The sequence below is a fragment of the Heterodontus francisci genome, chromosome 41 (genome assembly GCF_036365525.1).
Source record: "Heterodontus francisci isolate sHetFra1 chromosome 41, sHetFra1.hap1, whole genome shotgun sequence".
In the NCBI taxonomy this organism is placed as follows: domain Eukaryota; kingdom Metazoa; phylum Chordata; class Chondrichthyes; order Heterodontiformes; family Heterodontidae; genus Heterodontus; species Heterodontus francisci.
Genome location: NC_090411.1, coordinates 30,017,573 through 30,138,767, shown reverse-complemented (window position 1 = coordinate 30,138,767; position 121,195 = coordinate 30,017,573). Strand labels below are relative to the sequence as shown.

Sequence of the window (121,195 nt, the reverse complement as noted above, 5' to 3'; positions counted from 1 at the left end):
ACAGCCCTCCGTGCGAAGAAATTTCTCCTCATTTCCCCTTCTAGTCCTTTTGCCAATTATTTTAAATCTATGACCTCTGGCTACTGAACCACTTGCCAGAGGAAATAGTTTGTCCCTACGTGCTCGATCAAAACCCCTCATAGTTTCGAATAACTCCTGAAAACTCATATTGGACTGGCTGGCGATTAGTGTCCTATCAACTCTCGACTGTCAGCCTTGGCTCAGTTGGTATTACTCTTACCTCTGAGTCTGTGGTTGTGAGTACAAGCCCCACTCAAAATTTTTCTTACAGTCAAGAGTCATCAAACCAAACTAGTGAGAAACCAGTTTGACTTTGGGCTGGATTTTGTTCTCCCCCAGGTGTCAGGGTCTGTGGCGGGGGTGGTGAGTGGTGGGTGGGGGCATGAAGATGCCTCCAGGAGACGGCCGCCACGCACCCTGACGCCAGGAGGGCCCGTCCCAAAATTACCAGCGGTGGCGAGGACTCGTGGTGGCCCCCCTCCCCCCGCCACTTGGTGATGGGACCCCCATTTGAATATTTAAATAAATCAAAATTAATGAATTAATGATACTTATGTCGCCACCCGATGTTCCGCTGCGATCTTCGGGGCGGGTCGCCGGGACTCCTGTGCCTTCGGATCGCTGTCCGGGGAAACGAAGCGCCATACTAGTGGGGAGAGGGGGAGAAGGTCAGCTTTTCTGTGTGGGGGTCGTGGGGGGGGAAAGGATTCCAAAGTAACGTCATGGGTGTAAGGAATGGTGGGAAGGGTTGGAGTTTAAAGTTTGTGCAGTTTGCGGGGGCAGGGTGGGAAGGTCGGATGGACAAGGTGAGTATTTTTGGGGGGGTACAGGGAAAATCATTAATTTTATTGTTATGGGGGGGAGGGGGGAGGGGAGAGGAGCAGAAGAAATGTCTTTATTTTTATTTACGTTAACTTTAAATATTTAAAATTACCGGTAAATTTTCCTTTAAAAATGGTGTCAGTGCCGGCACACAGGCAGCTGAAGCCATTGCTGGGGATGGATATCCCACCCTCTCCATGTGATTGGGTGGGGGTGGGGGGGGGGGGGAGGGGGGGGGGGAGGGTGGCCTGCCCCGGCTATTTAAATGAGCCGCCGTAGGGAAGATTGCGGTGGCTCTGTGTGCGGGCCGCCATTTCTTTTGCCTGCCGCTGATGCTCCTTCTGTCTGCCTCATATGAGGTGGGCACACTGCCTGTAGGGAAACACTTCGTAAAAATGCAAACAGTGCACTGGGGTTCATTTGTAGAATGAATAGAATTAGAAAGCAAAGAAATTATCCAGAACCTTGGTTAGACCACATTTGGAGTGCTGTGCACAGTTCTCGGCTCCAAGTTACAAAACAGGCACTGGAGAAGGTGCAAAAACAGATTTACCAGAAATGAGAGGTTATAACTATCAGGTAACTTTCAGCAGGCATGGGGCTCTTTTCTCTAGAAAGGAGAAAGATGAGCGGTGATATGATAGAGGCCTTTAAGATAATGACAGGAGTAGAGAAGATGTTTACACTTGTGGGAGAAACCACAAATAGGGGCCACAAATATGATAGTCACTAATAAATCCAATAGGAGACTCAGCATGAAGCTCTTTCCCAGAGTGTGGTGAGAATGTGGTACTCGCTACCACAGGGAGTGCTTGAGGTGAATAGTATAGATACATTTAAGGGGAAACTAGATAAACATGAGGGAGAAAGGAATAGAAGCATATGCTGATAGGGTGAGATGATGTAGGATGGAAGGAGGCTCATATGGAGCATAAACAACATTGAGTGGTTGGGCCGAGTGGCCTGTTTCTATGCTGTAAATTCCAAGTAATTCCACATAAGTAAAGCTTTAGGTGCAAGATGGCAGGAGCTGAGAAGTTGGGATCCCCAAGTGTGCTTAGGGAATGAGTTGGTGTTTAATGAGCTAAAACTGCACAGAGCACTGGTAAGCTGCCATCAGCTCAACACCTATTCACAGCAACCCTATCCGCTGGGCCATTGTTTTTGCAGGATTATCGGGAGGGAAGTGGGGAAGACTCATGGATCTTCCTGATAGACCTACCCTCCACATCAAATCAACCATCGTGAACAATGCCCAGCTATGCTGTTTAGCGGAGGTATCTGGTTTTCGAGTCTGGCACACAGTGTGCTTTTGACTTTAGTTTTCTTACTTGGTGGCAACTGAACCTCAAAGAAACATGTGGACATATGAAAGTGAAGGACATGAAAAGATCAGCTGGTCCATTGAGTCTCTTCATGATGTGACATTTATATTACCCCATCAGCACTTCTGCTCCAGAAAGCCAGGTAGTGAAGGATAGAATTGGAGCCCCATCTCAACCCACTTTATCGGCTTTTATTTACAGAGATGGACATTAGATACATGCACCTCCAAACTTCTATATATAGACTCACAAGTGAAGCCCCTGTTATTGTTCACCACTGAACACAATTGAGTACTCAATTATTATACAATTAGCACCTACTTCCCCAACTCCAGGAAGGATAGTTGATGACCTTCCCAAAACACCAAATCCAGTTTGAAAACCAGCTGGAATCCGGCTAACGGAGGGTGAAAGACAGGAAGACTGTGGAATGAAGGCAGGGTGTAGTGAAAATTCATTAAAAACCTCAAAAATTAATGTCCCCATTTCACCAGACACAGGACCAAATGGGAAATGGATTTTATAAGGAAGACCCGGTCTTTGGGTTCATTTTCCATTTGAAAACCTTTCAGATAACACAGTGAGCTCTCCAAGCAACACCAGGCAGGTGGCATGTCAGTCAGTCTATCACTGAGGGGTCATCACCTCTCTCACTAGACTGACTGGGCCATTGGTTCTCAACACCCAGTGTCTGTGTCTTTATAAAACATTGGACCGTGTTGCAGTTCTGTAGCTGATAGTGGTCATTCTGTTCTGTTCATCATGTGCCACGTACTGTATTCACTGCTCTCTTGATCTTCCTGAAGTATCTATCATATTGTGTTGTTTTAATAAACATTTGGGTGCTGTTTCTTCACTGAACACATTTCCATTCTTTTATATTTGTGTCAGGGTAAGTTTTTGCACAAGTATTTTGTAAGTGTGTGTGTGTGGGCGTGCAAGCACAAGGGGTTTGTAGTACAAGAGTAAGGAAGTCTTGCTGCAATTGTACAGGGCATTGGTGAGACCACACCTGGAATACTGTGTACAGTTTTGGTCTCTTTACCTAAGGAAGGAAATATGTGCCTTAGAGTGGGTGTAACAAAGGTTCATTAGATTGATTCCTGGATGAAGGGATTGCCCTATGCAGAGGGATTGAATGAACAGATCTTTGACTCTCGAGAGGTTAGAAGAGTGAGTAGTGATCTCATTGAAATATATAATATTCTTAGAGAGCTTGAAAGGGTAGATGGTGAGAGGCTGTTTTCCTTGGTTGGAGAGTCTAGAACAAGGGGTCACGGAGTCAGGATATGGGACCTCATGCATTTCAGACTGAGATGAGGAGAAATTTCTTCATTCAGAGGGTTGTGAATCTTTGGAATTCTCTACCCCAGAGAGCTGTGGATGCTTAGTTGTTGAGTAAATGCGCGACTGAGATCGAGAGATTTTTGGACTCTTAAGAGAATCGAGGGATATGGGAATCTGGTGGGAAAGTGGATTGAGGTAGAAGGTCAGCCATTATCTTAGTGGAGCAGGCTCGAGGGGCCGAATGGCCTACTCATTTTTCTTATGTTCCTATGTATGTCTGTGCACACATGTGTTTGAGCACTTTAACTCCTTAGACACCAGGACAGGTGAATTTTGCAAACAGCATAATTTAAAAACAGTGATGTGGTTAACAGTATCCAATCAAAATGTGAAAAACTATCATGAGAGATGCAATGCTCAGAGTTACCATGGACCAATGAGGTAAGTAGATTTTTTACATTAATTTCTTACTTCTTCTCGAAACATAGATTGCCTGTAATTAAAAACTACAGATCAGAAAAATATCACAAATGTCTTTAATAACTTGTCGTTACCATGTTGAAGATTTTATCCAAGAAAACATCATTAGCGGTTAATCCCCAGGGATTTGAGAAGGGTCAGTAGGAAACGGAGACTCCTCTTATTCCTAGAATGTGATATCAAGGTAAATAAGTGTTTAAAAGTCTCGATGCTGTTGTGACGAGACACCTCCCAGCTCACAATCCAGACATTTCCGACATTCCATAGCAGTTTACCTAGTCTGGGTGGGGAGGTTGTGGGGAGGGGAAGAATATTGGAGTGGTACCTTGTCACTAAGAATGTGACAACAAATTTCCATAACTCCTATTAGAATAATATTCTGGTCTCCATATTACAAAAAGGATATAGAGGCACTGGAGAACGTCCAAAAAGAGATTTACAAGGATGATACCAGAACTGAGAGATTATAAATATCAGGAAAGACTGAACAGGTTGAAGCTCTTTTCTCTCTGAAAGAGAAGGCTGAGGGCTCACCTGAGAGAGGTCTTTAAAATTATGAAAGGGTTTGATAGGGTAGACGTAGAGAAGATATTTCTACTTGTGAGAGAAACAAGAACTAGGTGCGATAAATATAAGATAGTCACTAATAAATCCAATAAGGAATTCAGGAGAAACTTCGTTACCCAGAGAACGGTGAGAATGTGAAACGTGCTGCGACAGGGAGTGGTTGAGGTGAATAGCATAAATGCATTTAAGGATAAGCTCGATAGACAGATGAGGGCAAAAGGAATAGAGGGATATGCTTATTAGTTGAGATGACGTAAAGTAGGAAGAAGCTTGCATGGAGCATAAATGCTGGTATAGACCAGTTGGGATGAATGGTCTGTTTCTGTACTGTAATTTCAATGTAATCCTATGTAAGTACCCCTGTCTCATACAGACATAGTATGCTTTGAGGGGCAAAACAAGGTGGGACTTCTGGCAAGTATTGTCATTCCATCTAATTTTCACTTTTTGAAGAAAAGGGTGGGTTGAATTGGGTCTGTGTCAAAGTCCAACCACTCTATTCCATGCCCAGTTTATGCTTTGGCATTGTCCTCAGGCCAGAGGCAGAAACACTCAACTAACACAAAAGGAAGTTGACCGACAGCCCAACAATCATGAAGGCCACAAGAAATGTTATTGTCAAGCTGAGGATTGTTTGTGGAACAGTTTAGACAACTTTCCTAACATTGCAGTGAATAGAACTGCACAGAGATACAACCTCATATTAAGGCTGGACAGAGGAACATCATGGAAAATTCTCAGAATTCCAGAGCAAGCCATCCAAAAAAATTAAAGGACCATGACCCTCTCATTTCCTCCCCGACCCCCACTGTCCCAACTCTGGTTGTGTTCATGTACCTGGTGGTGTGTTGGAATATTCCAGAAGGTCAGTAAAGTATTTTCATTGTCCACTATGACCCTTCCCTGATTCCAGGAGGCTTGGTGAGTTTCCGCAGTGCATCTTGTAAATGGTACACACTGCTGCCACAGTGTGCCGGTGGTGGAGGGAGTGAATGTTTAAGGTGGTGGGTGGGATGCCAATCAAGCAGGTAGCTTTGTGCTGGATGGTGTCGAGCCTCTTGAGTGTTGTTGGAGCTGCACCCATCCAGGCAAGTGGAGAGTATTCCATCACACTCCTGACTTGTGCCTTGTAGATGGTGGACAGGCTTTGGGGAGTCAGGAGGTGGGTTACTCGCTGCAGAATTCCCAGCCTCTGAGCTGCTCTTGTAGCCATAGTATTTATATGGCTGGTCCAGTTCAGTTTCTGGCCAATGGTAACCCCCAGGATGTTGATGGTGTAGGGAATTCAGCAATAGTAATGCCGTTGAATGTCAAGGGGAGATGGTTAGATTCTTTCTTGTTGGAGATGGTCATTGCCTGACACTTGTGTAGTGCGAATGCTACTTGTGGATAGGGGGTGGACTCAGTGGTCGGATGCATATTCTCATCCCAATACAGCTCTTTCATCGTCACGTAGAGAAGAAAAAATAAATACATTTGAAAGCGAATGAAGACATTTGTAGTGTTCAGCACCAACTGGAGTAATAACAAACCAAGGACAGCACATTTTCACTGTTTGTCACTGTACATTTTATTGACTTTATACAGAAAGAGGCAGACACCCAGACAACCTGTCCTGGTTGTAAAGTGAAAAATAAATAGCAGCATTTGAGTATACTGGTGGCAATCCATTTACCATCATTCAGGAAGAACTCAGGCTTCTGTGCTGAAAGGCGAAAACCGTAATGTATCACCAGTTGCATGAAAAGCAGCTATGGCAAAAAAGAGGTTTTTCATCTTTTACCATAAAGTAACTGTCACCGCTGAATTCCACTGCAGAATTTCTTGGCACAAGCCCACATTCGGGCTATTGCTTTCTGTGCTTGGATTATGAGCCATTGTTTTATAATAAATATGCAGAAAAATGTTGGTTACATAGGAAATAGGAGCTGGAGTTGGCCATACAGACCCTTGACTCTGCTCTGCCATTGAATAACATCATGGCTAATCATCTATCTCAACTCTACTTCCCTGCCCTATCCCTATATATCAACCGAACCATCCCTTGCTATCTCCAGTGATGTGGGTGGCCTGTACGTAATTCAAAATAAGTTCCGCTCTGGTCAGCACATGCCTCATTTCCTCCCATCTCCCCCGCAGGGCAGGCCAACAGCCTTGGCATAGCAAACATTTGCCAGTGCCTCACAAGCTCAGTTGATTTGCTTCTGCATGGAGTCGGAGGATTGGTTGAAGAATATCTGCTAGTCGTGGATTCCCTTTGCTTACTTCCACATAGCAGTATCTGTTGTGGAAAAACTCCCTTTGAGGGTTTTTTTTGGTGAAATGAGTTTAGTTTCCAACAGGCCAAGCTTCCTGTTGGCACAAGGTCGCAGCACTGATTGGCTTTGGTGATATTTGATTGGCATCAAGCTACGAGAGATTTTGGACATACATGGCAATTTCTTCGTTGTCGCTGGGTTAATAGCCCTGAATTTCCTACCTAAAGATCGAAGCACCATAACCTCATGGACCGCCATGGTTTAAGAAGAAAGCCCACACCATCACCATCTTCTCAGGGAAACTGGGTACGGGCAATTCATGTGACCTTGTCACACCTGAGAAAAGATGATAAAAATGATGGGGGTGTCATGTTGGTGTACGAGAGGTGATGGAATTCCTGGTCAGGATAATATGAGTAGGGGTGGGGCAGTGGTGGGAGGCGACCGTGTAGGAAGGCTAGACATGGTAAAAGTCCCTCTACCAACAGCTCCAACCAAGAAAAATGGGAGCATTCTATCACGAAAAGACCTTGCTGTTGTGAACATTCAAAGCCATTTTCAGAAATCTCCATCAACCTTACATTGCACTAGTTTCAAAACTCATTCTATATTTATAAGGGAATGATTACATATGTAGTTACCATGTATACATCCATAAAATGCAATTTCAATTTCTTATCAAAAGCTTTTTCAATAACGCATAAATTCAGTTTTTTCTTTTTACATTCTTATGATTTTCCCCCTCCCCACTTTTGAAAAGCTGGCTAACTTATTACTTATGCCCTCCTATCTTCTCTCTTCATCAGGCTTGGCTAGGCTGGGATGCCCTTCCTCCACAGAGCCAAGGTCTCTGAACAGATGTTTGTTGGCTCCTGGAGAATATTGTAGAGGACACAGTCTCTCTATAACAACAAGTCAAGTGGCTGAAGGAAGATTTGTAAAAAAAAACATTATTTCCTTTGTTCAAAACTGTTCACCGGTTGCAGCTCCATATTGGCCCAATCTTGGGCCATTCTACTGCAATAAAGAGGTGGCCATTGTCCAGTCATAGTAGAGTATGCAGTGGCACCAATTTCAGATCTGTACAACTTCATCCCCTAAAGTGGCTGATTCTTATTAAAGGCAATACGTGTAGAACTAAAAGTCAATCTACATTACATGTACATTTTTTTGGGGGGTAACTTCTGGTGTTGTGAGGGCTACAATACTAATGTCACACATTTGCACACCTAATAATGGCAGTTGAGGTGTCCAAAGAGTTGCCTGAAAAAATATAGTCTATGTACTGGGAATATGAGCACTTTCTCCTCTCCTCACAAAGTGGACATTTTTATTTCATAATCCACCTTTTTCTTCTGTTTTTCCATTATGGCTTCCAACTCCGTTACATCCCGGTTTTCCTGTAAGAAATTCATTAATAAGAGCAGTTTTAGAAATTGGAAAAGGCCTGTTATACCTAACTGGGCCTTCCATTCTTGATAGATTAACATGACGGAGAAGTTGAGTAGACTAGGGTTCTATTTCCTGAAGTTCAGAAGAATGAGAGGTGATCTAATTGAAATGTACAAAATTCTTAAGGAGCTTGACAGGGTAGATGCTGAGGAATATGCTGGGGTTATAGTCTCAGAGTAAGGGGTCAGAGTAAGGTGAGCAGAAATTTCTTCACTCAAAGGGTTTGGAATTCTCTATCCCAGAGAACTGTAGATGCTCAGTCATTGAGTATATTCAAGACAGAGGTTGACAGATTTTTGGATATTAAAGGAATTAAGAGATATTAGGATAGTATGGGAAGGTAGAGTTGAGGTGGCCTTGATCTTGTCGAATGGTGGAACAGGCTTAAAGGCTCAAACGGCCTATTCCAGCTCCTATTTCTTATGTTCTTAAGACTGGCTTATCTTCTCACCATATTCCTCAATCTCTTCAGAAATGTATCAAACTGTCGATTGAATCCACTCATCCGACCTGTTTCCCAAGTAACGTATTCCATAATAACTTGTCCGCTTCAGTCAAAGTGTTCGACCTGGCTTGTCTTTTTAACTTGTGCCTGGTGGGCAATTGAACCTTTCACCACATTGAACAATTCGCTCTGACAATTCCAAGCCAACCACTATCTGGACCTGGGCATATATTGCCACTCCTCCATCGCTGCCCATGTCCTAGAATTTCCTATTGACCACCATCATGGAAGCACCTTCGAAACACGGACTATAGCTGGTTCAAGTAGAAGGCTGGCCACAACCTCCTCTGCACAATCAGAAATGGGCATTAAATGTGGCCTTGCCATCCTTTTAATGAGCTGTGGGGTAGGGGTTGCAGGATGGGAAAAGGAGTCAGATCTGAACTCGGATTCCTTAAAGTTTATAGGGAGCAAAAATTTGTGTTTGATCTGCCAGATTCCCGCTATGACTTTATCCTGAGACTGTCGGACCAGGCAGGAATTAGGCCTGAACCTGGATTAGTGGGTTCCAGCCTTGCCTTCCTGCTTCTGGATGCTCTTTTGGGGGTGGGAGTCTGTCTGACTTCCTCAAGCTAAGCTATTGACATGGAGGAAGGGTTGGAATTAGGGGACAGGGACTTCCTTCATCAGGATTTCCGACAATATTGGACCTCAAAGGCATTTAACAGCATAAGAAAAGAGACCAGGGTCTATCTAGTTCACCTGCTATCCTGATTAGTTCCATGATACGACAGTAATGAAGTTTTGATGAAAAAATAGACATGCTATTGAAACTTTTTGTCTTGCACTCATCAAGACAGATGCAAGAATACCAAATTTAAAAGGGAGCAACAATTTATACTGCATGAGAAAAGGGTGATGATTAGTTGGCAAGTCGACTCTGATTGGTCAAGGCATTGCCAAGGCGAATGCACCAGGGAACTATTGTCCTCCAAGCTCTTGTTTAATTCAGAAAAAAAGGTGCAAAGCCTGGACATATTCCTTTTGTCTGCAGAGGACAGGTCACTGTGTATGAATATATGTAGCTTCTAGAAAATGTAATTGAGTCACATTGCGAGCTCAATTGATAATCTTAAATTGGTTGTTAGTGTAAGTCTTAGCACACTTGGGATTGTTCAGTAAGTACTGTCCAATTGCGGAATCACATCTAATGTTGGACCTAGTGTTCTGAGTTTTGCAAGTACAGGCTGGTTGAGTTGTTGACTAATTACAGTGATCAGTCTCTATTAATGAGTCTACAACAGACCCAGACATGAGGGGAGGAAAACCCCCAGTGGTGGAGAGCTTTGGGAACCATCGGTCCCAAGTCACCTGTTCCTCCAAAGCACGTTACACTCGCCACACGTCATGTTTCAAATTACTGATATACTGGATCCTCAAAGTGTTACTTTGTGGAAGAAATCTATCTGATTTGCATTTGAATAAATGAATACTAACAGCTTCCACCATCTCCCTAGGGAGCTTGTGTTTGTGCCAATTATTTTTGAATTTTGAGTGCCTGTGTTTCTCTGGCGGGTGTGGTCTGCAGGCTTGGATAGTAGTATGGATGCCAGAGGATCTGCCTTGCATGGTGACCCATAAGGTTACTTCTAAATGGGAATAAATCACAACAAACCCTCAACACCACCCACACTGCCTCCCCTACCAAACCAAGGCCATAGTGGGCGTAGGAGGAGGAAATAATTAGTCAGGGATCTAGCTCTCCATTGCTAACCAATGATCTCCTCCTCCACCACTGGAAAATTTGCAGGTATGGACCATTGGTCAACCGAGAGTGTTTCTGTAAGCCATGTAGACAATATGTTTCTCCCAATATTTAAAGCAACAGAAATATCCTTTTACCTCGAGCACTGATTTCTGGACCATTATCTGGCTGTAGACACGTGTTCCCTCCTCTGGACTCACTGATCTCAATTCGTCTTTCTGCAGAGAGAAGAGCTGAGCACCAGTCAGAATCCCAAGAGAATTCACCGTCCTGAGAGAGAGAGAGAGAGAGAGAGGTGATTAACATTCTGATGAATCTTCTGTAGCTCTGTTTGTGCATTCTCTCCCACACTGTGTTGTGACTGTTCTGCATTTAGACCCAAGCGAGAGTAAAGGATGGTAATTAGACACTTCCCATTTTCTCCACCTCCCTGTTCCCCCCACCTTCCTGCCAAAAGTTTCCTACCTGGCTGAATTATAGAGCAGGACTGAGAGATGATGATGCGAATCCTCACCTGAGCTCTGTCCCACATAGGAAGCAATGAAACCCAGGCCAGCTGCAGAGTGGCACTGGCAGAGGCCTCAGACCAGACTACTAGGCCTGACCACTAGGCCAAGAATTGTGTGTGGTGTAAGGAGACTACAGGAGAGGAAGAGAGAGAGAGAGAAATTAGCAAGCATCAAAGTAAATTCCAAAAAAGGATATAGAGACACTGGAGGAGGTGCCAAAAAAAGATTTCCTGGGATGATACCAGAAGTGAGAGGTTACACCTTTCAGGAAAGATAGAACCAGGCTGGAAAACTTCAGAAAAGAGTTTGAGGGGTGAACTGACAGAGAGTTTTAGGATTATGAAGGGATTTGATAGGGCAGACGAAGAGAAAAGTTTCTGCTTGTGAGGGAGTCCAGAACTAGGAGCCATAAATTTAAAATATTCACTAATATATCCAATAGGGAATTCAGGAGAAACTTCTTTACCCAGAATGTGGTAAGCATGTGGAACTTGCTACCACATGGAGTGGTTGACGTGAATATTATAGGTGTGTTTAAGGGGAAGCTGGATAAACAATGAGGGAGAAAGGAATAGAAGGATATGTTGATAGGGTGAGATGAGGTAGGGTAGGAGGTAGTGTGGAGCATAAACACCAGCATCGACCAACTGGGCCGATTGGCCTGTTTCTGCACTATAGATATATGATCTGTAATAAAACCCTGATCCTTCACTACCATGCAATAAAAATAACCCAAGCCCATGAGGAACAGGGTTGTTAAGATGCCCTGAAGGATTTTTTTTTTTTTTTTTACAGAGGAGGCTTATAGCTCAGGTAAAAGGGCACTAAGCCGCATAGTGCAAGTGTTGCCCAACAACACAAAAGGATGTAACTGGAGACAACACCACGGCCTCACTGGGAGCTGCATGGACTTCACTGGACACAGAACATTGGATGCATTTCTCAAGGTGACTCTGGAGATTTAGGACACAGACTCTCCTACAATGTGGGTGCCTGGCATTACACTGAACTCGTATTCCTATTGTAGTTGGATAGGGGTTGCCAAGCTGCATTTCGAGAGGCTTCACCACGTGGCCTTTTGCCCCGCCCCCACACTCTTGCTATTGGTCGCCTGACACGCCCATCCTCATTTCAACCCAGCTTCCCACGCCAAGCAAGCAGACTTCTCGATACCCAATTGGCTATTCTTGACTTTTGAGTCAAACCGCCTTGTGTTCCCCATCACCCCACTATAATTTATTTAATGCATTTATGAATTTTGCTCCAGGGTGTTGCTCGCAGAAGTGTCCCAGAGATTCAACTTTATTTCCTGTAGCTTCTTGCTCAATTCAGGAGGGTTGGCGACCCTCTGGCTGGACAGAGACCCAACTTACACCTGAGAAAAGCCTTTGGCCTCCAGCCAAGTTTTGACTTCACTCGGAGAGGAATCGTAGTTCAGGGGGACAGAGGTATCGAGGGTCTTCTGGACGTGAATGATCTTAGGTTGTGTCGTCCTTCCGTCGGCTATCCTCCGCAATAGCTCTTCATTCATTATGGTAATCTGGGTATTACGCTCTAGGGAAATAACATACACTGTAGGTTACTGTCAGTCTAGACTGGATGGATGACAGCATTGGAAAACATTGACTGTGCTCCTCTTGCTAGCCTTGTCGCTGCAGGTACCAAGCCTTTCATATGAGTCAGGTCCAGACTCATTACCAACCTGAACTCAGTTCGCTGAACACAACTGGGGCAGCAGCAGAGTTGCTACTGCAGTGCTACAGAACCCCTGGGCAGCTGATGCAAATGTTATAAAGGTGCTTCCATTTTTTAATATATTTTTTGAGGACCTGTGTTTTAAAACTGAAAAGATTCCATGGATGTGTTTTTTTTTAAACAAAGTTCACTGAAAAGACACTTGAGATGTCATTTGAAAACAACCTTTGCTGGAAATCAGGTACTTAGAGCTCAATAAACAACGGAAACCTTGGTGACCCGGGGAAGATGTTTACAGAGAAGTGACATGCGAAGATTTATAAGCGGTCAGGAGGTTCTGATCTGCTGTTTGGGGTTTTGCTTATGAGATATTGTTTTGGTTCAGTTGGTGTGGACAGTGTTTGAAAAGCAGTTTAAGATCAACCTGCCAAGGAATAAACCCCCAGCTCATCTTTCCTGCACCTCTCTGAGAGGTCCAGTGTGTCAGCTCCTCTGTATTTGGAAAAAACCCTGTGAAACCAGAGTGTGATAGCGGAAGCCCCTGATGCTGCCTTTCCCCTGGAAAGCCTACCAGACTATTTCTCAATATCTCCAGAACGTACTGCTTCTGAAAATATCCTCGTGACCTGTCACTGTAAACCCAGATGCCAGACCAAAGGGACAATTCACATCCTTCCATATCTTCTCTTTTTTTCTTCAAGAATTAGCAAGTATTTGACCAAAGTATTTTTTCGCCTCCTTTTTTAACAGAGCTCTGCACAGAGAATTTCTTTATTTTTTTCAGCATGGATGTGAGTTTGTGTGTGTGGGATTTTAAAGGGGAACTTTCATATTTAAATCTGTGCGTTAATGCTTTGCTTCATTACTGGGTACATCTTGTTTTGGAATAAACTGATAATTTTGTTGTTTATTAAAGAAACCTGGTTGGTGTATTTTATTCCGGGATAAAGAGTAGAGTATATGATTGGCCACTTCGGTAACTGGGTAAACATTTAAATAAATGTTGTGAGCTGTAGAGACGTGCAACTAGAAAAGACAGTGCACTCCTCCCACCTCGGGTCGTAACACAAAGAATCTGCCAGGGTGTTCCCATGCCTGTTCATTATCCAGTGACCTCTGCTGGAAAGTGTGGGTGTGTATGTCCGGGTGTATGTGCAGATGTGTAAAGCTGTGTGTGTGTGTTTCTGTGCGTGTGTACGCACGCGCACAGTGGGGTTTATATAATAACAGTCTTAAATGTTATACTCAGTAACACACGGTGTGTTATTATATAATATATACCATGCTATTCGCAGTAACATACAGTGCTTTATTGTATAATATATACTGTGATGTACCCAGAAACACACAGTGTGTTAATATATAATATATACAGTGATATACTGAGTAACACAGTGTGTTATTATTTAATATACACAGGGGTGTTAAAAACAGAACAGAGGGTTGAATTTTATATGCCCGCCGCGTAGTCGCAGAGACACCGCAATCTTCCGTGTGGCGGCTCATTTAAATATTTGGGGCGGGCCGCCCCCCACCCTCGATCACTTGGAAGGGGTAGGCTGCCCGTCCCCGGCAATGGTGTCAGCTGCCTGTGCGCAGGCGCTGACGCCATTTTTAAAGGGCCGTCAGCCCTACCCGGAAATTTAAATATCTAAAGGTGAAGTGAATAAAAATAAATAAATACATTTCTTCTGCCCCTCTGCCACCACCCCCCCCACCATAACAATTAAATTAATTATTTGCCCTTCCCCCCCCATAAAAAACTTACCTTTACAATCTGACCTTCAGCCCCCCCCCCCCACCAAACTGCACAAACTTTCAACGCCAACCCTTGCCACCATCCCCTACACCCATGACGTTAATTTGACCTTGTTCCCCACCCCCCACACTGATAAACTCACCTCTTCCCCACCCCCCTTCCCCACCTATGTGGTGTCTTGTTTCCCTGGACGGTGATCCGAAGGCGCGGGAGTGCCGGTCAGCGAAGATTGCAGCCGGACATCAGGCGGTGACGTGAGTTTCATTAATTCATCAATTTTAATTTATTTAAATATTTAAATTGGGGTCCCGTTGCCTAGTGGCAGGGGGTGCCGGCACCAGGCCTCACTGCCACCGGTAATCCTGGCGTCAGGGTGCGTGGCAGCCCTCTCCCGGAGGCATCTTCAGGTGCGCCCCCCCCCACCATGAAACCCGACACCTGGAGGAGAACAAAATCCCACCCAGACCGTGAGCTACCCGATAACAGTGTGTTAGTCTAGATATGGTATATTACTTACCTCTCTCTTTTGGAGTCACGCCGAGATTCTCGGAGTTTGAGTCCCAGGCCCCTTGCACATTGTTGGGCTGGATAACTTTTTTTGGAGGGGTGGGGGGTGGGGTGCCCTTTGGAGTCCGTCGACTCTCCTGCAAAACACGAAGGAGCACTTAATGTCCGGTTTCTGCCACACTGGCACATCGAAAAATTAAAGCTAAGAGTCTGCCGGGTTAGTGTACATGCACAAGAATTTTTTTTAAAATTCATTCCTGGGATGTGGGCGTCTCTGGCCAGGCCAGCATTTATTGCCCATCCCTAATTGCCTTTGAGAAGGTGATGGTGAGCTGCGTCTTGAACTGCTGCAGTCCATGTGAGGTAGGTATACCCACAGTGCTGTTAGGAAGGGAGTTCAAGGATTTTGTCCCAGCGACCATGAAGGAGCGGCGATATAGTTCCAAGTCAGGATGGTGTGTAGCTTAGAGGGGAACTTGCAGGTGGTGGTGTTCCCATGCGTCTGCTGCTCTTTAGATGGTAGGGGTCGCGGGTTTGGAAGGTGCTGTCGAAGGAGCCTTGGTGCGTTGCTGCAGTGCATCTTGTAGATGGTACACACTGCTGCCACTGTGCGTCAGTGGTGGAGGGAGTGAATGTTTGTAGATGGGGTGCCAATCAAGCGGGCTGCTTTGTCCTGGATGGTGTCGAGCTTCTTGAGTGTTGTTGGAGCTGCACCCATCCAGGCAAGTGGAGAGTATTCCATCACACTCCTGACTTGTGCCTTGTAGATGATGGACAGGCATTGGGAAGACAGGAGGTGAGTTACTCGCCGCAGAATTCCCAGCCTCTGACCCGCTCTTGCAGCCACAGCATTTATGTGACTCCCCCAGTTCAAATTCTAGTCAATGGTTACCCCCAGGATGTTGATAGTGGGGTATTCAGCGATGGTAATGCCATTGAACATCAAGGGGAGATGGTTAGATTCTTGTTGGAGATGGTCATTGCCTGGCACTTGTGTGGCGCGAATGTTACTTGCCACTTATCAGCCCAAGCCTGGATATTGGGTGGGGGAGCGCGGTGGGGGTGTGGGCATGGAATATCGTGACAGGTGGGATGGGGGTGGCAGGCCGGAGGGCCTGTCGCCTCCACATCACCCAGTGATCTTCCCCGGGGGCGGGATAGGCCGACGACGGACTTCCTGGCCAGAGACCAATTGAGGTCTATTAAGGGCCAGTTAAGGGCCTCTTCCTACTGCCCGCTGGGATGTTACCAGTGGCAGGAAGGGCCTCCGCCATGCAGGGAGGACACCTTGTAAAATGAGGAGACCTCCCTGCAGGCTTTGGGGGTTGTGTCCCTCCTTTTTGGGCAATTTATGGCCCACAGAGGACCCCGTGCCCCAGGAACAGCTGTACCCTCCCCCTGGATTGCATGACCACCCATCCCCCATCCCCCCTCCCTTGCCAGGGCCTTCCGGGCTGACCCTGCCTTATCTACCCCTGTTCCGGGGTTTCAGCGCTGGGCCTGGGTCCGAGGCCTCTGCAGTACTGGGAGTGGCCACATCTCCCAGTGGCGCTGCCGATACTGATGAGCTGCCACCCATCTGATTGGCCAGCAACTCTTGGAGGTCTTTAAAGGAACACGGATCCTGCCTCCTAAAATTTCGATTCAAAAAGACAAGAGGAGCGTCCCGGGGCAGGGGCAAGAAACAGCACAGGCAGGGTTTCCCTGCCTTTTTTGCCCAGAGCCGGGACCCCCACCTCCAGCACAAAATCCAGCCCAGAACTTCAGTCTGGATTATGTCCTTGAGCTCGGGAAATGGGATTTGAACTCACGGACCTACAGTTTCAGAGGCAGCAGCACTAGCCACTAAGGCATAGCCAATGGCAATTGATGCATGACAAGTAGGGGACAGATGCGGCAGAAAAGGAAACAGCAAAGAGGGACGATTCAAGAGCAAAGATCGAACACAACAGGAGAGAAAAAGGTACCAAGCATCAATTTGTAACTGGACCATTTTTTCTGATCGGATGTGGGGTGAGAATGGCCCATTTGGCTCTGCGTGCTGTGGGTTACCTTGGGTTGCACTTGCGCATACATGTTTGAGCTGTCAACCACATCTTGACCAGCAACGGGTTCCAGGATATTGAAGGGAATGTAACCAATCTGCCCACTCTGATTCATCACCTTCCACCACCGTTTGGAATCATCCAGGACCTAGAGAGAGAAAATGCAAGTCAAACACTGTGGGATATTGTAGAAACCCATTAGCCATAGACAAGTCTTACCAACTGGCTCTGTGAGCTGAGCACCATTAGTGGATGGATGATCAAACTCAATTCCAATAACTAGAGGAACAGGAGGAGGCCATTCTGCCCCATGGGAATTCATAGCTGACCTGCATCTCAACAGACTACCCTGTTCCCCAATGCCATTTTAAGGGGTCATGGCATGATTCCTTCAAAAGTGCATGAGAGCCTCATGAGAGATCAAGTTCCTCTGTCAATGATCACCACGTAGAGGCCATCCCAAAATACGCTCCTCAGAGACACTTTTCGGGTGTCGACCCTTCCTTATTCTTCATTCTCTGTATTTATAATTTCTTTTTGTCAGCTGTCCTCTTCCTCTCCTGAAAGTACCACCTCATCATGGCGTATAGTTCCACAAGGTGCTGAAGGCTCTCCAGCCCAAGAGACTATTGTTCACATGTCAACCTTGAGGTGAGCAAACTATTTATCTGAATGTGGAGATCAGCAAGACCTCCCTTGATCCTATTCCCTTAGGATATCCTCCCGCATGGGGGGTGGAAGGACTATGCAAACACCAAACCCAAGTGACGAGGCTGACTGATTTCTCAACTCTGTAACGTAATATAATATAATTTATGAGGATGAGTTGCATAAACTTGGTTTGCATTCCCTGGAGCATAGAGGGTTGAGGGTGATCTAATGGAGGTAATTAAAATGATAAAAAGATTCGATGGGGTAGATATGGAGAAACTGTTTTCCCCTGGTGCGTGGAATCCATGGTGCAGTGGGCATATCACTAGCCTACTAATCCAGAGGGGGCAGAACCTTAAAATTACCGCCAGGAGTGAAATCAGGAAGAAATTCTTCACACAAAGGGTGGTGGGACTCTAGAGTTCCCCTCCTTCCCTCCAAAAAAAAGCTCTCAAGATTGAGAGCCATAGATTTCTTTTGGTTGGGTGAGAGTAATAAAGGATATGGAGCAAGTGTGGGAAAATGCAGTTAAGGTGCAGATCAGGCATGAATGGCAGAGCAGACCCAAGGAGCTGAATGGTCTCCTCCTGTTCGTAATACCTTCAACTGAAGAGAATCAAATTGGTGACCTCACCTCCACCTCTTCACCAGTCAACACGGAGAGCTCGTTGCTGTTTCTGGCCACAAAGTCATAGCTACATTTCATGTGCTTTGTCCCCACCTCCTGATTCCTGAAGGGAAGAGGATTGACCCTTTTACTCACAGGATTTATTTTATTTTATTTAGAGATACAGCACTGAAACAGGCCCTTCGGCCCACTGAATCTGTGGAACGACTGGACGACACAACAAGAGGTCACTGGGTAGCTCAATATACGAGTGGGAGGGCTGTAGTGTTCCCCCACATGTACTGTGCTGCACTTGAAGTTTTCACGTTTAATTGTTGATTTGCAACGTTTAGAAATTTGTGGCGATTGAATGTCCTTTTATAAATGACGATCTTATCATTCGGCTATAAGGGGAGAGAGTGGTGCAGTGGTAATGTCACTGGACTACTGATCTAGAGGACCAGGCTAATGACGTGGGGACATGGGTACAAATCCCACCACGGCAGCTGGTGGAATTTAAATTCAATTCAATTAAGAAAAATCTGGAATTAAAATCTAGTCTCAATGAAGATACCGTCAATTGGTTGTAAAAACCCATCATGTTTACTAATGCCCTTCAGGGAAGAAAATCTGCTGTCCTCACTTGGTCTGGCCTACATATGACTCCAGACCCACAGCAATGCGGTTGACTCTTAACTGCCCTGTGAAATAGCCTAGCAAGCCACTCACTTCAAGGGCCATTAGGGATGAGCAACAAATGCTGGTCCACCAGTGACACTCACATCCCATGAAAGAATAAAAAGTACTTGGAGACAGGAGCCCTCTTGCAGGGAGTTGAGTTGTATATATTTTAAGATTACAGTCCCTTAGCTTTTGCTAGCTAATGTATGAAGCTGGAATAGCACTTACCCATTGGTTTGTTTAATGGGGGCAGTCTGTGCACCTGATTGCTGGAACATAGGAGATAAGATAGTTAGAAACACACTCAATGAGCCTCAGGACTGAGAATAACTGGATGTTATTGAGGTAACTGGATAAGTAGCAGCTGAAAAGACTCTTTACTGAAAGTAATGTACCTAACCTTCGAACTCTGGACTGTTTCTTCCAGATATTCAAATTGCACTTAATGTTGAGTCTGGCTGTGCTTTGTAAATAGAGACATTGAGGTGAAGGCCCGAAGCCTTTACTATCCACACGCCAGCAAGTTTACAAAGAATGAACGATAAAAAATGTGGTAAATCAGGATGCAGTGATCAGGTGATGTCAAAATCAAGGGCACTTTTACACCATAGAGGCCAGATATATTTGGGCATCACTACCTCATATATTTTCAGAATCTTTAAATCTCAGTTAATCTAACAGGAGTACAGTACCAAAATTATCCATCTCTGTGGCTGCTAAGTCTGAACTATACTGATTTGTTTCTACAATAACTCTTTTAATTGATCAAAATGAATTATCAAATATGATACAGATTCTATCAGTTGTGGGGGAGGGAAAAATGCCTTTTTCTTCTGCCCCCGGTATCATCTTGACGTTTAAGCTGCACTACCACTTGATCCCTGCTGGCGGCAGTGCTGAGCTTAAGGAAGAGCCACAGGTTTCTCAGTACCGCCATCTGTAGGAGGTTACTGGAACTGTAGCCCTCATTGCAAAACAATGTGCATCCGTTTTCCAAAAAAAGGTCTCGTTTTTATACCAGGCTTTTATCTTGTCTCTCAGAAACATCTAAAAGGGTTTTACACACAACAGCCGCAAAGCTGTTATTCTGTAGGCATATCAATATTTGAATTAGAACTTGCATTTCTATTGCACCTATCACATCCTCAAGTAATTTGAAGGGTAGTCATTGTGGGGAAACATGGCAGCCAATCCGCACACAAGATCCCATAAGCAGCAATGACCACATGATGTAGTTTTTAGGGTTGGACTCCTCTGCTCTTCTTTCAATCGTGCCATCATTTCCATGCACCTCCGACAGTGCAGCACTCCCCCCAGTACTGAGTCTTAACTTATATTTTGAGCTCAAGTCTCTGGAGTGGAGCTTGAACTCACAACCTTCTGGCTCAGAAGGAAGATTGTTTTGAAACGGGGGCGTGAAAGAAGTTGCCAGAATGTTTTCTTTGGTGTGAATTTTGGAAGAGGGATTGCGGATATAGGATGGCTGCACAATAACCAGATCGGAAGTGTTTTATTTATTACAGGCCAGTTGCAATTACAAGCCACAAGTGCCAATGTGGCAGCTATGTTGTAAACAGCACAAACCCACAAATCACAATGAAGTGAATGTCCAGTTAATCAGATTTTTTTTTTTTGGTACTGTTGTTTGAGGGAGGAATGTTGGCCAGGATACAGGGAGAATTCCCAACTCTTCTTCAAACTCTTTGGTGGGATCATGAACGTGCACTTGAACGGGCAGCGACGAAGCTTCCACATATACCACAACCCAAGGCCCTTCACAGAGGCTTCACAAAACAAAATGGACGCCGAGCCAATGGAGATGTTAGGAGGAGTGGACAAAAGCTTGGTCAAAGAGCTGGGTTTTAAGGAGCATCTTAAAGGAGGAGAGTGAGTCTCATCCCAACCATAACATCGCGCCTCGAACGTGAGAACAAACGAGCCAATCGAACACATAGCTGTTCATGCTGCCTGTCTGCTGGTAATAATAACCCATGCCAACAGAAATTTGCATTTATATAGCGCCTTTAACATAGTAATGCGTCCCAAGGTGCTTCACAGCAACATCATCAAACAACACGACGCTGATGCACATAACGCGATATTAGGACAGGCAACCAAAAACTTGATCAAATAGTAGGTTTTAAGGACCATCAAAGGAGGAGAGAGAGGTGGAGAGGTTTAGGGAGGGAATTCCAGAACTGGAGGCCTAGGCAACTGAAGCCACGGCCGCCAATGGTGGAGTGATGGAAATGTTCACTGGGCTGCAGTTGCCAAGGGCAACGTGTACTCCATTCTTCTTAAACGACCAATTAAGGTGACATTGAGTTGCCCCAGTTTTCGTCAACTCAAATCAAAAATAATTGAACAAAGGGGCCCCCTTTTAAAAACCCAAGTTATAATTAATAAATTGAATTGTAACATTTGCCACACGCTCCAGTCTTTACGGTGCCTACATGGGTGCGGACTAGGCTGCAGAGGAGAAATGGGCGGAGCGACCATCCCCCCCCCACCCCCAGGGTCCACGCCCAACCTGGAACTGTGGATGGGAACCTCGGTCAGGCCAAGGAGCAGATCCACCAGGCGGCCCTCCGACTTGCCACTCCAATCCCCACCGCAGCCCTCTTCTCCGTCGCACACCGGCCGGCCAAAGATCCGATGACGTACATCCTGACACTGGGTGGATATTTGGTTATTGAGCGTGCCCGGCCCCTTCCGTACCTGCATCCGTAGTAACTCGTGTTTGTGTTGCAGCTCCACGGGATCCTCCCACGGGGCCCCGTTGGGGTCGAGATCGTCTGGCTGCCACCCAGACCTGAATTCTGGAATGTATGGCATTCCCCAGTATTCAGAAGGCCATTCCAACCTGCAGAGAAGGTATAAGGTTTCAGCTTGGAGTGGTAGCCCTCTGTCGGGAATATAACATGACTCCAGGAATAGAGCAATGGGTACGAGGTGGTACTGGGCTACGCACAAACCAGGAAAGTTTGCAATCGCTTGCAATCCTCCACTCACTTAACTCACTCCAACCAAGGTAGCAGTCGGGGCACTGCATTTGGCTTGACTCCATCCCCCTTCACCGCATTACAGGAAGGAAGTGAATGCACCAGAGAGGGTACAGAGATTTATGAGGATGTTGCCAGGAATGGGGAATTTTAGCTATGAGGAAAGATTGGATAGACGGGGGTTGATTTCTTTCCAGCAGAGGCGGCTGAGGGGAGATTTAATTGAGGTGTATAAAATTACGAGGGATCGAGTGGATAGGAAGGGTGATGGCTGATGGAATGGCTGCATTTCTCAACATAGAATCATCCACAGGAGGCCATTCAGCCCATCGTGCCTGTGCTGGCTCTTTGCAAGAGCTATCCAATTAGTTCCACTCGCCCCTGTTCTTTCCCCAGAGCCCTGCAATTTTCCAGCACATTCGGCCCAACTAGTCCATGCAGGGTTTATACTCCACACGAGCCTCCTCCCACTCTTACCTCATCTCACCCTATCAGCGTATCCTTCTATTCCTTTCTCTCTCATGTACTTATCTAGCTTCCTCTTAAATGCATCTATGTTATTCATCTCACCACCCCACGTGGTTCTCAACCTTGCTTCCAATCCCTCCCTGGCCTCGCCTCTCCCTATCTCTGTAATCTCCTCCAGCCCTACAACCCTCTGATATCACTGCGCTCCTCTAATTCTGGCCTCCTGAGCATCCCCAATTTCAATTGCTCCACCATTGGTGACTGTGCCTTCAGTTGCCGAACCCGAAGCTCTGGAATTCCCTTCCTAAACCACTCTGCCCCTCTACCTCCCTTTGCTCCTTTAACACACTCCTCAAAACCTGCCTCTTTGACCAAGCTTTTTGGCATCTGTCTTAATATATAGCTGTCCTTATATAGCTCGGTGTCATATTTTGTTTTATCATTCTCCTGAGAAGTGTCATTTTATTATGTTAACGGCGCTATATAAATATAAGTTATTATGGGAGCGAGTTCCAACTCTCACCACTTTCTGGATAAAGAAGTTTCTCCTGAATTCTCTATAGGATTTATTAGGCTGTCTTATGTTTAAGGACTCTGGTTTTGGACACCCCACAATCTTTTCTACACCTACCCATCTAAAGACCTCTATTGGGTTACCCCTCGGCCTTTCCTTTTCTAGAGAAATCAGCCCTAGCTGTTCAATCTTTCCTGATAGTTATAAACTCTCAATTCTGGTATCATCCTTGTAAATCTTTTTTGCACCTTCTCCAGTTCCTCTATATCATTTTTGTAACATGGAGACCAGAACTTTGCTCCAACACAAGGACACTGACTGGTGGTTCCTACCTTGGCTTGGTCCAGTAGTCTCCTAGTGACTGCCACTGTGCCATCTCTGTCTCGTTTAGGGTGCTGGTCAGCAGGTGGACGGCATCATTGGTCAAGAATGGGGTGGCAACTGACTGAGCAACCTCCAAACCCGTGGTCTGCACCATCTGTGCAGGAGCGAAAGGATAACAGCAACACCGTCAGAACCCCTAGCTCAATCCTACCGATCATTTACATGGACAGATAGGTCAAAGAGGGAAGGGGTCACGATGCCTCCCCGATTTGTGCAGTGTTTACCATCTACAAGACGTACTGCAGCAACTCACCAAGGCTTCTCCAACAGAACCTCCAAAACCTGCAACCTCCACCACCTAGAAGGACAAGGGCAGAGGCGCATGGGGACACCACCACCTGACTTGGAACTATATCGCCGTTCCCTCATTGTCGCTGGGTCAAAATCCCAGAACGTCCTACCTACCAGCACTGTGGGAGCACCTTCACCACACACAGACTGCAGTGCTTCAAGAAGGCAGCTCACCACCACCCTCTCAATGAGCAATTAGGGATGGGCAATAAATGCAGGCCCTGCCAGTGATGCCCACAATCACCAGAATGAATAAATAAAGAAAGGTTAAAAATGGGCTCGATTGTAACTCCATGACTAGTGATGGTCTTTGCCATGCAAGACCCAAGAAAGGCCCCATTTGGAGCCTGAATCTGGTTCAAGTTGACCGATCTGGGTACGGGCAGCAAATGGGTCACTCCAATTGGCTTCAGTGCCCTTGGGTGAGGGGGATGGGGGCATCAGCCAGAGTTTTTGTTCTAATCACTGTCTGATGCTCTACTCCGGATATGGTAGTCTATTGATTATGGACCATGTGCCCTGTGCCCTGGCGTCAGGAAATAAAACAGGCATCAAAGATGAGGGGTTGTTATGTAAAAGCCAACTGGCTCACGCTTCAGGGGAAGGAAACCTGTGGCCTTTACCGGTCTGGCCTACACGTGACTCCATTCCCAAGGTATTGCCTCTTAATGCCCTCGGGGGCAAGTAGGGATGGACAATAAATACTTGCAGCACCAGTGTGACTCTCACACCAGAGGCAGATTAGAAAGAAAAACTCTGTTGGAAAGTGTGTGCATCCAGATGAAGGGAGGATTGGGTTTGCCTGTGATGGCTGTCGCAGTCGAATAGCCCGATTGCTGTCTAAGCTCCCACAGTCACGTTCCTGCAAATCTCTCCAGGTCACAGGTGCTGCTTCTCAGGAATGAGAACTGGGCGAGGAGTGGGTGTGTTGACTGTAGCAAGATAATCGTAAGGCTGAATGAACAGCCTGAAGTCAATGCAGCTACTGCCAGCTGTTCAAGGAGCGATGCTGATGGGATGTGCACCCCCCCCCCCCCACCCCACCGCCCAGCTCAAACTATGACCCAAATCTTAGGCCTGAAGTGAGAATTGTAGAAAGCCACGTGCTTACCATGTCGAGGGGTCCAAACAGGAAGTGGATTAGTTCAGTTGCGTTGGGGTTGGTGATGTGGTTCTTCACCCGTGCCTGGAAATAAGAGCAAGCGTTGGTCAGATTGTACCTTCCCTGTTGACCAGTGCACACCAAGGCCCTGACTGCTCCCTCAATCCCAGTGACAGGTTCAAATCCATTCACCTCCAAATTCCACAGATCACTTACATTAAATTCACTCTGTCTCTATTGTTTCACTTTTGGTTTTTGACGTCTTTGCTTTATTATTCTATGCTTAAGGTATCAAAAAGTTAATACGAGGAAGATAAAGGGGTGGATTTTATGCGAGCAGCTGGGTCTTGGCCACTGGCTGAGGAGCCAGCGAGAGCTCCGTGTCGCCCCCTCTGGGGAAGGCCATTACATTACATGCCAATAGATAACATCGGATCTTAACTGAATTTAAGGAACCCAGCGATGGAAGTCCCGCCTCATGAGAGCTGCCAGCCAATCAGAGGCCAGCAGTTCATTCTTTTTTTTAAATTTCCAAAATATACTTTATTCATAAAAATCTGTAAAAAATACATTACCAAACAGCATCAAGTCAAAAAATACAAACAGTGCAAAGCAGGTCAGTTTCCTTCAATACAGGAGTGAGTTGCCTCACAACCCTTCCATTTCATTTTTCATGCCAGATACATTTTTACAGCACACGAACATTTTCCTGGATACAGTTCGAGGGGTTTCCCATGGATCCAGCCCCTCCATTCAGCTTGGTAGGGGGGACCTTACACTGTGGTCTTTCCCCATTGAGCCTTTGCTGCGGCTGCCCCAAGCTTTAGTGCGTCCCTCAGCACGTAGTCCTGGACCTTGGAATGTGCCAGTCTGCAACATTCGGTGGTGGACAACTATTTGCGCTGGAAGACCAGCAAGTTTCGGGCAGACCAAAGGGCGTCTTTCACCGAATTGATAGTCCTCCAGCAGCAGTTGATGTTTGTCTCGGTGTGCGTCCCTGGGAACAGCCCATAGAGCACAGACTCCTGTGTTACAGAGCTGCTTGGGATGAACCTAGACAAAAACCACTGCATCTCTTTCCACACCTGCTTTGCAAAGACACATTCCAGGAGGAGGTGGGCAACCTTCTCTTCCCCACCACAGCCACCATGAGGGTATTGTGCGGAGGGGGTGAGACTTTGGGCGTGCAAGAAGGATCTGATGGGGAGGGCCCTTCTCACCACCAGCTAAGCTACATCTTGGTGCTTGTTTGAAAGTTCTGGTGATGAGGCATTCCGCCAAATGATTTTGGCGGTCTGCTTGGGGAACCATCCAACCGGATCCACCATTTTCTTTTCCCGTAGGGCCTTGAGGACGTTCCGTGCAGACCACTGCCTGATGGATTGGTGGTCAAAGGTGTTTTTCCACAGAAACTGTTCCACGAAGGATAGGTGGTACGGCACAGTCTAACTGGATGGAGCGTTCCCCAGCAATGTGACCAGGCCCATCCTTCGCAACACCGGGGACAGATAGAACCTCAGCATGTAGTGACACTTGGTGTTTGCGTACTGGAGGCCTACACACAGCTTGATGCAGCCGCACACGAAGGTGGTCATCAGGATGAGGGCCACGTTGGGTACATTTTTCCCACCCTTATACAGAGGTTTGAACATCGTGTCCCTCCGGACCCAGTCCATTTTAGATCCCCAGATGAAGCGGAAAATGGCTCAGGTGACCGCCACAGCGCAGGAGTGGGGTATGGGCCAGACCTGCGCCACGTACAGCAACAACGTGAGCGCCTCGCACCTGATGACCAGGTTCTTACCCACAATGGAGAGAGATCGCTGCTCCCACATGCTCAGCTTGTGTTGTACCCTGGCTACACACTCCTTCCAGGTTTTGGTGCATACCCCGGCCCTTCCAAACCATATCCCCAGCACCTTCAGGTAGTCTGACCTGACGGTGAAGGGGACAAAGGATCAGTCAGAGGCCAGCAACTCATTCACTGAGCAGCACCATCAGCACCCACCTGAGGCCTAGGATTGTCAAGGGACCCAGACCACAGGTGAGTCATGGCGGGACGGGTTTCACAGGGTGGGGTTGTGGGAAGGAGATTGTAGAGGGGGGTCAGCAGCAAGGACAGGGAATGGCTCTCAGCGCCACCCCCCTTCCTGATGCCGGGTCCCTCAATCAGGCACTGTGCCTTTTAATGAGGGACGCCCCACTCCCCTGTGTGCTCCCCATGTGGAAACAGGCCCGCTTGCCGCTGGGCTAATACCAGCAGCGGTGGGACGCAGCCCTTAATTAGGCATTAATTGCCCACTTAAGGGTCTCAATTGGTGGTTGGGCAGGAAGGCTGCCCATTGGCCTTCACGCCATGGAATTAATGGGGTGGAGGTGAGAAGGTGGCGGGGTCCTCCATTCTGCCCGATTATATTCTCTCACTGCCTCCAAAGTCGCTGTGGCGGGGGGAAGAGCATAAAATCCCCCCCACAGTATGGATAGGATACAAAGTAAAGCTCCCTCTACCCTGTCCCATCAAACACCTCCAGAGCAGAGATAGCATGGGTGAGATACAGAGTAAAGCTCCCTCTACACTGTCCCCATCAGGCACTCCCAGGACAGGTACAGCACGGGTTAGATAAAGACTAAAGCTCCCTCTACACTGCACTCGCAAACACTCCCAGTGCAGGCACAGCACCGGTTAATGCAAAAATAAGCTCCCTTTATTCTCCCACAGCTTTACAATATAATGACAACATCAGAGGTCTTTGCATCTGCACCTGGGTGACATTTTCACTTCTCACCTTAGTCATTAATCACATCCTCTGAGTAAGAAAATTATGGACAGTTTTGACCTCGAGAGACTTCACTGAAAACTTAGCTGGGACTGCCTTAAACTTGTTTCACATTGGCCTATTACTGCTGTAAGAGAGAGAGAGAGGATGCGCGGTGGCTGTGGTGGGGAAGAGACGGTTGCCCACCTCCTCCTGGAATGTGTCTTTGCAAAGCAGGTGTGGAAAGAGATGCAGTGGTTTTTGTCGAGGTACATCCCAAGAAGCTCTGTAAAACAGGAGTCTGTGCTCTACAGGCTGTTCCCAGGGACGCACACCGAGACAAACATCAACTGCTGCTGGAGGACTATCAATTCGGTGAAAGACGCCCTTTGGTCTGCCCGAAACTTGCTGGTCTTCCAGTGAAAAGAGTTGTCCACCACCGAATGTTGCAGGCTGGCACATTCCAAGGTCCAGGACTACGTGCTGAGGGACGCACTAAAGCTTGGGGCAGCGGCAGCAAAGGCTCAATGGGGAAAGACCACAGTGTAAGGTCCCCCCACCAAGCTGAACTGAGGGGCTGGATCCATGGGAAACCCCTCGAACTGTATCGGGAAAATTTTCGTGTGCTGTAAAATGTAAAAATGTATCTGGCATGAAAAATGAAATGGAAGGGTTGTGAGGCAACTCATGATTGTATAGAAGGAAACGGACCTCCTTTGCACTGTTTGTAATTTTTGACTTGGTGCTCTTTGAAACTGTTTGATAATGTATTTTTTTTACAGATTTTTATGAATAAAGTATACTTTGGAAATAAAAAAAAAATGTTTCCTTCCATCAGTCTGGGATGGATTTGAACTCACTTCCCATGCTAGAATGTTGGTGTTTAACCCATAACATTATCCAATTCAAATTGTCTGGTTGGGGTAAATACCAATCACTCTCTAGGAAACTGGCAGAGGTGTGTCACAACAATAGAGGCATCAGGAATAAAGAGAATTTGGTCCGTAAATGGACAAATTCTCTATATTCAGCAGGGTAAGGGTTACTCACTGTGTAATTGCATGGAGTTACTGTTTATTCAGCAGGGTAAGGGTTACTCACTGTGTAACTGTGCAGAGTTAATGTTTATTCAGCAGGGTAAGGGTTACTCACTGTGTAACTGTGCAGAGTTAATGTTTATTCAGTAGGGTAAGGGTTACTCACTGTGTAACTGTGCAGAGTTAATGTTTATTCAGCAGGGTAAGGGTTACTCACTGTGTAACTGTGCAGAGTTAATGTTTATTCAGCAGGGTAAGGGTTACTCACTGTGTAACTGTGCAGAGTTAATGTTTATTCAGCAGGGTAAGGGTTACTCACTGTGTAACTGTGCAGAGTTAATGTTTATTCAGCAGGGTAAGGATTACTCACTGTGTAACTGTATGGAGCAGGTTAAGGGTTAAGGGAGGCTCACTGTTGTGATTGTCACTTGTTCCTGTGATCCACAGTTAACACTACAATCGAGAGTTTCAAGGTGATCCCTTTAAGCACAACAACCATTAACATCATATGCACAGTTCATTAGCTGCAAACCTCTGCAGTCTCCAAGAATTTAAATGGCATTGGTAAACTGCTTTCAGTTGAAAGAGATTAAATCCACATCGACAATGCCCCAGCTAGGCATTCAGTCCTGACATTTAGCTCTCAACTAGACACATTTGGCCTGGCCCCTTTACAGAATCTAACTGCAGTCAGGTCATGAACACTGATGCTTGATACAGTCAAACCGAGATCTTTTGAAAGGCCCTTGGGCCTCTCTGTTTGATGTCTTGCTTACCAGCAGGCTGAAGGAGTATTTGTACTTCTGAAAGACATCGACAAACTCCTCCTGGGTCGGGGGTCGCGCTTTCAACGTCAGGAGACCCTCTGAAATGGGGAAGCGATTCGATTTAAAGTGTGAACAGACAAAGCTGTGATGGCCAGACATCGTAAATAAAAAAAGACATGACATGCTGCAAATGCACAACCCATTGAGCATTTGAACTGGAAAAGGCAGCTCCGGACAACAGGTTTGACCTCCTGTCGGAATTGGGATGAGCCGTCTGACTTTCCTGAGAAAAGAGCTTGCATTTTCTATCGCACCACTCAGGACAACTCAAAGTGCTTCACAGCCAATCTGTGCACAGCACTCTCCCACATACAGCAATGAGATAAATGACTAGTTAGGTGGTGGTGTTTGATCAAGGGACAAATGTTGGCCAAGTACGCCAGGGAGAACAGGCAGATGGGGGGGTCTTGGTTTAACGTCTCATCTAAAAGGCAAGGTAGCATTCCTTCAGTACTGCGCTGAGTGTCAGCCTCAAGCATTGGCTCAAGTCCTGGAGTGTGGCCTTGAAGAAGGAAGGTCGAGATTAAGAGGCGAGCATATTACAACTGAGTCAAGTTTGGCACAAAGGATGCCAAGCTACTTGGCATTATCAGTATCCAATGCCCTTCCATCAACGTGAAGTGTCTAGTGATAAAAGTCAAAGAGGAAGTTAAGCAGTCATTGGGAACAGTGCGCAATGCAGCTGGCAGTATAACTCCAGTCTGGGATAGGTACCCACTTTACCAAGCACTGTTATTTTAATACATTATTCAATCATTCCATCTACCAATTTGTAAAATGGTATATAATTTATCTCCCTCCCCCTTGATCAATGGCCTGTTATTTTTGGAAGGGTTCTTGTCACTGTTCCCCTTCTGGAGGGTCCAGTCCCACAGGATGGCCTTGGCCAGCTTATCCAAGAGCTCCTTCTCCAAGTGTGGAATCCTAAATTTTGGAATTCCCTCCCTAAACCTCTCCACCTCTCTTTTCTCTTTGAAGCTGCTCCTTAAAGCCTGCTTCTTTGACCAAGCATTTGGTCACCTGTTCTAATAACTCTTTCTGTGGTTTGGTGCTAAATTTCTTACTGATAATAATCCTGTGAAGCACCTTTGGACATTTTACTACAATAAAAGCGTTATATAAATGCAGAGTGTTATTGTATGCTTTCTCTGCAAGTATTGGGAGGTGATTATACTGGGGGTGGTGCATCGTGGGCGGATCCTGACATCACCCACAGGGGCCCCAGTCAGTCTCTGGCTAGCAATCAACAACACTCAGCATTTATATAGCACCTGTATCGTAGTAAAATGTCCCAAGGCACTTCACATGATTATTACCAGATAGAAAATTGACATCGAGCCACATAAAGTGATATTAGGACAGATGACCAAAAGTGCGGTCAATGAGGTGGGTTTTAAGGAGTGTCTTAAAGAAGGATGGAGGCAGAGAGGCTAAGGGATATATAATTACAGAGCTTATGGTCTAGACGGCTGGTTGATTTCTCTAACGGCAAGTTGTGGAGCCTCCAATTGATGCATTATTTGAAGTGTAACAAGGAATTCATCTTGGGAATTGGATTCATTTCCACAGACGTCTCCCCAATGTCAGGGGCCCAGGTGGAGCCTGCCTCTGTTCTACATACCCCCAGTGTCTTTTATACTCTTCTTCTTCCCCATTCTGCTCTTCTTCCTCTGGTCCAATATCTTAAAAGCTTCAGCTGTTTTCTGAAGCCTTACCATGAAGGCCTCGATATCGTCGAAAGTGTGATTGAGAATCATCTGGAAGAGCAGTGAAACAAAGGGGTTCAGCGGACATCTACTAACAAAGTCAACTTAACGCACACCCCTTCCTGGCAACTTTAGAATGGCTCCATCCTCCCCCACAAGCTCCCAATAGACCCTCCCGTCTGTTTGTCCAGGTCACTTCTAGGTCTTTGAAGAGCGGTGCCCCTTTCCCCCCTCTCAAACCCATTTAGAGCTTCCTTTCCCCACCCCAGAGGTGCCTTTTCATGTAGAACTGCCCCGCCCCCCACTTCCACCTTTTTCCCACTCATCCCTAAGGGAAGGAAGAACTTCCATTTATATAGCGCCTTTCACATCCTCAGACGTCCCAAAACGCTTCACAGCCAATGAAGTACTTTTGAAGTGCTGTTGTAGTGTAGGAAATGTGGCAGTCAATTTGTGCACAGCAAGCTCCCACACACAGCAATGTGATAATGGCCAGATAACTAATGTTTTTAGTGACGTTGGTTGAGGGGTTAATATTGGGTAGGACACCGGTGAGGATGCCCCTGCTCTTCTTCGAAATAGTACAGTGGGAAGTTTTACGCTCACCTGAGAGGGCAGACAGGGGCCTGGATTTAACATCCCATCTGAAAGATGCCACCTCTGACATCTCTAATTGAGATGTTTAAAATGATTAAAGTGTTTGATAGGAGGCAGATAGAGGGAAACCATTTCCTCTGGTGGGGGAGTCCAGAACTAGTGGGTGTAACCTTAAAATTAGAGCTAGGCCGTTCATGGGTGATGTCAGGAAGCACTTCTTCATACAAAGGGTAGTGGAAATCAAGAACTCTATCCACACCCTGCAAAAAAAAACTGTAGAGGCTGGGGGTCAATTGAACATTTAAAATCTGAGATTAATAGATTGTTAGTTGAGGATATTAAGTGCGATGGAACCAAGTAGATGGAGTTAAGATACAGATCAGCCAATATCTAGTTGAATGACGGAACAGGATCAAGGGACTGAATGGTCTACAACTGTTCCTATGAGAATAGCCTAAGTGAGACTGACGGTTGAGAATGGGAGTCGAGTTAATGACTCCAGTGCTCTGGCCTAACAGTTCCTGTGCTGTCGAAGGCATAACTCACCACATCTCGAGTGGCCCTCTGCTCAGCTATGTCCACTATGACTCCACCGGTACCATTGGGTTCTGCAACGAGAATAAAATATTGACAACAAATACCAATGGTCAACTGAGACTAGAGCACAATGGAAGGGCCAATGTTTGACTAAGTAAAAGTAAATACGTTTCGTATTGCTGAAGAAAGAGACGTGCTGTTGAAGCTTTTCATCTTGCACTCATCAGGACAGACGCAAGAATGCCAAATTTCAAAGGAAGAAACAATTTATACAGCACGGGTAAATGGTGCTGATTGGTCCACTCTGACTGGTCAAGGCGTTGCCACGGAGAATGCACCAGGGAACTATTGTCCACCGTGCTTTTGTTGAATTCAAAAAAGTGCAACGCCTGGATATGTTCCTTTTGCCTGCAGAGGACTGGTCCCTGCGTATGAATATATGTAGCTTCTAGCAAGCGTAAGTGAGCCACAGTGCGAGCCAGACTGATAATCTTAAATTGGTTGCTAGTGTAATTCTTAGTACAGTCGGGATTGTTCAGTAAGTGCTGTCCAATCATGAATCACATCTAACATTAGACATTGTATTCTGAGTTTTGCAAGTACTGGCTGGTTGAGTATGGTCAGTACTCTGCCTATTGTGAACAGCTGAAGTGACATGCTGTTTGATATGATCTGCCAGTTGCTGGGTCATACGGCCTACGTGCCTGGCATTGCACTGGCACTGGAATTCAAATACCACATTACTCATTTGTGTGGTAGGCAGAACATCTTTTTGGCTTGATGGCAGCATCCTCTTAGTGGAAAATACCGCTCGTGTTGCTACTGCATAGTAGCAGTGTAAAACGGCTAGCTTCGCCTGTTGCTCAAAGTTTTGAGACACCTTACCCTTCCAGGGTAATTGGAGGCAGACTGGACACTTTTTAGGTCTGAAGGTGGTGGCCTTAGGCCCATTTGTGCGTATGCGCAATACACCACGAGTAATGATCTGATCAGGGTAGACATTACCCCCCAGGATAGCTTTGATGCGCCTTATTTCGGCATCAAGCTTGCACAGTGAGGAAATGGCTTGGGCCCTATTTATGATATTTGCTTACCGTTGCACGTTTTTTGAATTAAACAAAGGCCAATAGTTCCCTGGTGCATTCTCCCCGGCAACGCCTCGACCAGAGTTGACTTGCCAACGAATCAGCACCCTTTTCTCATGTAGTATAAATTATTACTCCTTTTGAAATTTGGCATTCTTGCATCTGTCTTGTTGAGTGCAAGATGAAAACTTTCAACAGCATATCACTCTTTCTTCAGCAATACTCATGTTCTGTACTACCAAGTGACTATTTAAATAAGTTTTGTTTAGTATTGGCCACAGCAACTTGAAGGCCCTCACAGGTATATGTGCCATAGGTATCCAAGCTCAACTGAGAGGGATTTAGTGTTGAAGTGGCCAGGAAAGATCTCATGAGGACCATGTGCCTTGTGGCAATGTGCACCAGGATTAAGCCACAGCAGGATGGTAAGGTCCCCTTGCCCAGTCTGGCCACAAGATGGTGGCAGAGTCATTATTGATTGATCAAGTCCAACACCATATGGAAAAGAGCGTGCCAAGACTGAAGTTGGACTGGAGTCAGGACGGGAGGTGAGATTGGGTCAGGTCTAAAGTCGGGACTACAGTGGGATTGGGATGGGATGGGACTGAGTGGGATTGGGCCAGGACCGAACAGGATTGAAGTGGGAGTTGGTTAGGACTGCAGCTGGATTGGGTCAGAACAGAATGGGATTAGGATGGGACTGGAGTGGGATTGAAGTGGGATTGGGTCAGGACTGGAGTGGGATTGAAGTGGAATTGGGTCAGGATTCGAGTGGGACTGGAGTGGGACAGGCAGAACTTTTTTTAAAAACTTATTGGCATTGTCACTCTTTCTGTTACCTTCTGTCTTGCTATCTCTCTCTTTTCTCTCATTCTCCCTTTCTCACTAACTATTAATCCTTATACCCTTCATGTCTCATCTATAATCACTCTCACTTTCTCACAAACCCCTTTCCTCTTAATTTTTCTCATTCTCTCACTCTCTCTCTCTCACACTTTGACTCTTCCTTGCACTCATTTCGCCTCTCTAGTTGTCTCACTCTTTCGCTCACTCATTCTTTCATTCTGTCTCTCCCTTGCGTTTCCTTAGTTGCTTTCCAACTCATTCATTCTCTTTCTCTCTGTCCTGTTGCAATCTCTAAGTTGAATGTGTACAGAGCTTTCGACATTTGGAGAGTCTTCACAGTGAATGGCAAGAGTGACACAGATTGCGAACCCATTTAAAGCATACGGCATTAAGTGTATTTTTGACTGTGACACACATAGCCAGTTCCCCACAGTGACATTGTTGCCTGTGTTCATAAGATGACCGCATCAGAATTACCTCATACTTTGAAAATGTGAAGGTAAGTAATGCTTGCAGACTCTCATCACACACACTGAATCATCTCCCCGGAGGTCAGATATGAAGAGTTTATCACTCAATAAACACCTCATCAAACTAAGTGAGAATCATTTTCTGCTTGATGTTAAGGAAGCTTTTCAGTGAAAATCTGATCTAGGAATCCCAGAAGTTTTTATATAAGAATTGTGAGTCTTGTCCAGGAATTGTAATTCTCCATTGGACTGTCTATAGCAGAAGTAGTCCATATATCCAACAACTTGCATTTATATAGCACCTTTATCATCGTGATATGGCCCCAGGAAGCTTCACAGGAATGTTATCAAACAAAATTTGGTCCCACATAAGGACAGGTGACCAAACGTTTGGTCAAAGAGATAGATTTTAAGGAGCATCTTAAAGGAGGAGAAAGAGGTGAAGAGGTTTAGGGAGGGAATTCCAGAGATTAGGGCCTGGATGGCCGACGGGGTACAGAGGAGGTTTACCAGGACGTTGCCTGGTCTGGAGGGCATTAGCTATGAGAAGAGGTTGGATAAACTCGGATTGTTTTCACTGGAACGACGGAGGTGGAGGGGCGACATGATAGAGGTTAACAAAGTTATGAGTGGCATGGACAGAGTGGATAGTCAGAAGCTTTTTCCCAGGGTGGAAGAGTCAGTTACTAGGGAACATAGGTTTAAGGTGTGAGGGGCAAAGTTTAGAGGGGATGTGCGAGTTAAGTTCTTTACACAGAGGGTGGTGAGTGCCTGGAACTTGTTGCCGGGGGAGGTAGTGGAAGCAGGTACGATAGCGACGTTTAAGAGGCATCTTGACAAATACATGAATAGGATGGGAATAGAGAGATACGGTCCCCAGAAGTGCAGAAGGTTTTAGTTTAGACAGGCATCAAGATTGGCGCAGGCTTGGAGGGCTGAATGGCCTGTTCTTGTGCTGTACTATTCTTTGTTGGCACGGCCTACAATGCTGGAACAATTAAAATCAGGGAACGCACAGGAGGCTAGAGTTGGGGGTACGCAGAGATTACACAGACTTGTATGTTGGAAGTTAGAGGAGGTTACAGGGATAGGGAGGGGGAGAGGCCATGGTGGGATTTGAAAACATGGATGAGAATTTCAAAATTGAGACATTGCTGGAGTGAGCACAGGGATGATGGGTCAATGGGGACTTGGTGTGAGTTAGGACACTGGCAGCAGAGTTTTGGATGAGCTCAGGTTTATGGAGGATGGACGATGGGCGGGCAGCTAGGAGAGCAGTGGAATGAATGGAGATGAGCTTGGTTCCTTACCTGTGTTGCTCACTGCAGTCACAACTGAATATGATGGCGGTAATGATGACGCACTTTGAATTGTGCTCATGGGGTTGTATATGGCTGGTGCTTTGGGGGCCATCTTTAGGCGAGGGGAGGGTGGTGAGTTGCTTTGTTCATTCATTTTCTCTTGGTTAAATCTGGAAAGAAGAACAACATAATAGGATCACATTATCAGATTCATGCAGCACAGAAGGAGGCCATTTGGCCCCACGTGCCTGTGCTGGGTTTTTGAACGAGCTGCCCAATTAGTCCCACTCCCTTCCCCTTTACCCCATAGTCCTGTAATTTTCACCTCTTCAAGTATTTATCCAATTCCCTTTTCAAAGTTACTATTGAATCTGCTTCCATAGCCCTTTCAGGCAGCGCGTTCCAGATCACAACAACTCACTGTGTAAAAAAAATTGGCACCTCACCTCTGTCTCTTCTGCCAACCACATTAAATCTGTGTCCTCTGGTCACTGACCCTCCTCCCTATGGAAATAGTTTCTCTCTACTTACTCTATCAAAACTGTTTATGATTTTAAACGCCTCTATTAAATTTTCCCTTAACCTTCTCTGCCTTCACTGACTCACACTGGGATATGTTTGTGAGTGTCCCCAATACCCACCAGTACATAGCCTACCTTTTCAGATGCGACCCCTTGGCAGTGTGTTGCCAGCTATTTGACCAGGGTGGGTGCAGGAGGGAAGTAAACTCAACCCTCTCCTACCCTGAAGCACAATTCCAGCAGTGTTGACTGGGTAGTAATCAGTACTGAGATCTCTAGTTGACAATCAAGCTTCCCTCCTAACCAAGGGAACTGAGACCACTTGGAAAATTCTTCCCCCAGCTGAGACCGTCCCCCCCCCCCCCACCCCCCACACCTCAACTCAGCACAGGTTAAACAAGGGTCTTTCACAAACAAAAACAATTTGCATTCACATCGCAGTTTCAACAGAATGAAAATGTCCCAAAGCACTTCACAGGAACATCATCAAACAAAATTTGACACCGAGCCGCATATGGAAATTTTTTTAGGACAGGTGGCCAAAAGCTTGATCAAAGAGATAGGTTCAAAGGAGCGTCTTAAAGGAAGAGAGAGATGTATAGAGGATTAGGGAGGGAATTCCAGAGCCCAGGGCTCAGGCAGCTGAAGGCACGGCCGCCGATGGCGGAGGTTAAAATTGGGGATGTGCAAGGGGCCAGAATTGGAGGAGCGCAGATATCCTGGAGGGTCCTAGGGCTGGACAAGGTCACAGAGATAGGGACGAGTGAGGTTTGGAACAGAGGACGAGAATTTTAAAATCAAGGCATTGCCAGAGCGGGAGCCAACGTAGGTTAACGAGCACAATGGGTGATGGGTGAGAGGGACTTGGTGCGAGTTAGGATAGGGCAGCAGAGTGTTAGATGTGCTTAAATTTATGGAGGGTGCCAGGACAGTGTTGGAACAGTCATCAGTACCACACTGGGCAGTGCACTTAGTCACTGGGCCATTGGGGACAACAAGGCCAGTTCTGTATTTGACTCTCTCTCTCTCTCTCTCTCTCTCTCTCTCTTCTACCCCCTCCCTCTTTCCAGGAACTCACCGGAGAGCCTCAGGTCTCTCTGCCCTTCCTCCACTCTTCAGATCTGTGATCGCACTGTTGATATCGGACTTAATCAGGTCAGCCTGCGAAATAGAACAGAGTGAGGTAGTGCTTGGTCAATATTTTGTCGGCTCGATCGCAGAACCTCAGGTTTATCTTTCTTTTGTTTTCAATAGTCATAAACATTAGTAATTTAATCTAAGACATTATTCTGCATTAATTGTTTCTCCAATACTACATTAGATAAAAGGGAACAATTTGTTCCCCTTTGGTGCTATACAGCTTGCGTGTCAGTTTTCAAATATGCATAGTGTGCTCTCGATTGAAAATTGTTTGCTCTTCAGTACCGTATGCATGGTGTTGGCCTCCGTCCCAGGGCTGGTACAGATACAGTACACATGGGAACAATTCCTCGTGTCTGGGACCATATGCCCTGTATGTGTTTCAGTGTCCTGCCCCGCAAAAGTACAGTATATGCAAATGTGTGTCTCCGTCGATCTAAATATTAGTACATTCATGTAATGCTGGAAATACACATTGTGTGTTGGACTTTTTATGTGGTTCTGTGCATTTATGAGGGGTTTTGGTAGAGTAAGTAAGGAGAAACTGTTTTCACTGGCAGGAGGGTCGGTAACCAGTCGACACAGATTGGCGGAAGAACCACAGATGAGATGAGAATTTTTTTTTTACACAGCAAGTTGTTGTGATCTGGAACGCGCTGCCTGGAAGGGCGGTGGAAGCAGATTCAACTTTCAAAAGGGAAATTGGATAAATACTCAAAATTTGAAAAATATCAGGGCTATGGGGAAAGAGCAGGGAGGAGCGAGACTAGTTGGATTGCTCTTATAAAGAGGCAGCACAGGCACGTTGGGTTGAACGGCCTCCTTCTGTGATCATTCCATGATCGCCAACTGTGATTGGGAAGAGAATCAGCAGAGACCTGGCAGAAATGGCCCTTTAGGATGGTGGGACATCGGAACACCACACATGGAAATTTTATCCTTGATGTATTTCTCTTCTTTTGGTGGCTATTGGCCCCCTCAAGCTCACCACCCCTCCCCCATCATTTGGACCGCCAACCTATGCCAATGTTGCCTTTATAACAGTTCCCAGATGGTAGAATAGGGCACCCAGGCTTCCCTCGCTGTGGTCTGTAGCGAGCGAGACTGTCCCTTCCATTGGCAGGATGATATGCGTGAACATCAGACTGGACAGCACAGGAGGCTGGCAAGCCAAAGGTCAACGTTAAAAGTCCCACCCTTCACCGCCCAACCTTCAAATTGTTAGGGTGAGAGAGAAATGGGGTTGGTATTCCCTGGCCTTGCCCCTCGTACTCACCCCAACCTCAGAGCACTGGAAGAAGTGGATATCAGGTTTAGCCTGATGGGCCTCCTTGCAGACCAGGATCAGTATCGAGTTAAACCTCCAGTTGTTCAGCAGCGCGTCGCATTTCTCTATGGCAGTCAGCGGATAGGTCTCCAGCTCATCCTAAATGGAGCAGAGCAACAAATCAGAAGAAGGTTAAGTGATGGGTCATCAGCCGCCGCAGAGATTAGCAACACCATGTTGACCACTTCTCTGTGGCAAACCATTGAGGTCAATTACCAGCCTTACCAGCTGAAGGACCATTTGTTTGACCCCAGACCACATGTAGGCAATGCCAATGGATGTATGACAGCAGAGCAGTTATATTACTGGATTTGACGTAAGCTCAAGTCCCACCTCAGCAACTGGGGAATTTAAATACAATTACTTAAATCAAATCCTGAATAAAAAGCTATTGTCAGTAATGGTGACTATGTAACTATCAGATGGTTGTAAAAACCCATCTACTTCACTAATGTCCTTTTGGGAAGGAAATCTGCCATCCTTACCCGGTCTGGCCTACATGTGACTCCAGACCTTAAGTGCCCTCTGAAGTTGTCACTCAACTGTATTCAAGAAGGTGGCTCCAACATCCTCTCAAGGGCAATTCGGGATGGGGTGTGAACGCTGGTCTTGACAGTGATGTGCGCATCCCAAGAATGGATAAGGTTGTCATGCAGGTACTCGTGACTTACCTTGGATTCGATGTCAATCAGGCTGACAGCTGAGCTGTTGACTTGCAGCAGCATTTCCTGGGTCCAGATCCTTCCTTTGCTGTCCAATGTCTTCAGTTTCTTAATGGACTCCTCCACGGTCTGTGTCTCCTCCCCGGGACCCAACGGGAAGGTGGTCAGGTGCTGCAGGGACCAAGTAAACAGAGGCAGAGATTAAAGAAAAGGGGAAATCTGAATGGAAGAGAAAGGATCAACGGGAGCAGCAAATATTGGGATTGTAAGGTGAAAGGTCAGTGCACCGACATGTTATGTCATCTAGACATGGATGAGATGCCATTAATCTGGGCCTGCTTTGGGCACCAGGCTTGTGAACAGAGAGGCCTGAGAAAGTCCTGAAATTGGTCCTGGGGCCTATATCAGGTCGAGTTAGCGGCACCGGTCGTGCCTTCATTGGCAACAACAACTTGTATTTATATAGCACCTTTAATATCCCAAGGCGCTTCACAGAGGCATTATAAAACAAAGTATGACACTGAGGCACAGAAGGACATATTAAGTCAGATGACCAAAAGCTTGGTCAAAGAGGTAGGTTTTAAGAAGTGGGTTAAAGGAGGAAAGTGAGGTGGGGAGGTGTAGGGAGGGAATTCCAGAGCTTAGGGCCTAGACAACTGAAGGGGTGGCCACCAATGGTGGAGCAATTAAAATCAGGGATGCACAAGAGGCCAGAATTAGACGGGCGCTGATATCTTGGAGGGTTGTGGGGCTGGAGGAGATTACAGAGATAGGGAGGGGATGAGGCCATGGAGGGATTTGAAAACAAAGATGAGAATTTTAAAGCTCACAAGAAAAATTACAACAGCGGGATCTGTGACGGGGTGGAGTTGGATCAGGCAGTGGGGAGGGCACTGATCGCGAGGGCTGTAGAGGTGAAGGAGCGCTCCTGGTCCTCTGGCTCCACAGGAACATTTCTTAAATTATTTATCTTTTAATACTTCAAGTTGGTGGGTGAAGAATCCTGAGCAGAGTAGGCTCACAGCTTGCCCCATTCATCAGTAATAGATTCTGTAGAGGGGTCCTTCATTAGGTGTTAGGACTCCCTATTGACATATTTAAAGGGCCTAATGCCTGGTTTAGGTGTCTGTCCACTCCTTATAATAATACAATGGGATCAACCCCTGCACAGATTGGACGCAGCCTGCCCCAGTGCTAAATCAGCCTGCTTTTCAGTCATTTTGCACCACCAGTCATTTTGTGAGGTTCTGGACGGTTGTTGTGCCTGTAGCTCAAAAAAAGGCAGGAGAGAATTGGCTGGAGGAGGAGGAGGAGGGGAGGGTTTTGAAAGAAAACCCTGAATCTAAAAAAAAAGGAGCTTTCAATTTTACCAAAACAATGTGACGCTCATACTTACATTCACGTAGTACTGAGACTGATCGTCCATTATAAAGTTGGAATTGGAGTATTTCTTCCTTTGCTCTGTAAATCAAAATAAGGATTACAGGTGAGGCGAAAGCCTGTTAACAACAAGGTGAACAGACTCTCTGTTTAGTGAAGGCGTGGTACTTAAGCTTCAGCAGGTTTAGGCATGGCAAGCTAATGTCATTAGGCTTATGCAGCTACTTTCTGTCCATACGTCTGCCTCCTTGAAAACACACACAACTCTATGTACATTTGTTCCCCTTGATATTTCTTTCACTGCCTCTCTCTCTTTCTCTCTCTCTCTGGTTAAAGGCATTACCTTCACCTTTTCCTCAGTGGAAATTGGATTAAGTTGCTTTTAGCAAAGAAAAATGACCACTTGCAGATTCCTCTCGTAGCCTACAGAACCAGATTCACATTACCTGTTCAACCAGACTGTCTGGTTGCTGTTTGTGCAAAAGGTAGGCACCAGGATAGCTCGAGACGAGATCTTTACTTCTCAAATATTTGGCTAATGTTTTCCTGAACCGGGGTGAGCTCAGTGGACAGATGATTTGGTTTCTCTCCTCCTCTTCTGCTTTTAATCTCTCGCTGGGCAAGGGGCAAAGCTCCAGGGGTGCTATCCACTACCCAATAACACACCCAACTGACCACTCTTCACATGCCAACCCAGACATCAGCAGGCTGTTCGACCGTGGTGGGATATGGTAGTGAAACTGACATCGACATGCACACACTTGGGGGGGTGGGGGCGCGGGGGGTAGGGGAAGGAGAGTGTTCACTGTATCAGAATTGGGGGTGGGGAATTCAGGATGATTTATTCCCTTCTCACCCCCTCGATAGAGTAGGGGAAAAATTTACTTTGCAGGTGGAGGCCATTCGGCCCATCATTTCCACACTGGCTGAAAAAGAGCAACCCAGCCTAATCCCACTTTCCAGCTCTAGTAGCCCTGTAAGTCATATCCAAGCATTTCTAAAGATTGTGAGGGTTTCTGCCTTTACCACCCATTCAGGCAGTGAGTTCCAGACTCCCACCACCCTCTGGGTAAAACGTTTTCTCCTCAAATCCCCTCTAATCCTTCTACTCATTACTATAAATCTATGCCCCCGGTTATTGCCAAGGAAAATAGGTCCTTCCTAATCTCATAGCTCTTTCCTCATCACTAAAATTCTCCAGTCCTGACAACATCCTTGTAAATCTCCTCTGTACCTTCTCTAGTGCAATTACATCCTTCCTGTATAATGCGGTGACCAGAACTGTGTGCAGTACACTAGCTGTTGTCTAACTCGTGTTTTATACAGTTCTAGCATACCCTCCCTGCTCTTAAATTCTGTGCCTCTGCTAATAAAGGGAAGAATCCCAGATGCCTTCCTGACCACCTTGTCTACCTGTCTTGCTACCTTCAGGGATCTGTGGACGAGCACTCCAAGCTCTCTCTGCTCCTCTACACTTTTCAGAATCCTACCCTTTATTGGGCCAATCTCAGAAAAGCCATTGCTGCACCTGCCCAGTCTCAGATTGGCAAGGGCAGTGCAGACAAGTGACAAACCTGGGGCTATGTACCCGACCTACAGAGGTATCCCGACAGCAAAGTTAACCTCAGCCGCTGGGCGGGTTTGCTAACAGTTTCTGACCTCATCACCCATCACTCCCTTGATGGAGACGGCAGCTTTGAACGTTCTGGAAAATGAGAGGACCATGATGGAACGTCAACCCCCCCCACCCCCTGCCCTGCCTTGGGGAGGGGAAAGAGACTCCCACTGGGTGTCTGCCAATGCTCAGTGGGCAGCAGTCTGAGTCAGAGGGTTGTGGTCAGGTCCCACTCCGGAGACTTGAGCTCATAATCCAGACTGACACTCCGAGTGCAGTACTGAGGGAGTGCTGCACGGTCAGATCTGCCGTCTTACAGAGACCCTGTCTGCCCTCTCAGGTGGCACTATTTTGAAGCAGAGCAGGGGAATTCTCCCCGGTGTCCTGGCCAATATTTATCCCTCAACCAACATCAATAAATCAGTCTATCTAGTCTTTGTCACATTGCTGTTTGTGGGAGCTTGCTGTGCACAAATTGGCTGCCCCGTTTCCTCGATACAACAGTGACTACACTTCAAAAGTACTCCATTGGCTGTAAAGCACTTTGGGACATCCTGAGGACGTGATAGGCGTTATATAAATGGAAGCTCTTTCTTTTCTCATCATGTCGGATAGCTGATCTCAGTCCGGGAGATGAACACCCAAATAATTGGCCTGAGGGAACTCGGGTTTGTGGAGGGAAAGGTCGGCCTTGGTTCCCCCTTTCTGATCCCTGTCCTTTTGGAAATGTCGGCATGAGGACGAGAGCAGGTTTGGCCTCGACTGAGTTGCCGGACGGTGCCACGCCTTCAGGCTGGCACACCAGCGATAAAGACGCTTGGTGGGAAGTGATGAGAGCCCGCGGGACCATAACCCGCCGAGGAGTCAACACCCTGAGGAGAGGGAAGGTAAGGTGAGAGGAAACAAAATCATATAAAACAATCAGTTTCTGCCTGACCGTGTATTCTCAGACCAATTGTCTTGATCACTTTCATTTCAGAAATCATTTTCCATCTCTGAAACCGACACCACAAAAGCTGGAGCCAAATGAAAGGGACTCATTTGCGAACACTTTCAATGTTTATTGTTTGTGGAGGAGATGGGTCTGATTTCAATGAGCAGCTTGTGCGGTTGTAACTCAACACCCCCTCGATTGTATTACATTAGGCGCCCAGTGAGTTTCTGGGAAAACGCTGATGCATCGATCGTCTTTCAACCGCTGTGATCCGCTCCTGGTTGCTTTTCGCTCATTAAAGTGCGGATTGGTTGGTCCCCAGTGTCAGCGCCAACAGATCTGACCACCCCCCCCCCCCCCCCCACCCCACCACCCTGGTCAGGTACAGCAGGATTGGACAAAGACCAAAGCTCCTTCTACTCTTCCTCAATAAAGGCCGGGGTAGGGATAACGTCTGCGTTCTCTGTTTCGAGCTGAATGATAAACACTTTCCCCAGTCCCAAATCTGGAACACTGTGGAAAAATTGTCCCTCCTGCGACATTCTTCCATTTCCCAAGTCAACCACCCCATGGCCTCTCCGGGTTGGAAACGGGGGCTTATGCCCACCTGGAAAAGGGTTGGCTGTTGGTGGGGGGGGGGGGGGGGGTGGGGGGGGTTGATGTCTGCAAATTGGCTGCCGCGTTTCCTGCATGACAGCAGTGACTCCAGTTCGAAAGTACTTCACTGGCTGTAGGACATCTTGAGGCCACGAAAGGCGCTATAAAAATGCAAATTCTTTCCTTTCAACAATCTGGCCAAAGACAGTGGATCTCGAGAGCCCCTTGGTGGTGGCAGTGTCGCTGTTTATGATGCTTAGCTCTGTCGTGTTTACATCTGGTTTGATAATTCTCCCCGAGAGAGCAATCAACAGGAGCTCCCGGACACCGACGGAATTGAAGTGAGGGTTTCACTATTATTTCAAGGGCTGGTATATTTTCCAGGTTTAAAGCTGGACAAGAGGGCAGTGTGAATGCAGCAAGTACAGGAGAGCAATATATCTTTCATGTTCTGCATTTGCATAACAGCTGTTGAGATTATAAAGAGTCTCGATGAGTAATGCCTTGATGGTGGGGGGTTGGGGAGAATCGGACATCTGGTACCCGGTTTACAATTTGGAACTTTCCAGAAAGCTCACTCTAAATCCAGCTAGGTTGCAACCCTCGCATTAGTGGAGAGAGCTCAACCTTCTCCCTGACAGCAAACCACTCCAGATGCTTGAACACGTAATCCAGGCAGATGCGCCCAGTGCAGTACTGAGGGAGTGCTGCACTGTCGGAGGTGCCCTCTTTCGGATGAGATGTTAAGCAGAGGCCCTGTCTGCCCTCTCAGGTGGGCGTGAAAGCTCCCATGGCCACTATTTAGAATAAGAGTAGGGGAGTTCTCCCCGATGTCCTGGCCCAATATTTATCCCTCAACCAACGCCTAATATTTGGTCATTATCACATTGCTATTTGTGGGATCTTGCTGTGCACAAATCAGCTGCCGCACAACAGTGACTGCACTCCAAAAGTACTTCATTGGCTGGGAAGCACTTTAGGATTTCGTGAAAGGTGCTATATAAATGCAAGTCTTAAACACACCAGCGCAGATATACTCAGATACCATCGCCTCTGCCTCCCACCCTATCACAGGCCTTCCCTTTTGTTCTTTCCTCCCAAATGTCCCTGTCTCTGTATTTGCTTAAAATCTGTTCCACCTCTAACTTCCAGTTCTGCTGAAAGTGGCTTCAGCCTGAAACATTAACTCCGTCTCTCTCTCTCTCTCTCTCCGCAGACGCTGCCTGACCTGCTGAGTGTTTGCAGCATTTTTCTGTTTGTATTTCAGGTATACGCTGGCCTCTAGACTAAATTTGAATGGAAGGCTTGGCTGCTGTGGTTATGGCCACAGGCAGCCACCTCATGCCCACTGCCCGCTGTGACGAGTGAGATCGCCAGGCAGCAGGAGCAGTGCGGAAGCAGATGACAGCATGCTCCTGCGCAGGCTGTGCTGCAGCTGGAGTGGAATTACTGCCAGCTCTCCCGAAAGCGACCGACTCTTCCTGGGGTACAGTGCCCCTGGTGCCAGCTTCTCCTAGATTCCTGGCCTCAATCAGTCGTAGATTAGTGCAGCACAGAAGGAGTCCATTCATCCCATCGAGTCCAGGCCGACTCTCTGTAGAGCCATCCAGTCAGTCCCATTCCCCCCAATCTATCCCAGTAGCCCTGCAACTTTATTTCCCACAAGTGCCCATCCAATTTCCTCTTGAAGTCATTGATTGTCTCCGCTTGCACCACCTTCGTGGGCAGCGAGTTCCAGGTCATTATCACTCGCTGCGTAAAGAAGTTCTTCCTCACATCCCCCCTGTATCTCTTGCCCAAAACCTTCAAGCCGAGCCCCCTAGTCCTTGTACCATCAGCTAACGGGAGCAGCTTCTCTTTTTTTCCCAACCTTTTTTGCATTCCAAATCCTGATCACCTGCTGTGCAAAACATGTTTTTCCACGTGTCGCCTCTGGTTCTTTTGCCAAAACCCTTCAGCCATTGGAAACAGTTGCAAACATTTTGTAAGGCGTGACTGGTACCTCGTGATACCGGGCTCCCTGTGGGCACTTCAGGAAGACTAGATAGCAAGCAGAACTCCTGTCTGATTTACTTCCTGCTCTCCCGCCTCACCCTGCCTGAGATCTGGGAACTCTGCACGAACAAGGAAATCTGTCTGGGCATCTCGCTGCACCAGGGGATTTGCAGATCGAGTTGCTAACCCTCCCAGAATTGTCGTGGAGTCTCCAGGAATTACAGAGTAATCTCTCGGCCCAGGAGAAAGGTCAGAGGCGTATATTGAAATACATATAATATGTACACATATATATGATGGCTTTTTTGACTGACAGTCGAGAATCAACCAATCTTGCTTCCAATTGGCTGAGGTAAGGTGGGGCCCTAATGAGAATGTATGTGTCGGACAACCAATGGTGGGAGAGTGGGGGCGGGATATTTGGGGGCGGGAGGCCATGTGGCAACGTCTCCTGGATTATGCCCAACCAGAGTTGGCAACTTTACATAGGAACGTAGGAAATGGGAGCAGGTGTAGGCCATTTGGCCCTTCGAGCCTGCTGTGCCATTCAACAAGTGCATGGCTGATCTTTGACCTCAACTCCACTTTTCTGCTGTATCCTCATATCCCTTATTCCCTTATTGTTGAAAAATCTATCAATTTAATTCTTGAAAATACTCAACGACTGAGCATCCAGAGCTCTATGTGGTCGAAAATTCCAAAGATTCACAACCCTCTGAGTGAAGAAATTTCTCCTCATCTCAGTCCTTATCCTGAGGTTGTGACTCCCTTGATCTATATTCTCCAGGCTGGGGCCACAGCCTCTCAGCAGCTCACCCTGCCTGAGATCTGGGAACTCTGCAAATAAGGCAGATTTGCGGTTTGCCGTACATTGTTTCATGAAGAATAATGTACCCTTAAGGAGCAGTATTCAGATTTGGCAAGTCCCATTCGGGATAATACAGGGGAAAAATATCAAAATCCTAAACTCCAGCTGTCTTCTACATAGTACAAATTAATCTTGTTCTTTCTCCCTGTTGTCCCAAATGGCAAACAAAGCGCTTTAAGAAATCGGAATTAGCCCAATTCAAATCCAGTTGGGCTTTGACTCCAAGCTCAATATTCAGAAAGAATGCCGGATAGATATGACAATCCAAACAAATTTGGCATCTGTTTTCTGTAGTATCACACAGTTACCAGTCACACTCCACGACCTGCTCAGAGGCTGCAGGCCAATTCAAAATACAAATGCTGAACAATTTGACGATTGCAGTTGATCCTAAAGGGGAAGCTCCCGTGCCTTAAAGGGCGGACGGAATGTTCGGCAAACCTCTTCTTTTGCCGGGCAGTAAATCAAATTGGTTTCCCAGTGTGCGGCATCGTCATGACACAAGTAACGCAGCTGAGAATTCTGTTCCTCCTCCTCAGAGTGAAGAGAAAGGTTTGCCGTACATTGTTTCATGAAGAATAATGTACCCTTAAGGAGCAGTATTCAGATTTGGCAAGTCCCATTCGGGATAATACAGGGGAAAAATATTAAAATCCTAAACTCCAACTGTCTTCTACATAGTACAAATTAATCTTGTTCTTTCTCCCTGTTGTCCCAAATGGCAAGTTATCTATCCACATCTCTCTCTCATGCATAGAAATATAAGTGTCGGCTCTCGCTTCATTTAGACATCAAATTTTAACCAAACAATCTTTAAGGAATAAAGAAAACTGGTCTTTTTTTTTGTTTATCTTGATGTAACCCAGAGGCTGGATAATTTACAAGTATCTGCCTATTTACAGAACCTTCTTCCAGCAGTTAATTTCTGACTGAGCTGGCTTTGGCCACTTCCCTGCCAGTCCTGAGCAAGCACCTTAAAAGGGAAAGGCTAGACTAAACACAATTCCAACTTAACAGCTGCCCATCACATCCGTGCTCCAAACTTCAAATTGAGCCATGCCACGGGAGGTCAGCTGGTTGGTGTGTACATCTACATATTCGTTTAAGTCAGAAGGTTGTGGGTTCAAGTCCCACTTCAGAGGCACGAGCACATAATCTAGACTGACACTACAGTGCAATACTGGGGGAGTGCAGCACTGTCAGATGTGCCATCTTCCGGATAAGACATTAAACTGAGGCCCTGCCTGCCCTTTCAGGAGGAAGTAAAAGATCCCATGACAATATTCTAAGAAGAACAAGGGAATCATCCCTGGTGTCCTGGCCCGCATGTATTCATCATCCAAAAAACAGATTAATTGGCCTTGCATGTCATTGCTGTTTGTGGGAGCTTGCTGTGCACAAATTGGCTGCCATATTTCCTACATTACCACAGTGACTACACTTCAAAAGTTCTTCATTGGCTGCAAAGCGCTTTGGGGTATCTTGAGGTGGTGAAAGGTGCTATGTAAATGCACCGTCTTTATTTATACATACATACATATTTTCTTTTCTTTTGGGCCTCCTTATCTCGAGAGACAATGGATACGCGCCTGGAGGTGGTCAGTGGTTTGTGAAGCAGCGCCTGGAGTGGCTATAAAGGCCAATTCTGGAATAAAAGGCTCTTCCACAGGTGCTGCAGAGAAATTTGTTTGTTGGGGCTGTTGCACAGTTGGCTCTCCCCTTGCGCCTCTGTCTTTTTTCCTGCCAACTACTAAGTCTCTTCGACTCGCCACAATTTAGCCCTGTCTTTATGGCTGCCCGCCAGCTCTGGCGAATGCTGGCAACTGACTCCCACGACTTGTGATCAATGTCACACGATTTCATGTCGCGTTTGCAGACGTCTTTATAACGGAGACATGGACGGCCGGTGGGTCTGATACCAGTGGCGAGCTCGCTGTACAATGTGTCTTTGGGGATCCTGCCATCTTCCATGCGGCTCACATGGCCAAGCCATCTCAAGCGCCGCTGACTCAGTAGTGTGTATAAGCTGGGGATGTTGGCCGCTTCAAGGACTTCTGTGTTGGAGATATAGTCCTGCCACCTGATGCCAAGTATTCTCCGAAGGCAGCGAAGATGGAATGAATTGAGACGTCGCTCTTGGCTGGCATACGTTGTCCAGGCCTCGCTGCCGTAGAGCAAGGTACTGAGGACACAGGCCTGATACACTCGGACTTTTGTGTTCCGTGTCAGTGCGCCATTTTCCCACACTCTCTTGGCCAGTCTGAACATAGCAGTGGAAGCCTTACCCATGCGCTTGTTGATTTCTGCATCTAGAGACAGGTTACTGGTGATAGTTGAGCCTAGGTAGGTGAACTCTTGAACCACTTCCAGAGCGTGGTCGCCAATATTGATGGATGGAGCATTTCTGACATCCTGCCCCATGATGTTCGTTTTCTTGAGGCTGATGGTTAGGCCAAATTCATTGCAGGCAGACGCAAACCTGTCGATGAGACTCTGCAGGCATTCTTCAGTGTGAGATGTTAAAGCAGCATCGTCAGCAAAGAGGAGTTCTCTGATGAGGACTTTCCGTACTTTGGACTTCGCTCTTAGACGGGCAAGGTTGAACAACCTGCCCCCTGATCTTGTGTGGAGGAAAATTCCTTCTTCAGAGGATTTGAACGCATGTGAAAGCAGCAGGGAGAAGAAAATCCCAAAAAGTGTGGGTGCGAGAACACAGCCCTGTTTCACACCACTCAGGATAGGAAAGGGCTCTGATGAGGAGCCACCATGTTGAATTGTGCCTTTCATATTGTCATGGAATGAGGTGATGATACTTAGTAGCTTTGGTGGACATCCGATCTTTTCTAGTAGTCTGAAGAGACCACGTCTGCTGACGAGGTCAAAGGCTTTGGTGAGATCAATGAAAGCAATGTAGAGGGGCATCTGCTGTTCACGGCATTTCTCCTGTATCTGACGAAGGGAGAACAGCATGTCAATAGTCGATCTCTCTGCACGAAAGCCACACTGTGCCTCAGGGTAGACGCGCTCGGCCAGCTTCTGGAGCCTGTTCAGAGCGACTCGAGCAAAGACTTTCCCCACTATGCTGAGCAGGGAGATTCCACGGTAGTTGTTGCAGTCACCGCGGTCACCTTTGTTTTTATAGAGGGTGATGATGTTGGCATCGCGCATGTCCTGGGGTACTGCTCCCTCGTCCCAGCACAGGCATAGCAGTTCATGTAGTGCTGAGAGTATAGCAGGCTTGGCACTCTTGATTATTTCAGGGGTAATGCTGTCCTTCCCAGGGGCTTTTCCGCTGGCTAGGGAATCAATGGCATCACTGAGTTCCGATTTGGTTGGCTGTATGTCCAGCTCATCCATGACTGGTAGAGGCTGGGCTGCATTGAGGGCAGTCTCAGTGACAGCATTCTCCCTGGAGTACAGTTCTAGGTAGTGCTCAACCCAGCGGTCCATCTGTTTGCGTTGGTCAGTGATTATGTCCCCCGATTTAGATTTGAGGGGGGTGATCTTCTTGATGGTTGGCCCAAGAGCTCTCTTCATGCCATCATACATTCCTCTGATGTTTCCGGTGTCTGAGGCCAGCTGAATATGACTGCATAGGTGTTGCCAGTAGTCGTTTGCGCAACGCCTAGCTGTTCTTTGTGCAGTACTTCTGGCTGCTTTAAGTGCTGCGGATGTTAAATCGCTGGGGGCTTTCTTGTAGTTCAAAAGTGCAATGCGCTTAGCGGCTATGACAGGTTCCAGCTCTTCATTATGAGATTGAAACCAGTCTGCATTTCTCTTCGCACTTTTGCCGTAGGTGGTCAAAGCTGACTCATAGATGGCGTCTCTGATGTGGGCCCACTTGGTCTCAGCATCCCCTGTGGGAGTGTTTTGAAGGGCTGTTACAAGTGAATTTAGAAATTTTTGTAACAGCTGTGGGTGAGAAATTCTGCTCGTGTTGATGCGCGGGTGGCCCTTCTGCTTGGAATGATGCAACTTCTTTGGTCTGAGTCTAACCTTGCTGCACACCAGGGAGTGGTCGGTGTCGCAGTCTGCACTGTGGAAGCTGCGTGTGATTTGAGCACTGTTTAAGGCGGCTCGCCTTGTGACAATGAGGTCTAGCTGGTGCCAACGACGTGATCTTGGGTGCCTCCATGAAACCTGGTGACAGGGTTTAGTGTGAAAGAACGAGTTGGTGATGCAGAGGTTATGATAGGTACACAACTCAAGCAGTCTCTGCCCGTTCTCATTCATCCTTCCAACGCCATAGCGCCCAAGGCAGGAGGGCCATGAGTCATGGTCGGCCCCAACCCTGGCATTAAAGTCCCCCAGCAGGAATAGGTGTTCGGTGTTGGGGATGCTGCTAATGATGTTATGGAGTTGTTCATAGAACTGGTCTTTAGCTTCAGGTGCGGAACAGAGTGTTGGAGCATAGATGCTGAGTAGGTGTACTGGACCAGAGGTGGTGAGCAGTCGGATGGACAGTATGCGTTCCGAGCCATTTGAGGGAGGCTCTATCATGCTGAGCAAGGAGTTTCTGATGGCGAAGCCCACTCCATGCTGTCTTGGTTCTTCAGGATCCCTGCCCTGCCAGAAGAAGGTGTAGTCTTGCTCTGCTAGAAAGCCACTCGCGGGGAGGCGAGTCTCCTGAAGTGCTGCAATGTCCACATTGAGTCTACTGAGCTCGTTGTTAATGATGGCGGTCTTCCGAGAATCGTTGATTTGTGTAAGGTCTTCCGACAGGCCAGGACACATAGTTCTGACGTTCCAGCTTGCAAAGCGAAGGGCTGGTACCTTCTTTCCTTTTTTTATGTTGTTTGGTGCGGTGTATCAGTCCACCTTTCGGGCAATGACCCTGAGCTCCAAGCACCCATTGAAGCAGGCAGACTGTGGCGGGACAGAACCTTATTGACCGGGGGCTGCCCGGTTTGAGGCGGGCGGTAGCTGTCCAGTGAGGTGCAATGACCTCTCCCACCGACAAAGGCAACCCGTGGCGCCCAGTTTCTACGCCAATTTATCTGGACTTATAACCCGTAACTGCTGCCTTCCGTGTTGTTTCAGTCGCTGTGAGGCAACTATGGAGTGACCTCTCCATGGCGCATGCCATGTATATATATATATATCAACCAGCTGATTTCATATTTCCACAAATCTATAAAGTTTAGAATAATTTAGGAACACATACATGGACATGTAACATATATATTTACACAGATATGTGTGTGTGTCTCTATATTATTCTGTACTTTAGAGTCGATCAGTGTTCTGTTGTTGCTGTGTTTTTAAGCTGTTTTGTTCTTTTCTGCCCAAATTATCTCCCCTGATCTAGAAGCATGGATAACCTCCCAGCTGGGGATAGTTTTCCAAGTATCCTACTGCTGCCTGGGTACCTCGTGCCATTCCTCACGCAAGAGATTGGACACGGAGTGGTTTCAGACTATTTGGGCATTGGTGTTGGGGTGGGGGAGAGAGACACATTGCAACCAAACATAATCCCCGTCCTCACTCTGCAGCTTCCTTCCCATCGAGAAACCCTGGCTCAGTCAGAGGAAGCTGATTTTCCCTTTCCCCGCATCCCTCTGTCCTCCCTTAAAACGCACTGATGCTAATTAGAAAGATAAAGGGCAACTATTCATCACCCACAAAGTTGAAGACAATAAGTGTAACGTTTTTTTTCTCTCTCTCTCTCTCTCTCTCTCTCTCTCTCTCTCTCTCTTGTTGTCCAACTGGAGTTACAGAGAAGGAGCCAAGCTGAAAGCTGCTTACAGACGCAACCACTCGTTGTGCAAAAAAGGTCTCCTCACATTCCCCCTGCATCTCTTGCCCAAAATCTTAAATCTGTGGTTCCACCCCCTCCCCCCCCCCCACCTCGCCGTCCCCTCCTCCGTCGCCCTCACCCCCACCCCAATCCTTGTGCCATCAGCTAACGGGAGCAGCTTTTCGTCTTCTCTACTGTTTTTTTTGCATTCCAAATCCTGATCACCTGCTGCTTTCAAAGGATAAAGGAAGTGAAGACCAAGCTCGGAATTATGACACTAAATTGTCCTTCACCCCACCCAAAAACCTTCAGTGAGAGCAAAAAAAAACTTCGTCAAGGATCAAGGAGAAGGTGGGCAGCGTTCTCACATTTCCTGAAACTTCAGTTTACTTCATTGAAGCCTCAAAAGTCGAGCATGTACAAATCCTTACAAATTCCAATTCCTTACCTGCTTGCTGGCGAGAGAGTTCGGCTGTGTTCCTGAAAATCTCTTTCCTTTGTGGCTAATTAGTCTGAGGTCACCTGAGGAGGAATTGGCGACTCCCGTCTTCACACAGAGAGGCTCTGCACTGCCTCAGGAAGGAGGTTCCTCAGCCGATCACAGGTGAATGATTTCATCACCTTTTTTAACATATACATTTTTTTTCAAAGGCAGGGCTGGAGTCAGGAATTAACCGTGTGAGTGCTTTCCTTGTCTGAGTACCAGGCAGCCTCTGCAGTGTTGGAGCACTCATTCTCCTATTTCGTAAACTGCAAGAACGTGTCCACAAACGTCACCTGCTGCAACCCCCCAAACCCCTTCCCATCCCATCCCCTCACCCAACCCCCCTCTGATTTTAAGGTTATGTCACCTTGCCCTAGACTCCCCCATCCATTTTCCGCTGCTGGGGCATTGAGTGAGTTTAGGACAGGGGGACATAACTGTAAAATCAGAGCCAGGCCATTCAGCAGAGAAGTTAGGAAACACTTTGTCGCACAAAAGGTGATAGAAGTGTGGAACTCACTCCCACAAAAAGCAATAGCTGCAATCTTGATTAACAATACTAAATCTGACTGTAGGTTTTTGTTAGCCCAGGGGATAAAAGGACATGGAGCCAAGGTCGATGGATGGGGGTTAAGGGCTGGAGGAGGTTACAGAGATAGAGAGGGTGGCGAGGCCATGGAGGGATTTGACAAAAAAGGGCTGAGAATTTTTAAATTGAGGCATTGCTGGACTGGGAGCCAAAGTAGGTCAGCGAGCACAAGGGTGCGACAAGTGAACGGGACTTGGTGTGAGTTAGGATACGAGTTTTGGATGAGCTCAACTTTGTATAGGGCAGAAAATGGGAGGGCAGCCAGGAGGACATTGGAATAGTCAAGTCTAGCGGTAACAAAGGCACGAATGAGGATTTCGGCGGTAAATGAGCTGAGGCAGGGCGGAGTCGGGCGATCATTGATCTGTTAGCAGATCTAATTTAGCATGATAATTAACTTTGGAAACCCTGGGCAGAGAGCGGAGGGGTTCCCACTTTTCATAGCTTATCCGGTGGCACCTTTAGAAAGGTGGATGGCCATGTAGGATAGTTGAGGACAGTACTGGGCTTTGTTGAGATGTTCCTCCAAAGTCAAATTGCTTGCTGACCAGGCTCACATGTGAAGAATGACACTGAGGCAGGGCAACAGAGGACTGGGGACACCCATGGGACGGTACAAGAGTCAATGTGATTGAGAGAGGAGTGGACAAAATTGAGGGAAGGGGGCATGGGTTGGGAGTGGGGGAAGAAAACCCTTTCTTGTGGATGTCACCAGCAGTAGCTGCATGGGGAACCATCTGCAGTGACCTCACCACGATCACGGTGGATCTCACCAGTATCAGCGCTGATCGCCAAAGTTCATAAAAATCCCATGGTATTTCCAGTATACTCCCTAACAATTAACAGATGCCCTGTAATGACTTCATACCGGATTCAGATGGTACCACCATCTGCACCTGACTGACATTGCTGCCTTGAAATTATTCCTGGGGATGTGGATAATTTTAGTAAGTAATTTCTGATTTGCATTAGCTCTTGTCAACCTTGGTGGTGCCCTGCACTATGAACCTTGGCCTTTCACCTTGGCTTCCCATTAACCCCTGCTGGTCCAGCAGCTATGTATACCTGTTATCCATCCTGGCCTCAGCTCTGCACAACCCTGTTCAGCTGGTGATTTAGCCTAGGAGCAGAGCGCGGACGGGCCTACATCTCAGCCACGTGTGGTCATGATTTAACAACAGCACTTGACTTCAGTAGGAAAGCCAACAATTGTCTCAATGCAAGAGTTCAACCAACAATCCGGCAAAAATCTGCAGCAGACCGCCAATAAACTTCTGGAGATTTGCTCCACAATCGTGCAAAGACCAGACAGCAACGATGCAAAGAGAAAAGCAACCGAGCAAAACAATGAAGGAACGCAGGCCTTGGTCTGAGAAGGAGGATGGCCTTGGGTGGAGCATGAAAGAACCTGGTGCTTGCACTTGGGATCAGATCTTGAAAGATACACCTCTGCCTACAGTCTCTTAGGCGTCATTGTTAAGGCCTTTCATCTTCTCTCTCAGGACCTCAAAATAACCAATCTACTTCGGATCCTCAGCGTTCCTTTCCTCCTATAGGCTAATGGCTTGTCAAACCCAAGGTTGCCTCATCCAACCACCACCAGTATGAGTTTACTTGTCACCTTTCTTACTCTTTCCAGCCTTGCTGGAGGCTTGGACTATGGGTCTTAACCCTCTCACTTTGGAGTCTCATCTTAAAACAGTTCCATTTGTAACTTGACGTTGGAGGATTGGGATGAAACTTACCGTATAGGTACCTGCCACTGGGTTTCGAAATCTTCTCACTGTAACATGAACCATAAAAAAAAATTATTTAAGATTTTTGGTCAAATATAACCCATCATTCTGTTACATTACATGCTTTCTGTTTTACCAGGGGCATTTCCTGTCCAAAGCAACTGAAGATTCCTGTTCACAGGAAGAGTTTTAATAGCACTTGAACTAATGTCATAATATCCAGCTTTCACCGAAAGAGATCACGATCGCCCATTTCAAGTCTTGAAGTCCCAGGCTCCGGTTATATTTGTGATGTCACATTGAGTAGACAATGCCTGAATTACCTTCCCCAAATTTTGTCTCTTGCTTTGATAGAAATAATGGGGCGAATTTTATGCTCTTCCTGCGTCATGTTTGGTGGCGGGGAGAGCATATAATCGGGTGGGATGGTGGCGGAGGGGTCCCACCACCTTCCCTCTGCCTCCCAGATTAAGTCCCGGGTTGGAAGGTCAGTGAACAGCTTTCCCTCCCTGCTGCCAATTGAGGCCCTTAAGTGGGCAATTAATGCCCAATTAAGGGCCTCATCCTGCCACCCCTGTAATTAGCCCAGCGGCAGGGGGGCCTGTCACTGCACGGGGAGCACGGCAAGTAAACCTGTGCGATTGCTTCCTGACTTTGGAGGTGGGGGGGGGGGGGGTGGGCCTCGTTAAAAGGCACTTAGTGCCTGAACGAGGGACCCAGTATTGGGAAAGGGGGGGGACCACACAGAGACACCCCGCCTGCCCTTGCTGCCAACCCCCATTACCCCCTCCCCCGCAACCCCCACCCCACGAAACACCTCCTGCCCTGACTTACCTGTGGCTTGGTTTCAGGGTCTCAGATGAGTCCAGAACCGGCAGCAACTACCACCTCCGCGATGGCACTACTCTGTTAAAGAGCTGCTGGCCTCTGATAGGCCAGCAGCTGTCAGTGGGCAGGACTTCTGTCACTAGGGTCCTTGATCCTGGGGAAGGTCTGCCGCTGTTCACTGAAGTGCCTCATTGGCACTTGATCTGGCGGAGCTTCCCCAGAGGAGGCGACGCGGGGCTCTCACCGGTGCTTTCGTTGGTGGTCGCAACCCCTTTAACCAAGACAAACTCCCGGCCATTGACTCTCCCTGAGGTGTAAGGAGTGAGGAACCCTCTGGTACATCAAGGGGCCATTCTTTATAAGTGAGCAAAGACAGTGGGTGTTAGGCTGTGCCATTCTATCTGTGGACATATGGGTACACCAATAAATGAACACAGCAACACACACTCATTTACATCAATGTGTGTGCATTCCAACCCACATACTAAGGTGCACCCACAAACCCGCCCACATACACACTGACACACGTGCACACACCAGTGTTTGTGGTGCACACGCCAACATGCATACACGTATGCCAGTGTGTGCATGCACCAATGTGCGCATGCACACATTGACACATGTGCACGAAGACCGACCGATGCATGCACACGCACCAACATGCGCTCGTGAACATACACAAACACAGCTTCACCGATGTTGTTTTACCACTCCCTGACCCAGGACCACTAATTTAAAACTTGACCATAGTCTCATTGCGTTTTTGTTTTGCTGTTTAATAATTCAGTCAAGAGTCAATCTAAAATAAGACCCATTATCAAATCAACAAGAGCAGTTAACAGAACATGAAGCACTCCAAAGGGAGCAGCCAACATGCGTGGGTTACTCAGCCAATTATGACTATGCCTAAATGGTGCTAATTAACTCAATAAGGATGAAATGAAATCCTTAACCCTTTCACTCCTGCCTTTTCATTACATAACTCCTTCCATGGTCAGCTGCATTTGCCCTCCAGGCTAGTGTGATGACCAGCTCACACAAGTCTTAAGTATTCTGCAACGTAAATCATGGCCAATGTGATCTCCTGGAATGGCTTTGATCGTGATGGAATATAGGTATAACAGGCTTAATTAGGTAGAATTTAGATATAGTTAATATATTATACCTTTTAGAATTAAAGATTGAATAAATGGTCAGTTTTCAAGACTCACTGAAATTCCCCTTTAAGAAGGTAGAGTTAAAAATTTCAAGGTCTTTCAAAGTCCCTGTTACAATAAAATGTGAACCAGAAACAAGTTGGAAAATCCATTTCAGTGTTTCTGTTGCCAGGGAATTGGAGGATAAACGCACATTGAAATATCCTGTGTGACATCAGTAAGAGTTAGCAATAAACTTAATTGATAGTGTTGGTTGGTGATGTAGACAGATCGGCTCAAAAGGTTGCTTACAAGGTACCATAAAAAACACAGTTATAGATAATAAAACAATAAAATGGAATAGTACTTACAGGAACAAGAGTTCAAGTAAAGCCAATTATAAACATTTTGACCAGATAAATGCTCACAACTTCAAGAGCAGGGGAATTTTTTTATTTTTTATTTATTCATTCATGGGATGTGGGCGACACTGGACAGGCCAGCATTTATTGCCCATCCCTAATTGCCCTTGAGAAGGTGGTGGTGAGCCACCTTCTTGAACCGCTGCAGTCCATTTGGGGTAGGTATACCCACAGTGCTGTTAGGAAGGGAGTTCCAGGATTTTGACCCAGCGACAGTGAAGAAATGGCGATATAGTTCCAAGTCAGGATGGTGTGTGATTGGGAGGGGAACTTGCAGGTGGTGGTGTTCCCATGTATTTGCTGCCCTTGTCCTTCTATTTGGTAGAGGTTGCAGGTTTGGAAGGTGCTGTCTAAGGAGCCTTGGTGCATTGCTGCAGTGCATCTTGTAGATGGTACACACTGCTGCCACTGTGCGTCGGTGGTGGAGGGAGTGAATGTTTGTAGATGGGGTTCCAATCAAGCGGGCTGCTTTGAACTGGATGGTGTCGAGCTTCTTGAGTGTTGTTGGAGCTGCACCCATCCAGGCAAGTGGAGAGTATTCCATCACACTCCTGACTTGTGCCTTGTAGATGGCGGACAGGCTTTGGGGAGTCAGGAGGTGAGTTACTCGCCTCAGGATTCCCAGCCTCTGACATGCTCTTGTAGCCACAGTATTTATATGGCTACTCCAGTTCTGTTTCTGGCCAATGGTAACCCCTAGGATGTTGATAGTGGGGGATTCAGCGATGGTAATGCTGTTGAATGTCATGGGGAAATTATTAGATTCTCTCTTGTTGGAGATGGTCATTGCCTGGCACTTGTGTGGCGCGAATGTTACTTGCCACTTATAACCCAAGCCTGGATATTGTCCAGGTCTTGCTGCATTTCTACACGGACTGCTTCAGTATCTGAGGAGTCACGAATGGTGCTGAACATTGTGCAATCATCCGCGAACATCCCCACTTCTGACCTTATGATTGAAGGAAGGTCATTGATGAAGCAGCTGAAGATGGTTGGGCCTAGGACACTACCCTGAGGAACTCCTGCAGTGATGTCCTGGAGCTCAGATGATAGACCTCCAACAACCACAACCATCTTCCTTTGCGCTAGGTATGACTCCAGCCAGCGGACGGTTTTCCCCTTGATTCCCATTGACCTCAGTTTTGCTAGGGCTCCTTGATGCCATACTCAGTCAAATGCTGCCTTGATGTCAAGGGCAGTCACTCTCACCTCACCTCTTGAGTTCAGCTCTTTTGTCCATGTTTGAACCAAGGCTGTAATGAGGTCAGGAGCTGAGTGGCCCTGGCGGAACCCAAACTGAGCGTCACTGAGCAGGTTATTGCTAAGCAAGTGCCGCTTGATGGCACTGTTGATGACACCTTCCATCACTTTACTGATGATTGAGAGTAGGCTGATGGGGCGGTAATTGGCTGGGTTGGATTTGTCCTGCTTTTTGTGTACAGGATATACCTGGACAATTTTCCACATTGCAGGGTAGATGCCAGTGTTGTAGCTGTACTGGAACAGCTTGGCTAGGAGCGCGGCAAGTTCTGGAGCACAGGTCTTCAGTACTATTGCAGGAATATTGTCAGGGCCCATAGCTTTTGCAGTATCCAGTGCCTTCAGTCGTTTCTTGATATCACGTGGAGCGAATCTGGCATCTGTGATGCTGGGAACTTCAGGAGGAGGCCGAGATGGATCATCAACTTGGCACTTCTGGCTGAAGATTGTTGTAAATGCTTCAGCCTTATCTTTCGCACTGATGTGCTGGGCTCCCCCATCATTGAGGATGGGGATATTTGTGGAGCAAATTCCAGCAAAACATTAAGTGGCGATGTTAGTTAATGATATTCCCATATATGGATCTTGAAAGCCAGAAAAACATATGGAGAAAGGTAACACCTATGTGCCAAAGGGTCAAATGATACTGTAGATACAGCATAAACATGAGGGCATCTGAAGCAAAAATTAGAAGTGTTGAATTCGTCCACAATACTTCTCACCCCGTGGTTTACTCAGGGAATTCAAGATAAAAGTTTGCTTTAAATTTTGATGGATTTCTAAGATATTTTGCTGTAACATTAACAAGGTTAAACTTTTGGATTCTACGTTAGAAATAAGATTATGCATTACATCTGTTAGTAATGTTTGATATTATGATCTACTTATCCACTTAAAAAAGTGTATTTCATGTTAAATTCTTTAACAAATATATAAAAGTTAATAAATCGTCTCATGTAGTATTCTGTATACAACTACAAGAACCCTCTCTCTGTGTCTCTTTAAGTGGAGAGATACGTATTGAAGAGTTTCCCAGACCCTTATAATATCTGGGATATTTATGACTTAGCCATAATTATTAAAAATAGGCTATCTGAAAGATGGTAATATTCTCTGTTAGTTTTCTTTCTTTGAGGGAAAACTAGTTCAATTCTTTGGACCCAAATAAGTGTTATAAGAATTGGTCTGGTTTGAACTTAATTAAAGGAGATTCATAGGGATGTACTCCTGATTTGGTTTAGTCCCTATAAGGGGTTAAAGTCATAAATCACTTCATGATTGCCTCAGGGAGTTAGAGAAGATACACACACGCGCATCTTAAAGGGAACGGTGATGGTGCACGGCTTGTTTTGTTGCACAGCGCAGTGCGTTCTAGATTGCTGTGTGGCCTTGTGCCCACACAGCTTGGAGGGAATACTGATGCTAGGAAGTGTCCCAATCATGATGCATAAGCCACCCCGACTGTGTGGGACAGGCGGGATGAACCAGTAAGTCTTCTCCTGTCCGCCATTTTATGATGTTCATATGTTCTATGCCACGGCATGCGGTAAGTCCATTGAGGTGAAGAAGGAGCTGCGGGACCCGAGAGAAGTCCTGTGAAAAGGTGCCCCGAACACCCAAAACATCCACGAGCGGCCCCACCGGCCGCAACTTCAAAGCGCCCGCGGGAGATGGCTCGGAGAGCATCTGCAGCGCACTGTCGGCAATGCTGCATGCCTTTATTTAAACCACTGCAAAAAAAAAACCCTTAGCAAATGTAATCACCTCTAAGTCTGCCAAATGATGCTTCACCTCCCGAAGGACGTGGATGAGCTTTCCGGACGTCGATGGTGGGCACTGAGGAAATGGCTTATTACCTGCACCAGATTCCACCCCCCCTCCCCCCCCCCTTTACCCCCCTTCCACCCCCCCCCACCCCCGTCCCCTTCCCTGCTCCACCCTCTCAGCTCACCCCCTCACAACCCCGTCCCAGCCCGCCCCCCCCTCGCACCATCTCCACCCCGCACCCCCTTCCCCTGCACCCCCCCCCACCCCCTCCCTCTACCCCTCCCCCTTGCATCCCCTCCTCCCACCGGCACCATCCTACACCTGTGTAGGGGCCCCAACAACCCCACTGCCTTGTGGGCGTCTCGGGAGAGACCAAGGCTAAGGGAGTAAACCCTAACAGAAAATCCGGAGCGGAACCCCGTAGGCGGTCATGTGTCACCTTTGGCATGTTTCCGGCAGTTCCTGCAGCCATACTGGTGCCAAACGTCGTGTCCTGCACTCCTTTGGACCCCACCAGAAAGGCCGAGAGGGGGGTTTTGACGACTGGGCAACTCTCAACCTCCATAAATTTGCCCAGGCATGCGCCATGGAGAGGTCACTCCATAGTTGCCTCACAGCGACTAAAACAACACGGAAGGCAGCAGTTACGGGCTATAAGTCCAGATAAATTGGCGTAGAAACTGGGCGCCACGGGTTGCCTTTGTCGGTGGGAGAGGTCATTGCACCTCACTGGACAGCTACCGCCCGCCTCAAACCGGGCAGCCCCCGGTCAATAAGGTTCTGTCCCGCCACAGTCTGCCTGCTTCAATGGGTGCTTGGAGCTCAGGGTCATTGCCCGAAAGGTGGACTGATACACCGCACCAAACAACATGAAAAAAGGAAAGAAGGTACCAGCCCTTCGCTTTGCAAGCTGGAACGTCAGAACTATGTGTCCTGGCCTGTCGGAAGACCTTACACAAATCAACGATTCTCGGAAGACCGCCATCATTAACAACGAGCTCAGTAGATTCAATGTGGACATTGCAGCACTTCAGGAGACTCGCCTCCCCGCGAGTGGCTCTCTAGCAGAGCAAGACTACACCTTCTTCTGGCAGAGCAGGGATCCTGAAGAACCAAGACAGCATGGAGTGGGCTTCGCCATCAGAAACTCCTTGCTCAGCATGATAGAGCCTCCCTCAAATGGCTCGGAACGCATACTGTCCATCCGACTGCTCACCACCTCTGGTCCAGTACACCTACTCAGCATCTATGCTCCAACACTCTGCTCCGCACCTGAAGCTAAAGACCAGTTCTATGAACAACTCCATAACATCATTAGCAGCATCCCCAACACCGAACACCTATTCCTGCTGGGGGACTTTAATGCCAGGGTTGGGGCCGACCATGACTCATGGCCCTCCTGCCTTGGGCGCTATGGCGTTGGAAGGATGAATGAGAACAGGCAGAGACTGCTTGAGTTGTGTACCTATCATAACCTCTGCATCACCAACTCGTTCTTTCACACTAAACCCTGTCACCAGGTTTCATGGAGGCACCCAAGATCACGTCGTTGGCACCAGCTAGACCTCATTGTCACAAGGCGAGCCGCCTTAAACAGTGTTCAAATCACACGCAGCTTCCACAGTGCGGACTGCGACACCGACCACTCCCTGGTGTGCAGCAAGGTTAGACTCAGACCAAAGAAGTTGCATCATTCCAAGCAGAAGGGCCACCCGCGCATCAACACGAGCAGAATTTCTCACCCACAGCTGTTACAAAAATTTCTAAATTCACTTGTAACAGCCCTTCAAAACACTCCCACAGGGGATGCTGAGACCAAGTGGGCCCACATCAGAGACGCCATCTATGAGTCAGCTTTGACCACCTACGGCAAAAGTGCGAAGAGAAATGCAGACTGGTTTCAATCTCATAATGAAGAGCTGGAACCTGTCATAGCCGCTAAGCGCATTGCACTTTTGAACTACAAGAAAGCCCCCAGCGATTTAACATCCGCAGCACTTAAAGCAGCCAGAAGTACTGCACAAAGAACAGCTAGGCGTTGCGCAAACGACTACTGGCAACACCTATGCAGTCATATTCAGCTGGCCTCAGACACCGGAAACATAAGAGGAATGTATGATGGCATGAAGAGAGCTCTTGGGCCAACCATCAAGAAGATCACCCCCCTCAAATCTAAATCGGGGGACATAATCACTGACCAACGCAAACAGATGGACCGCTGGGTTGAGCACTACCTAGAACTGTACTCCAGGGAGAATGCTGTCACTGAGACTGCCCTCAATGCAGCCCAGCCTCTACCAGTCATGGATGAGCTGGACATACAGCCAACCAAATCGGAACTCAGTGATGCCATTGATTCCCTAGCCAGCGGAAAAGCCCCTGGGAAGGACAGCATTACCCCTGAAATAATCAAGAGTGCCAAGCCTGCTATACTCTCAGCACTACATGAACTGCTATGCCTGTGCTGGGACGAGGGAGCAGTACCCCAGGACATGCGCGATGCCAACATCATCACCCTCTATAAAAACAAAGGTGACCGCGGTGACTGCAACAACTACCGTGGAATCTCCCTGCTCAGCATAGTGGGGAAAGTCTTTGCTCGAGTCGCTCTGAACAGGCTCCAGAAGCTGGCCGAGCGCGTCTACCCTGAGGCACAGTGTGGCTTTCGTGCAGAGAGATCGACTATTGACATGCTGTTCTCCCTTCGTCAGATACAGGAGAAATGCCGTGAACAACAGATGCCCCTCTACATTGCTTTCGTTGATCTCACCAAAGCCTTTGACCTCGTCAGCAGACGTGGTCTCTTCAGACTACTAGAAAAGATCGGATGTCCACCAAAGCTACTAAGTATCATCACCTCATTCCATGACAATATGAAAGGCACAATTCAACATGGTGGCTCCTCATCAGAGCCCTTTCCTATCCTGAGTGGTGTGAAACAGGGCTGTGTTCTCGCACCTACACTTTTTGGGATTTTCTTCTCCCTGCTGCTTTCACATGCGTTCAAATCCTCTGAAGAAGGAATTTTCCTCCACACAAGATCAGGGGGCAGGTTGTTCAACCTTGCCCGTCTAAGAGCGAAGTCCAAAGTACGGAAAGTCCTCATCAGAGAACTCCTCTTTGCTGACGATGCTGCTTTAACATCTCACACTGAAGAATGCCTGCAGAGTCTCATCGACAGGTTTGCGTCTGCCTGCAATGAATTTGGCCTAACCATCAGCCTCAAGAAAACGAACATCATGGGGCAGGATGTCAGAAATGCTCCATCCATCAATATTGGCGACCACGCTCTGGAAGTGGTTCAAGAGTTCACCTACCTAGGCTCAACTATCACCAGTAACCTGTCTCTAGATGCAGAAATCAACAAGCGCATGGGTAAGGCTTCCACTGCTATGTCCAGACTGGCCAAGAGAGTGTGGGAAAATGGCGCACTGACACGGAACACAAAAGTCCGAGTGTATCAGGCCTGTGTCCTCAGTACCTTGCTCTACGGCAGCGAGGCCTGGACAACGTATGCCAGCCAAGAGCGACGTCTCAATTCATTCCATCTTCGCTGCCTTCGGAGAATACTTGGCATCAGGTGGCAGGACTATATCTCCAACACAGAAGTCCTTGAAGCGGCCAACACCCCCAGCTTATACACACTACTGAGTCAGCGGCGCTTGAGATGGCTTGGCCATGTGAGCCGCATGGAAGATGGCAGGATCCCCAAAGACACATTGTACAGCGAGCTCGCCACTGGTATCAGACCCACCGGCCGTCCATGTCTCCGTTATAAAGACGTCTGCAAACGCGACATGAAATCGTGTGACATTGATCACAAGTCGTGGGAGTCAGTTGCCAGCATTCGCCAGAGCTGGCGGGCAGCCATAAAGACAGGGCTAAATTGTGGCGAGTCGAAGAGACTTAGTAGTTGGCAGGAAAAAAGACAGAGGCGCAAGGGGAGAGCCAACTGTGCAACAGCCCCAACAAACAAATTTCTCTGCAGCACCTGTGGAAGAGCCTGTCACTCCAGAATTGGCCTTTATAGCCACTCCAGGCGCTGCTTCACAAACCACTGACCACCTCCAGGCGCGTATCCATTGTCTCTCGAGATAAGGAGGCCCAAAAGAGAAAAGGGATATGTTCTATATACCATGGACAAGACCAAGATAAGAGTAGACTGAGCTGGTTAGCATGCACACTCAAAGGAATTACAATTGAAGTTTATGAAATGTTTGGAAGCAGCAGATTTGGATTAGATATTCAAAAGGGGCAGTTATAGACAGATTAACAGTTATGCCTATTGAGTAGGGAGATAAAAATTAATGCTGAATAATCTCACTTGTTCCTTGTCAGGTTACTGCGGACATCTCAAATTACAAAGGATATACAGCAAAGAAACAGACCGTGCGACTCAACCAGTCCATACTGGCGTATAGGCACCAATCAAGCCTTCTCCTATCTTTCTTTATCTAACTATCAGCATAACCCTCTCTTCCCTTCTCCCTCATATATTTTCTCTTAAATGCATCTACAATATTTACCTCAAGCATGCTCTGTGGTAGAAAATTCCACATTCACTCTCTACTACCTGCAGAAAGAGGTTTCTTCTGAATTCCCTATTTGATATCTTGGTGACTATCTTATATTGATGACCTCTAATTTTACTCTTCCCTACAAGCTTCTACATCTACTCTATCAAAAGCTTTCAGAATTTTAAATACCTCTATTCGGTCAACCTTCAGTCTTCTCTTTTCAAGAGAAAAGAAACCCAGTCGTTCCTGATAGGTATAACCTCACAGTGACATAAGAACAAAAACACATAAAAAATGGGAGTAGGAGTAGGCCATTCAGCCCTTCAAGCCTGCTCAGTCATTCAATGAGATCAATGCTGATCTTCTGCTGCAGCACAATTTTCCTGCACTATCCCTGTATCCCTTGATGTTTCTGATATGTAGAAATCTATCGATCTCAGTCTTGAATATACTCAATGACTGAGCCTCCACGGCTCTCGGGGGTAGGGAATTCCAAAGATTCACTCGCCTCTGAGCGAAGAAATTCCTCCTCATCTCAGTCCTAAATGGCCTGCCCCTTATTCTAGTATCATGCTTGTAAATCTACGCTACAGTTCTTCCAATAGGAATGAGCTATGTTCATTCGGAAGGAGAGCATTGTGGTGTATCGGGGGAGTGTGCCTGAGTTCAGTTCATCTAGTTATACATCATGGATTCCTGGAGCGTCCTTGGTTGCTTGAAGCATTTTTTCCTGAGGGGATTTTATTACTCTCCCTGTTTTCCATGAGGGATTTGATTGTCGTTGAATGCAAATCACGGAAAATTAACATGCAGGCAGAGCAAGCAATTAGGAAGGCAAATGGTATGTTAGTGTTTTTTGCAAGGGGATTGGAGTATAAGATTAAGGAATTCCTGCTGCAATTGTATAGGGCTTGGTGAGGCCAAAACTGGAGTACTGGGTTCAGTTATGGTCTGCTTACCAAAGGAAGGATATACTAAGGAAGTTATACTAATATACTTGCCTTAGACGGGGTGCAACAATGTTCATTACATTTATTCCTGAGATAAGCGAGTTGTCCTGTAGGGAGAGATTGAGCAGGATGTACACTGTGGAATTTAAATGAATGAGGTGATCTCATTGAAACAGAAAACATTCTTACAGAACTTGATAAGATAGATGCTGAGAGGCATTTTCCTCTGGGTGGAGAATTCAGAATTAAGAAGCAGAATCTCAAGACGAGGCCTACCACCCCCAGGGCCTAGGTTTGATCTGTGGCACTGTGCTAAATTAGTTAGCCTCAGTAAGGCCTCACAGTAACAGGGCTGGGGAAGAGAAATGTCATGCAAAGCACTTGCTCCTGATCACTAACCAGTGACTTCTAGTGGGATGTGTGTGTGCGTTAGAGTTGCCAATCCTTCAGGATTGTCTGAGACTCTGCACGGGTTAAAGATTAATCTCCCAGACGTTGCTGTGAGACACCCAGGAGGAATTATTTTAAAAGCAGTTCTTTGAAAAGTTGTGTTTAATAGTTATAAAAATTCTGGAGGTGACATTCAGGAAACATCCAATAGCCACGATCTCTTTGAATGAAGGGCAGAAGAGGCTCAAGGGGCCGAATGGCCTACTCCTGTTCCTATGGAAGGAAGAGACTGTGTGTTTTCCAGTTGGCTGTGGGGAAGGGACACGTTGTGAGGATGCATGCGTTGGCCAATCATTGTTGGGAGTATTGGGTCGAGGCAGTTGGAGGTGGTAGGTCATGTGATGAGACCTCCAGAAAAATGTCCAACCAGAGTTGGCAGCCCTAGTTGTGTATTTTTAGAATTGACAAAAGGTGGCAACCACATGCCCTCAAAAAGAACTTGCATTATATTGCACGGAATGTCAAGTGCCTTGTAAACATTTGAACAATTGTGCCCGGACTATTATTAATTACAATGAGTCATAAAGATCTAAACAGGTTTCAATATGAAGGCTGCCTCCGGTCTAGAAACTAGGCTGCATGCCAATCAGAGTTGACTGCACAACATAGGTATTTGATTCAACAAAGGTAAGCTTCAATTGGACTGGAAGATAGGGGTGGGTTGTGTCGTTTGACAAATTCTCAGGCAGAATAAGCGAGGTAAGATAAAAGCAATATACTGCAGATGCTGCAAATCTGAAATAAACACAAAAAAATGCTGGAATTATTCAGCAGGTCTGGCAGCATCTGTGGAGAGAGAAGCAGAGTTAACGTTTCAGGTCAGTGACCCTTCATCAGAACTGGCAAAGGTTAGAAATGTAATAGGTTTGAAGCAAATCAAGAGGGGGTGGGGCAAATGATAACAAAAGGGAAGGTGTTGATAGGACAGAGGGTCACAGAGAATAACTGATAAGAAGGTCGGAGGAAAGGCAAAGGGTGTGCTGATGTGGTGAAAGACAAAGCATTAGTACAGAGAAGGCGTTAAATGACAGAATAATGAACAGCCCTGGCCGAGAGCACAAACATGAAAAAAAAACAGTGGGGGCAGGCACATGATGAAACAAACTAAAATAAAATAAGAAAAAAGAAAAAAGAAACTAAAAATAAAAAAGGGGGTGCCGTCATGCTCTGAAATTATTGAACTCAGTGTTCAGTCCGGCAGGCTGTAATGTGCCTAATCAGTAAATGAGATGCTGTTCCTCGAGCTTGCGTTGATGTTCACTGGAACACTGCAGCAATCCCAGGACAGAGATGTGAGCATGAGAGCAGGGCAGGGGTGTTGAAATAGCACAATCCCATGAACAAATTTTAAAAAAGTGTTGAAAGGATCCCAAAAACAAAATATTCAGCAGAGACTAAATTAGACAACTCGTGAGCAATTTTGCTCTGTTTGATAATCTAAGTAATGTGTTGCTCATTAGATGTCTACTTAAGTGTCTTCGATTCTCAGAGATATATATATGTATACACAGACACCAGAGACTCCATAAAAATCTGCCTTGCCCTAGTCTGGGACATTTTTTAAATTCTTTCATGGGATAAGAACATAAGAACAAGAAATAGGAGTAGGAGTAGGCCATTTGGCCCTTCAAGCCTGCCCCGCCATTCAAGATGATCATGGCTGATCTGCCCCAGACTTCAACTCCTCTGTCGTGCCAGCTCCTCATAGCCCTCAACTCCCCGATATTTCAAAAATCTATCTACCTCCTCTTGAAATACTTTCAGTGATCTAGCCTCCACAACTCTCTGGGGTACAGAATTCCAGACATTCACCTCCTCTGAGAGAAGAAATTCCTTCGCATCTCAGTTTTAAATGAGTGTCCCCTTATTCTGTAACTATGTCCCCTAGTTCGAGATTCCCCCACTAGTGGAAACATCTTCTCAACATCTACCCTGTCTTGCCCCCTCAGAATCCTGTATGTTTCAATAAGATCACCCCTCATTCTTCTAAACTCTAATGAATAAAGGCCTAACCTGTTTTGCCGTTCTTGATAAGTCAACCCCTTCATTCCAGGAATCAGCCCAGTGAATCTCTTTTGAATTGCCTCCAATGGCAGTATATCCTTTCTTAAATACGGGGACCAAAACTGTACAGAGTGCTCCAGGTGTGGCCTCACCAACACCCTGTACAGTTGTAACAAGACTTCCCTATTTTTAAACGCCAACCCCCTAGCAATAAAGGCCAAAATTCCATTTGCCTTCTTAATTACTTTTTTCACTTTCATGCTAACTTTTTGTGTTTTAGGCACAAGAACACCCAGATCCCTCTGTGCTGCACTTTTTTGGAGTTTCTCTCCATTTAAATAATAGTCTGCCTTTTGATTCTTCCTACCAAAATGCATGACCTCACACTCTCCTACATTAAAATCCATCTGCTAAGTTTTTGCCCACTCACTCAACCTACCTACATCCCCTTGCAGATTCCTTATGTCCTCAGCACAACATGCCCTCCCAGCTATTTTTGTATCATCAGCAAATTTGAATATATTACACCTGCCCCCTCCTCCAAGTCATTAGAACAAGGAACAAAGAACAAAGAACAGTACAGCACAGGAACAGGCCATTCGGCCCTCCAAGCCTGCGCCGATCTTGATGCCTGCCTAAACTAACACCTTCTGCACTTCCGGGGTCCGTATCCCTCTATTCCCATCCTATTCATGTATTTGTCAAGATGCCTCTTAAACGTCTCTATGGTACCCGCTTCCACCACCTCCCCCGGCAGCAAATTCCAGGCACTCACCACCCTCTGTGTAAAGAACTTGCCTCGCACATCCCCTCTAAACTTTGCCTCTCTCACCTTAAACCTATGTCCCCTAGTAACTGACTCTTCCACCCTGGGAAAAAGCTTCTGACTATCCACTCTGTCCATGCCGCTCATAACTTTGTAAACCTCTATCATGTCGCCCCCCCCACCCCCCCCAACCTCCGTCGTTCCAGTGAAAACAATCCGAGTTTATCCAACCTCTCCTCATAGCTAATGCCCTCCAGACCAGGCAACATCCTGGTAAACCTCTTCTGTACCCTCTCCAAAGCCTCCACGTCCTTCTGGTAGTGTGGCGACCAGAATTGCATACAATATTCTAAGTGTGGCCTAACTAAAGTTATGTACAGCTGCAGCATGACTTGCCTATTTTTATACTCTATGCCCCGACCGATGACGGCAAGCATGCTGTATGCCTTCTTGGCTACCTTATCCACCTGCGTTGCCACTTTCAGTGACCTGTGGACCTGTACGCCCAGATCTCTCTGCTTGTCAATACTTCTAAGCATTCTGCCATTTACTGTATACTTCCCACCTGCATTAGACCTTCCAAAATGCATTACCTCACATTTGTCCAAATTAAACTCCATCTGCCATTTCTCCGCCCAAGTCTCCAACCGATCTATATCCTGCTGTATCCTCTGACAATCCTCATCATTGTCTGCAACTCCACCAACCTTTGTGTCGTCTGCAAACTTACTAATCAGACCAGCTACATTTTCCTCCAAATCATTTATATATATTACAAACAGCAAAGGTCCCAGCACTGATCCCTGTGGAACACCACTAGTCACATCCCTCCATTCAGAAAAGCACCCTTCCACTGCTACCCTCTGTCTTCTATGACCGAGCCAGTTCTGTATCCATCTTGCCAGCTCCCCTCTGATCCCATGTGACTTCACCTTTTGTATCAGTCTGCCATGAGGGACCTTGTCAAAGGCTTTACTGAAGTCCATATAGATAACATCCACTGCCCTTCCTTCATCAATCATCTTTGTCACTTCCTCAAAAATCTCAAACAAATTAGTGAGACACGACCTCCCCTTCACAAAACCATTCTGCCTCTCGCTAATAAGTCCATTTGTTTCCAAACGGGAGTAAATCCTGTCCCGAATAATCCTCTCTAATAGTTTCCCTACCACTGACGTAAGGCTTATAATTTCCTGGATTATCCTTGCTACCCTTCTTAAACAAAGGAACAACATTGGCTATTCTCCAGTCCTCTGGGACCTCACCATTAATATAGATAGTAAATAATTGAGGCCCTAGGACTGATCCTTGTGGCACTCCACTAGTTACGTCTTTCCAACCTGAAAAAGATCCATTAATCCTGACTCTCTGTGTGTTAACCAATCCTCAATCCATGCTAATACATTACCCCCAATACCGTGAGCTCCTATCTTGTGCAACAAGGGATACGGGCATCATTGGCAAGGCCAGCATCTGTTGCCCATCCCTAATTGCCCTGGACAACTGAATGGCTTGCTAGGCCATTTCAGAGGGCAGTAAAGAATCAACCACATCACATGTAGGCCAGACTGGGTAAGGACAGCAGATTTCCAGTGAACCAGATGAGTTCTTATGACAACTGCTGATAGTTTCATGGCACTGAGAGTAGCTTTCAATTCCAGATTTTTATTAATTAATTGAATTTAAATTCAGCCAGCTGTCATTGGTGGGATTTGACCCGGCGCCCCCAGGGCATTAGCCATGGGCCTCTGGATTACTAGTTCAGTGATATTACCATGACGCCATCATCTCCTCACATTTGTACACAAACTAAAGGGGGCCCTTAGGCTGAGCACACGCACAGATGTGCAATCACTCACCCACACTCCACCACTTACTCTCCTTCTTCACCCCACTCAGTATAATCGCGTGCACACAGCATGTGTAAGCTACCAGACGCAGTAACAAAACCAGTCACGTACCCATCCTGGAGGAATCCTCTTAGGTCTCCGGACCCGTAGCTCATCACTGATCTGTTTTTTGGCAAAATTCTGAAGAAAAAGGAATTGAAAGGACTTGTTAAAATGATGAAGTTCCACAGCATCCACAGTCTCTTACTTGATTCACCCTCATCTCCATCTCTTCCCACACACACAGCGATGTCCATCGATTTATCCTGTGAGGTTCCTGACCTTAATGTGACACCTCTATGATGACTGGCTACAGGAATTGGCAGCTGCGAAAATGCCAATTTCATCCTATAGTGGGAGGTATTTTTCTAACATTGGGGTTAAGTCTGCTCTGGAGTTGGTCATCCACCCCGACCAGACCTGCACTGTACCTGGCAGAAAGTTCTGATAGCCTCGTACTACTCAGGGATACTATCGCCTATGTATGGGACAGGGAGGGTGGACATCTGTCTCATTAGCTTGGACCAGGAGAAGGATTTTGACAGGATATTGCACACCTACATGATGGATGTGCTTTCTAAAATGGGGTTTGGGGAGGGAATCTGCAACTGGATCAAACTGCTCGACACAAACATCAGTAGCGCAGTCTCAATCAATGGGTGGGAATCAAAGTTTCCCGATCCAGTCTGGAGTCAGACAGGGCTGTCCTCTCTCCCCTATCTTGATTGTTGCTGTATCGAACCTTTTGCTGAGTCCATTAGGAAGGATGCGGGCATACGAGGGGTGACAATCCCAGGCAGCGGAGACACTCAGGTAAAAACCCCCCTGTACATGGACAAAATCGCCGACTTCTGCTTGGATCAGCTGTCCGCTCGCAGACTGATGAGCATCTACGATCAGTTCGAACTGGCCTCGGGAGCCAAAGTTAACCACAGCAAGAGTTCTTTGGGAACTGGGCCGACTGATCCTTTGTCCCCTTCACCGTCAGGTCAGACTACCTGAAGGTGCTGGGGATATGGTTCGGAAGAGCCGGGGTGTGCGCCAAAACCTGGAAGGAGCGAGTAAGCAGTGTACACCATAAACTGAGCATGTGGGAGCAGCGATCTCTCTCCATTGTGGATAAGAACCTGGTCATCAGGTGCGAGGCACTCATGTTGTTGCTGTATGTCAACATCCTAGGGGCTACCATTGACCAGAAACTGAACTGGAGTAGCCATATAAATACCATGGCTACAAGAGCAGGTCAGAGGCTGGGAATCCTGAGGCGAGTAACTCACCTCCTAACTCTCCAAAGCCTGTCCACCATCTACAAGGCACAAGTCAGGAGTGTGATGGAATATTCTCCACTTGCCTGGATGGGTGCAGCTCCAACAACACTCAAGAAGCTCGACACCATCCAGTTCAAAGCAGCCCGCTTGATTGGCACCCCATCTACAAACTTTCACTTCCTCCACCACCGACGCACTGTGTCAGCAGTGTGTACCATCTACAAGATGCACTGCAGCAATGCACCAAGGCTCCTTAGACAGCACCTTCCAAACCCGCGACCTCTACCAACTAGAAGGAGAAGGGCAGCAAATACATGGGAACACCACCACCTGCAAGTTCCCCTCCAAGTCACACACCATCCTGACTTGGAACTATATCGCCGTTCCTTCACTGTCGCTGGGTCAAAATCCTGGAACTCCCTTCCTAACAGCACTGTGGGTATACCTACTCCAAATGAACTGCAGCAGTTCAAGAAGGCAGCTCACCACCACCTTCTCAAGGGCAATTAGGGATGGGCAATAAATGCTGGCCTGGCCAGTAATGCCTATATCCCATGAATGAATTTTAAAAAATGTGGCGCAGGTCTGGCCCATACCCCACTCCTGCACCGTGGCGGTCACCCGAGCCATTTTCCGTTTTATCTGGAGATCCAAAATGGACCGGTCCAGAGGGACATGATGTTCAAACCTCCGGATAAGGGCAGGAAAAATGTACCCAATGTCGCCCTCATCCTGAAGACCACCTTTGTGTGCGGCTGCATCAAGCGGTGCGTACAGCCCCAGTATGCAAACAACGGGTGTCACTACGTGCTGAGGTTCTATCTGTCCCCAGTGTTGCGAAGGATGGGTCTGGTCACATTGTCGTGGAACGCTCCATCCAGTTGGACCATGCCGTATCACCTATCCTTTGTGGGAAAGTTTCTGCGGGAAAACACCTTTGACCACCAATCCATCAGGCAGTGGTCTACACAGAATGTCCGGTCAGATGGTTCCCTGAGCAGACTGCAAAAGTCATTTGGCGGAATGCCTCATCACCAGAACTTTCAAGCAAGCACAAAGACGTAGCTTAGCTGGTGGTGAGAAGGGCCCTCCCTGTCAGATCCTTCCTGCATGCCCGGAATCGCACCGCCTCCACACGCTGCCCTCGAGGTGGCTGTGGTGGGGAACAGACAGTTGCCCACCTCCTTCTGGAATGTGTCTTTGCAAAGCAGGTGTGGAAAGAGATGCAGTGGTTTTTGTCGAGGTTCATCCCAAGCAGCTCTGTCACACAGGAGTCTGTGCTCTACGGGCTGTTCCCAAGGATAAACATCAACTGCTTCTGGAGGACCATCAATTCGGTGAAAGATGCTCTTTGGTCCGCCTGAAACTTTAGTTTAGTTTAGTTTAGAGATACAGCACTGAAACAGGCCCTTCGGCCCACCGAGTCTGTGCCGACCATCAACCACCCATTTATACTAATCCTACACTAATTCCATATTCCTACCACATCCCCACCTGTCCCTATATTCCCCTACCACCTATCTATACTAGGGGCAATTTCTAATGGCCAATTTACCTATCAACCTGCAAGTCTTTGGCTGTGGGAGGAAACCGGAGCACCCGGAGAAAACCCACGCAGACACGGGGAGAACTTGCAAACTCCACACGGGCAGTACCCAGAATTGAACCCAGGTCGCTGGAGCTGTGAGGCTGCTTTGCTAACCACTGCGCCATCTGTGCCGCCCTTGCTGGTCTTCCAGTGCAAAGAGATGTCCACGACTGAGTATTGCAGCCTTGCACATTCCAAGGTCAGGACTACGTGCTGAGAGACACACTAAAGCTTGGGGCAGCTGCTGCAAAGGCTCAATGGAGAAAGACCACTGTGTAAGGTCCTCCCACCAAAGTGAACTGAGGGGCTGGACCCATGAGAAACCCCTCAGGCTGTATGCACCAAATATGGGTTTGCTGTAAAATGTACATGACATGTAAAATGGAATGGAAGGGTTGTGAGGCAACTCACTCCTGTATTGAAGAAAACTGATTTCCTTTGCACTTTTTGGAATGTCAACTTGGTGCTGTTTTGAACTCTGTTGTAATATTTTTTTTTACAGATTTTTATGAATAAGGTATATTTTTGGAAAAAAAACATTGGGGTTAAGTAACAACAGTTGGTTCGAGAACATAGTTTTATTCTATATCTATCTCTTGCTACACCTGCCCTGGGAGTGTTTGATGGGGACAGTTGCCCAACCTTTTCGGGCAGAGGGTCATATTATGATTTTTGCTCGGCCCAGGGGGTCGAAATATAAAAGACATTAAAAATTTATCTTACTAATAAAAACAACAAATGTGTATTTTCATGAAGAAACTTTAAATGAGAAGACTAATTTATTGACTTACTTTCTCGTCACTATAGAGAAAACTGATTTAGTGACATACTATGACTCTCTCTCCCATCTCTGTCCCTCTCTCACCCTCAACCCTCTGGCCACCACCACACCGTCCCCCCCACCCCCGTCCCCCACCCCGTGTATTCGGAGTTTCCCTGCTCCTTATTCCTCACTCAGTGTTCCCTAGCCCTCACTCAGTGTTCCCCAGTGCCCGCTCAATGTTCCCCACTCAGTGTTCCCCTCTCCCTGCTCAGTATTCCCCAGTCCCACTCAGTATTTCCCACTCAGTGTTCCCCTCTCCCTGCTCAGTATTCCCCGCTCAGTATTCCCCACTCCCCGTTCAGTATTCCTCACTCCCCACTCAGTGTTTCCCACTTCCTGCTCAAAATTCCCCATTCCCCGCTCAGTATTCCCCACAGTATTCCCCACTCAGTGTTCCCCACTCCCTGCTCAGTATTCCCCGATCCCCGCTCAGTGTTTCCCACTCAGTGTTCACCACTCAGTAGTCCCCATTCCCCGCTCAGTATTCCCCACTCCCCATTCAGTATTCCCCACTTCCCGCTCAAAATTCCACATTCCGTGTTCAGTATTCCCCATTCTGCCTTCAGTATTCCCCATTCCCGCTCAGTATTTCCCGCTCAGTATTCCCCACTCCCCATTCAGTATTTCCCACTTCCCGCTCAAAATTCCCCATTCCCTGCTCAGTGTTCCCCACTCCCTGCTCAGTATTCCCCACTCCCCGCTCAGTATTCCCCACTCCCCGCTCAGTATTCCCCACTCCCCGCTCAGTATTCCACATTCCGTGTTCAGTATTCCCCGCTCCCCGCTCAGTATTCCCCGCTCCCCGCTCAGTATTCCCCACTCCCCGCTCAGTGTTCCCCACTCCCCGCTCAGTGTTCCCCACTCCCCGCTCAGTGTTCCCCACTCCCCGCTCAGTGTTCCCCACTCCCCGCTCAGTGTTCCCCACTCAATGTTCCCCACTCCCCGCTCGGTGTTCCCCACTCCCCGCTCGGTGTTCCCCACTCCCCGCTCGGTGTTCCCTGTATCCCGCTCGGTGTTCCCTGTATCCCGCTCAGTGCTCCCTGCAACAGCCATTCCCACAACCAGATATTTACCATGTCTGCATTATTTAAGTTGGGAAGAGTGGAGGCAGGAACCTGCCCAGTGTGCAGGATACAAGACATTAACTCAATCGCGGGAAAGCAGCAGAGGTGGCCGATTCCAGGGCACATGCACCGCATTCGGTGCTAATGCTGCCGGGGCAGCCCTTGTCAGTCACAGGGAGTGACCAATCACAGACAGGGTCCCCCTAGCCCTCAGACACAGGTCCCGCCTACACCATCCGCCTGAAGAACAGGGGAGTCACGCATCAGAGCTGAGCCGCAGGCAGATTGGCGGGCCAGATGGAAACCTTTGGCAGGCTGGATTCTGGACAGCAGGCTGTATGTTGGACAACTCTCGAGTAGAAAGAGCTTTACTCTGTATCTAACCCATGCTGTACCTGCCCTGGGAGTGTTTAATGGGACAGTGTAGTGTGAGTTTTACTCCGTATCTAACCTGTGCTGTACCTACCCTGGGAGTGTTTGCTCGTACAGCTTAAAGGGAGTTTTCATTGTGGTTAACCTGCACTTCACATGGCGCTGTTCAATTAGATTTATTCTCTGTCTAACTTGTAATAGGAACTGTCTTGATTTTAGATGGCTTATCACCAGGAACCATTAAATAGTCAATGATAGAGTGAGATAGATGTGATAGATGCAAGAAATAAACATCCGATCTGCTCTTAGGAAAAACACCAACAATGGAGTCCATCTGTAAAGCTCTGGTGGAGAGGGTGAAAGGGGGAGCACCATCAAAAACAGTGGTGGAATAAATGAACTAGTATCTACATGGTGTTCATCAGGAAGATGGAGAGTTATTAGTGTCCAACGAGCCCATCAGAAACACAATGACCAACTATCTCTCTCTCTCTCTTCGTATTGTGTCTCCCATCTTCTCCAAACTTAAACTCTCTCTGCCCCCCCCATCCTTAATCTCCAGATCCTTCTACTCCCTTCTCCAGTTGCTCCGATTCAACCCCCGACAAGAGTTTTAGTTAATGATCATTAACAATGCCTCAATCAGGAAAATCAACTTTTCACTAATATGGATGATTCCAATTTTAGAGGGATAGGAATCCTTAAATAAAACTACCATGGTCAAATAGCCTGTTAAACTCGCATTCTGTCATTCTTTAGCACTGGTCAAGCATCCCATTAACTCTCTCTCACTACTCCCAACCACTTTATAACCTTGGTCGAGCACCTCATTAAAAACTCTAACAACACCACACACTACTGTTTAATTTTGACTAAGTAAGGTGAGAGGAGGCTCGTATGGAATGTAAATACCAGCATGTATCTGCTGGGCCGAATGGCCTGTTTCTGTTATAACTCTTCTGCTGGGATGAGCAAAGTCAGGGAATCCAGACTTTCATTTTCAACACCAGTCCCATTGAAATTAAAACTGTGAAATCAAAGTGAAGAGCAAAGACCCAGAGAGTGCAGGACACAGGGAATGTTGAAAAAAGCCAAAAGTAAATGTGAAATAATGGTTAGAGGCTTTAATAAAACAATAACGTGTATTTATTTAGCGCCTTTAACATAATGAAATATCCCAAGGTGCTTTCCACAGCATTATAAAGCAAAATATTAGGACAGGTGACCAAAACCTTAAACAAAGAGGTAGATTTTAAGGAGCGTCTTAAAGGAAGAGATAGAGTTAGACAGATGGAAAGGTTTAGAGAAGGAATTCCAGAGCTTAGGGCTTCGGCTGCTGAAGGCACAGTCACCAGTTTTGGAGCAATTAAAATCAGGGATGCGTAAGAGGCAAGGATATCTTGGAGGGTTTTTATGGCTGGAGGAGATTACAGAGACAGGGAGAGGCGAGGTCATGGAGGGAGTTATAAATGGGGATGAGAATTTTAAAATCAAGCCATTGCTTAACTAGGAGCCAACATAGGTCAGTGAGCATTGGGGTAGTGGCTAATTGGGATGTGGTGCGAGTTAGGACACGGGTAGCAGAGTTTTGAAGGACCTAAAGTTTACCGAGGTGGGACGCCAGCTAGGAGTGCGTTGGAATTCTCAAGTCTATAGGTAATAAAGGCATGGATGAGGGTTTCAGCAGCTGATGAGCTGAGGCAGGGGTTGGGAGAAAGGAAGATGGAGATATGCAAGGAGCTTTACAGTTTGAAAATTGTGGGAAAGAAGGAGTGAAAAACAAAGACAACATGATGATTTCAACACGGCTTATCAATCGCTAAGATCCTCCTTGATTTTCTTGGCTGGACAATGCTTTGTTTGGTAACTGGTGTCAGTCAGAATGTATTTTAATTTCATGTTTACCCACTTAAGAGCATTTTCAAATTCCACAATTTCTGTTACGAGCCAAAAATGTACTTATCAGGAATGACTGTAAAAGCTAATGTATGAACTTCAAGTCAGGAGTTCATTGTACCCGCTGTTGTAAGCTGTATTTTGGGATGAGATGTATGTGCTGGGTTTTTACACAACTCTAGTTCACAATTAACAAAATAAAACTTAAACTATTTAGTTTGTATGAGACATCCGACATCTTGCATCTGCAGAATGCCGGTAGATTTTTACGTTTCTGTACACCTTTTTGTTCAGACCCAATGTTTTGAACCCATCCAATTTGTTTACATATTTCAGAATCCCAATGGACCAAATCCCTTTCTATTCACTCCCAATGTCGGAACCCAAATGGACCATTGTATAGGATCAGAACAAATTGAACTCCTTCTCATTAACCTTTGAGGTGTACACTGCCATCAGACCAAATTCCCTTTCAATTGCTGTCAATATAAAGCCTCCCAAATATCCAACCTCTTTCCCATTTGTAGAGAATCTTAATAGGCCCAATTAATTCCCATTCAATTGTATTCTATAGATTCTTAACTGATTCAAAATTACTTTCTGTTCATTCCCAATGAATGGAATTCTGATCAAACAAATTCCTTCTCATTCTTCCCATAGGCGTGGCTCAGTAGTAGCACTATGACGGGAGTGCTGCACTATCTGAGGTGCTGTCTTTCGGATGAGATGTTAATAGAATCAAAGAATGGTTACAACACAGAAGGAGGCCATTCAGCCCATCGTGTCCATGCCAGCTCTCTGCAAGCCCAACTCACCTAGTCCCATTTCCCTTGCCTTTTCCCCGTGGCCCTGCAATTTTTTTTCTCTTCAGATAATTATCTAATTCTCTTTTGAAGACCTCGATTGATTCTACTCCACCGCACGCTCAGGCAGAGTATTCCAGATCCTAACCACTCGCTATGTCAAAACATTTTTCCTGTCATGTCACTGTTGCTTCTTTTGCCAATCACCTTAAATCAGTGTCCGCTGGTTCTCGATCCTTTCGCCAATGGGAACAGTTTCTCCCTGTCTCCTCTGTCCGGACCCCTCATGATTTTGAACCAAGGACCTGTTTGCTCTCTCAAGTGGGCATAAAAAACCCCATGGCCACTATTTCAAAGAAGAGCAGAGGAGTTCTCTCCAGTGTCCTGGCCAATATTTATCGCTCAACCAACATCACCAAAACAGATTATCTGATCACTATTACATTGCTGTTTGTGGGAGCTTGCTGTGTTTCCTACATTGCAACAGTGACTACACTTCAAAAGTACTTCATTGGCTGTTAAGCACTTTGGCTGGGATGTCTGGAAGTTATGAAAGGTACTTTTTAAATGCATTTTTTAAACTCTCATTGCAAAGAATCTCAATGGATAAAACTTCTTGTCATTCACTCCCACTATATAGAATTTACAGTCTTGTATGATGTATATTATCCTGACACAGCTAATCTCAGTTTCATATTTCTCCTGCGGACAGCAGAACATTCTAGAAAGCGAGTCACATTTCTTTATTGAGAACTGCGTGTGAGTTTCATTTGGACGCGTGAGCTGATTAAACTGTCATTATCAAATGTTTGATCATCCCATTGTTTGTTTCTCAGAAGAGATCAGTGCCCAGAATGTAATGATAGATATACAATCTGATTGACAAAAGTGAAACTTCCATTCAAATTGGAAACATTTTTATTTCATTAATATGACTTTAGATATGTGGGATAAAATCATTCGAGTTAAAATGGAAGTGTTCTTTAATTAGAATTAAAGTGGAGAGCAGAATCATGCCATTTAAAGGAAAACTGGCCAGATTAATCAATTAACGGATCTGGTAACTAAACAGATTAAGGGGAGGCATCAGTGTGCAGAAGTTCAAATTTGCACTGTTTAAGGGCATAGATAGACTAGCAGAATGGACAGACAAGTGGTAGATGGATTTTAATACAGACAAGTGTGAGGTGATGCATTTTGGCAGAAGGGTTGGGAGAGGTAACATATACTTAATGGCACAGTTTTAAAGAATGTGCAGGAACACAGGGACCTGGGGGCGCATGTGCATCGATCTTTGAAGGTGGCAGGATACTCAGTTAAAGGGCAATTAGGGATGGGCAATAGATGCTGGCCTAGCCAGCGAGGCCCACATCCTATGAAAAAATTTTAAAAAACATATTGAGAGAGTGGTTAGTAAAGCATATGGGATCTTGGGCTTCATGAATAGAGGCATTGAGTACAAAAGCAGGGAAGTTACGCTGAATCCTTACAAAGTTCTGGTTAGGTCGCAACTAGAGATTGGCATCTAGTTCCGGTCACCACATTTTAGGAAGAATGTGAGGATCCTGGAGAGAATCCAGAGAAGATTTACCAGAATGGTTCCATGGATGGAAGATTTTAGTTAAAAGGTCAGGTTGAAAAAGGTAGCATTGTTTTCCTTGGAGCAAAGGAGATTGAGGGGAGATTTGATAGAGTTGTACAAGATAATGACAGGTTTAAGATAAATTGGACAAGGAAAATCTGCTCCCATTAACTGATGGTTGAACGAGGCAGATAGTGCAGGAGACCCCGGAGTGCATCTCACTCTCCAACAGGTATCCAGTTCTGAACACTGAGGAAAGTGATGCTTCACCTGGGGAGTGCAGCCAGAGCCAAGTCTATGGCACCACGGGTGGCTCAGCTGCACAGGGGGGAACAGGGAAGATTGAAAGAGCCATAGGGATAGGTGATTCGATAGTCAGGGGAACAGACAGGTGTTTCTGTGACTGCAGACGTGAATCCAGGATGGTGTGTTGCCTCCCTGGGGCCAGGGTCAAGGATGTCACTGAGCGGCTACAGGGCATTCTGAAGGGGAAGGGTGAACTGCCAGCAGTCGTGGTCCACATCGAAACCAATGACATAGGTAGAAAGAGGGATGTGGTCCTGCAGTCAGAATTTAGGGAGCTAGGTAAGAAATTAGCAAGCAAGACCTCAAAAGTAGTCATCTCCAGATTACTCCCGGTGCCACACGCAAGTGAGTACAGAAATAGAAGGGCAAGACAGATGAATGCGTGGCTGGAAAGATGGTGCAGGAGGGAGGGCTTTAGATTCCTGGGATATTGAGACTGGCTCTGGGGGAGATGGGACCTGTACAGGCTGGACGGGTTGCACCCGAACAGAGCCGGGACTGAGTTCCTTGTGGGACGTTTTGCTAGTGCTGTTGGGGAAGGTTTAAAATAGTTTGGCAGGGGGATGGGGACCTGAGGATAGACTCAGTTGGAACAAAATCAGAAATGAAAATGGAAGGCAGAAAATTAACACATGAGTCTGGAAGACAGGTTAGGAAATTAAAAAAAAGAGTTTGGCAGTGCTCAAGGGTATCTATTTCAATGCAAAGAGTATAACAAATAAAGCAGATGAGCTGAGGTCACAGATAGACACGTGGCAGTATGATATCATAGCTATTACAAAAACATGGCTTAAGCAGGCACAGGAATGGCAGCTCAACATTCCTGGTTACAGGGTTTTCAGACACTATAGGGAGGGGATAAGAAAGAAAGGGGAGTGGCAATTTTGGTCAAGGAAACTATTACAGCTGTGAGGAGGGATGCTATGTTTGAAGGTTCATCAATTGGGGCCATATGGATTGAGCTAAGGAACAAAAAAGGGGTAATCACACTGCTGGTAGTGTACTATAGGCCCCCAAACAGTCAATGGGAGATAGAAGAGCAGATATGTAGGCAAATCTCTGAGAAGTGCAAGAACAATAGGGCAGTAATACTAGGGGATTTTAACTACCCCAATATTAACCAACGCAAACAGATGGACCGCTGGGTTGAGCACTACCTAGAACTGTACTCCAGGGAGAATGCTGTCACTGAGACTGCCCTCAATGCAGCCCAGCCTCTACCAGTCATGGATGAGCTGGACATACAGCCAACCAAATCGGAACTCAGTGATGCCATTGATTCCCTAGCCAGCGGAAAAGCCCCTGGGAAGGACAGCATTACCCCTGAAATAATCAAGAGTGCCAAGCCTGCTATACTCTCAGCACTACATGAACTGCTATGCCTGTGCTGGGACGAGGGAGCAGTACCCCAGGACATGCGCGATGCCAACATCATCACCCTCTATAAAAACAAAGGTGACCGCGGTGACTGCAACAACTACCGTGGAATCTCCCTGCTCAGCATAGTGGGGAAAGTCTTTGCTCGAGTCGCTCTGAACAGGCTCCAGAAGCTGGCCGAGCGCGTCTACCCTGAGGCACAGTGTGGCTTTCGTGCAGAGAGATCGACTATTGACATGCTGTTCTCCCTTCGTCAGATACAGGAGAAATGCCGTGAACAACAGATGCCCCTCTACATTGCTTTCATTGATCTCACCAAAGCCTTTGACCTCGTCAGCAGACGTGGTCTCTTCAGACTACTAGAAAAGATCGGATGTCCACCAAAGCTACTAAGTATCATCACCTCATTCCATGACAATATGAAAGGCACAATTCAACATGGTGGCTCCTCATCAGAGCCCTTTCCTATCCTGAGTGGTGTGAAACAGGGCTGTGTTCTCGCACCCACACTTTTTGGGATTTTCTTCTCCCTGCTGCTTTCACATGCGTTCAAATCCTCTGAAGAAGGAATTTTCCTCCACACAAGATCAGGGGGCAGGTTGTTCAACCTTGCCCGTCTAAGAGCGAAGTCCAAAGTACGGAAAGTCCTCATCAGAGAACTCCTCTTTGCTGACGATGCTGCTTTAACATCTCACACTGAAGAATGCCTGCAGAGTCTCATCGACAGGTTTGCGTCTGCCTGCAATGAATTTGGCCTAACCATCAGCCTCAAGAAAACGAACATCATGGGGCAGGACGTCAGAAATGCTCCATCCATCAATATTGGCGACCACGCTCTGGAAGTGGTTCAAGAGTTCACCTACCTAGGCTCAACTATCACCAGTAACCTGTCTCTAGATGCAGAAATCAACAAGCGCATGGGTAAGGCTTCCACTGCTATGTCCAGACTGGCCAAGAGAGTGTGGGAAAATGGCGCACTGACACGGAACACAAAAGTCCGAGTGTATCAGGCCTGTGTCCTCAGTACCTTGCTCTACGGCAGCGAGGCCTGGACAACGTATGCCAGCCAAGAGCGACGTCTCAATTCATTCCATCTTCGCTGCCTTCGGAGAATACTTGGCATCAGGTGGCAGGACTATATCTCCAACACAGAAGTCCTTGAAGCGGCCAACATCCCCAGCTTATACACACTACTGAGTCAGCGGCGCTTGAGATGGCTTGGCCATGTGAGCCGCATGGAAGATGGCAGGATCCCCAAAGACACATTGTACAGCGAGCTCGCCACTGGTATCAGACCCACCGGCCGTCCATGTCTCCGTTATAAAGACGTCTGCAAACGCGACATGAAATCGTGTGACATTGATCACAAGTCGTGGGAGTCAGTTGCCAGCATTCGCCAGAGCTGGCGGGCAGCCATAAAGACAGGGCTAAATTGTGGCGAGTCGAAGAGACTTAGTAGTTGGCAGGAAAAAAGACAGAGGCGCAAGGGGAGAGCCAACTGTGCAACAGCCCCAACAAACAAATTTCTCTGCAGCACCTGTGGAAGAGCCTGTCACTCCAGAATTGGCCTTTATAGCCACTCCAGGCGCTGCTTCACAAACCACTGACCACCTCCAGGCGCGTATCCATTGTCTCTCGAGATAAGGAGGCCCAAAAAGAATATTAACTGGGATAGTTTTAGTGTGAAAGGAATTGAGGGAGCAGAATTCTTGAGGTGCATTCAGGAGAACTTTTTTGGCTAGTATGTAGCAAGTCCAACAAGAGAGGGCACAGTTTTAGATTTAGTTTTAGGAAATGAAGATGGGCAGGTGGAAGGAGTGGCAGTGGGAGAGCATTTTGGTGATAGTGATCATAATTCAGTCAATTTTAACATAACTATGGAAAAGGACAAAGATAGAACAGGAGTTAGAGTTCTCAATTGAGGCAAGGCCAATTTTACTAAACTGAGGAGTGATTCAGCAAAAGTGGACTGGAAACAGCTACTTGAAGGTAGATCAGTGTCAGAGCAGTGGGAGCTATTCAAAGGGGAGATTCAAGGGATTCAGAGTAAACATGTTCCCACAAAGAAAAAGACGGCCAAATCTAGAGCCCCATGGATGACAAGGAGCTTACAGGGTAAGATAAGGCAGAAAAGGAAAGCTTATGTCCGACACCGAGAACTCAATACTACAGAAGGCCGAGAGGAGTATAGAAAGTGGAGGGGTGAAATCAAAAAGGATATTAGGAAAGCAAAGAGAGGGCATGAAAGAATATTGGCAAGCAAAATCAAGGTGAACTCAAAGATGTTTTATCAATACATTAAGAGTAAGAGGATAACTAAAGAGAGAGTCGGGACCATAAAAGACCAAAAAGGTAACCTCTATGTAGGGGCGAAAGATGTTGGTCTCGCTCTTAAGGAATACTTTGCGTCTGTCTTCACAAAAGAGGGGGATGATGCAGATATTGTAGTTAAGGAAGAGGAGTGTGAAGTATTGAATGTGATAAACATAGGGTGAGAGGAAGTATTAATGGGATTAGCATTCTTGAAAGTTGATAAATCACCAGGGCCAGATGAAATGTACCCTAGGCTGTTAAAAGAAGCCAGAGAGGAAATAGCAGAAGGTCTGACCATCATTTTCCAGTCCTCACTGGATACAGGTGTGGTGCCGGAGGATTGGAGAATTGCTATTGTGTCTCTGTTCAAATAATTACATGCCAGTCAGTCTAACCTCAGTAGCGGAAAAATTATTGGAATCTATTCTGAGAGACAGAATACACTGTCACTTAGAAAGGCACAGGTTAATCAAGGTTAGTCATCATGGATTTGTTAAGGGAAGATCTTGTTTGACCAACTTGATCGAATTTTTTGAAGAAGTAACAAGGAAGATAGATGAGGGTAGTGAAGTTGATGTGGTCCACATGGATTTTAGCAAAGCTTTTGACAAGATCCCACATGGCAGTCTGGTTTTAAAAAATCCAATGGGATCCAGGGAAATGCAGCAAAGTGGATACCAAATTGGCTCAGTGGCAGGAAACAAAGGGTAATTGTTGATGGGTGTTTTTGCGACTGGAGGGCGTTCCACAGTACTGGGCCCCCTGCTTTTTGTGGTATATATTAATGACTTGGACATAAAGGTAGGGGGCATGATCAAGAAGTTTAAAGATGACACAAAGATAGGCTGTGTAGTAGATAGTGAGGAGGCTAGCTGTAGGCTGCAGGAAGATATAGATTGTTTGATCAGATGAGCAGAAAAGTGGCAAATGGAATTCAATCTGGAGAAGTGCGAGTGATGCATTTGGGGAGGTCAAACAAGGCAAAGGAATACACGATTAATGGGAGAATACCGAGAAGTGTAGAGGAAATGAGGGACCTTGGAGTGAATGTCCACAGATCCCTGAAGATAGCAGGACAGGTCGATAAGGTGGTTAAGAAGGCATATGGAATCCTTTCCTTTATTAGCCGAGGAAGAGAATATAAGAGCAGGGAGGTTATGCTGGAACTGTATAACTCATTGGTTAGGCCATAACTTGAGTCCTGTGTCTGGTCATCTCCGCATTACAGAAAGGATGTAATTGCACTAGAGAGGGTGCCGAGGAGATTTATGAGGATGTTGCCAGGACTGGAAAAATGCAGCTATGAGGAAAGATTGGATAGGCTGGGGTTGCTCTCCTTGGAACAGAGAAGGCTGAGGGGTGATCTGATTGAAATGTACAAAATTTTGAGGGGCCTGGATAGAGTGGAGGTGAAGGGCCTATTCACCTTAGCAGAGAGGTCAGTGACTAGGGGGCATAGATTTAAAGTGATTGGTAGAAAAGTTAGAGGGGAGATGAGGAAAAACTTTTTCACCCAGAGGGTGGTGGGGGTCTGGAACTCACTGCCTGAAAGGGTAGTTGAGGCAAAGACCCTCAACTCATTCAAAAGGAGTCTGGATATGCAGCTCAAGTACCGTAATTTGCAGGGCTACAGGCCAAGTGCTGGAAATCATAGAGTCATAGAGTTATACAGCACAGAAACAGGCCCTTCGGCCCATCGTGTCTGTGTCGGCCATCCAGCATCCAACTATTTTAATCCCATATTCCTGCACTTGGCCCGTAGTCTTGTATGCTATGGCGTTTCAAGTGCTCATCTAAATACTTCTTAAATGTTAGAGTCATAGACAGAGTCATAGAGAGATACAGCAGCGAAACAGGCCCTTCGGCCCAACGAGTCCACGAAGTCCATCTACCACCCATTTATACTAATCCTACATTAATCCCATTTTTTCCCCTTTCACATCCCCACCTTCCCTCAATTCTCCTACCATCTACCTACACGGGGGGCAACTTTTACAATGGCCAATTTACCTACTGCAAGTCTTTGGCATGTTGTGAGGGTTCCTGCCTCCACCACCTCTTCAGGCAGTGCGTTCCAGATTCCAACCACCCGCTGGGTGAAAAAATTTCTCCTCAAATCCCCTCTAAACCTCCTACCCCTTACCCTAAATCTATGTCCCCTGGTTCTTGACCCCTCAGCTAAGGGAAAAAGTTTCTTCCTATCTAACCTCTCAATGCATTAGAATAGGTGGATCGTTTTTCGGCCAGCACAGACACGATGGGCCTGGGCCAAGTGGCCTCCTTCTGTGCCTTAAACATTCTATAATTCTATGGTACAGGGACTAGGGGACACGGATTGAAGGTTTTGAACAAGAGATGCAAGGGGAATGTGAAGAGAACTTTGTTATGCAGCAAATGGTAATGACCTGGAACTCGCTGCCCATAAGGGTGGTGGAAGTGGAAACGATCAATGACTTCAAAAGGAAATTGCATGGGGACTTGAAGGAAATAAACTTGCAGGGCAACAGGGATCAAGCAGTGGAGTGGGACTAACTGGATTGCTCCACAGAGAGGCAGCATGGACTCGATGGGACAAATGGCTTCCTTCTGTGCTGTAAATGACTCTTTGACAAAAGCGTAACTCCAAAGGTGAGTGTTAACTTATTCATTGGTGTACTGTGCAAGTTCTTTGTACGAACCTTTGTAGTGTAGGTTGGTGGCAGGAGAATTGTGGGGATGTGGTAGGGAATATGGGATTAATGTAGGATTAGTATAAATGGGTGGTTGTTGGTCGGCACAGACTCGGTGGGCCGAAGGGCCTGTTTCTGTGCTGTATTTCTCTAAAAAAATATATATCTTTATTCCTGGGGGATTGCATCTGTTTTTGGAGATGGAGAGAATTGGATAAGGTTTACTATAATCCTTAGTACAGATCAGTTTTTGTTTGAATCTGGAAATATCCCATTGGCCATTATAAATATTGGGCTGAATTTTTCTGAAGATCACGTGCTGCTGCCAGCACCTAAAGCGGGAGCCGACCCCAGTCCGGCAGGCGGCAGGACCCTGAGGCAGCATTTTGCTGGCAGTGGCCGATTAACAGGCCATGCTGGGACACCACCCACCACCCAGCCCCGTCCCCTCAGAGTTGCCAGTCCAATCAGAGGGCAGTGGTCACTGCTGAGGCTGCAAAAGGAAGGAGAGGATGCCTCCATGGCGAGGCGCCCTCAAAGATGAGGCAAGTTTTATTGAGCTGGCCGGGAGTCCTATTCCAGCAGTAGTGCCTCAGCCGCAGGGGCAGCCATTTACACCAGTAGGGGGTGGTGGGTGGGTGCCCTTCGTAAGCTATGGAGCGATGAACCTTCTGCGAGGCCACCAGTGTTTACCTGGCAGTTTCCCAGCATGGCGGCAGACCCTCCCAACATGGTCAAGGTGCCAGTGATTATGGAAAGTGGCCCTTAATTGATCCCTTAAGTGACTCAATTGTCCACCCAATGGACAGCCATGCCACTGAGGTTCCCGCCATTGGTAATATGCCATGGCAGTGGGAAGATGATGGGCTCCCTCCCAAACCCCCCTCACCCAGGTGCCTTCCCCTGCCATATTACCAGCTCTCCCACCTCCTAACCCATCCCCAAAGGGCGGGGAAAATTCAACCCATCAAGTCAGAAAATCCTATGATTGCTCCCAGATGTACATTTCATTATTATCAAGCAGGCTAAGAAATATATTTTAAAGTTATTCCAAAGGCTTATGGTCTGATTTTATCCTTACTATTTTTTGACTGTTTACTGTATTCGTATTTTAGTATTTTTCTGTATCTGTGTAATGATCCAATCTGTAAATAAATTTGACTACTAGTCTTAGCCTGAACATAATGATCCAACAATGGTTATTTACTGCATGCCAGTGGAGATTTCATACTCAAGTCTCTGAAGTGGGACTTCAACCCATAACCTTCTGATCTAGCTGTGGATCAAATGGCATCAATACACTTCAAAGTGATTCATTTTGCGGGGAGCACTATGTGGCATTATTGAGAAAGTTAATGGGGTACAACATAACCACAAGTCTCCCTATCAATCAGCACTAAAATGGTGTTTGTCATTAACAACTCATAATGATGTTGCTGTGTGACAGTGACATGATGTGCCTGTGACATGGTGTGACAGTAACACAGTGAGGCAGTGACATAGTGTGACAGTGACAAGTTCACGTTAGCCTCTGATCAAAAGGGAGCTGTCCATCATTAATGCAGAAGACGTGAACTATTTGGGGCAGCATTATGACATATCAATTCATACCAGCCTTATCACCAACACAGCCTCTCCATTACTAGCTCCTCTGGTACAACGAGCATACAGTGGACCCAGTTTATAGAGTACATTAACACACGTGGGCTATTCGGTGTCAGATGGGGGTGGGAAAATGTATAGTTCACTTTTACCCTGTGTGTACTGTATATGTACAGGAACCAACACTGAGACGCACATGATACCATCATTACCAGATGGGAATGAATAATTCCCTTTCACCCGATGTTTACTGTACAAATACAGGAGCTGACATTGAGACACACACTGAGCCACATACAAGTCGATTGCTTTCCCTATATCAGCCTTTTACAGCCAGCGGACAATGTGAGGCACAGGTGTGGGAATCCAAACAGACAGGTGAAAGAGAAGTGATGAAATGACAGGTGTGAGATGCTTCAAGTCAGATGAAAAATTTCAGTCAGTTTCATTACATCCGCAAAGGCTAAAGTTTTGCAATACAGTTGTGCAAAAATGTGAATCAGTCTCTTTCATAAATAGTTAGTATTTGTCAAGTTCCTGCTGACATCAGTTATGTTAAGGTGTGTGATAGCTACAGTGGTTGTGTTTGTCCTAATAGTATTGGGTAGTTCAAAGGTCAGTTTTGCATAGTATTCTCCAGAGATTTTGGAAAGTGAGTCAGCCCTGAGTTCTCACTCCCTTATCTTTAAGGTTTCCAATTCTCCACCACGTTTCCATGGCTACGACTCGACTCTCCTATTTGAATTCTGACATTACAATCTGACAAGAGTTTCAGTAATAAATTTAGATAGTGCCGTTCAGGGCCTCGGATGTTCTAAAGTGCTTTACAGCCAATGAAGTGTTCACTGAGACTCCCAGCTCGACAGACTTCGCAATTTCACGGAAACCTAGTCATCACTTCTATCTCAAATGCCACCCCAAATTTAACCCATTTTTTAAAAGAAGTAAAAGCTTATTGCTTGCAGGTCGAGCTGAGTGATATCAGTGATGGGAGGTGCAGCATAAACAGTACATGTCCACAGGTCAGGTACAGCACAGCCAGATGCAGAGTAATACTCTCTCTCCTCTGCCCCAAACCCGTGCCTCAGCCCCAATCTCGGGAGAGCTCCTCCCCTTCCCATTCCTTCTCCCCTCCCTTCCCCAGGGCCAAAGTTCCCTCATTGCCACTCTTGCCACTATCACACCTTGTCTAGTGACAGCGCCAGTGCGTGCCAACTTGTACACTTTTCACACACAAGCTTCAGCGTGCAATCCAGTGCCATACTGACGCAGTGCTGCACTGTCTGAGATGCCATTTCTTTAATAAATCCTTAAACCCCTGTTTGCCTGCTCCAATGGGGGAAGTGTGCATTAAAGATCCCAGGATACTACAGAGCTAAACACCAAGTTCCTTGGATCTCCTGATGAGAATTCCTCTCTAAACCAACTGCACCAAGAACAGGGATCAGATGAACACGCCTTTAATCTTATCGCTGGCTGTGAGATTTTGTATGGTTGCTATGTTTATCTAAACAACAGCAGTGACTGCATTTCTGACACATATCATTGGCCTTGAGCACTCCAGCACATGCTGAGAAAATGATGTGGTTATTGTATAAGTGAAATCTCTCTCTAATCCTCACCCAAAGCCCACATATATACTTTCCAGCTGCAAACATAGAATGATATGGCACAGAAGGAGGCCATTCGGCCCATCAAGACTGTGCCAGCTCTTTGAAAGAGCTATACAATTAATCCCACTCCCCTGCTCTTATCTCACAGCCCTGAAAATGTTTCCTTTCCAGGAATTTATCCAATGCCCTTTTGAAAGTGACTATTGAATCTGCTTCTACCACTCCTTCAGGCAGTGTCTTTCAGGTCATAACTGGCTGTGCGAAAAAAAAAATCTCCTCTTCTCCCCTCTGGTTCTTTTGCCAATCACTTCAAATCTGTGTCCTTTGGTTTCCAAACTTTTGCCAGTGGAAACAGTTTCTCCTTATTTGCTCTATCACAACCATTCATGATTGTGAACACCTCTATTAAATCTCCCGTTAGCCCACTCTGCTCTATGGAGAACAATCCCAGCTTCTCCATCGAAGTCTCTCCACAAAACTGAAGTCGCCCATCCCTGGCACCATTGCAGTAAATCTCCTTCGCACCCTCTCTAAGGCCTTGACATCCATCCTAAAGTGTGAATTGAACACAATACACTGGCGGAGGTCTATCTCGTGATTTCTAAAGGTTATTAATCAACAATCACCCTTCCCTAGCCCAGAGGTGCTGAGGCTAATTGTAGCACTCAAACGGCTGCCCCGCCTGAGATAGAATCATTAAAACTTACAGCACCGAAGGAGGCCATTCAGCCTATCATGCCTGTGCTGGCTCTTTGAAAAAGTGGTCATGCTTAGTCCCACACCCTTGTTTTTTGTCTGTAACCCTGTCAGTTTCTCATCCTCAGGTACCTGCCCAAGACCTGCTGAAAATTATTTACCAACTTCCACTTTTCAGGTGGAGCGTTCCAGATCCTGACAATTCTCTGAGCGGAAACCTTTCCCCCTCATTTCCTCTCTAGATCTTTTGCCAACAACTTTAAATCTATGACCTCTGGTTTTTTTTTTTTAAAGAGATACAGCACTGAAACAGGCCCTTCGGCCCACCAAGTCTGTGCCGACCATCAACCACCCATTTATACTAATCCTACACTAATCCCATATTCCTACCACACTCCCACCTTCCCCTACCACCTACCTATACTAGGGGCAATTTATAATGGCCAATTTACCTATCAACCTGCAAGTCTTTGGCTGTGGGAGGAAACCGGAGCACCCGGCGAAAACCCACGCGGTCACAGGGAGAACTTGCAAACTCCACACAGGAAGTACCCAGAATTGAACCCAGGTCGCTGGAGCTGTGAGGCTGCGGTGCTAACCACTGCGCCACTGTGCCGTTATTGACCCATTCATCAGAGATCAACGAACTCGGCACAGTCCGAGGAACACCTTCCTAACCGGTGGCCTCCACTACCTAGAAGGACATGGGCAACAACTGCATGGGATCACCAAGTTCCCCTCCGAGTCACACACCATCCCGACTTGGACAGATATCGACTGTCCCTTCACGATCACTGGGTCAAAATCCTGGAGCTCCCTATCAAACAGCACTGTGAGCAAACCTACACCACAAGGACCGCAGCAGTTTAAGAAGGTGGCTCACCACCACCGTCTCAAAGGGCAAATAACATTGGTCAAGAAATGCTGGCTATACCAGCAATGCCCAAATCCCTAAGAATTAATTTTCGCAGGTATCAAAGTTGAGTCCGAGTGGCTGTGTTCATCAGGTGATGTTTCTTACAAGAACAGCCAGGTAATGAAAATAAAAACAAGAAATGCTGGAAATACTCAACAGGTCTGGCAGCATCTGTGGAAAGAGAAGCAGAGTTAACATTTCGGCTCAGTAACCCTTCTTCGGTCACTGACCGGAAATGTTAACTCTGCTTCTCCCTCCACAGATGCTGCCAGACCTGCTGAGTATTTCCAGTATTTCTTCTTTTTATTTCAGATTTCCAGCATCCGCAGTATTTTGCTTTTAATTTAGCAGGTAATGCAAATGGTGTCTTCACATACTAGGTAATGTCAAATGCATCAAAGGGATGGCAACAGATGACTGATACATTGAGTTAAAGACTGTGTTGCTCCCCCCAGCTGTTGGGAAGTTGTAAAGTGCAACCCAAGAGATGCACAATGTGCAGTTACGTCTGGGCACCAAACTTTAGGACGGATGTGAAGGCTTTAGAGAGGTTGCAGAAAAGATTTATGAGAATGGAATGCAGGTTGGGTGACCGCTTTGCTGACCACCTCCACTCAGTCCGAAAGCATTAACCTGAGTTTCCGGTTGCTGGCCATTTCAACACTGCCCCCTGCTCTCATGCCAGCATTTCTGACTTTGGCCTGCCCCAGTGTTCCAGTGAACATCAACGCAAGCTCGAGGAGCAGCACCTGATCTTTCTATTAGGCACTCTACAGCCTTGTGGACTGAGCATTGACTTCAATAACTTCAGAGCATGACTGGCCTTTTTTTAATATTTTATTTTTTAACCATGTGCCTGCTTTTCATGCAGTCAGAGCTGCTCATTATTCAGCTATTAACACTCTCTCTGGACTAATGCTTTGTCTTTCACCACAAGCATTAACACACTCTTTGCCTTTGTCGCAGGACAGTTTTGTTATTTAATCACCCTCTGCCCTATCACACATCGTCCTCTTTGTTCTCTCCCCCACCCCCCTCTCCCCTTCACTTGCTTAAAACCTAATTCTTTTCTAACCTTTGCCAGTTCTGATGAAAGGTCACTGACTTGCAACGTTAACTTTGCTTCTCTCTCCACAGACACTGAGTATTTCCAGCACTTCTTGTTTTTGTTTCAGCTTTCTAGCATCTGCAGTATTTTGCTTTTATTTACAAGAATGGTTCCAGGGAAGAGTTATGAGGCTAGATTGGAAAAGCTGGGACTGTTCTCCTTAGAGAAGAGGATGTTGAGAGGAGATTTGTTAGAGGTGTTCAAAATCATGAGGGGTCTGGACAGAGTAGATAGAGAGAATGGGTTCCCACTGGCGGAAGAGTCGAGAACCAGAGGGCACTGTTTTAAGAAAAGAACCAATGGTGACATGAAGAAAATCCTTTTAACACAGTGAGTGTTTCGGATCTGGAATGCACTGTCTCAGAGTGCACCGGAGGCAGATTCAATTGAGACTTTCAAAAGGGAATAAAATTGTAGGGCAATGGGAAAAGGGCAGGGAGTGGGGCTTGCTAAATTGCTCTTGCAGAGAGATGGCATGGTCAGGAGAGGCTGAATGGCCTCCTTCTGTGCTGTAACCATTCTATGATTCCAAACATATTGTTCTCCCTGGTATCACATGGGAGGAAAATTGTCCCCCGGGCCCCCACCCCTCCATCCTTTACCTTCCTCATGATAGGGGAAATATTTGGTCGGGGGAACCATTTGTCTAGTTGATTGAAAAACAAACACAATGCACTGGAGAGTTAATATCAGTGAAAATATTTTTAAAGATATAAACTTACAATAAATTCACCAGTCTTCAGCCAATTCAAGAAAACCCACAAACACGGTAACAGCAACCTCAACAACAGAAAAGATCCCAGCTGCTTTGCTTGCAGGTTGCACTGAACTGTCTTCCTCTGATTGTGACCGTGTGGTGTATACACTTTTTTTTTGTTCATGCAGGAGGGTGTGGTTACAGAGCACTGACCACATGACTCAAGACAGAACTACACACCCTGCCTCGTTGAGCTACTGTACCGGTCATTCCTTCCTCCTTAAAAATCCAATGGCACCACATTCCAAAGCTACATTTTTTTGGATCAAAGGGGCTCTATACCTGTCAAGCCGCTGGATTTCGGAGTCAAAGGCTTGACAAATTGTAACTGCAGCCCAGCTTGCCTGCAGGTTTATCATTAACCCACAGGCTCAGGAACAAATCTGCTAAGGACTCCTTGTCCTTCTAAGGTGTCGGCCTGTGTTTCCTTTATTTGCTTCTAAACGAATCTTGTTACTGGGCGGTTCTAACACGCAGTAACATCTTGTGAGGAAACACAGGTTTGCACAGTTTCACCTTGCTGGGAAAATGCTAAATTTAACCTTTTGCTGAGGTGACCTATTGCATCTCTCACACATACACCCAACAGTAGAATTTGATCTCGAAACCCTGGGGCAATAAGGACTGCGTTTGAACACATGGGTGAAATATGCTGCCGCTCTGGGTGGTCCCGTTTGAATCCCAGTCGTCCTTTGTGTTCCCCCAACCCATCTCCCATGCGCCTCTATCCTTCGGTACAAAGTCGATGCCCCTCTTTCCCCAGTAAACCCGACGAGCTTTTGGCAAGTCGCTCATCCTGGCTGGTTGCCCGCAGGCACAGGGAGGGATGAGGGGGAGCATTTAGGAGAAATGCCTTCGCTCCAAATACACTCTGCGCTGTGGGGTTGAGCCATGCAGGGCAGTTATGTCATGGTTTGGAATCTGATCGTGAGGGGTGACAGGCACACAGCCAGGGCTCAGTGGGTTGCACTCTCACCTCTCAGTCTGAAGCTTGTCACCTAAACCCCATTCCAGTGCTCAAAATCCAGGCTCACCTTCCCAGTGCAGTACTGAGGGAGTCATCTTTCCCCTTTTGGATGAAACATTAAACTGAGGCTCTGTCTGCCCTCTCAGGTGGATGTAAGAGATCCCCTTGACACCACTCCAAGAGCAAGAAAGCTCTCCTGGCTGATATTTATCCCTGAACCAACACCTAAAACAGATGATCTGTTCATTTATCTCATAGAGTCATAGAGCCAAAACAGCACAGAAGGAAGCCATTCGGCCCATCTCGTTGCTCCTTGTGGGATCTTGCTGTGCGCAAATTGGCTGCCGCGTTTCCTACATTACAACAGTAATTTACACTTCAAAGGTACTTCATTGGCTATAAATCGCATCCTGTGGTTGTGAAAGGGTGCTATATAAATGCACGTTGTTGCCTTCATTTAGCTGTTGCCCACGGTCTCAGTGATGCGGGTCAGTCAATTCTGTTGGTACGTGACAAAATTTTTTCCTCCCTTTTGCACAGATGATCTCAATTCTCTTCCCCTATCTCCGACACCATGCCCACCACAATCTCCTCTCAGTAACTGAAGCTGGTTCCCGGTTCTACGGGCACAGCTCTTGCCCAAGTGGCTGCTCCCGTCAAACTGAGGACTGCCAGTGCCTACTGGCGGCATTGGGATTGATCCTGGGACCTTCCTGGCCTCTGTGCCTCAGTACCACATCAGGCAGTGCCTATTTCCACTGAGTCTCAGCCTTGACGAGGATTCAGCCTGGCACTGGAAGGGTTAAAACGTCAGTTAAGTATAACCCTGCACATGTAGCCTGTGTATTTACTGTAACTAAGTGTGGGTATGATTGCATGGCTGCAAACGCACACACACAAGAAGGAAAGGAGCAGTTGAGTCCAACTAAATGCTGACAATCTCTTATCATAAAGGGGATTTAACCTCACCTTTTAGGGAAACACTGGTTCTTGAACAGACTCCAACATGAAAATTGGCATTGGCAATCCCTGGCAGAGGTTTTCACACAGATTCATTCACTCCGCCATCTCTCTTTCCATCTTCATTCACACTCCCCCTATCCTCAAGCTGTTGGCTATAGTTCCTCCACTTTCAACACTCCACTGGCACCAATACGCACTATATTTTTGTTTTTCTTTTCTTTAACGCCCTTAGCAACGCTAGTCGCCAAGGCTGCCTTTACTGGAAGGCAAAGCAGAGGAGGATTATTTAAACAACATTGCTCTCCAAACTCCCCCCCACCTATTGCCCGTCCGCCTCCAGCTCTCCCCTTAACCTTCTCTGCTCACAGGAGATCATTCCCAGCTTCTCCAGTCCTTCCACATAACTGAAGCCCCCTCATCCCTGGTCCCATTCTGGTGACTCTCCTCTGCACCCTCTCTCCAGGGCCACTATGATGGAGCTCAACGTTCCTGAGCTTGGACAGTGGTGGGATATCAGTTAGAGTCCCCGCTGCTGTGCACTATTCAGGAAGCCTGTTAAGAGATTACACACGTGCATGTTGGTTGAGGAAAGATTTGAGGGTGAGAGGACAGTGAGGCCAGGTGATGCCTTCCATGGTTGAATAGCATTCCAGACAGAGTATCATGCATGGTAAATGTAAATTTGGACAAGTTACAAGAGAGCAGGAGTAAACAACGTAAGGAGGGAAGGTAACTGGGCAAAAGGTGGTAACTCTGAGGAACATAATTCTGAGTGCTAATTACAGACACAAAAAGATACAACATTCCTGCATGTGATGAATCTTTACATACCAAGCATAAAACTTGAGTACATGAATGTTTAGAGAGGGTGTAGGTTGGAGAACTGGCTGTGAAATCCTTTGTGCGTAAGACACCATAGATACCAGAAACTCATGTCTTTATCTGAAGGGTGTGAGGCTCAGAAATATTTGTTAATGTGTCTAAGTCAGAGAGAAACGTACAAAGAGTCACTCTATGAGAGAGAAAGACAGAAGAGTGCTGGACAGAGACTAGAGATATAAAAAGAGAGGTGGAGGTAGAGAGACAGGTAGAAGAGAGACTGAGAGGAAAAGATTTGCCAAGGCAATACCAGAACTGAAAGGTTATAAATACCAAGATTGAATGAAAAGGCTGGGGTGGTTTTCACTAGAAAACAGAAGCCTCAGTTTGACGTGATAGAGATCTTTAAGATTATGAAAGGGTTTGATAGGGTAGACATAGAGAAGATGTTTCCACTTACAGGGGAGACCAAAACTAGGGACCATAAATATAAGACAGTCACTCATAAATCCAGGAGAAATTCAGGAGAAAGTTCTTTACTCAGAGAATGGTGAGAATGTGGAACTTGATAAGTACATTAAAGGAGAAAGGAATCAAAAAATATACTGATAAGGCTAGATGAAGAAAGGGTAAAATGAGTCTTCTGTGAAATGCAAACACTGGCACGGACCAGTTGGGCTGAATGGCCTGTTTCTGTGCTGCAAATTCCATGTATAAAAAGAGACGGTGAGAGGTAAAGAGACAGTTAGAGATCTCCTGGTCAGCCTCTGATTTTCCACTATCCATAAACTTGAGCTCATCTAAAACTGTGCTCCCTGTATCCTGACTGACACCAAGTCCCATTCACCCATCACCCCTGTGCTCTTTATTGGCTCTTGGTCCAGCGACACCTCGATCATAAAATTCTCATCCGAGTGTACAGACCCCTTCAAGGCATTTGCCACTGAATTATAAACACTGAGTTTTCCAGTTTATCTCCAACCATCGATGACAGCTTGATGCCTGCTTGATTGGCACTCCATCCACAAACATTCACTCCCTCGACCACTGACACACAGTGGCAGTCGTGTGTACCATCTACTGCACTGCAGCAACTTACCAAGGCTCCTTTGACAGCACCTTCCAAACTTGCAACCTCTACCAACTAGAAGGACAAGGGCAGCAGATGCTGCAACCACCATCTGCAAGTTCCCCTCCAAGCCACACACCATCCTGACTTGGAACTTTACTGCCATTCCTTCACAGTCACTGGGTCAAAATTCTGGAACTCCCTTCCTAACAGCACTGTGGATGTACCTACCCCACATGGACTGCAGCAGTTCAAGAAGACAGCTCACCACCATCTTCTCAAGGGCAATTAGGGATGGGCAATAAATGCTGGCCTAGCCTGCAATGCCCACATCTCATGAAAGAATAATAATTAAAAAAAAATCAGACCCTAACAAAAGCGACGATTAAGTATTTGTGAGCAGAGTAAAATCTTGGATTGCTGTGATTTCCTGTGAGATAGAATCCATTTCTAGAATTTTGGACTGGTCATTCGATCGCTACAAGAAAATCCCACTGTAATATGCAGGAATTTGCCAGTTCATCTAAGATCCTCTGGGAGTAATTTTAACTTACGACAATAGCTTAAAATGGACAATAACTGATAACTGATTTGCCACCCATTATATACAACTCTCCCGATTTCACCAACTTTATCAAGAACTTGCATTTATATAGCACCTTTCCTGATCTCAGGATATCATTGGGTATGAGAAACCCCAATATTTCCTTATAATATATAGTAAGCACTTAACATAATTAATATTTATACATCCTAAAATATTCAACTTTGGATTACAGCCAATGAAATACTTTTTGAAATGTAGTCACTGCTGTAATGTAGGAAACAAGGCAGCCAATTTTCGCACAGCAAGCTCCCACAAACAGCAGTGTGATAATGTCCAGATGATTGGCGTTTTAATAATGTTATTTGAGGGTTAAGTACTGGCCCGGGGAGAACTTCCCTGCTATTCTTTGAACAGCGCCATGGATCTTGGACAAATGTCACTTTAATGTTTCATCTGAAAGAAGACATCTCCAACCGTGCAGCACTCTGTTGGTACTGCACTGGACGTCAGCAGGGTTAAGTCTCTGGACTGTGACTCAAAGCGACAATGTTCTGACAGAGAGATGAAAGTGTTACGCATTGAGTCACAGCTAATAATGGAGAGGGAAATCGGGCCTGGTGTAAAGCGGAAGGCTATCTCAATATCACTTGCTTTACATGTTAAAATGACCCCATCTGACCAAGCCTGGTTCCTAAGAATTCCCACCATTTTTCAAAACCAATCCCAATCCTGAAGGCCCTCACACTAGGGGCAAAGTACAAGAGGCAGTCACAAGCTTTTACAAAGTCTCAGGGAATAAGGTTTGACCGTGATGAAAAAAAAATCGACAGAGGAAGCTGGTGCTTTTATCTTGTCAAGCCAGTGGGAGGGGCCGAGGGTGGGGGCACCTGAGAAATATTTTGAGGATGTGTTGATCAGAATGTGAGGCGTGCATCTACACTGCTGACGCTGGTAAGGATTTTCCTGACATAAATATTTCCGTTGCACAACTGTTATATTGTTGTATTAATAAGTGAGACGGCAATCACTTAGTGATTCAGCAAAAGCTCTTGCAGTCAACAAATATAGATTTGTTTTCACCCTTAACCTAGGGTGAGCTCATCTGTATGATGGATATCGGGGATGACGAAAGAGGGGGAGTTTCTTTCCACTTTGGGTTCCCATTGCAGTGTTGACACCTGGAGATAAGCACAGCAGACTAAAGCTTCCAGCAATGTTGGGGGATGTTGGGGTGAAGGACAGATAATGGGGAAGTGTCTGTGTAACTCAATCATTATTCAATGGGTTAATATTTTCATACAAATAGCAGAGAGAGTACTTTCAGTCAAACTAATTCCAAGGCCACTAATCCACTTTTTGTTGCTGTTGTCACTTTCGGCCTTGTTGTTCTTTATTTGTCCCCTGTTGGCTTGTCACCCTCCCCACCCTCTTCCCCCGCACCCCCACCACCACTCCCCCTCCCCACTGTCCCTGCTCCCTTCCTCAATTCTTACCTCCAACAGATCCCAAGATTTACACCCTATCTTTCTTCTTTTGTCTGGACTGCACGGAAATCCTGGTTTCCTGGGTGTGCTCCGTGTGTCTCTGTACTGACTGGTTCACTCTAAAGATGTGGGTGATGGGGAGGCTGCTTGCTCTGTGCTGGCATCATGGGCCCTGACAAGGAAGTGGCAGGTTAAACCAGTTCCTCCAGAAGGTGCAAGATCATTCCAGGCTTAACCCTGTAAGGGAAGAGCTGCCCGTGGCACCACAGCAGCACAAAGCACTTTGTCAATCATCCAGCTGCAAAACTGAAGCCAGAGCTATCCCCTATGTCATTGGTCTGTCATGTGGGCCACTGGGTAGCACTGTTGTCTCTGGGTCATAGGTTCAAACCCCAGGCCAGAGACATGAGCACAAGATCTTGGTTGACACTTGCAGTGTAATACTGAGAGAGTGCTGTACTGTCAGAGGTGCTGACTCTCATGAGGTGTCAAAGCCAAGGCCCATCTGCTCTCTCAAGTAAAAGATCCCACAATGCTATTTTGAAGAAGTGCAAGGGGGTTCTCCCCAATGAACTGGCCAATACTTGACCCTCCATTGACATCAGGAGAAAGAGATGATCTGGTCATTATCACATTGCAGTTTGTGGGAGCTTTCTGTGCCTGTTGACACAGGTTTATCCTCAAGATTTGGGACTTGCCACTTCCCCTTCCTCAATTCTTACCTCCAATGGATTCTGCCATGTTGGCTGCCGTCATTACAACAATGACTGTGCTTCAAAGATACTTCATTGGCTGTGAAGCACTTTAGGATATCTTGAGGTTGTGAAAGGTGCTATATTAATGCAAGTGTTTTCTTTCTTTCTTTCAGTCATGTGACACTTCATCACTATTGTTAACACAGTATAAATCACAGAATCACACAATTGTTACAGTGCAGAAGGAGGCCATTTGGCCCATCATGTCTGTACCTGGTGCCACTCCCCCACCTTCTCCTTGTAACCCTGCACATTCTTCCTTCTCATATAATTGTCTAATTCCCTTTTTAATGCTTCCATTGAACCTGCCTCCACCACGTTCTCTGGCAGTGCATTCCAGACCTTAACCACTCGCTGTGTGAAGAAGTTTTTCCTTGTGTCGCTTTTGCTTCTTTTAGCAAATACTTTAAATCTGTGCCCTTTCGTTCTCGATCTTTTCACGAGTGGGAACAGTTTCTCTCTATTTACTCTGTCCAGACCCCTCATGATTTTGAACACCTCTATCAAATCACCTCTCAGCCTTCTCGTCTCCAAGGAAAACAGTCCCAACTTCTCTACCACGGAAAGCAGTTGAGGCCAAATCATTAAATATATTCAAGAAGAGTTAGATATAGTTCTTAGGGCTAATGGGATCAAGGGATACGGGGAGAAAGCGGGAACAGGGTACTGAGTTTAGATGATCGGCCATGATCGTATTGAATGCCGGAGTGGGCTCGAAGGGCCGAATGGCCTACTCCTACTCCTATTTTTCTATGTTTCAATGTCACTTCTCCAATATATCTTCCTAATTGAAGTTCCTCATCCCTAGAACTATTCTCGTGAATCTTTTCTGTAGTCTCTCCAATTCCCTCATGTTTTTCCTAAAGTGTGGTGCCCAGAACTGGACGCAATACTCCAGCTGAGGCCGAACTAGTGTCTTATACAAGTTCAACATAGCCTCCTTGCTCTTGTACTCTATGCCCCTATTAATAAAGCTCAGGATACTGTATGCTGTATTAACCACTCTCTCAACCTATCCTACCCTTCCCATTGTGATGTCACCTGCCAACCTTCTCCCACATTCCAGCTTCCATTGGTTACTTGTTCACTCTATAAGATTAGCAGACGACTGCTGCCCTATAGCGCATCTGCTACTCTATGTAATATACGCAAGGTTTGTTATTTCGTATAATATACAATATCTGTTCCCAAGAATCCATTGTTTCTACTTACATAAAAAGCATCCTCATTTCTTAAATAGATTCCAGCCTGAAACCCACACCCAGCTATCGGTCATGTATCAAATCACTAGGTGTGTCACAATATTTCACTTCAAAATGCTTTAAAACTTTATAGGACATCTCAATGGAAACACCTATTATATAATCGGTGCGGTACCTGTCATGCAAGTAGGTGGGATGTTTTCAATTGTCAAAGGTCATGAACTGTCAAATGCGGCCTCTCATCTGGATGATTCCACCTCTGACAGTGCACCCCTGCCTGCCGTGTCTGCCCCATTATAGTCGCCAGTGATCTTCAGCGAGAGTCAGCTTCAGCAGGAGACGGGGGAGGGAGGAAATGTGTGGGAGTGAGGGAAGGGCATCTGGCTTGCAAATTCATTCCAAGCGCAGAGGGGTTTCGGCTGAACACCCCAGACGTGATTGAGAATCCGGCTCCTGCATTGTCAGACGTGCCGTCTTTTGGATGAGATGTTAAACTAAGGGGAGATGGTGGTTTTAGTGGTATTGGCCTAGTAATCAGCAACTCAGGCTAATACCATGGGGACAAGGGTTCAAATACACCGTGGCAGCTGGTGAAATTCAATTTTTTAATGTTTAAAAAAAAAATCTGGAATTGAAAGCTAGTCTCAGTAATGGTGCCATGAAACTATCACGGATTGTCATAAAAACCCATCTGGTTCACTAATGCCCTTTAGGGAAGGAAATCTGCCATCCATACCTGGTCTGGCCTACATGTGACTCCAGACCCACAGCAATGTGGTTGACTCTAACTCCCCTCTGAAATGGCCCAACAAGCCTCTCAGTTCAAGGTCAATTAGGGATGGGCAACAACTTGCCCACAAGATGCCCACATCTCATGAACAAATACAAAAAAAAACTGAGGCCCTATCTGCCATCTCTAGTGGGTGTAAAAGATCCCATGTCAATTATTTTGAAAAAGAGGAGTGGAGTTCGCCCGGTGTCCTGGGGCCAATATTTATCCCACAACCAACATTAATAAAATATAGATTATATGTGTCATTATCACATTGTGGGAGCTTGCTGTGCACAAATTGGCTGCTGCGTTTCCTACATTACAACAGTGACTACACTTAAAAAAGCACCTCAATGGCTGTAAAGCACTTTGGAAAGTCCTGAGGCCATGAAAGGCACTTTAAAAGGGATTTGAATAAATACTTGAAGGACAGAAAATGGCAGGCGCATGGGGAAAGAGCTGGGGAGTTGGGACTAATTGGCTCGCTCTGTCAGAAAAATCCAGCACAGGCACGATGGGCCGAATGGCCTCCTTCAGTGCTGTACAATTCTATGATTTACAAATGCAAGTCTTCCCTTCCAGGATACAGTCTCTAATCAATCGGAGCCTCCGATGTTCCCGGTCAGATGTCAAGCCATTGACTGCCTAATTAATTCAGCTGTCGGCTTGACAATGAGTCAATAATTCATGGGCATTCTCTACTTAAAAGCATGGCATTTAGAAATGATTTCTCCTTATAGATCAGCCCTGTAATCAGTCAGGGCTGGTGGAAAGGCCACATATCGATGGGAATTAATCCTGATTTAAACATATTTAATTTTCTTAATCAATCGCAATTCAAACAAATGGAACTGGAGCTAGGCTGGATCTGTCAGTCTCCTATAATGATCACAATTCATTCTTTTCCCGTCTTCTGTACCGCTTTATATTACTGTCCGTTCTGCATTATATACTAGCTGATCCCCCGTGACATTGCTGATGGTAAGTCAGATGGAGCATTACACCATTATTCTGCTGGTAAGTCCCAATGACAGCCACAAGATCTAATTGCTGATGGAGGCTGACTCCTCTTCCAGAGATCTCGAGGTCAATTAGAACTTAATTGTTTTTCTGTAGGTTGGCGGCTGCTTGTAAATCTATGGTCCTCCCCAAAGAGAGGGAAGCCAACTCATTCTACATCCTTTTTAATTTAAATATTGTTTTCTGTCTAAACACCAGAGGGGCTTGGAGAGTGATGAACTGAAAATCTATGTGTGTGTGTGTGTGTGTGTGTTTCCCTTGGCTCCGAGGAGATGCCATTTTATAAGGGCATCAGAATACTGCATTATGTAAAACACAAGGTGCTATTCTGCTGCTAAGATGTGTTGGTGTGTCTCAATATGGCTGCGGCATCTACTTGTTCTGCACTCTTGAAATGAATGCTCAGGTCAAACATGTTCTAGAATAATCACTAGTTCCAAAGATACCTCAGTTCAATTACTTGGTCAGGAATCTTTAAATCCTAATTTTTACTCACGGTGGGAAGGGGAGTGTGTCATGCAACAAAAACAAAACACCCCTGATGATGCCAGTGTGAGACCCGGCTAATTTTAATACCTGGGCCTCATTGGCATGGCCTTGCTCACTTTCCTGCCCGCAGGAGGGTCATGTTAGGCAGCAGGAGGTCACAACCAAGGCCCCGTGGGAGCAGGAATGTGGGATGGTGGGGGGAGGTGATGGGGAGAAGGGTAGGAGGGAAGTAGCCCAAGGCTCCTACACCATAGCTGTATCTGTATTCACGTGTGATGTCTGTATCTGTGCTCCTGCATGATGTCTGTATCTGTGTTCCTGTGATGTCTGTATCTGTGTTTCTGTGTGTTGTCTGTATTTGTGTTCCTGTGTGATACCTGTATCTGTGCTCCTGCATGATGCCTGTATCTGTGTTCCTGTGTGGTGCCTGTATCAGTGTTCCTTTGTGATGCCTGTATCAGTGTTCCTGCAAGATGTCTGTATCTGTGTTCCTGTGTGATGCCTGTATCTGTGTTTCTGTGTGTTGTCTGTATTTGTGCTCCTGCATGATGTCTGTATCTGTGCTCCTGCATGATGTCTGTGTCCGTGTTCCTGTGTGATGTCTGTGTCCGTGTTCCTGTGTGATGTCTGTATCTGTGCTCCTGCACAATGCCTGTATCTGTGTTCCTGTGTGATGCCTGTATCAGTGTTCCTGTGTGATGCCTGTATCAGTGTTCCTGCGTGATGCCTGTATCAGTGTTCCTGTGATGTCTGTATCTGTGTTTCTATGTGTTGTCTGTATTTGTGTTCATGTGTGATGTGTGCATCTGTGTTCCTGTGTGGTGCCTGTATCTGTGTTCCTGTGTGGTGCCTGTATCTGTGTTCCTTTGTGATGCCTGTATCTATGTTCCTGCAAAATGCCTGTATCTGTGTTCCTGCAAGATGTCTGCATCTGTGTTCCTGTGTGATGTCTGCATCCATGTTCCTGTGTGATGTCTGCATCCATGTTCCTGTGTGATGCCTGCATCTGTGTTCCTGTGTGATGCCTGTACCTGTGCTCCTGCATGATGTCTGTGTCCATGTTCCTGTGTGATGCCTGTGTCTGTGCTTCACTGGATCTGGTCCATACAGGGACGGGGAACCCTTAATCATTACATGAAAGATGTTCCAGAGAAGTCCTTTGATAGGACTGACCAATAAAAAGGTTGGAGAGAGCTAAGTGTGAATCCCGAGGAGCCAGTTAATGCATTTAATGGTCAGTAAATGGATTTTACAATGTGGGAATGAAGTGAAGAGTGCCTCGCACTGCTCAACATCACCTCAGTCTGATTGGGAAAATGTGTTAGGAAGTCATAAAGAGCTGTGAAATGGAAGGAGTGCTAATGTTTATGCCCTCTGGATACAGACACTCCGTAACCCACCAGGGACCATAGATATAGGATAGTCAGTAATAAACCCAATAGGGAATTCAGGAGGAACTTCTGTACCAAGAGAGCGGTGTGAATGTGGAATTCACTACTACAGGGAGTTGTTGAGATGAATTTTCTTTTGGGCCTCCTTATCTCGAGAGACAATGGATACGCGCCTGGAGGTGGTCAGTGGTTTGTGAAGCAGCGCCTGGAGTGGCTATAAAGGCCAATTCTGGAGTGACAGGCTCTTCCACAGGTGCTGCAGAGAAATTTGTTTGTTGGGGCTGTTGCACAGTTGGCTCTCCCCTTGCGCCTCTGTCTTTTTTCCTGCCAACTACTAAGTCTCTTCGACTCGCCACAATTTAGCCCTGTCTTTATGGCTGCCCGCCAGCTCTGGCGAATGCTGGCAACTGACTCCCACGACTTGTGATCAATGTCACACGATTTCATGTCGCGTTTGCAGACGTCTTTATAACGGAGACATGGACGGCCGGTGGGTCTGATACCAGTGGCGAGCTCGCTGTACAATGTGTCTTTGGGGATCCTGCCATCTTCCATGCGGCTCACATGGCCAAGCCATCTCAAGCGCCGCTGACTCAGTAGTGTGTATAAGCTGGGGATGTTGGCCGCTTCAAGGACTTCTGTGTTGGAGATATAGTCCTGCCACCTGATGCCAAGTATTCTCCGAAGGCAGCGAAGATGGAATGAATTGAGACGTCGCTCTTGGCTGGCATACGTTGTCCAGGCCTCGCTGCCGTAGAGCAAGGTACTGAGGACACAGGCCTGATACACTCGGACTTTTGTGTTCCGTGTCAGTGCGCCATTTTCCCACACTCTCTTGGCCAGTCTGAACATAGCAGTGGAAACCTTACCCATGCGCTTGTTGATTTCTGCATCTAGAGACAGGTTACTGGTGATAGTTGAGCCTAGGTAGGTGAACTCTTGAACCACTTCCAGAGCGTGGTCGCCAATATTGATGGATGGAGCATTTCTGACATCCTGCCCCATGATGTTCGTTTTCTTGAGGCTGATGGTTAGGCCAAATTCATTGCAGGCAGACGCAAACCTGTCGATGAGACTCTGCAGGCATTCTTCAGTGTGAGATGTTAAAGCAGCATCGTCAGCAAAGAGGAGTTCTCTGATGAGGACTTTCCGTACTTTGGACTTCGCTCTTAGACGGGCAAGGTTGAACAACCTGCCCCCTGATCTTGTGTGGAGGAAAATTCCTTCTTCAGAGGATTTGAACGCATGTGAAAGCAGCAGGGAGAAGAAAATCCCAAAAAGTGTGGGTGCGAGAACACAGCCCTGTTTCACACCACTCAGGATAGGAAAGGGCTCTGATGAGGAGCCACCATGTTGAATTGTGCCTTTCATATTGTCATGGAATGAGGTGATGATACTTAGTAGCTTTGGTGGACATCCGATCTTTTCTAGTAGTCTGAAGAGACCACGTCTGCTGACGAGGTCAAAGGCTTTGGTGAGATCAATGAAAGCAATGTAGAGGGGCATCTGTTGTTCACGGCATTTCTCCTGTATCTGACGAAGGGAGAACAGCATGTCAATAGTCGATCTCTCTGCACGAAAGCCACACTGTGCCTCAGGGTAGACGCGCTCGGCCAGCTTCTGGAGCCTGTTCAGAGCGACTCGAGCAAAGACTTTCCCCACTATGCTGAGCAGGGAGATTCCACGGTAGTTGTTGCAGTCACCGCGGTCACCTTTGTTTTTATAGAGGGTGATGATGTTGGCATCGCGCATGTCCTGGGATACTGCTCCCTCGTCCCAGCACAGGCATAGCAGTTCATGTAGTGCTGAGAGTATAGCAGGCTTGGCACTCTTGATTATTTCAGGGGTAATGCTGTCCTTCCCAGGGGCTTTTCCGCTGGCTAGGGAATCAATGGCATCACTGAGTTCCGATTTGGTTGGCTGTATGTCCAGCTCATCCATGACTGGTAGAGGCTGGGCTGCATTGAGGGCAGTCTCAGTGACAGCATTCTCCCTGGAGTACAGTTCTAGGTAGTGCTCAACCCAGCGGTCCATCTGTTTGCGTTGGTCAGTGATTATGTCCCCCGATTTAGATTTGAGGGGGGTGATCTTCTTGATGGTTGGCCCAAGAGCTCTCTTCATGCCATCATACATTCCTCTTATGTTTCCGGTGTCTGAGGCCAGCTGAATATGACTGCATAGGTGTTGCCAGTAGTCGTTTGCGCAACGCCTAGCTGTTCTTTGTGCAGTACTTCTGGCTGCTTTAAGTGCTGCGGATGTTAAATCGCTGGGGGCTTTCTTGTAGTTCAAAAGTGCAATGCGCTTAGCGGCTATGACAGGTTCCAGCTCTTCATTATGAGATTGAAACCAGTCTGCATTTCTCTTCGCACTTTTGCCGTAGGTGGTCAAAGCTGACTCATAGATGGCGTCTCTGATGTGGGCCCACTTGGTCTCAGCATCCCCTGTGGGAGTGTTTTGAAGGGCTGTTACAAGTGAATTTAGAAATTTTTGTAACAGCTGTGGGTGAGAAATTCTGCTCGTGTTGATGCGCGGGTGGCCCTTCTGCTTGGAATGATGCAACTTCTTTGGTCTGAGTCTAACCTTGCTGCACACCAGGGAGTGGTCGGTGTCGCAGTCCGCACTGTGGAAGCTGCGTGTGATTTGAACACTGTTTAAGGCGGCTCGCCTTGTGACAATGAGGTCTAGCTGGTGCCAACGACGTGATCTTGGGTGCCTCCATGAAACCTGGTGACAGGGTTTAGTGTGAAAGAACGAGTTGGTGATGCAGAGGTTATGATAGGTACACAACTCAAGCAGTCTCTGCCCGTTCTCATTCATCCTTCCAACGCCATAGCGCCCAAGGCAGGAGGGCCATGAGTCATGGTCGGCCCCAACCCTGGCATTAAAGTCCCCCAGCAGGAATAGGTGTTCGGTGTTGGGGATGCTGCTAATGATGTTATGGAGTTGTTCATAGAACTGGTCTTTAGCTTCAGGTGCGGAACAGAGTGTTGGAGCATAGATGCTGAGTAGGTGTACTGGACCAGAGGTGGTGAGCAGTCGGATGGACAGTATGCGTTCCGAGCCATTTGAGGGAGGCTCTATCATGCTGAGCAAGGAGTTTCTGATGGCGAAGCCCACTCCATGCTGTCTTGGTTCTTCAGGATCCCTGCCCTGCCAGAAGAAGGTGTAGTCTCGCTCTGCTAGAGAGCCACTCGCGGGGAGGCGAGTCTCCTGAAGTGCTGCAATGTCCACATTGAGTCTACTGAGCTCGTTGTTAATGATGGCGGTCTTCCGAGAATCGTTGATTTGTGTAAGGTCTTCCGACAGGCCAGGACACATAGTTCTGACGTTCCAGCTTGCAAAGCGAAGGGCTGGTACCTTCTTTCCTTTTTTCATGTTGTTTGGTGCGGTGTATCAGTCCACCTTTCGGGCAATGACCCTGAGCTCCAAGCACCCATTGAAGCAGGCAGACTGTGGCGGGACAGAACCTTATTGACCGGGGGCTGCCCGGTTTGAGGCGGGCGGTAGCTGTCCAGTGAGGTGCAATGACCTCTCCCACCGACAAAGGCAACCCGTGGCGCCCAGTTTCTACGCCAATTTATCTGGACTTATAACCCGTAACTGCTGCCTTCCGTGTTGTTTCAGTCGCTGTGAGGCAACTATGGAGTGACCTCTCCATGGCGCATGCCTGGGCAAATTTATGGAGGTTGAGAGTTGCCCAGTCGTCAAAACCCCCCTCTCGGCCTTTCTGGTGGGGTCCAAAGGAGTGCAGGACACGACGTTTGGCACCAGTATGGCTGCAGGAACTGCCGGAAACATGCCAAAGGTGACACATGACCGCCTACGGGGTTCCGCTCCGGATTTTCTGTTAGGGTTTACTCCCTTAGCCTTGGTCTCTCCCGAGACGCCCACAAGGCAGTGGGGTTGTTGGGGCCCCTACACAGGTGTAGGATGGTGCCGGTGGGAGGAGGGGATGCAAGGGGGAGGGGTAGAGGGAGGGGGTGGGGGGGGGGTGATGAATAGCATAGATGTATTTAAGGAGAAGCCAGATAAACACATGAGGGAGAAAGGAAGTGAAGGTTTTGTTGACAGGGTGAGGTGAAGAAGGGTGGGAGGAGGCTCTTGTGGAGCATACGCACCCAAATAGATTAGTTGGGCTATTTGGTCTGTTTCTGTGCTTTCAGCTGCCTTGTCCCTTACCACTGGAATTCCCTTCTTAAACCTCTCCAACTCTCTCCTCCCTTAAAACTTCCCTCTTTGACCAACCTTTTTGTCACCTGGCCAAATATTTCCATGTGCAGCTTGGTGTCAAATTTTGTTTGATACTTGCTCCTGTGAAGCACCTTGGGATGTTTTAGCAGATTAACGGCACTGTATAAAATCAGGTTGTTATTGTGGGCTGTATGTCATTCTCTATGTCTACACAAGGGCTCAGCGCTTGTAGAAAAATAACATCTAATGCTCCACGAATGAGGCTTAACTCAATGATTTTTTAATTCTTTTTTAGAAGTAGGCCGATTTGCCCACTAGATGTTCCCGAAAGGCAGGCATTTCATCAAGTTTTACAGCTTGTCAGCTGGCTGGTGACAATATCGTTGTAATTATGAACACCCTCAGCTAGCCTACATGAAAGTGTGAAATTAGCCCTCGGATCCTCTGCAGTGAGAAACAAGCTAATTAGAGAATCTTAATTTAAAAGATATGAAATGAAAGTGGAACTGGACCAGGAATCGAAGGGGCTTGCGAAGTCAAGTCTCTTCTTTCTCTGTTGCTGCAGATGTGCTCACGTGTACTCCTCTTGCATGGTCTGTGCCACACTTAGAATGAGGGTCTTAGGGTCTTAGATTTCAAACCCTACAGGTTAGATTAACTAAGAGCACGCTCTCCCCATTTCGTCTCCCAACTCTCCAAAGCCCTGCTCATTCCTCCCTTGCCCTTCGCCACAGGAACACGAGCATCGGGAATTGTTCTGCCCGCTCCTCGGTGGGCTAATGAGGAAGCTGTACCACATTCAACTGAGCCACAAGGACCAGTATGGTCCCAGGGTTTCCGATTCCTGCTCCGCACTGACCCAGCAAAGGTTGTCTTTGTAAAAATTGGTCAATGGATGAAAATTAATTCTTTCAAAGGTCCATTGTGCAGCAACAGTCCAAGGTAAAGAGCTGATAAAGAAGGACTTACATTTATATAGCACCTTTCACCACCTCAGGACACTTTATTTTATTTTTATTTTATTTATTTCGAGATACAGCACTGAAACAGGCCCTTCGGCCCACCGAGTCAGTGCCGACCATCAACTACCCATTTATACTAATCCTATATTATTCCCATATTCCAACCACATCCCCACCTTCCCTCAATTCCCCTACCATCTACACAAGGGGCAATTTACAATGGCCAATTTACCTATCAACCTGCGAGTCTTTGGCTGTAGGAGGAGACTGGAGCACCCGGCGAAAACCCACAGTCACAGGGAGAACTTGCAAACTCCACACAGGCAGTACCCAGAACTGAACCCGGGTCGCTGGAGCTGTGAGGCTGCGGTGCTAACCACTGCGCCACTGTGCTGCCAATGAAGCACTTTTGGAGCGTAGTCACTGTTGTAATGGAGAAAATGCAGTAACCATTTAGTACACAACAAACTGATAAGGGCCAAATAACCTGTTTTGAGGAAGAAACATTGGCCAGGATACCAGGGAGAATCCTAATGCTGCCATAGAACCTACTTAGATCTACCGGAGAGAGCAAATGTGGCCTCAATTTAACATCCCACTCCAAACACAGCATCTCCAGCAGTGCAGCACTCCCTTAGTACTGCAGTAGGGGGAGCAGCCTAGACTTTTTTTTTTGAGTACTAAAGCAGGATTTGAACCCACAACTCTCCAAGAGAGAAACAAGTGTGCGACCACTGAGCCACAGCTGTCATAAGCAAAATTAACCTGAAGGATAATGGAGAAACACATTGTGTGAGGGAAAAGGGGCCTCTCTCACATCACAAGCAAACATTTATAACATCATGACTGTGTTAACTCTACTGCAGTCAGCAACTAACTTAATTGATGCAGTGTTTGTGCTCTTAAATAGAGAAGAGCCTAGTAAAACCAACTTAGCTAGTGCAGTCAAAGCTTTAATAGCACTGCACCCTGCCATTAAACTTCCAGACACCTTTTATTTGCATTAGCTTAGATTTATAGACTCGTACAGCACAGGACGAGACCATTAAGCCCATCATACCTGTGTTAGCTCTTTTGGTTGAGCCATCCAATTAAGCTCCCTCCCCTGCTCTTATCCCACAGCCCTGCAATTTTCTCCCCTTCAAGTATTTCTCCAATTCCCCTTTTGAAAGTTACTATTGAATCTGCTTCCACTGCCCTTTCAGGCAGCACGTTCCATATCACAACTCACTGTATTAAAAAATAACTCTCATCGTCTCCCTCTCAGGTTCTTTTGCCAATTATTTTTAAATCTGTGTCCTCAGGCAACCTGTCTGCCAGTGGCACGCTATATTAACCTTTTGTGGCAATAATGTGATATTGGTTAAGGGATAAATATTGGCCAGGACCTCAGGGAGAATTTCCTTCCTCTTGGTTCAATACTGAGCATTGGGTCTTTTATGTCCACTTGTGAAGGCAAACAGAGCTTTGATTCAACATCTCATTTGAGAGACAGCACTTCTGACAGTGCTGCAGTCCCTCTGCACTGCAGTGTCAGCCCACATGTATCTGGAATGGGACTGAATCCAGCATCTTCATGACTCAGAGGTAAGTGTGCTCTGAGCAAAAGCTGACACCAACTAACGACATTGTGAAGTCCCACAAGGGTGTCCCTGAGTCTTGAGCTGATTACCTCACACTCCTGTAAGTCTCACCCTTTTTGCTTACCTCACAACCCTAGGCCGCCTTCTAACCTTCAACTACCCTTCCCTCTCAGACCTTCAACATTTTAAAATCTATGCTTGTCACCACCAAATCGCCATGGCTTGATTGATCTCAACCTCTCCCCTCACTATTTTCAACCTTGATGTTGTCCCTGCACTGTTGACCTTTGACCCTTCAACTCTATTTCTCACAAGATGGCAGCCAGACAGAGAGCCTCACTCTGAGGCCCCTGACAATGGCATTGACAAGGCAGCTGCTGGGAGGTCAACAAGAGGGGCCAGGAGGATTGGGATAAGCAGTGGTTTGACTTTGGAACAACTTCTTCATCACCAGAGGTTATAGATTCAAAATAATTGGCCAAAGAACCAACAGAAAAATGAGGAGAGGTTTATTATGATCTAGAATGGCCTACCTGAAAGGATGGCGGAAGCAGGTTCCATAGGAACTCTGAAGAGGCAGTTAGATATGTATTTGAAGAAGACAAATTTGCAGGTGTTAGAGTCTCAGCCAATTAACCCTTTCACTGTCAAGTTCCAAAATGATTCAAAGTGATATCCATAATTACTGACAGTGGTTATATTTTATTAAATATAAATAAAACTTGACACATGTTAATGTTTGGGCAGTAGTATCAAAGCGTTACAGCTGCATTACTGTTATGCCCTGATTAGAAGTACAACTCCATGTGACTACCCCCATTGGCCATGCCCCAGACTCTGTCATCTATGTGGTCCCTCCGCCAGTCCGTCCTTCCGTCAGGGTTCATCTTCAGACGGTCCCAAGCCTGGGGCCGAATACTTCCAGACCTCAAGAGCTCAGGGAATCCTTTGTTATACTCTTCCTACACAGCAAAGCCGATGGAGGTCGGTTTAACCCAATCATTGATTTGCTTGCAATGATTTAACCTGTCCAATTACAAAAGATGCCATGTACCCATCGGTCTGCCCAGGCCAGGTCAGTACCTGGTGACCCCTGAGATCATCTGCTTTTTTTCTACTCTCGCAACTTCCTGGAGCTTAATTTTCATTTGCTGGAGACTCTAAGCCAATCCTGGAGAGTTGGTGACGCTGCAATCAGGTGACCCAGCACAGAGCAGGCCTGAAGCCTGTGGCCTTGTTCGTCGCTACGACTGAGGCAGTGCAGATATCACTGTACGAGTGCCTGGCTAAAGCAAAAACCTGATGGCCTCAGTACTCATCTGTCTTGCTGGGACTCAAGACTCTATTGTTTTCTTTCTTTGGCCTTTTATCTGGCTCTCTGGAATTCTACCAATGTATTATCATTTGGGTCACATACACAAACACACGCACACAAGCTGGCTGTTCCTGCATTTGGAGAGCAGGTCTTCTTTTAGCTCAATTCACAGTGATCTCAGCACCTCGTCAATCCAGCCTACACACCCTGCTCTGTTTACAGAAACAATAAGGAAACCCATCCCAGTGACTCAGTGATATCTGCACCGCCTCAGTCATAGGGACCAACAAGGCCGCAGGCTTGAGGCCTGCTCTGTGTTGGGTCACCGGATCTCAGCGAGGGTTACCAGGATTGGCTTGGAGTCTCCAGCAATTGAAAATTAAGCTCCAGGAGGTTGCTGTGAGCAAATCCCAGGCAAACAATTATCAGCGTAAGATAAAATGTGCGTCTTTTTTTTCACTTCCTTTGAACACTTCTGTTTGTCAGGTATAAAAATATTGGTGATGGGAGAAAAGGCTGTTTGATTGGTGGTAAGAATCATGGGTAATCGAGAGTCTCACTTCCTGATTGGGTAGGAGAGGCAAAGCGCCATGAGGATAGACCTAGCAGGGGACCAATGGCGGAAGGGAGGGAGCATGGGGTGGGGGGGGGGGTAGATGGGAGGTCATGTGACAATATCTCTAGGAATACGCCCTAAGTTGACAACACTAACCTCAGGTGAGATGGCAATGGGAAATTTGACTTTTTGCACCCCTGGAAAAGTTGGGGGAAATGAATCAGGAGGGGTGGGGGTGGGTGTTCCTGCATTTAACCAGCAACTTCCTCCACTCCCCGCTGGAAAGACCATTGGACTAAGCCAGAATCGATTCCCCCCCAGGCACGAACAGCTTGCTAATACTCAATGGATGGGCACGTGCATGAAGAATGGCCAGTTAGATGCACCCTGCTGACCATCCGTGCAGACTAACCCAACAGAAGTCAGCTCCTTCCAGACAACAGAGGAGATATAATGGAGAAATGATAATTATCATGTAAAACACATTGGAGATGATTGCCCTGTGCACTATATTCATACAGTTCTAATTAACAATTTTGATATCCTTGCCACAGAGAGGAAATATTCCTTTATTACCATAGTGACAAGAGTTACGGGTGATGGGGTACATTTTCCCATACCACCACCCACTGCAGTACCACTGAGAGTCCTCAGGTGGCACTGCTGAGCTGGCAGGAGTCCATGGGCACAGCACCGCTGCCAACAGGCTTCCCATGGAACTGCAGCCCTAGATCGACATAAATTGATCACAGACAGGGATAATCTTGACCCACTTCTTCATTGACCCAGTAACTGTTGTATTGTCAGCCAAAAAAAATACAGTAAGGAGGCTCCGTGGTGCAGCGAGTACAGGCCTGGCCTCACACCAGTGTTTAGCCATCAACGTGGCAACTCAAACTAGCAGTGTTTTCCGTCCCATGATGTGGAACGACTTCAGAGGGAATAAGGGCACAAGACAGCTGCAACAACAATTTGTGTTTACCTAGCACCTGTAACATAGCAAAACATCCCGGGAGCACTTTCAGACAAAATTTGGCCCCAAGCCAAAGAAGGAGGCATTAGGATAGGTGAGCAAAATCTTGGTCAGAGGTAGGTTTTAAGGAGTGTTTTAAAGGTGCAGAGAGAGGTTCAGGGATGGAATTCCAGAGATTTGGCCTAGAATGCTGGAGGTGCAGCCACCAACGACGTGGGGGATGCACAAAGGTCAGAATTGGAGGAGCGCAGAGATCTCCGAGGGTTGGCTGGAGGAGGCGACAGTGATAGGGAGAGGACAAGGCCATAGAGGACTTTGAACACAAGGGTGGGAATTTTAAAGTCAAGGCGTTGGTGAACCGGGAGCCAGTGTAGGTCAGTGAGCACGGGAGTGATAGATGAGTCTCACCTTAAAACACTGCATTTAGAAACCCCCTACAGTCCCATCTACAACAGCATTCAGCTATTCTAAACAATCCCATGGTTTTGGCCTCCACTAATCGATCTGGGAGATAGATATTCATGTAATAGATTTTCTGCTTGTGAGGTGTAAAGAGTTTTCTGATATCATCCCTAAATTTGCCTTTTATGTGTTTGAACCTGTATCCTCCTTCAGATGATATTGATTGAATTAGCAATGTTGGCCAGTTTACCAGAACGCACCCACTCCATCCAGAGCTATGGATCTTTACCATTCACCTGAACAGGGAGACGGGGCCTCGGTTTAGTCTTTCAGCTAAAAGATGGCACCTCCAATAGTGCTGCACTCCCTCAGTACTGCACAGAAATGTCAGGCTAGATTATGTGCACAAGAGCCGCAGTGGGACTTGAACCCATGGCTTTCTGATGAACTGCAGAATGGCACCAGGTCAAAGAGAACACCAGACAGTGTGAGTGTAACACAGGCATAGGGTGGGGCGGGGCAGGGGGGTTGGTGGGGGACCCTGCAACAGCCCTTCTGAGGTTGTGCAGAGGAGGGCTCCTGCAGCCTCTTGCACACCAGTTATCCCCAAGACAGAGACCTTAGCTGCAAAGGCAATGAACTCTCTCTCCTGATCCCCAAAATGTTTGCAATTCAGAAGATATTCCACGAACAGACCAACCTCAGCCTCTCAGGCCTTGGAGCTGCCCTGCAAACTCCCAACCCCAATCCTTACACGCCTGATCCCACTGAATAAATGAAACTCTTAAAAGGGACAGCTACGAGGCCATGACAACAAACGGAAGCAACGACACTAGCCTAGTATAGGTGACACATTTTGCCGCTCATCACTGTAAACTACCTGTGAGCAATGCCACCGGACATCTGGAACCTATTAGGTCAAAGGTTGCCCTTGGTGATATTAGTGGTTGAGAAAGGTCTGACATTCCTCAATCTGTTACCTTTGAGGAAGTGTTTATCCACTTGTCCATTTTGGATGATATTAACAAACGCCTTTGTTCATTAACTTCGCCAGCGACCATTTTTGGCCGTCTGTAGCTTATTAAACAACAGCAGTGGATCTCCCATGGCATTGCTCATTTAGTTTGGAGGAAATTATGGTTTTATAATAATGGGAGTAGTAATAAAGTGACAGGGAAAGTGCGATGGGGCAAATGTTACAGGAAGCAAGCGTGGCACCGAAGTATGCTCTAAAAGCAGGACTTCTGCATTTTACTGGTAAATTGTCCATGGTCAGTTGATGAATGTAACTTATTTACATGCAAGAAGGTCAAACATTTGGAGGGAAACTTTCAGAAACTCACTCTACAGCACCACCTATGGCCAGAGCCTGTAACAACACTGTGATGGTTGACAAAATAAAATTGAATGAGAAAATCTTAACAAAATAATTTACGATGCTGATTGATGACCAAACATCATGACAACAACATAACTTGTATTTATACAACAACCTTAAAGTAGCAAAATGTTGTCAGGTACTTCACAGGAGCGTTATCAAACAAAATTCGACATGGAGTCACATACAGAGATATTAGGACAGTTGACCAAAAGCTTGGGCACAGAGGTAGGATCTAAGGAGCAACTTAAAGGAGGAAAGAGAGAGATAGAGAGGCGGAGACGTATAGGGATGGGATTCCACAGCTTAAGGCCCAGGCAGCTGAAGACATGACTGCCAATGGTGGAACGGGATGTCTAAGAGGCCAGAACTGGAGGGGTGCAGAGATCGCGGAGGTTTGTGGGGCTGGAGGAAGTTACAGAGAAAGGGAGGGAGTGAGGCCCTTGAGGGATTTGAAAACAAGAAGGAGAATTTTAAAAGCAAGATGTTGCTGAACCAGGAGCCAATGTAGGTCAGCGACAAGAAGAGCGATGGTCGAACAGAACTTGGTGTGAGTTTAGACAGGGGCAGAAGAGTTTTGGATAAGGTCAAGTAACAGGAGAACAGGAAGTAAGATTTGTGGACAGGAAGTGCATGTCTTAAGCAAAACTTGCAACAACAAAAAGGCAGAACGCGAGAACTAATGAGATCCTTTCCCTTTTTAAATTATTAAAAAGAAATCACTTGTTTCAGAAGATGAGAAAAACTAAAAATAAATTTAATGATGCAGCCTCCCTCACAGATGTAGTAATCATTAAGCCCTTATCTTGTTAAAATTTTAAACAGTACTGAATTGTAGCACTTTCCAAGATTAAGCCTTAATTACTTGTTGCCTTGATTGTGAAGTTAGATCTAATTTGCTTTGTTTTAGTTCTACACCCTTTGGCAGTGTATTTTGCTCTCCATCATCCTCTTTGACATATCTAAAACCACAGTGTGTGAGTCTTGTTGTAGCAGGTAGTATAAAAAGGAAAGCCTTTGCTTCAGATTGATTTATTCTGGTGTGGCGCCTCTCTGCTCCTGTGTAGGGACAAGGTGCAATATTGATATAATTTAGGGACGGAGCAGTTTCCACACTGCTACAACAACAACTTGCATTTTGTAGCACCTTTAACATAGTAAAAATGCTTCACAGGGGTGCTATCAAACCAAATTTGATACCAAGCCCCAAAAGAAAGACTTGCATTTATATAGCACCTTTCACAACCTCAGGGCATCCCAAAACACTTTACAGCCAATGAAGTACTTTTGAAGTGTAGTCACTGTTGTAATGTAGGAAACACGGCAGCCAATTTGCGCACAGCAAGCTCCCACAATGTGATAATGACCAGATCATCTGGTTTTACTGTAATGCTGATGGAGAGATGAATGTTGGACACCAGTAATAACAGCCCGTTGCTCCCTCTCTATCTCTGTAATCTCCTCCAGCCTCACAAGCCTCCAAGATTTTTGTGCTCCTCAAATTCTAACCTCTTGCGCATCCCCAATTTTAATCACTTCAGCATTGGTGTCGGTGTCTTTCCTTGCCTGGGCCCTAAGCTCTGTAATTCCCTCTCTAAACCTCTACGTCTTTCCACCTCTCTTTCCTCCTTTAAGAGGTTCCTCAAAACCGAGCTCTTTGAACAAAATATTGGTCATCTGCCCTGATATCTCCTTATGCAGCTCAGTGTCAAATATTTTGCTTTGTAACGCCTCTGTGAAGCACCTTGGGACATTTCATTGTGCTAAAGGCGTGATATAAAAGCAAGTTTTTGTTGTCATTGCTGCTGTTCTCGTGAGATGTTTCAGTCCAAAATGTCAGCCAGAAGATTACGCTCAAGAGAAAATTGATGAAAATCCAACTATCAAGCTCTTGAGCAGACGCGTCCAGCCCTCCAGGGCCTGCTCTGCTCCTGCCTTCTTGGCCTTCTGTCCATCCATTGTGTTCAGCCGTACAGCAGGTCCCAGGCCAAGTCTCACACACAAGATTCTTCAGCCAATTCCTGGGGGAGAGTAACTGAGGTGCATCCCCCGTTGTTTTGCTCTTGGGTTTTATCATGATGTTTAATATAGATAAGTGTGAGGTTGTACATTTTGGTAGGAAGAATAAGGAAGAATAAGCAAGCAAGCATCTAAATGGGGTAGAGGATTAGAGAGCTCTAGGGTGCAGTTACACAAATCACTAAAAGTTGCAGATTAATCATGCAGACCAAGCACTGGGGTTCATTTCAGGAAGGGTAGAATTGAAAAGCAGAGAAGTTATGTTGAACGTGTATAGAATCCTGGTTAGACCACATTTGTAGTATTGTGGACAGTTCTGGTTCCCATATTATAAAAAGGAACACAGAGGCATTGAAGAAGGCGCAAGAAAGATTTACTAGATTTTTACCAGAATTGAGAGGTTATCAGGGAAGTTAGAACAGGCTGGGGCTCTTTTCTCTTAAAAAGGAGAAGACTGAAGAGTGACCAGATAGAGCTCTTCAACATTATGAAAGGGTTCGAATGGGTAGACGTAAAGAAAATGGGAGTTGGGGTCCACTTATCTCAATTGGACACAAAAATATTCTCTCTGCTGGATGTCAAAGCTAGCGCTGTGGTCTCTGGTTTCTGGTCACTGGAGTGGGGTTGGGAGACCAAACCTCTTAACTCAGTGGAGGGAACACATCCCTGACCCAGAGGTCACGCTGTTGGGCACAAGCCCCACACCGCCCCCCCCCCCCCCAATGCCTTAGAGACATTGATAATGTGCCCTCCAATGTTCTGGTTTAGATGGATGTATCTAAGCTCTCCCAACGGCATACTGGGGTGTGCTGCTGAGCCTCACGGTCCAGATAGGCTCTTGCTTTGAGTTAAGTTGGCTCACCTTAGCTCAGAGGGCTACAGTTGTCCTGAGGTTGGGCTGCTAAGGGAAAGAGTGTCTAAGTTTGCTGCCCTTGGTCACTGTGAAGTGCACGTGGGGAGGTTAAGTGAGGACATGGTTGACCTCCACAGTCGAATTGCCTGATGGCACTCATTCTAAGTTCACTGTCTTAAAGCAGACACTCGGGCAAGGGACCCTATGGGGTGTAAACCCAGTAAAGCTCAGAGTCTTCAGGGCAAAAGTGTTGGGGAGGGGTGAGGTGGGGGTGGTGGGTGCGTGCGGTGGGGAGAAGGTCTAGAAGGGAGAGAAATGGAGAATTCCCCTCCAGGAGATAAACTGGATTGGGTCCAGCCCAAGTAGATCACACATGGCCTGTGGAAGGAGTGGGATTGATGGCACTTCCGAGCTTCCTTCTGTTCTTGTATCTGGGTCAGAGCAAGGTGAGCGATCACACACACACAGACTGCTCACCAGCTCTCGTATATGGGACACACAATTTGATATTTCTGATGGAGTTTGAGCTGACCCAGTTCTTTTTCTTTGTTGAATTTACAAGTAATTCCGTCTCTGATTGAAATAGGAAGGTAAAAACCCAGTCCAGCTGTAACGTAAAAGGTTTGCAGCCTCCTTAACTCCAAATGGGTATACAACACAGAAACAGGCCATTCGGCCCAACCAGTCCATGCCAGCATGAGTCTCCTCTCACTCTATTGCTTTCTCCCTCGTATGGGTATCTAGCTTCCCCTTAACTGCATCAATGCTATAAATGCTTCAACCACTCCCTGTGGTTGTGAGCTCCACATACTCACCACACTTTGGGGAAAGAAGTTTCTTCTGAATTCCCTACTGGATTTCTTGGTGACTATCTTATATTGTTGGCCTCTAGTTATGCTCCTACCCAGAAGTGGAAACATTCTCTCTGTGCCTACCCTATCATAAAACCCTCTATTAGGTCACCTCTCAGCCTTCTCTTTTCGAGACCCAGTCTGTTCATCCTCTCCTGGTAGTTATATCCCTGCATTTCTGGTATCATCCTTGTAAATATTTTTAGCACCCTCTCGAGTGCCTCTACATCTTTTTTATTATATGGCGACCAGAATTGTAGGCGGGTATGGCCCGAGCAAGGATCTAGCCTCTCTATCTGTGTAGCCTCCTCCAGCCCGACAACTCTCCCGAGATCTCTGCACTCCTCCAAATCTAGCCTCTTGCCCGTTCCCAATTTGCTTTGCTCTACCATTGGTGGCTGTGCCTTCAGCTGCCGAGGTCCTAAGCTCCAGATTCCTGCCGTAAACCTCTCCGCCTCTCTTTCCTCCTTTAAGACTCTCCTTAAGAACTATCTCATTGACCAAGCTT

General features: G+C 46.6%; 1 protein-coding gene across 2 annotated transcripts; it reads right to left on the bottom strand.

The window, feature by feature from the left end:
* Nucleotides 1-6,066: 6,066 nt before the first annotated feature.
* Nucleotides 6,067-94,366, bottom strand: LOC137353663 (epidermal growth factor receptor kinase substrate 8-like protein 1). Of its 2 annotated transcripts, XM_068020020.1 has the most exons (21): nt 94,092-94,366; nt 71,446-71,514; nt 55,394-55,431; nt 40,846-40,910; nt 39,459-39,620; nt 38,737-38,886; nt 37,399-37,481; nt 35,809-35,969; nt 32,107-32,168; nt 30,879-31,014; nt 29,207-29,295; nt 24,647-24,721; nt 23,193-23,338; nt 21,595-21,739; nt 19,105-19,145; nt 18,223-18,319; nt 16,945-17,085; nt 14,903-15,029; nt 12,305-12,485; nt 10,560-10,692; nt 6,067-8,160 (listed from the first exon to the last, which is right to left on the bottom strand). In XM_068020020.1, the coding sequence occupies exons 2-21, from the start codon at nt 71,487-71,489 to the stop codon at nt 8,074-8,076; spliced, it is 2,163 nt and encodes a 720-aa protein (XP_067876121.1). In that variant the 5' UTR covers nt 71,490-71,514; nt 94,092-94,366; the 3' UTR covers nt 6,067-8,073. The 2 variants fall into 2 exon arrangements, with proteins under 2 accessions (XP_067876121.1, XP_067876122.1); XM_068020021.1 differs by lacking the exons at nt 55,394-55,431; nt 71,446-71,514; nt 94,092-94,366 and adding an exon at nt 53,024-53,131.
* Nucleotides 94,367-121,195: the final 26,829 nt, after the last annotated feature.

Bases quoted from the DNA above. Each gene is read 5' to 3' on its own strand.
- LOC137353663 (XM_068020020.1), bottom strand. From the start codon at position 71,489: ATGAGCTACGGGTCCGGAGACCTAAGAGGATTCCTCCAGGATGG. The intron at 37,482-38,736 runs GTGAGTACGAGG...TCTATTTCGCAG, and splicing joins TCCAGTGCTCTGAGGTTGGG to GCTGACCTGATTAAGTCCGA. The intron at 18,320-19,104 runs GTAAGTGCTATT...TCTTCCCTTCAG, and splicing joins CCCATTAAACAAACCAATGG to GAATCAGGAGGTGGGGACAA.